General features: G+C 37.3%; 5 protein-coding genes and 1 long non-coding RNA gene across 42 annotated transcripts; 3 read left to right on the top strand and 3 right to left on the bottom strand.

Annotated features, from left to right (window-relative positions):
• Positions 1-35215: 35215 nt before the first annotated feature.
• Positions 35216-49781, top strand: LOC114319642 (uncharacterized). Of its 18 annotated transcripts, none has more exons than XM_082909061.1 (9): positions 35240-35554; positions 35694-35811; positions 35957-36027; positions 40661-40775; positions 40857-40985; positions 41070-41167; positions 41270-41393; positions 43111-44394; positions 49504-49781. In XM_082909061.1, the coding sequence occupies exons 5-8, from the start codon at positions 40878-40880 to the stop codon at positions 43222-43224; spliced, it is 444 nt and encodes a 147-aa protein (XP_082765187.1). In that variant the 5' UTR covers positions 35240-35554; positions 35694-35811; positions 35957-36027; positions 40661-40775; positions 40857-40877; the 3' UTR covers positions 43225-44394; positions 49504-49781. The 18 variants fall into 18 exon arrangements, with proteins under 18 accessions (XP_082765178.1, XP_082765177.1, XP_082765172.1 ...); XM_082909053.1 differs by having other exon boundaries at positions 40661-40780; XM_082909052.1 differs by lacking the exon at positions 35957-36027 and having other exon boundaries at positions 35216-35554; positions 40661-40780; positions 43111-44044.
• Positions 49782-52670: 2889 nt separating this feature from the next.
• LOC114300148 (synaptonemal complex protein 1) lies at positions 52671-60371 on the top strand. 17 transcript variants are annotated; one of them, XM_082909038.1, is made up of 11 exons: positions 52874-53386; positions 55744-55924; positions 56062-56125; positions 56247-56265; positions 56392-56456; positions 56541-56556; positions 56668-56758; positions 58602-58646; positions 59106-59188; positions 59363-59461; positions 60109-60371. In XM_082909038.1, exons 8-11 carry the CDS (start codon positions 58624-58626, stop codon positions 60270-60272), a joined length of 369 nt encoding a protein of 122 aa, XP_082765164.1. In that variant the 5' UTR covers positions 52874-53386; positions 55744-55924; positions 56062-56125; positions 56247-56265; positions 56392-56456; positions 56541-56556; positions 56668-56758; positions 58602-58623; the 3' UTR covers positions 60273-60371. The 17 variants fall into 17 exon arrangements, 15 of the variants coding, with proteins under 15 accessions (XP_082765166.1, XP_082765167.1, XP_082765165.1 ...); XM_082909035.1 differs by having other exon boundaries at positions 56247-56291; XM_082909041.1 differs by having other exon boundaries at positions 52872-53386; positions 56062-56265; positions 56688-56758.
• Positions 60372-71547: 11176 nt separating this feature from the next.
• Positions 71548-78208, bottom strand: LOC114296103 (uncharacterized). 4 transcript variants are annotated; one of them, XM_082909030.1, is made up of 6 exons: positions 75643-75714; positions 74468-74606; positions 73083-73246; positions 72451-72603; positions 72196-72261; positions 71548-72093 (listed from the first exon to the last, which is right to left on the bottom strand). In XM_082909030.1, exons 1-4 carry the CDS (start codon positions 75705-75707, stop codon positions 72579-72581), a joined length of 393 nt encoding a protein of 130 aa, XP_082765156.1. In that variant the 5' UTR covers positions 75708-75714; the 3' UTR covers positions 71548-72093; positions 72196-72261; positions 72451-72578. The 4 variants fall into 4 exon arrangements, 1 of the variants encoding a protein (XP_082765156.1); XR_014356677.1 differs by lacking the exon at positions 75643-75714 and adding an exon at positions 76323-78208 and having other exon boundaries at positions 72451-73246; XR_014356676.1 differs by having other exon boundaries at positions 72451-73246; positions 74468-74642; positions 75643-75717.
• Positions 78209-84528: 6320 nt separating this feature from the next.
• LOC114296096 (uncharacterized) lies at positions 84529-93245 on the top strand. Its single transcript, XR_014356675.1, has 3 exons — positions 84529-84928; positions 91144-91352; positions 92136-93245. It is a non-coding gene; the product is annotated as an uncharacterized LOC114296096 (long non-coding RNA).
• A 386-nt stretch (positions 93246-93631) lies between these two features.
• LOC114270783 (cytochrome P450 CYP736A12-like) lies at positions 93632-98729 on the bottom strand. The gene is made up of 2 exons (XM_082909029.1): positions 97873-98729; positions 93632-94674 (listed from the first exon to the last, which is right to left on the bottom strand). Exons 1-2 carry the CDS (start codon positions 98572-98574, stop codon positions 93841-93843), a joined length of 1536 nt encoding a protein of 511 aa, XP_082765155.1. The 5' UTR covers positions 98575-98729; the 3' UTR covers positions 93632-93840.
• Positions 98730-105664: 6935 nt separating this feature from the next.
• Positions 105665-143613, bottom strand: LOC145813536 (uncharacterized). Its single transcript, XM_082909028.1, has 2 exons — positions 142374-143613; positions 105665-106371 (listed from the first exon to the last, which is right to left on the bottom strand). Exons 1-2 carry the CDS (start codon positions 143227-143229, stop codon positions 106151-106153), a joined length of 1077 nt encoding a protein of 358 aa, XP_082765154.1. The 5' UTR covers positions 143230-143613; the 3' UTR covers positions 105665-106150.
• Between the last annotated feature and the right edge of the window lie 566 nt (positions 143614-144179).

Genomic DNA, 144179 nt, shown 5'->3' with positions numbered 1-144179 from the left:
AAACCACTTCGAGGAGCTCAAACAAGACCCCCAAGATCCTCAATTCTAAGGTGGAGGTGTGTGGCTAAGGGTGCTAGTGCAAATATAGAGAGAAAGCTCACTTTCAAGCACAAAATATAGAGAGAGAGGATTCTAGAGAGAAAGAGAGAGAGAGATATAGCTCAACTCAAACTTTGTAACCCTTTGCATGCATATAGATGATCTCTATATATAGAAATACAAAGACTTCTTGAAGAGATCCAGCCATCCATGTGGGTGTAGATAAGCTCATCTGTGCAAACAGCTGTCAAAATATCTGCAAAAATATCTGCTAAAGCATTGATGGCCAGCCAGCCATCTGTGGTGGCTGGCAGTGCCTCATTGATGGCCGACAGGCCTCATCAATAGCCGGCAGGCCAAGATGCACGGCCGGCAGAGCCTAATCATGGCTGGCAGTGCACCACAAACAACAATATAGAATGACCAAGTCATGGTCCAAAAATGAGAAAGAATGGAAGCAGGGTTTAGAAAGATCAAACTTGTGGCGTTCTACCGCGAATTTTGAGTGCTCAACGAGCAATTACACTTGTCACTGGATGTACTTGCAGGGACACCCAAGTCTTGAGGACGGTCAAAAATTGGGTGTCTACACCTACATTCACAAACTAAAAGTTAAAACCAAAGAGAGCATAAAAACAATATCGTCAAGATGTTGATTTTCCAGTCCAAGTTTTTAATAACTATATTTAACAACAAACAATAAAATAAAATAAAAAACCATCAGTTATCTATTAGATACAACGTGAAATATTTGAAGCATAACCATCTGGGACTTTTACCCTTTTCAAAACTTTCAAGAAGTCATCTTTCTCTTTTAAAATCATTGAGAGGCAAGCTGGAGACAAATATGTCTTATTGAAACTGATCTTTTGTGGGTGAAGTTCACGTCTTATACCCATCTCTTGTAAGTCAATAGGTGCCTTCAAGTTATCCTTTGTCTTCCCATCTAAATTTCAACAATGTTCCATATACATTATCAATCACATTTTTCTCTAATATGCATCACATCAAGATTGTGACGCAATTTTTGATTTGCTCAATATGGCAATGTAAAAAATATACTTCTTTTCTTCCATGGTTGTATCTCATCACCATTTGCTTGTTTCTTTCTTTTTTTGTTTTTTTCATTTGCCTTTGTCTTCCCAAATTTGTAATCAAGGTCTTCTGTTTGCATATCTCAAAGCCAGATAGCATATTAGGAGCTGGTTCTATTTCTTGTTTGCCATCAAATGACGCTCTATCTTTACAAAATCTATGATCTTTATCCAAGAAATGCCTATGGCCCATAAAACAATATTTTCCTCCATGTTTTAACCATCGAGAATGAGTCTCATAATTACAAGAAGGACATGCAACAGCACCCTTAGTATTCCAACCAGGAAAATCACCATATGCGGGAAAGTCATTTATAGTCCACATTAGAGTTAAACGCATTTGAAAGTTCTCTTTGGAAGAAATATAATAAGTTTGTACTCCAACATCCCATAATCCCTTCAATTCTTCACCTAAAGGCTACATATGCACATCTATGTCATTTGAAGGGGAGCTCGGACCAAGAATAAGCAATGATAGGATGAAAGAATATCTTTTCATGCACATCCATGGAGGCAAATTATATGGGACCAATATGACCGGCCATATACTGTAACTAGTACTCATATTCCTATAAGGGTTGAATCCATCTGATGCCAACCCCAACCTGACATTACAGGAGTGAAAGGAAAAATCTACATATCGAAAGTCGAATGTTTTCCACGTCATAGAATTGGTAGGGTGCCTCATTATGCCATCATTTGTACGACCTTCAGCATGCCATTTCATAAAAGCAGCTGCTTTTTAAGACATGAACAACCTCTGTAATCTAGGCTTCGAGGGAAACCACCGTAAAACTTTTGCAACCTTTTTCTTTCTCCTTTTAGATGAACTACTCATATTATGCTCCAAATCATTCTCATTTTTTGCCCACCTTGAAGCACAACAATGACACACTTCATCATTTGCATGTTCCTTCCAAAATAACATAGAATCATTAGGACAAGCATGAATCTTTTCATAACCAAGACCCAAATCTTTAATAATCTTCTTGGCATGATAAGAGTCTTTCGGCAAATTTGTATCTAAAGAAAGCATATCTTTCAAAATTTGAAGCAACTTGTAAATGAGTGGTTGCTCCATCCATTAAGACATTTCAAGTGATACAGATGCACAATCGTTAACAACTTGCTAAAATTCTTGCACCCTTCATACAAAGGCTTCTCAGCATATTTGAGTAAGTCATAAAATTTTGTGCATCTTCATTAGGATTTTCTTGAGCTTGTTGCACGCTTGGACCTTGATCAGATGATTCTGGTAAATTACTTTCTTTTGCATATTCATCCATATTTTGGGTGTGCACGGGAAACACGTCCCACAACATGTCACGTATATCACCATACTCAGGTCATATTTCTTCAACATGGCTTTGACTAGTTCTACTAGAAGTCGTTGTAGACATAATTTCCCCGTGATGATACCAACAATTATAACCCGAACTAATTCCATAGGATTCCAAGTGATCATGTACAACTTCCAGGGTCAACATGTATGAATTCACACATTTCATACATGGACATGGAATTGTTCCATCATTAGGTAAATTACGAGAAGCATGCTCCAAAAATTCTTTAATCCCTTTCACATAATCTCTTGACAATCTACTCTTCTTCATCCAACTATTTTCCATTGATTGATAATTAACTAAATTGAAGTACCATGAAACAAAATAAAAAGTTAAATATATAATATAAAGAGTTATCTATACTAACATAAAAAAGTACTACACAATTTAGTGTAGGTACACATAATAAATTATTTTATATGACTTTCCTTAAATATATTTTCCTAAAATTGAACCATTTTATATTTATACATTTCATTTTATTTTTTATTGTTTTCTTGGATTTCATTTTCACAATTTATGTAACATTTTAATTTTTATGAGTTATGATTTTTAACTCTGCCGACCCCATTTGATAGGTCTTAAGACTTAGTTTGGATATTTGATTTATGGTTGCTAATCTAATTAAAAAGGTGGAATATTTCGAAGTTTTTATGTTGATGATAAATCTTCTTTAATTGTCTTTGGATTCAACAAACAAAATGGCATGCATGAATGTTGAATTTCCTTTAATCACATTATTAGGCCAACAAAACATTACAAGTGTACTATCCATTAAATTCATGGACAACAATTTTCAAGGAATGCATTAGTCAGAGATGGAGGAGGTTCAGAACTGAACCTAAAGACGATGCTATGATTGGCTGATTCAGAACCATTGAAACAAGCTAATTAGATAAGGAAAAAAGTTATATGCTCAAACAGGACAACTAATGTTAATGTAGAAAACACAAAATGGCAATATACAACATATAAAAAGGTAGGCACCATTTTTGTTTGACTTCCCTATATTTTTTTCCCAAAAAATTGAACTATTTTATAAGAGGGTTATGTTTAATGTAACACCTTTTTTTGAGGAGCAACACCTAAGTTACAAAACAGTCCAAGTGTCACCTTTGAAAATAAAGAACAGAACACACTGTGGTGATTTGTTGATCATTTATGCATGCCAATACATCAAACTTGCAAGTAAACCAAGTTTTAGTTGCATGACTGATATTTATGTTTAAAATGTTTGAAAATTTATTTTCTAAAAACAAAAAATAAAACCTTCATTGCTAGCACTGCAACACATTCACATTAATATCATATATAAAGTTTGAAGGTCACATACCTATCCATTAAAATACATAATGGATATATATATATATATACACTTCATGACTTGGCAAGATGGCAAGTGCTCATCTGCCTCATCACTATATGGTATAGGTTCGAGTCATAAAAATTAATTTCTCAACTCAAAAAAAAAAATTCTACGGATTTGTGCTCAAGACGTCATCAATGATCAATCTCAAAGGAAGGGAGAGTTCAAGTTAATTATTAGTTAAAAAGTATAATGATGTGTTGCTAACATGTGTTGCTATAATAAAAAGTATAATGATAAATCACAGTAAAAGATCCTCATCCCTTATATAAACCCCCAAAACTACTTGAAGCATATGTGGTTTCATTTAAAAGGTGCTCTCTCTAAAAAAAACAAAACAAAACATAACAAAAATTCAAGAAGACAATGTGCAATGTAATTAACCTTAGATCCCATATTTGAATGCCCTCAAGTCATGGGTCCAATATTTAATATAACAGCTAGTGATAGTAATCCTCCTACAATATTAGGCCTACCTTGAGCATCCTTGTCATCCAATTCAATAGTCTAAATGACCATCCAAATGTTTTCTTTGTTTTTTTAAGTCTTTAGTCAAGTTGTACACGCACATCACATACATGAAAAGTTGTGGCCATTTTGATTTCACATAAAGAGAAAGATCCATATGGTTAGATGGGAGGAATTGTGTAAAAGATCTATATGGTCGAGTGCTGTGAGCATTATAGTGAGGTCTACTACTTTGTTTCTCAATGACATTGCCCAACAATTTGTTCTGCAGGTTGTCATGCTAGCCCTTTATTAGGAATGGTGGGCTAAGTATTGGTGAGCATATACATATTTAGTGGAGTGGTGTTAGGTGCAGATTGAGTGAACTAGGCCCCAGAATACTCACTTATCTGTTGCAGGTACTCATGACTGGTACAAACAATAGGGAATTCTTTGAGTGTGGATTGAGTGATGGAGCCTCTAAATTATTTGCTATTTTAGGTTGCTTTAATCTCATTATCCTGCTATCATTTCAGAGAGTTATATCCTGCTATGGGTTGAGGGATCAAGTTACCAAAATGAGTGAGGTTTGCTGCAAGTCTTATTATACCAGAGCTCTACCTCAGGCCTCTACACTGTTTTCTTTGTTGAGTGGTGCATATATTGTGGGTCGAGTGATGCAACCCCTATATTGTGAGACTTGTTTGAAATAGTGTTCTATATATTATTTATTTATATACTTCACATCTATGTTCTTGGTGTTTCCAAGCTGCATTAATCAAAGCGGAGACCAGCTATGTGCTACCCAGATTGCTATTTTACTATCTAAAGGAACTAGGAGGACCAGGCAGCCATTGTGCGCCAGTCCAAGTGGAGATCTTCACAATGGAAAATCCTATGTCTTTACTTTTACTTTTGTTCTACACTCCTATCTATTTGGGCTATGTACAAATTATATATGGGTGCTATTAGTTGTTTCCATGCCTATCCCTACGGGCTGTGTAAGGGATCATTACCTTTTTTAGTGGTATCGCATATGCCATGATGCCAATTACCTGTTACTGTTACCCATCTTGGTTTGCTGCTTGGCTGTCTTCTTCTATCTACCAAAGGCAATGCTCCAAGCATGATGAGCATGAGGTTTAGCCATCTAGTGGAGTGCTGGAAAATCTTCAGTGTTCCTCTTGAAGTGGTGACTATATTATCTTTTTAGGAGAATTGCTGAATAAGGGGGATGAAAAACAGGGTTCTTTAGAGGTCACACAATACTTTCAAAAACCAAATTGTTTCTGGAATTGTGATTTGACATACATTATCTAGGGAATATAGTGATAGTAAGCACCAAAGTTTATAGACTAAGTTATGCAATTAAAATAGAAGACCAAAATGTGTTCTCAATTTCTTAAAAAAAAAAAGGTTATAAGGGGCTTATTTGATTAGATTCTGATTTTATATTATTGTAGAACCGGTTGAGTTTCTGAATTTTTTTAATGAGTTTGTTTTAGCAAGTATGGATTTTTTTAACAAAGTAGTTTCATCCTGGTGTTAATTGGGGACCAAGTATGTTGAAATCTAAATTTGCTGCAAATAATATATATGGGAAAAAATTTAGCTGTAAATTTGCGCTCCTGGTGCCATTTGTTAATAAAATTTTATGAGAATATTAGTTATTGGGAGGCTAGTCACAGTGCTTTGGCTGGTGCTATTTGGGCTGACCCCATGTCTATATACTTTTTGTTTTGTGCAAACAAGTGGGGAAGCCTTAGGATTATTATTATTTTGTGTAAGATTCTAAAGGTATGGGCTTTGAACTTGTTCATTACCTATATTTTAGTTCAAATGTGGACTCTAAACAGGTGTATGGTTCCATTATCCTTTTCTTCTTATTTTACTTTGTTTTATTTTACTTTCATAAAAAGCAATGACAATAAAAAGAGGCAACAATTTTCTCTAATCACATTATTAAGCCAACAAAACATTACAAACTGTGCATTAAATTCAATGACAACAATTTTCTCAAAAAAAAAAAAGAACAAATAGAGCAAAAATAAACAAAAAGGTAGGCCCTATTACTCCATTGTGGTATTTTATCAAATATCTAGCATACATAATGATTCCTCAAGCATGAGATTTTACTGTGTAGTATCAATAACAATCCATTCACTTCACTAATTACATTGGTTAAAATAGGAATATCATAGATGATCAAATATGTGTGTTTGTGTTTGTGTTTGTGTGTGTGTGTGTGTGTGTGTGTGTGTTTGTGCGTGTGTGAATATCATAATTAGAATGCAAAACATCTTAATCAATCTATTTTCTAAATTATTTTCCCAAATCAAAATCATTCAAGGTGTTCATGAAATCCTTCAAAGTACAGAAGTTTTGGAGATCTTCACAATGAATTCCATGGACCTAAACTTGTCCAAAGACAGTGAGGGAGAAAGAAAATTTGAGACAGTAGAAGAAAGAGAGAGGGGTAGAGAGAAATTGAGAGACAAAAAAAAAAGAGGGGAATAGAGAAAGAGAAATAGAGAGAGTAGACTAACCTTGAAATCACAGTGGTGTTGTAGCTTGACGTTGTCAACACGCCGCGGTGGAGGATGAACGAAGGCTCTGATACTTAGCAAAAGAAGTGTTGATAGACTAGGGCACAAATTGTAATCAAGGAGAAAGAGTTGAACAGTTTTTCGTTTTTTTTTTTTTTTTGGACTGAAATTCTGATATGTTTAAAATAAAATAAAAAATTTGATTTCACGCGAAATCATAATTTTATTTGGCAGGCCTTTATTTTGCTTGGCTTTTTGTAACGTTTGAGGTCAAACCGTCACTATAAAAAAAATTATGGCAGCGCTTTAGGAAAAAAAATGCTACTAAAAATTTTATTTTTAGTTGCTGTCAATAACCACTATAATATCCCATCTATAGTAGCATTTTTTAGGCCGATACAATAAAAAACACTGCTAAAACTTGATTTTCTTGTAGTGTATGCTTTTTGAAACTATCAAATGTTTTATGGTACATGGACTATGTGGTGCTCGAAATCCGCAAGCACCATGTATGGAAAATGGTAAATACACTAAGAGATACCCTCAAGCTTTCACAAAAATAACAACTATGGATCAAAATGGATACCCTATCTATCGTCGTCGTAATAATGGTCAAGTACATACTGTGAGGAGGCAAGAAGTTGATAACAGGGATGTCATACCATATAATACATATCTTTCTAAACTTTTCAATTATCATATAAATGTGGAAGTCTGTACCGAAATGAGATGTGTCAAGTATATACATAAGTACATTTTTAAGGTTTATGATCATACAATTATGGTGTTAGGAATGATAACTGAGACTCAACAATATCTCGATGCAAGGTATATTGGACCTCTAGAAGCTGCTTGGCGAATATTTGGTCATCCTTTGCATGCAAAGATGCCAACAGTTGTACGATTGGCACTTCATTTACCTGGAATGCATCACGTTGTTTTTAACCCAGAAGAGTCATTAGAAACGATTTAATCTAGAGCTGGCCAATAAATGTCAACTCTTACTGGCTTTTTTGTATATTGTGCTGCCAATGAAGATAAATGTTCATTCACTTATCCAGAATTTTCATAGCATTTTGTTTGGCTCAAGTCAGAAAAGATATGAAAATCAAGAGAAATGGGATATGCAATTGGTAAAATGTACTTTTCTAGCCCCAATTGTGGTGAAAGATTTTATTTTCATTTGTTACTAACCATTGTCAAAGGACCAAAGTCATTTCAGTCTTTACGCACGATAGATAATGTTGTGCATGATACATTTAAATTAGCATGTGTTGCATGGAGGCTTTTAGAAGATGATGAAAAATGAATACAATGCTTGAAAGAGGCTGCAGTTATGAAAAGTGGATATCAATTGAGGAGATTATTAGTATTATTCTCACCTAGTGCTCTCCACTAAATCCATGTGCATTATGGAATCAATTCTCAATGCATATATGTGATGATCTTGCACATAAGATTCGTACATTGTTTGCCATTTCTAACCCAGCTGAGGCTCAAATTGAAGATTATGGTTTCCATCTTTTGAATCAAATGCTTCATGAATCAGGCAAAAGTTTAATTGACTTCCCACCCATGCCATCACCTACTGCAAATTGGAGTGCAATAGTTGGTAATCGATTGATATTCGAACATCAACAACTGTAGAGTGAGGCACAACATGCAGATCCACAAATTACTATTGATTGTTTCAACAATGGACAGTGGAATGCTTATAACACAATCACTTCTTCAGTTTTTCAAAATAAAATAACTATTTTCTTTTTGAATGGGGGTGCTGGAATAGGGAAAACATTTCTATACAATACGATTGCATTAAAATGTCGCAGCCTTGGGCATATCGTTGTCATTGTGGCTTCATCTAGAATTGCATCGTTGTTACTGGTAAGAGGTCGCACTGCACATTCAACATTTTCGATTACGTTAGATGTTTTGGAAAATTCACTTTGTGGGTTTAGCAAACAATCATTATAAGCTGAGTTATTTAGAGAAACAAAGCTCATAATTTGGGATGTAGTTCCTATGCAACATAGACATTGTGTTGAGGCGGTTGATCGTACATTGAGAGATGTTTGTGATAGTGAAAAGCCATTTGGCGGTATTACTGTTGTTTTTGGTAGAGACTTTCGACAAATCTTACTAGTTATACCCCAAGGAGTTTGTGAGCAAATTGTGAATGCATTATTAAGACACTTTGTTCTATGGAAGCATATGCATATCTTAACTTTGAATTTGAATATGCGCTTAAATCATGAAGGCCATGAAAATGCTAATTTTGCAAATTTCTTGATGAAGGTAACACTACTTTAACCTTTTTCCTTATTATATAAATTATTTTAAATTAATTAATTGTTTTTACACTTTTACTTTTTTATTGATTTCATTTTTTTTAGATTGGAACCAATCCTCAAGAAATCGTTAACTTCCATCAATAATACACAAATTTCAAGATTTGAATAAATTACTCTCTACGGTTTACCCACAGTTGAATATGATAGAGACGTTAACCCCAACATTTTTAACTGAACGCACAATTCTGTCTACGTGTAACGATGTTAGTAACATTAATACTACTGCGTTGAATATCTTTCAAGGGAGATTATATACTCATCTTGCAACAGATAAAATGTCTGAAGATAATGAAATTGATCCTACCATTACAAATATATATCCTAATGAATATTTAAATTCATTAGATCCCCTTAGGCTGCCAACTTTTAAGTTAGAGTTGAAAGTGGGTCATCCTATAATATTGTTGAGAAACATTGCACTGAAAGATGGATTGTGTAATGGTACAAGATTGATTAAAGCTCAAATTTTAACTAGAGAAAAGTTTGACAATTTGGCATTCATACCAAGGATATCTTTGACACCATCTTCTTCAGAAATGCCTTTTCAAATTACAAGACATCAGTTGTCAGTCTGATTGGCATATGCATTGACCATTACTAAATCTTAAGGACAATCTGTGAAATTTGTTGGGGTTGACTTGCGCATACCAGTGTTTAGCCATGGGCAATTATATGTGGCATTATCCAGATGTACATCCTTTGATCATATAAGTATTCTCCTCCCTAAAGATAGTTTGGATTCTACTACAAATATGGTTTATCTTGAAGTGTTGTTGTAGTGTTCTATGTAGATTAAATCACATTTTATCAGAAGGTAACCATGTAGATTTACTTATATTGATTATATAACTTTTTATAAAATTTTAATTTAATAATAATTTGAAATATGGACTTTTATAGAATTGGATCAAAAAATCTATGAAGCTTAAAAGGAGAAATACGACTAGATTGCTTCGATGGAGATGTAATAAGGTAATTTCAATCTCAAAGTGTTTTGATATGTATATTTCCAACAAATATACTAATCTTCTTTTTTTTTTTTTGGTTTCCACAAATTACTAGATTGTTGTACATGTTCCTCATTGGGGATACATACAAGTTGATACAAAGACTTTTTGGAAAGCAATGAGGAGGAAGTTTGGGCAAACACATGTTTGAAGAGATGTTATTGACACATCTTTTGTAAAGCATACATTTTTTGGAAAGCTTTAACCCACATTTTGTAAAATTTTAACCCACTGTTTTGGTGTATGACAATATAATGTTTATTTTTCTTATGTAGTTGTAATTTGATTGGCAACAGTAGCACTAACTAGTGTGTATTTTAATTTTAATTTCTTTTAGATTGCAGAGCATTGGCTGGCACTATAAGAATTCGCACTTTTGCCAACTAAAAATTTAGTCGGCGAAAGTCCATTTTTAGTCTGCAAAAGTTATCCGCAACTAACTTTTTTGGTCGCCACTTTGGTCGCCAATTGAGGTCATGAAAAGTAATTAGCGACTGAAAAGTTTTTTAGCCAGGAAAAAGTTCTATTTGCCAACAAAGTTTTTGGTCGCTAAAGATATAATTACTGCGACTAATTCATTTAGTAGCTAAAACACTTTGGTCGCGAAAAGTCATATTTTCCTAACCAAACATGTTAGTCGCCAATTATCACATTCCACGACCAAACATGTTAGTTGCCAGTTGTCACATTTAATGACCAAAATGTTTGGTTGGCAATTGTCACATTCCATGACCAAAAAGTTTGGTCGCCAATTGTCACATTCCACGACCAAATATGTTAGTCACCAGAAGGAATGTTTGCGCAACTAAAACTTTAGTCAGTAATAGACCTATTAGCAACCAAATCATTTGGTTACCAAAATTAATAATTTTAAAGACCAAATATTTAGTCACCAAATGTACCCTCTCATCTACCTTATTTAGTCGGCAAAAGTATTATTTATTTTTCCCAACTAATCACTTGGTTGCCAAAACAGGAAAAACAAAACCAAAATTTGGTCGCCAACATCCAACAAAATAAACTTGTAATTCATAGTAATCCATCCAATCCATCCAATATAATTTGTAATTTGCAAGAATCATTAAAATCAACTGAATATTTGACAAAATACATAAATCATCTAATCCTGAACATGTTTAATGAAAGTTAGCAACTATTATAAGTTTTCATTCACAAGTAATTCCAAACTACATATTCCTCCAATTAAAAATCCACTTGTAATCTATATAATCATACAAGTCACATCCATCTAGCATAAAAATTTAAAACATAACAAGTACTTGTTATTATGTTTTACATTTTTATCCATGTGTATCTATCAAAAAATATAACTAGTAGTCTACCCAAATATTTTCCATACACATCCATCCAAAAATATAACTACTATTCTACCCAAATATGTTCCACTAAAACATTTATCCAAAAATATATAATTCTTCAAAAAATGTAACAAGTGCCAACTAGTCCTATACAATTCGGCTTCATGCACGAGTTCATCCATCTATACCAAAGAAAAAGAGAAATAATGTCAGGTAATTTTTTTATGAAAAATTTGCTCATCAAATGATTGTAAAATTGGACAAAAATGAAAAATGTCCAATTTCAGTAAAGGTAACAAAAACAAATTAAATGACTATCAATACCATTTTGTAAATAAAACAACAGCATTCATATGTATATATCCAACCAATATTACAATTCTATCAATATGATCATTTCTAATGTTGTTTGTCGTCTACTTTTAATACCAACCGCATTGGCCTTATCTCCGGAGTTTTTCATCTGTGGTCCCCCAAATAGCCCTTTTTTGCATTTTTTCCTCACAATTTTTTGTCTAAATCTCTAACTGTGCATCCTATTGATGCACCGCTTGCTCTCATAATGTCTTTAATCTAGGCAGAGATGACCATTATGATCTTCGGGGTGTTTTGATGCTATTTCCAATTTTTGCACCCAAACGGCTCGTTTTCGCCTTTTTCCATAACATTTTGTTGTCTGCATATCTAATTGTGCGCCCTATCAACACAACCTTCATATTATAGAGAAGGAAATACATTAAAAATTAAACAAGCTAACATCATTTAAGAATAAATAAATAATTCAATTTTCAAGCCAATAACTTTAATTTGATTTACCTTAACACAAGAGTATTAAACTAAGATAATTTTCAAGTGTAAACTATCAAGAGACAAATTGGAGAAAAAATGACTACATACTTCCAAGAACTTGTAGACATCTTTCACAAGTGAGGATGCCATATCAAGGAGGTTTAGTCACCACAAAGAATGTCCTTACTAAGGATCAAAGATGGAAAACCCGAATAGTTTATAACTGTCTAGGACAATTGTTAACAGAATAATGTTATAGGTCACATTTCTAAAGAAAAGTGCATATCAAATCAACTTTTACAATCACACCATAATGGTTCATAATTAACATTATTAAGATAGTAGAGAACTCCTTTTGTATATATATGTTAAATAATTTTTTAGAAAAGTTACGATAAATTGTGATATAAAAATAAAGTTATATATTTTTATTTCTAGCTGTTAAAACTCTTGAACGATTTTAACAAAAAATGATTTTTACACAAAACAAAACCTCTTGGATTGTTCTATATATACAGAGTTATCTCTTTCAAGATAAGAACTACATCCTTATAATGGATAAACATTAAACAATAATAGGATACAAATACAACAATATAATTATGTTCAAGATACTGCAAACATAACACTACCTATTTTACAAATCTCATAGATGCTGGAAACAGATATATATATATATATATATATATACACACATAGAAAGTTATTCTGATTTCTACCAAAGAATCGAAAATTGAATTTATTTAATTTCTCAAATCTGTTTAATAGATAAGTACACATGGAACAACTCTTTCTTTTTTTTTCTTTCCCTTCTAGATACATAAATATATATACACTAGAGCTAGAGGGCAATGGGGAAACAGAGAAACATAGAGAGAGGGGACAAAGATAAAGAGATAAAGAGAAATAGAGAGATGAAGAGAAAAACCTCAATGTTGAAGCGATGCAAGCAGCGGTGGCAATGTAATGATGTTCGACGGTGGAAGATTGACGGTAGAAGATCGACGGTGAGCGACGGTAGAAAACTGACAGTGGAAGACCGACGGTGACTACGAACGGGGAATCAGCAATGGTGAGTCCGTGAGAGAGAGACAGAGATAGAGAGCAAGAGACTTAACTTGTTTGGGTGTACGTAAAGACAGAGAAAAATATAGGGAAAAAATGATAATTAATAAAGTGGGCGGTAATGTGAAAGTATTCCCACCAAAGAATAAATCTGTGTGTTTTATGAATTTTTTTAGTTTAATTGCTGACTAACTGTTTTTGGTCACTGAAAATAACTATTTGCTGACCACATTTTTGGTTGACAAAGATTAAAAGTAAAAAAAATTCATTAATATTTGGCGACTAAATTTTTTAGTTGGCAAAAATTGGTATACGACAACTAGATTTTTTTGTCACAAAATATAAATATATGCCAACCAAAAGTTTGGTTGCCAAAAATTAATAACAATAATTATTCTAGTTATTTGGCGACTAAACATTTTGGTCGCCAATTAATTTTATAAATCCCTCTAAAATTTGAAATGTCTCCGTCCAAATAGTTTAGTTTTTTGGCGACTAAAAATTTTTTTAGTCGCTGAAAATAAATTTTTTGCGACCAAACTTTTAGTCGTCAAAGATAAAAATTTTTGTTTTTTATTTGGTGACTAAATAATTTAGTAGCCAAAACTAACTATACAGCGATTAAAATATTTTTTAGTCGCTGAAAATAAATTTTTAGCTACCAAACTTTTGATCGCCAAAGATAAAAAGTAAATTTTTGTTTTGATTCAGCGATTAAATAATTTTAGTAGCCAAAACTAATAAATTTTTGCCCACCAAACTTTTGGTCGCCAAAGATAAAAAGTTTTTCATTTGGCGACTAAATAATTTTAGTAGCCAAAACTAACTATACTGCCACTAAAATATTTTTTAGTCGCTGAAAATAACTTTTTGCCGACCAAACTTTTGGTCGCCAAAGATAAAAAGTAAATTTTTAATTTTCATTCGGTGACCAATTTTAGTAGCCAAAACTAACTATACAATGATTAAAATAATTTTCAGTCGCCAGTTGTGACATTTTTAGCGACTAAATTTTTTTTAATTGCCAATAATCAATATAGCCCTACTAAAAAAAATTAGTCACTAAATATTGTACTTTTGCCAACTAATATCATTTTTTGTCGCCAATTCCATAACTTTTGGCAACTAAATTTTTTTTAGTCGCCAAATTTGGTCGCCCAAAGTGCAATTTGTTGTAGTGTGGTGCGCATTATTTGATATTTAATTTTATATATATATATATATATATATATATTTGATTTGTTTGGAATTGTAGAGTACAGGAAGTTGTTGTGGACACCCCATTTTTGACCGCCCTTAAGACTCGGGTGCTTAATTCCAAACACCCGATGATGAAAGTTACACTATGCAATCTTTTGAATTCTCAATGAAGAAATTTGGATTCAAGCTCTAATCCCAAACCTTGCACCCCATTTGGCCAAATTATTTTAGACCTTAAAACCCTCCTTTCAAAATATTTTTCCAAATGCTTCTACGATGTTCCGAGGCTCGCATTTCGTGTAAAACATTGCATTTTCAATAAACCGAGTAAGGACAAAGTGGAGATACATGGAAAGGAGGTGAACTCTCTGGAAAATATTTAAACCATATTATTTATTGGTTTGGAGTTGAAGAAAATAGGAGGGGAGGAAAGAAAACTAGTTGGGGAAGAAGTTGGGCATTAATCCGTTAGGATAGAAATGAGTAGCCTTCACTAAAATAGGAATATGTCTTTGCACACTTATAATTTAGATATGAGGCCACAACCATTGGAAAGTAGACTTCTAGGGCTTTAATTTAGACTCAAGAATCACCTAAAGCCGGGTTTGGATGAGGGAGATATGCCTATTTGAAGTCAGGTCTGAAATGCAGATTTTTAGACCCGGCCTGGTCCATTTAGAACCGACCTGACCTCAATGAAAATTTTTCCAAACTTGCTTTTTAGGCCCGGCCGTGCATTTTTTGGCCCGGCCGAGTCTCGATGGTGCTAGACAGACAGCTGGCGGGAATTGAACAAATATCTTTGTTTGAAGATATTTTTGACCATTTTGGCTCAAATTCTACAAATAGGACCTCTTCCTTAAGAATTCAAGGTTGGCAAATTTTCCAAAAGCTTTGAAGAACAAAAAAGACCTCATTCAATCTTCCTTCCTCCTTTGATCTTCAAACCTTCTTTAGCTATAAATACACCATTAAAGCTTGTTCTTGACGCAATTTCCTAGAGTTTCAAACCATATTTCATAAACTTGAGGGTGTTTGGAATCAAGTTTGATCAACAACCAAACCTTGCTCTCTTCAAGAGGTATAACCTAGTCACCTTTTTCCTTGCTTTCATTTCAATTTTTTTTTATCTTTTTCTTGTGTTTTCCCACTATTTTGGATCCATTCCAAGTGTTGGAACTTGGGGTTGAAGAGCTACCAGAGGAAGAGAGGCTTAACACCCTTTCTTGCACCTTCTCCCATAGCTCATACCCTTTGTTTTTGCACTCTTTTCTTTGGTTTTTTACACTGATTTTCAGAATTTAAAAAGGCTGAAAAACATGATTTAAAAATCTCAAAAGTGGAGGAATCACCTCTTCTTAATTTTGCTTACTAACTTTGCATCTCTTGCTTTTGTCTATCTTTTTGTGGTCTTTAAACACACTTTTAGCCACTGTTTTGGGATTGTTCTTGAATTGTTTTGAGGCTGAAACATGTGATTTAAAAATGCAAAAACTGGAGGGGTTAGGCTTTGTTCCATAGTTTTTTCTCTACTCTTTTTACTTACTTTCTCTTGCTTTTAGCTACTTTTTTTTTTAACACTTTAGGGGCTGTTTTAAGGCTGTTTTAATTTATTTAAATAGTTTATTCTTTGAATATTATGATTGTTGTGTTGTAAGTCCTCATGGCTTTGGTCGTTTAAGCCTTAAACATTGAGTCATTTAAGTTGATAGCTCTTTCTTACTTAATTCTATGTAAAGAGTCTCACTTGTGTAGTAAATCAACCTTGCATAATCATTTCTGCAACCTCCTTCTTTCTTGGTTTTTCTTTTCTTTTTGAGAGTTGTTTCAATTGAATATTATTTAAACATGAGAAAGACACATACAATGCTAAATGGTTTAATCTCTTCAGAGTTCATTATCAGGGCATTACGTCTCTCTAATGTTGAAAACAACTCCTCGTTTGACGTTTCTCTTCTTTTAGTGGATGTAACTCTAATTATTGGAAAATTGATTAAGTAATGGAAAGGTAATCAAAAAAGATTAATAAAATTAGCTTAAAAGCAAGTCAACCGACATAAGGAAGAAGAATAAAATTGGTTAGATTCGACCAGACGTTATGTTGAGTCCATCGTGTCAAGAGTCGTCACATGTCAATCATGATGTTTTGACAGATCTTGGAGCGTGTCTACTTCCCTCTTTGAGCTTACTCCATGATAGGAGGGACGGGTGGTTATTGATTCATTATATTCATTAATTTTTGTCCAAAATCGTGCCCTAACTCATCAAGCAATCAATTTACTCATTGATGGTTTTGGAAATGACTTCATTCTTCTCTTGAGGCTTACCATGAGAAAGAAGAGTAAAAGGGACAAACAGAGTTCAAAATAACTCTGTCTGCACTGTTTTTACTTCAGAGCACAAAATAGGATTTTGCACAAAATTAAGGCATGGCTGGCCTTATTGAGGGCTGATTGGCCATCAATGTTTGGTCAGTAGTATGTTTTGCAGAAAACAGAGGGCAGTGGCTGAAAGTGAAACGGAGCAGCTAGGCAGACAAAGCAGTTCTTGGACACTGTGCATGCAACCCTTGTGCATCCTTGCTTACATCAATGTTATAGATTAACACTCCGAGTATTGTTGTAATTATTATAATTATTATTGTTATAATTAGTCTTGTTAATTATTAGTGTTGTAACTATTATTATTGTTTATTTGTAATTGTTATAGCTAGTCAGCTTAAATAGGTAGTTTATTTCTCATTATTATCCTTGTTGTAATAGAGTAGTTAGCTAGTTAATTCTTTACTTATTTATTCATTCGATTTTGTAATAATTAGTTTAATTCAGACTTTCGGACACTCATTCGGACCCTCTTGCACGAGGGCCAATATGTAATAATGTGTATGTCTTCCAACCCCACGTCTTTCTCCTTTTTACTTATTTGATTACGATGGTTAGTTTAGAATATCATGTTTCTCTTAGCATTTTCCATGTTTGTATACACTTGTCTTGCATGCATCGAGACTCGGTTCATCATTCTAACAAGCATTGTCGTTTAGTACTTCGTTGAATATGTGTGTTACTGCATCCTATCAAATTGATTCACATGCCATGTAAATAGCCGAACCTATTTAAAATGGCATATTGCATGTGTTGCATTAGTCATTTTGCATCCGTAGAATGATGCATTTTTTCTAACTCTTTTATTTCTTTTGGCTTGCCTTGGAGTACTAGGTGAGCACTTATTGCTTTAGCATAACCGCATGCGTGTGATTGTTGCCATGATAAGCATGAATACCATGAGGCTAAGTGCTTAAATAATATATCTGCTTGAATGCTTGTGGATGAAGGCTAATTGTTTGAATTGGGATGATTTGAGTAAATGTGCATATGAGATCACTTTTTAAAGTGATATATATTCGAAACAATTTTCAAAAATAAAACATGAAATCAAATTATTCCAATTTTTACAAATTAGTCTATACTTGTGTGCAACACATAGTAAAAAATAGCTAACAATCGGAACAAGAGCATATAATGTAAATAAGAATCACATCACAATTAGTAGAGACCGATCTTTAATCGGGCAACTAGGGTGCTCAATTCATGGCCTTCCCCTCTTGTACCTAAGTTCCCGAGCCGAGACACTTTGGTGATGATGAATAAGTGGCCTTTGGCACGAGTCTTGGGTTTCCTAAATTTCCCAACAATATTTAGGTGGCAACTCTGTAATCTGGCAATGCAATCCATTTTTTGCATTTGATTCAAACATCGATTTTCCAAAAAGAACTGTCAGATTTGGACTCTTTTGAGTTTTCACTGTTTCATATTGTACTTATGAAATCAGATTCAGAACCACGAGAGTCCAAACTATAGGGCTGGTCGTATCCGAAAGGAGCACGAAAAGTCAAGCTATAGTTTCTGGCGACTCTACTGAGGAATTTAGAGAACTTGACTTGAAATTCATGATGTGAAATTTTATCTACCTATATATGTTCTTTGCATTTCATTTGCATTGTTACTTTAAGTCATTGTGTTTTCCATCTGTTGTTCCTGGATGGTTTGCTGGAGGCTTTCCCAAAAGCTTGCCAAAAGGCTGACTAATCATGGGCTCTGCTATGTTGGAAACACAACCCTTGGATTTGGATTACCGCTATACCGTTTGATCCACCTTTCACTTCTCGGTGTTAGTTGTGAGAAGTATATTAGATGATCTTGCTGAGGTACCCTTTTGACCATTCAACCTAGTGCATATAGTCAACCTTAGTGGCTTTTCAAACATAAGACAGGATGCCCTCCTATTTACTAGGTTGTTGTCATACCGTTTGTTTGAATAGTAAAGTTGTAGATCACTCCAAAGCTAGGACAAGGAAACCCTAACCTCTCATAGGGGTTTTTGAATACTTTTGTGCAAAATGTGAAAATCTTTAGAAGTGTGTGATGCAATCCTTGGAGTGTCTTAATATTGAGGTGATTTCTTTCAAACTTGAGGTCATATCAAAATCAGAATTTGCCAAGGGTTTGTGTTTGATATAGGTGAATTTTCAACAGAACTAGAACCAGGGCCAAAAATTGTATCTTGCTTTGTTTTGGCAAACATACCGGATTCCCTGATCTGATGGGGCATTTGTTTTTAATACTAGGTTTGTCTAAGCCAAAGAAGGAGCAGTACCCAACTCGGCAAAGGCCAAGGCCAATCCGACCTAGAAAGCCATAACCCATCACATTCCATCCAATCCCAGAAAGAACCCACTCAGCAAAGGTCCAGTCCATTTGATCCCCAAGGGCTAACTCAGAAAAGATCCATTTAATGCCAAAAGACCCATTCTAAAAAAGCCCAATCTAGTCAAACTCGTCTAGACTAATCCAGTTTAGATACATCAAGTATAACCGGGTCAAAATCAGTTAGCTCTCAGCTTACACCCATCCATTTCCCCAATCGCCAACTTAGCAGACCCATGATGGCATAGAGTCCAAAAGAAGTTATGGCCATGATAACGGGCCTAAACTAGGGAAGTGCCATGCAGGATGAGACCATTGCTGAAATGTAACACCTATCTGGGGCATCTACCACACATCCAGTCCCGGGCCCCCAGTCGAACTTTGACCCACCTCCACCAGCTGAAGATTTGCAAGGTCCAGATCCTCGAGAAGTGTTGGCTTAAGCTCGAGTTTTCAAACCCCTGGTGTAGCCTAATGAAAGGGCTTTTTTCCCTTGATATTAATGATCTCAACCCGACCTTATTAAAAATTACTAATATTGAGAAGCAATTCAAAAAGGCACAAGGAATTAGCTTCATACCTTACATTGAGGATGGGTACACCGAGCCTGTTGTATGGCTCCCAGACAGAGTCAAAATGCCATATGTTGACCGTTTCAACGGGTCTGGAGATCCTATGGTACATATCTGGATTTTCTTAGATGTCCTGAAACCGACGGGTCTGACTAAGCCTCAGAAACTCTCTCTGTATAGAAGAACCCTATCGGGTATAGTGGCCACTTGGTACACTAAGTTGGAGGATAAAGTGAAGCAGAACTGGGAAGATTTGGCTGAGACATTTGTCAATCAGTATTCTTACAATACCCAAATTGAAATAATCACCCAAGAGCTTGAAGCAACCTACCAGAATCCTGAAGAACCTTTTATGGAATTTGTTACAAGGTGGAGAGCAAAGGTAGCACAAATGACGGATCGACCTTCTGAGAGGGACCAAGGGCAGATAGTGGTGCAGAACCTTGAGCCTGATATGTTACAAAAGCTAATAGTCGCTCCACTGTTCACTTTCAAAAATTTGCATGAATTAGGGATTCAGATTGAGAGCGCATTTAACAGAGGAATTATTCCCAGAGCAAGTGAGCCAACAAGGAAGGTGTTTTCCGAGAGTACCAATGCTAGCAGTAGCACTATTCCCAAACCCACTGAAATCAATACCGTCGCCACTCTCAAAACTGCCGACCCTTTTGCCAATACCAACCCACAAACAGCCAGCCAAACCCGAGCTCCAAACAGAACTTTCACCCTCTCCATATGAGTTTAACCAATGCACTAAAAGTCTTGATGAAAAAAAAGTATCTCAAACCCCTTTATCCCCAACCTCTTCCTAACCCACTACCTACTAGATATAACCCCACTAAATACTATACGTACCATTAGTAGCACGGTTATGGTACCGATCGTTGCTACCGCCTTCGCCATGAGGTTCAGAATCTCATTAACAACCAGACGATAACTCCACCTCAAGACCCCAATGTCACCATCAACTCACTTCCCATCCATGACCAAGTATCTCATGCCCACCTTAACCTCATCCATACACTGCCACTTACCTTCAACCCCAGCATATACATCACCCCGGACCATTTACCCAAGTCTGAGGTTTTCATTCCAGAAAGTAATGATTTGTGCATGATGGATACACCCACTCCGATTCGAACACATCAAGAGCGCCAAATGGTCGAACCCACTACTACTGAGATGTTGAGAATGATTGAAGACCTTCAAGGAACGGTGGAAGATTTGATCTCTGGGGTTTTAACCCCATCAAAGGATTCTCCAATCTTGGGACAAGCTAAAGAAGGAATGGGCCAATCAAAAGCAAACAAGCCTTGCCCCGATATAGCCGTCTAACTCTTTGATAGGGCTGATACGAGTGGCAAGAACAAGGCCAGAGCAAGTATTGATCCCTATGCACATCTTCGGTGGGCTATTGAGACTCTAAAGGTCAGACGATTAAACAAGTAGCAAGTGCTTGCAGTTGTTGCAAAGACTGTGGATGATACTTTTATCACTCAGGTTTGGAGCATTTTGAATCAGGGGATAAGCCATGAAAAGGGACGCTTTACCAAAAACACTTATCCTGATTCCAATCCCAAGCTCATAAATACCCAGCCAACACATGCCGACCCATTTGCCAATATTTCTAAACCTAATGCTTCCTCCTCCCAAAAAAAAGCCTTCGCCTATCTCTATATGAGCCCAACCCTCGCCTTGAAGGTACTGATGGAGAAAGGGCATCTCAAACCCCTCAATCCTCTACCTCTCCCTAACCCTCTCCCATCTAAACACGACCCTACCCAATATTGCACATTCCATCATCAATATGGTTACCATACTGACCGTTGCTTTCATCTTTGCCACGAAATTCAAGACCTGATTGACAATAAGGTCATCACCCTACCTGAAAATCCCATAGCTATCAATAAACCTCTCTCTGACTGCAATAGATTGCTATCACATAACATAAATCCTATCCATGGTTTGCCAACAACCAATCTTTGACCCTTGCCAGCACGGTCAATGAGATGTGTGGGGACAACCGGGGTAATTGTGAGGCTTAATCTGTGAGAAATCAGTCCTACTGGGTGTGGATGTTAGTATTGTTGAATTGAAGGCAGGTTTGAACCCTCCCGTGGGCTACTTGAAGTTGTTTTTGAATTATGTAGATGGATTTGGAGAAAACCCTTTCTGTCTCCAAAATACTGATTTTGTTTTAAGTTGTGTCTTGTATGTAGTTGAGTTGTATATGGAGTTATGAGTTTTATTTTCTTTGTCTTTTCTTGCGTTGTCGCATCAATTGAGTCTTCTTCTTTGAGTCGCTCTCATGTACTCTCGGGTCTTTGTTTTGTTGTTTTAATAATACAAAAGCGGGAGTCAAGTTTTTGATCATTTTGTCGTGCCTACAGTAATGCATGTGTGACCTTTTTAAAAAATAAAAATAAAAGAAGCTTTGAATTTGTTTTTTGAATGAGATTCTGTTAATAAGCTCGAGTGTTGAGAAGAATCCCCCGAATGGTTTGAGTGGGTTTTGACTTGTCAGTGCAAAATCCTTCATGATTTCAAGAATTTTTAGTTGTTTCTTTTGCAAATTTGCAAAGATAGGCTTAGAATTGTGCGCAGTATTCTACATTGTCTCGGGGATCCTCTTCGCAATTAGGCGAGCATTTTGGCAAGTACAAGACGGCTTTCAAACCTCACAATCGTAGAATTTCTCCCCTTGGTGTTTTCATTATTTCAGAAAGAAATGGATAAGCGAAGCCAAAAAAAGAAGGAAAAAAAAGGAAAGAAAAGGAAAGAAAAAGAAAAGAAAAGAAAGAAAAAAAAAATAAGAAAAAAAAAAGGAAAAAGGAAAAAGAAATAAGGAAAAAAAGAAAAGGAAAGAAGTCAACCATCAAGCCAGGGGTATTCATCGGAATGAAATCCAATCAACTGTGAGGAATGGAACTTTTGTCTGAATTTAGGGAAGCCAATGTGAGGAAGTACCACATTGCAAGAAGAACCAACTTTCAAAATGGAGCGAAAGAAAGGAAGAAGGCATGCATAAGAAAATAGAGAACCAAGCTCAAATCAAGGCCAAGCTAGTTCTAGTGTTAGGGCGAGAATGACTGTTGATCAAATTCACCACATATGTTGTAACGCTATCCTTGAGAAGCTCGCTAGGCCGAAAACTTGAAAGGGCGACCTAGGCAAAATTTAGAGCATGAAAAATGATAAATCAAACAAATAAAACTCGCAAGGTTGAAAACCCCTAAGAGGTGACTTTGGAAAAAGTTAGAGCGTAAAAGGAGAGTGTCAAAACCCGAGTGAACCTTAACCATGAACTACGTTGACCTGATTCCCATTCTTAGGATACGTAGGCAACTTCATCCTGAAGTTCAATTTCAATCATATCCATCTTATTCATCTCGACCCAATCATCTTGCCCGATTCACGTCGTCAACTTCACATCAATCCATGAGCTACACCGACTGCTGCACATATCATGCTTGCGTTGGGTAAAAAAGAACTAGCTTGAATCAAAAAGTGAAGTAATTTTCAATACTTGAACTTATCAGTAGAATCTCTAACTTAAGCAAAAAAGGAAATCAAAATTGATTTCTAAAGAGAGCATAAGTAATACTAGAGGCACTATGAATGATCAGTTACCTTAAGTCTTCTTCTGCTTTTGGATCAGTTGTAAGTTCTGTTGTGTCGTGCCTGGTGTTTGTCTCAGTCTATGCTCTATATTGAATCACCATAGCATGTCGCTATTCATCGAGTCAACATAACATGTATGTCGCTCAAAAGTGCTCTTCATCAAGTCACCATAGCATGTCTGTCGCTTAAAATTCAACAGAGTGGCATGATCAAAATTCTATACACGAATGTTCGCTTCAAACTCGAAAACAAGTCCATTTATGGAATTCATAAACAAGCTAAGAGTGCCCATACAAAGGGCATCACGTTCATGATCATTGCAAAGTGTATATGAGGAATCTGTCACTACTTCAGAGGGGACTGGAGTAAGTTCTCAACATGCTGGAACAGAAGAGAAGCATGAGTCAGATTGGTTGGCAACTGTTCCAGGATCTGATGATCCCCATTACATGTGCTTGCATAATGTTGAAAACAGTGGCCAGTGGGCAATTTTCAGTGCATCTGATTAGGCCATCAATCGAACAAGGGGCATGAACCGAACCGATGGCCAATGACTAGACACTAAGGGCAATTTTCAGTGCATCTGATCCGGTCATCATCTGAACAAGGAGCATGAACCTAACCTTTCCCTCAGTTTGCTCAAAGCCAATCGTTGGACGTTATCCCCTGGATTAGGGTGAGCTCACCCCCATGATGACTCTGATATGATTCAGCTTTCGAAAGTTGTCTCTAACCTTTTCAAAACTCTCTTGGGATTGCTATCTTCCCTCTGATTAATACGTGTGTTTTGTGTTATACCTGAGTGTTCATACACCCTGGTTGATTTGAATTGTGTGATCAGTTGCTCTTGCTCTTGCTCTTGACTTTTGTTCTGTACTTAACAAAGTTTCATCGAGTTGCCTTCCTTTGTGTTACATTTTTAATAAATTGTGGCAAGTTATCCTACATTTCATAATGTACGTGATGCGCTACTTTACGTACTACTCATTACCCTTGCATCGCATTGTCTTGTGCATTCACCACTCTTTATAGCACTGTCTTGTGCACCCACATAGCACTATTTTGTGTATTCATCTTGCATCGCACTGTCTTATACACCTACATAGCACTGTTTTGTGCATTCATCTTGCATTGGACTATCTTGTGCACTCACATAGCACTGTTTTGTGCATTCATCTTGCATCGCATTGTCTTGTGTACCCACACAACACTATTTTATGCATTCATCTTATATTGCATTGTTTTGTGCACCCTTATCGCACTGTCTTGTGCACCTTGAGTTAGCACTATCTTGTGCATTCATTCACCTCGCACTATTTTGTGCACCTTGCATCGCATTGTTTTGTGTATTCATACATCTTCACTTTAGATCGCACTATTTTGTACACCTTGTATTGCACTGTTTTGTGAGTTCGCACTATTTTGTGCACATTACATCGCACTATTTTGAGTTCGCACTGTTTTGTGCACTTTCATTCATGTTTTATTCACTTTGAGATCGCATTGTTTTGTGCACCCTATCTCGCACTATTTTGTGCATCTTGTATCGCACGATTTTGTGCATCTTGAATTCGCACTATTTTGTGCACCATGCATCACATTGTTTATGCATTCACCTTGCATCTCACTGTCTTGTGCAAACTTGCATCGCACTTTTTTGTGCATTTCCCTGCATCACACTGTCTTGTGCACCTCACCCATACTATCTTGTGCACTCACTGGATCTAGGAGACCTTAAATCCTCTGAATGTGCAATTCCTTTGGTGTTTGTCGTGCCCGAACAACTTTAGGCGATCTGATATAGCCACCTGATTGTGTTTGTAGTGAGTTCCTAGGAGATCAACTAAGACGGTGGAAACTAGAGTTCGAATGGTGACGCCTAGAACGCAAAGCTTTGGGATTTCCAAGACTAAAATCTAGTTTAAATACCCACGGGTGTATCCTTGGCTTGAAATCTGTATGGTAACCCCATAGGTTGAGCTAGCTCGTACGTGCCTCAATTCTTGATACTGAACTAACCTAGTCTGTCACCCTGTTGGAGAATAGAGAAAGTTACAAACATAGCCAGGAAGAAAAGTAGAAGAAGAAGAAGATCCCCAACAACATGAGGTAAGTCATCACCAATTGCCCCTGTAAGGTACTTTCACTTCCCAATTGCTACATCATATCCATTTTATTATCTATTACCTCTATCGCATTATATATAACATCTATCGCATGCATCTACTACACTATCCATTTCATCCATTACATCGCCTGCATCCTTTCCATGTTAAGCTTAGTTTGGCATATGCTCATACATTTTCCTCGTTGAAACATGGTTCTATCATGTGTAAGTACCCATGATGTGCTGAGGCCAGTATTGAGGGTATCAGCACCTTTTCTGTGTTAGACGTGGTTTGTTTTGTGTCCATACCTTTTCTAGGTAAAATGTGGTTCGGCCTGTGCCCCCTATCCATTTTATTCACTGCATCCATTACATTGTACTTTGTCTTGTTGCATTCAGTATTTAGGATCATTATCTTTCCCTAGCAGATCGTTCCTCACTTATATCGTACCACCCAATTACTTGTATTCTTTCTTTTTCTACAAAAACCATAGTTTTGCAGGTGTTCGCACCCCTTTCACGTTGAAACATGGTTCTGTTATGTGTAATCATCTATGTTGCGCTGAGGCCAGTATTGAGAATGTAGGCACTTAGCCTGTGTTAGACGTCGTTTGGCTCGTGCCCACACTTCTTTTCTATATTAAACGTAGTTTGATTTGCATCCACATTCCTTTATGATATTTGTGTGGTAAGCACTGCTCGAGGCTTAGATTGCTTACATTGTATATCATTTGCATTATTTCATTGCATTGCATATCATTTGCATCTTGTCCCTAAACTACGCTGGTTTGATTCCTTGCAAAAGGATATGTAGGCAACCCCTAGGTTCAATCAACTGCATATGCATTTAGTTTGTTTACCCAAGTCTTACGGCCTAGTCAAAATGGTCATCTCTGGGCTTTGACATTCACTCATGTCATTTCATGACTATTCGAGCTCTGTCAAAGAGGGACAACTGTAGACACCCCATTTTTTACCGCCCTTAAGACTTGGGCGCTTTATTCCAAACACCGAATGATGAAAGTTACACTATGCAATCTTTTGAATTCTCAGTGAAGAAATATGGATTCAAGCTCTAATCCCAAACCTTACACCCCATTTTGGCCAAATTACTTTAGACCTTAAAACCCTCCTTTCAAAATATTTTTCCAAATGCTTCTACGATGTTCTGAGGCTCGCATTTCGTGTAAAACATTACACTTTCGGTAAACCGAGTAAGGACAAAGTGGAGATACATGGAAAGGAGGTGAACTCTTTGGAAAATATTTAAACCATCTTATTTATAGGTTTGGAGTTGAAGAAAATAAGAAGGGAGGGAAGAAAACTAATTGGGGAAGAAAACTAATTGGAGAAGAAGTTAGGCATCAATCCATTAGGATAGAAATGAGAAGCCTTCACTAAAATAGGCATATCTCTTTGCACACTTAGAATTTAGATGTGAGGCCACCATCATTGGAAAGTAGACTTCTGGGGCTTCAATTTAGAGTCAAAAATACCTGAAACCGAGTCTAGATAAGGGAGATATGCCGGTTTGAAATCGGGTTTGAAATGTAGATTTTTAGACCCGGCCGGGTCCATTTAAAACCGATCGTGCCTCATTGAGGCCCAGTCGAGCCTCAATGAAAACTTTTCCAGACTTGCTTTTTAGGCCGGCCATGCATTTTTGGGCCCGACCATGGATTTTGGGGCCCGGCCGTGCATTTTTGGGCCCGACCGTGGGTTTTGGGGCCCGGCCGAGTCTCAATGGCGCCAGACAGACAACTGACGGGAATTGAACAAATATCTTTGTTTGAAGATATTTTTGACCATTTTGGCTCAAATTCTATAAATAGAACCTCTTCCTTTAGAATTCAAGGTTAGCAAATTTTCCAAAAGCTTTGAAGAGCTAAAAGGACCTCATTCCATCTTCCTTCCTCCTTTGATCTTCAAACCTTCTTTAGCTATACATACACTATACATACACCATTAAAGCTTGTTCTTGAAGCTTTTTTCTAGAGTTTTAAACCATATTTCATAAACTTGAGGGTGTTTGGAATCAAATTTGATCAACAACTAAAGCTTGCTCTCTTCAAGAGGTATAAGCTCGTCACATTTTTCCTTGCTTTCATTTCAATCTTTTTTTATCTTTTTCTTGTGTTTTCCTACTGTTTTGAATCCATTCCAAGTGTTGGAACTTGAGGTTAAAGAGCTACCAAAGGAAGAGAGGCTTAACACCCTTTCTTGCACCTTATCCCATAGTTCATACCCTTTGTTTTTGCACTTTTTTCTTTGGTTTTTACACTGATTTTCAAAATTTAAAAAGGATGGAAAACGTGGTTTAAAAGTCTCAAAAGTGGAGGGATTAGCCACCTCTCTTTGATTTTGCTTACTAGCTTTATATCTCTTGCTTTTGTGTATCTTTTTATGCTCTTTAAACACACTTTTAGCCACTATTTTGGGACTGTTCTTGGACTATTTTAGGGATGAAACATGTGATTTAAAATTGCAAAAAGTGGAGGGGTTAGCCACTCCTCCTTAGGCTTTGTTCCATAGCTTTTTCTCTACTCTTTTTACTTACTTTCTCTTGCTTTTAGCTACTTTTTTTTTTTACACTTTAGGGGTTGTTTTAAGGCTGTTTTAATTTATTAAAATAGTTTATGCTTTGAATATTATGATTGTTGTGTTGTAAGTCCTCATGGTTTTGGTCGTTTAGGCCTTAGACACCGAGTCATTTGAGTTGATAGCTCTTTCTTACTTAATTCAATGTAAAGAGTCTCACTTGTGTAGTAAATCAACCTTGCATAATCATTTATGCAACATTCCTTCTTTCGTGGTTTTTCTTTTCTTTTTAAAAGTTGTTTCAACTGAATGTTGTTTAAACATAAGAAAGATACATACAATGCTAAATGGTTTAACCGCTTCGGAGGTTCATTATCAGGGCATTACGTCTCTCTAATGTCGAAAACAACTTCTCATTGGACGCTTCTCTCCTTTTAGTGGACGTAACTCTCATTATTGGATAAATTGATTAAGTAATGGAAAGGTAATAAAAAAAGATTAATAAAATTAGCTTAAAAGCAAGTCAACCGACATAAGGAAGAAGAATAAAATTGGTTGGATTCAACCAGACGTTATGTTAAGTCCATCGTGTTAAGAGTCGTCACATGTCAATCATGATGTTTTGACAGATCTTGGAGCGTGTCTACTTCCCTCTTTGAGCTTACTCCATGATAGGAGGGACGGGTGGTTATTGATTCATTACATTCATTAATTTTTGTCCAAAATCGTGCCCTAACTCATCAAGCAATCAATTTACTCATTGATGGTTTTAGAAATGACTTCATCCTTCTCTTGAGGCTTACCATGAGAGAGAAGAGTAGAAGGAACAAACTGAGTTCAGAATAGCTATGTCTGCACTGTTTTCACTTCAGAGCACAAAACAAGATTTTGCATAAAATAAAGGCACGACCAGCCTTATTGAGGGCCAACCAGCCATTAATGTTTGGTCAGCAGTATGTTTTGTAGAAAACAAAGGGCAGTGGCTGAAGGTGAAACAGAGCAACAAGGTAGACAAAGCAGTTCTTGGACACTGTGCATACAATCCTTGTGCATCCTTGTTTACATCAATGTTATAGTTTAACACTCTGAGTATTGTTGTAATTATTATAATTATTATTATTATAATTAGTCTTTTTAATTATTAGTGTTGTAACTATTATTATTGTTTATTTGTAATTGTTATAGCTAGTTAGCTTAAAATAGCTGGTTATTTCTCATTATTATCCTTGTTGTAATATAGTAGTTAGTTGGTTAATTCTTTGCTTATTTATTCATTCGGTTCTGTAATAATTAGTTTAATTCAAACTTTCAGACACTTATTCGGAGCCTCTTGCACGAGGGCCAATATGTAATAACGTGTATGTCTTCCAACCCCATGTGTTTCTCCCTTTTACTTATTTGATTACGATGGTTAGTTTAGAACATCATGTTTCTCTTAGCATTTTCCATGTTTGTATACACTTGTGTTGCATGTATCGAGGCTCAGTTCATCATTCTAACAAGTATTGTCATTTAGTACTTCGTTGAATACGTGCATTACTGCATGCTATCAATTTGATTCACATGCCATGTTAATAGCCGAACCTATTTAAAATGGCATATTGCATGTGTTGCATTAGTCATTTTGCATCTGTAGGATCATGCATTTTTTCTAACTATTTTATTTCTTTTGGCTTGGCTTGGAGTACTAGGTGAGCACTTATTACTTTAACATAACCACATACGTGTGATTGTTGCCATGATAAGCATAAATACCATGAGATTAAGTACTTAAATGATATATCTGCTTGAATGCCTATGGACGAAGGCTAATTGTTCGAATTGGGATGATTTGAGTAAATGTGTATATGAGATCACTTTTTCAAGTGATACATATTCGAAACAATTTTCAAAAATAAAACATGAAATCAAATTGTTTCAATTTTTGCAAATTAGTCTATACTTATACGCAACACATAGTAAAAAATAGCTAATAATCGGAATAAAAGCATTAATGTAAATAAGAATCACATCACGATTAGTAAAGACTGATCTTTGATCGAGCTAGTGGGGTGTTCAATTCATGACCTTCGCTTCTCATACCTAAGTTCCCGAGCCAAGACACTTTGGTGATAACGAATAAGTGGCCTTTGGCACGAGTCTCGGGTTTCCTAAATTTCCCAACAATATTTAGGTGACAACTCTATAATCTGGCAAAATAGTTCATTTTTGGCATTTGATTCAAATATCGATTTTCCAAAAAGAATTGCCGGATTTGGACTCTTTTGAGTTTTCACTATTTCACATTGCACTTGTGAAATCAGATTCAGAACTACGGAAGTCCGAACTGTAGGGCTAGTCGTATCCGAAAGGAGCACGAAAAGTCAAGTTACAATTATATATTGTTTGATATTTAATTTTCAATTTAATTTGTCGAGATTAGGAATGGCAACGGGACGGGTCGGGGCCGGAGACTATACTCCCCGTCCCCGATCCCCGACAGTGAGAAATGCCCCGTCCCCGCCCCCGATCCCCGACGGGGAGCCCATCGTCCCCCCTCCCCCGGCCCCGATCGGGGATCAGGTATCCCCGACCCCGTAAATTCCCCGACTTACAGTAGCTGGTCAGATTTGTGTTTTTTTTTTATCTGTCAACATATTTTCAAATTAAAAAATCTGTAAACAAAAAAATAACAATCAGTCCATCTTAACAGATAGAGGCTCACAGATCACAGATAGATGTTCACAGATCACAGATCAATAGTAAACAGATCAATAATAAACAGATCACAGATCTTAACAGATATATGTTCATCCCACTGTTTTGTAAACATATCAATAATCCCACTAATTTGACATATATATATATATATATAAGTGGAAAAAAAAATAGAGGTCGAATCGAAACAGTGAATATATGTATACACTCAGATATATATATATATATATATACATATATATATATGTATGTAAAACCCTAGATCGAAATCCCTAGAGAGAGAGAGAGAAAGAGAGAGCCTTTCAAAATCGGCGGTGAGGTGAGGGAGGATCGGCGGTGAGGGAAGATCATCGGTGAGGGAATAGAGAGAGCAGCAGCCCCGTCGGCGGTGAGGTGAGGTGAGAGACGATCGGCGGTGAGAGAAAGAGAGTGGGGGAGACCAAACCCTAAAGGGAGCAGCAGCGACGAGCGAGAGCGAGGAAGAAGAGGAGTAGAGGCGAGCGAGCAGCCGGCGAGCGAGAGAGAAGAGGAGAGCGAAGGAGAAGAGGAGCAACGGCGAGCGAGAGCACAGAGGAGCAGCGCCGTTGTGTGAGTGAGTGAGAGACTGATGAGAGTGTGTAAATTTGTCAAACCCTAAACAGACACACACATATATATAGCCAAGAACAAAACGGTAATTTCACCTCGGGGATTAAGCGGGGCGGGGCGGGGCCGGGGCCGGGGTCGGGCCGGGTCCGGGTCTGAAATACCTATCCCCGTCCCCGGCCCCGGCCCGGATAACATCGGGGATGGATTTTGAATACCATCCCCGGTCCGTAGGGGATATTTTTCGGTGAATAACCACTGAATTCGAGATCGGGTCACCGTCGGACTAGTTTCAAATTGCCATCCCTAGTCGAGATTGTAAAGCACTTACTGATGTGTTTTATTATACAGATTTACTTTTTTTTTCTTTTTTTTTTATTATAAAACGTTAACAAGTATACAATAACTTTAATTTCTGTTTTTTGTTCAGTGTATACAATTTTTTTTTACTGGCTCTTATATTTTGATTTGCAATATTGGTGAATATTATAAATCTTATATGCTTGTTTCTTAATTTGCATTAAGATTAGAGGGAGTTAATATTTTATTTGAGTTTTGTAGAGCGTGTAATACAAGCAAAATTGTTACAAGTTCTTTAAGAAGAAAAATATTTCAATATATTTTTTTAGTATCTTTATTAAAAAAAACTTCACAAATTTTAACATAATACGTATAAATTATAACTGTATTTTAATCTTAATATTATTTATATCGTGCCTTTCGACACGGGCATACACTAGTAATTTCATATGTCACAACTGCATTGATTTAATAAGTTTCAAAATTTGTATATATTTTCAATACAATTGTGACACATAAAATAATGAATAAGATATAATAGAAAATATAGTCAATTGCAATTACTAATCATATATTGTTTTTATTTATTTAAAAAAAAAATACATTATACTACCAGAAAATTCATGGTGCCAACAAAGAGGGGACACAAAAAAAAATATTTGCAAAGTCAAAAATGTCACAAATATTGCAGTAGCAAAAATGAATTACACTTTAGGGATAGCATGGAGCCAATATAAGCAACTTTAGTGCAAAGCCATCAAAGTTATGATTTTAAGACTCATTTTAGAAAATGCCCCAAACTTTTTAAACATAATAAAAATTCATAATACAATTTTTTTTTATTCTTCTTCAGAAGGTCCACTTTATAAAATTATTCAACACGTGCAAAACAAAACAAAACAAAATAAACACACAATAAACACACACACACACACACACACACAAAAAAAAAAAAAAACCAATGTAGAGCTAATACATGTTCTACAAATTTGGGGGGGAAAAAAAAACATCTATCAGTGATTCGGTATATATTTCTCAAAAGCACTCACTTTTTTTTTTAATTTTATTATTTAAAATGCCCGTATTTAAAATATTTAAAAAAAAAAAAAAAAACTCTACATATTTTGAAACACATCCAATCTATTATTTTAAGAAGGCCCATTTTCAAAAATGTCTCCATTAATTTAGAATAAACTTAGCAAGTTTAGGTTTCATCTTCTTGTTTTTCATTATTATTATTATTATTATTATTATTATTATTATTATTATTATTATTATTATTATTATTATTATTATTATTATTTTAATTTTTCATACAGTATAGTCATGATTTTGAATCTATACTAAAATATATTTACACATCATTGGGGTCATAAAAAATATTTATAAAAGAGTGATAAACAATATAAATATTAATAATTAAAATCATAATTTTTTTAATTAATGTGTAATAAATTTTAAAAACTTCTCTTCAATGGTAATTTTTCCTTTATTAAATAACTTGTTATTTTTTGTTTTCATTTCATAACAAGACTTTAAATAACTCTCAAATTTTAGTCATAAGAAATAGAAAACTGAAATTAACAAAATGAATTATAGGAAAAATTAATCTAAGATCCCTCTCCCATTTTTAGTAACGGAAGAGATCCACTATATTATTTTATGATGTCTAAGGTCCCTCAACCCTACATCCATATATCACAGAGAAATTTGACTATCTTAAATCAATTAACTTCCATGTCTCTCCGCCTACCACAAACTAACACCACACCAAACTTCGGATACACCTCCTGATTCGCTGAACTAGACGACAGTAACAAACTCGGACTCGACAAATTCTAAGGGCGATCTGAAATTGAGCTCTCTTTCGTCTTCGATCTCTCGTTTCTCGACTCTAAAAACTGTTCTCATCCATCCGACGAACTGTTGTTGACGGCGTTATCGTGCTCTAGTTTTTTACGCTTCCGTCCGTTTGAAGTCTCGGGCGAGGCCACACCAGCGACGTACTTGAACCGTCAGATCTCCATTCTCCGACGCCTCGCCACTCGTGAACTCGGTTTGCATGTCGTTGATGCTTCACTATCACTCACTACTCCGCAACAAATCTTTGCCATTACAAAATCTCCACCACATAATAATGATGACTGGTTCAATAGTCGGCTTTCAAACAATTTTTCTTCTCCCTTTGGAAGGTTGTTCAGTGCTTGCTTAATTTGGTCTAATGGGCTGCAAAAGACAAATCACTAAAAGCTTTCAAAATTGATGCTTAGTATTTGCATTTAAATGTAAAAGATTAATAGAAAAAAAAATGAATTTTTTCGTTCCAGTGAATGTGTCTGCAATGTGTTTGTTAGTGTAAGAATTTAGAAATCAAAAATCCAATGATGAGAGAAAGATTAGTGGCTTCCCATGAGGACACAGCTTTGTAGATACCCAGAGAAGTTCTTTATCATTTTCTCTGCTTTCAACAACAATAACCATCTAATTTTGAATTTCTCTAGTCCAAACCAGAGAAATTCTAAACTAAAAAAATTCTCTCTGGTTTACTTATAATTTTTTCTAATTTGTTTACCATTTTCTCTGCCTTCAACAACAATAATCATTTGAATAAATCAACCTCAACTGTTGATTAAACAACAGATTTTAGAACATACACCTTGCAATGGTTTGGATTAAAGAATTTCTCTGGATTGAATTTTCTCTAGTTTGATTTGAGGGATCTGAGACATTATAAAAATATTAGATGTCCTTTATGCCATAAAATCTTAATACCAAGAACCTTAAAAAAAATCCTCCAAAATTATAATATAAAATAATAACATTATTTATATTTATTTTAAATAAATAAATAAAAACTTTCCACCAAAATTTTGCCCTAATCCTCATCGAGGCATATGCCAACCTTGGCAGGCCAGAAGCCAGGCAGACCCAATTTTGGGGCAAAGTCCACAAAATGACCGCTTTGGACTTAAAAAAAATTATTTTTAAAAAGGGCCTAAAAATTTTGTTACCTCTGTATTATTGTATAAAAAAATATATTTGAGAAGTTTAAAAAGTTTCTTATAAAATGACCCAATCTCAATTTAAAAAGCCCACCAAATAAAAATGAAAAAATTAAAAGGCCCAAACTTTGGAGCCCATATCCATATTTTAAAAACAAACCAAACATTTGCCTGTTGTTGGGGTTTTCAGTGTTTTTATTTTATTTTTATTTTTTTGTTTTGTATTATATACTAAACTACGATGGAAAGTCTCATATTTGTAATATAAACTTGAGTTTCAAGATACTTTATTAATGAATACGAGTTCATTCTGCGTTTTTATTTATATTTATAAAAATTTTATAAATTGATTTTTGTTTATTTTTAGAAAAACATAAATTACAAACGTGTATGATTTGAACAAAATATTTAAAAAAATTTAAAAACATAAACTAAAAAATATGTTTGTTAAGGTTTAAAATATTTATATTTATTAATTAACTAATAAAAGAATATATATATATATATATATATATAAAAGAGTCAATCTACAATCACATGGATTAGTTGATGGAAACAAATTCTCAAAATAATAATAAGAAGGGGATCGATGAAGTCAAAAAGGAGAAGTTGCTAGAACAATTGAGAAAGAAAGAAAGAAAATCGTGAGAGAGAGAGAGAGCAGAAGGGGACGAAGAAAATAGGAAGAGCAAGAGAACACCAAGAGAATGAGGGTTCAATTTCCTTGATGAAGAAGGTCCTCTTTGCTTGAAGTTGTAAGAAGATTCAAGAGTTGTTACATTCTGACCATTGAATTCTTTAATTTTGAAAAATTGGACCACCGGAGAGCAACCGGTTGACCATCTCTCTTCTTCTTCCACAGGGTATTCTCTCTCTCTCTACTTTCACTCTTTTGTTTCTCTCCCTCCCTCTCCCTCTACTACTCCCTCCTTCGAGTGATCTCTTCCCCTGCTCCTCTCTCTCTTCTCTGTCTACTACGCTCATTCGTCTGTCTTCCTCTAGTTCGACTGACTGCAGATTCCAAGTGGCTGTTCGGTTTAAAACTCTAATCTAACCCAGTGAGCCTCTGTTTGGCTTGTAAGAAAACGAATGAGTTTTTTTTTGAAGAGCAATCAACAAGGTATGCCTCCCTCTGATTATTTCTGAAACCCTAAACCCTCTTTTAAAACTCTCTTCTTCCCTATTTTTTACTCTGTGTATATTTCTGAAATCCTCCCTCTTCTAAAACTATACTCTCTGATTTTTACCCTATTTTCTGTCTCTAGTGCTATCTGAATTTCTATTCTAGTCTCTCTTGGCTCACACTGATTCGAAATTTGTAGTGAAGCAAGGTTTGGTAATGATTTTGTTCTATTTTGCTGTTTATATATCTCGGTTGACATTCTTAATGAAATAATCCATTTTTACATTAATTAATATAGTATTTTGTAACCATATTGTTGCTTCCATGACTTGTTCTTGAGTTGTTGCGAAATATTTCATAAGAAATTTTGGTATTAAAATTATAGGTCTAATTTTGTTATTTGAATTTTGATTGCATTTAAGATGTTTGTAAAAATGCCTAGTTTGTTAGCAATTTAAACAAATGTATTTTGGAACTATATTTTCATTGCATTTAGATGTTGAAAACTTGTGATTGACTTTAACATGTTCTCGAAGATTTATTCCAAAATATATTTAGTGATATTCACATGAAGCAACTATAACTTGTGGTTGGGACCTCCCAATTTGTAAGTGTTTTTGGTAATGTTTAATGCTTGTTATTCTAGTTGAATTAAATAGCCATCTCAAGTAAAGCATTTGTTTAATTGGTTTGTTAAAAACATACATATGTATATATATATATAAGCGAACGTAGTTCACATAGAATAGAAATACTTCTAAAAATGCTAATCAAATAGTGCTTGAACTTCGCTTGTATCCTTGTTTAAGCATGAGCAGTTGACAAGATAATGGGGAAAAGACTCCAACTAACAAAAAAGTGTGAAAAGCTAGAAAGAATTGAAGTATATGATTTTAATCTTAGCTAAAATGCAGTCAACATGCTTATGTTTAATAAAATGAATTTCCTTTGTTATACGATTTTAATTTTAATTTTTAATTCACATGAAGCTTATGTTTAAAAAAATCAATTTCCTCCGCATACTTTTTTCAAAGTGTGTTGATGCTAAGATAATCCATGAATTACTGTCTTCCCTCTAAGGGTGGAGGCTTTCCTAGCAACCATGAAAGATTAGTGTCGAACCTTAGGTTTGAAGTAGTGGAAGAATATTTGGGTGATGGGATCTCCATCCAAGGTGGCTTTCTTCATTTGGACGGTAGCTTTGGGGTCGTATCCTTACTATTGACAATTTGATTCGGCGGCGCCATGTGTTAGTAAATTGGTGTTGTACGTGTTGTAGAGATGTAGAGATGCAGAAATGGTGGATCATTTGTTGGTTCATTGCCCTATTGTGTCCCGGCTTTGGTGTTTGATTGTTACTTACTCTTTTTGGTGTGATTTGGGTGTAGCTGGGGTCTATGCAGGGTGTGTTGTTTAGTTGGGGCGAGTTGAGGGTGTGTAAGAGGAGTCAGAAGTCTTGGTTACATGCTTCCCTTTGTTTGTTATGGTTGGTTTGGTTGGAGCGTAACTGATGCATTTTTCAGAATATGTGTTAGGCTTCTTTATGGTGTTGCATAGTTGGGTTACGGGTTCGATAGATCTTGATGTCTTGACTTTTGTACATTTTGTGAAGGGTTTGATTAGTTAGCTTTTGCGGGTCGGTGTGGGTTGCTGTTTTCCTTGTATTTTTTACATCGTCTTGATACCTTTTAAATAAAGTTGGCTTATTTATCAAAAAAAGAAAAAAAAAGAAAAAGAAAAATAAGGCTAAAAATTTCCAGTTTCTATAATATATAGATTTCGACCTCTATTGAAATTTGATCAACATTGATATTGCGAACTTCTAGTGCTGTCACTACTTTGCCAACCTTTGAAGGTAAACCAATTGCCTTGTTTTCAACCCCCACGCTCTTTGTACTTTTCATTGGATGACATTTGATCTGCAGATCATTACTATTGTGAAAATAAACATTGTTTCCAACCGAAATATTCTGAAAATTGACATATTTTTATCAAAACACTTTTCACTTATATAATCTACCAAAATAGTTATAATTACAATAGTTTACCCTATCCAGTTATAGTAGTAGCATCTTTTTCTAATTCTGAAACAAGCATAGCCATAAATTCAATTTGGCAGCCTAGAACCATGGCCAGGGAATCCTTGCATTGAAGAAACATTGCAATAATAAAAGAGTTTACAATACCAAATTGTGCTCTATCACTCTTTTTGAATAAGTAGGGTGTCGGGAAAGGGAAGGGGGAATTGGGGGTGGCAGTTGGCAGGAAATAGAAGGGGTTGGTTGGTGGTAATGGGTGCATTGCAGTGGGGGTGGCAATTAGTGGTGGTTATTTTTGTTGGTTTATATGTATACATGTACGTATATGTGGGTGAATACGAGTTTAGTTCAGAGGAGAGGAAGAAGATGAGGGTATTTAGGTGATTTCAAGAACCGTTAACAAAAGTTACCTGTGTGTTTTAGTCCACAAACCACAAGTAGTGATGTGCTTATTTCTTAATATTAGGAGGTAGGCTACACATTCTACGTCACATGGGGTGAAGTGAATTTTGCCAACAAATGTCACCAACTTTAAAGAAGAGGTTGTGACTCAATGCAATGGCAAGTGCTACCTGCCTTGAGCCTTGTGGAGAGGGTTTGAGTCACGAAGTCAGCTTCCCAACAAAAAAGTGGGGGAAGACTGCGTACCTATTACTTCTTCCATTCCCTGCTTAAAGCGGGAGCCTTGCGTAATGGGTAAGACCTATTTAGGTCATATTTCTTAGGGTTTATTACACTTTCTACTCCTAAACTATTGTCAAATTATCTATTTAGTCCTTGAACTATCGATTGTCTACTAGGTACCTAAAGTATATAAGTCAAAGTCTATTTAGTCTCTAAACTATCGATTGAATCGATTAAATCCCTAAAGTATTTAATTCAAATCTATTTAGTCCTTAAAAGGATTAGAAGAATAAAATATAAACCAATAAGTATTATAAATTAGTAAAATACCGAATCTAGTTAAAATTTGATTTCAAAAAAACTTTAAAATTTTAATGTCTTTGAAAAGTGGCGTCAGTCCTTATGGTGAATTTCCTTTATAACGGTAAGTGTAATTATCTATAGTATTTTCTTAATTATCTTTTACAATGGCTACATGCTCGCCTTTATCTAGTATTATATGCTAGATTTCGTTTATAATTTCTAATTGATTGTTTTTAAATTTGTCGTAAGTTTTTTTTATTACTTAATTTATGTATTAGTTTGTTATACTATTATTTGTAATGAAGTGTTATTATTTAAATTATTTAATTATACTTGTTTAGTATATCTAATATTCATATAATTTATTGACAAGAATGGGAAACGGGACTTTAATATTAATTTAAACACAGAACGAAATGAAACACCTGTTACAGACAAAATAAAAATTTAAGATGTTTCCTTAATAAAATCTTAATTGGGCAGGTGTTTTACTAATTTATAATACTTATGGCACTATATTTTATTCTTGTAATCTTTTTAGGGATTGAATAGGTTTGAATTAAATATTTTAGGACTTAATAGATTCACTTAATAGTTTAGGGACTAAATAGACTTTGATTTATATAGTTTAGAGACTTAATAGATTCAATCGATAGTTTAGGGATTAAGTAGACAATTTGGCAATAGTTTAGGGGTAGAAAATGTAATCAACCCTATTTCTTAATGATGTTAAAATATTACAGAGTTGTGTTTTCTTTAGACATTTTACAGCAAAGATTAATTCCCAGTTTAATGCTGTTATGTTTTTAGGGCTATTTTTTTAAGATCAATGTTTCTTGGAAAATGTAGCCACTAAGTGTTCCCATATGAATGCTTGTTTTTGGCTTTATGATAATTATTGATGCCTCATGACTTTTTTTATTTTAAATTTCATTAGCAATAAATCTTTCATGATGTTCTCAACTTCCTACCCCCTTAAATCCCTAGAATAAAATGGTTGTCTTATGCCAATTTCAAGAATTTTCATGAATTTTTTTGACATATTATTCAAACTTGATGATGGAAACAGAACAGTCTTGCTCATCACGTATTCAAAACCATCAAAAAGCAATATTAGACATTCAATTAGTACACTGGCTCCACCTTTTGTTCTTAGTTTTTCTAGATGATGCTCTCATCTATTGTCCACTACCTCTATATTTTGGTTCTTCGTTTTTATGTTTAAAGATCTAGCTTTATAATTTATGAATGATTTACTTAGATGCTCTAAACTTGTAATGAATAATATTTGAAAATAGACCCTTGCTAGAGAAATGTTTCTTCATCTGTGTGAATTTTTTTTGCTACATCTAATTCTTATTAAACTAAATGATGAAGTACACAAAATTTTGATCTTGTTACAGCGTAGAGTCCTCAATTACAATTAATTGAGGCATCCTCAGGACTGCAATAGTCCTTGAAAAGTGCTCCTTTCTCAAGCTTCCACCTTTTCTTTTGATTAATTCTTGGGCCTTGCCTTCCTAACAACTCCAAATTACATCTTCCAGTGAATTTTAATTGTCTTGTTGGCAGTATTAAAGCACAGGCTTTTGAAAGAGCATAATGGCATGTTGTATATACTCATTGAAAAAGGAAACTGGCAACTAATTAGCTGTTACTGATCTGGTTTTACATTAGGAGGCGATTTCTTGTGTCCATAAGTGATTTTAGTTCGCCAGATTTATGACCTTGTGAGGGGCTGCATTACTTTTAACTAACCTTTTCTAGAGCTGCAATTCTATCATTTTGGTTAATACCTACGGTTGGAATGAACTCTTGCCTTTTCGTTGGACTTTATGCATTCACATTTTTACTGAATTACGTAATTTATTATTATTCAGAAACTTGGGTCATCTGGTCAGCGAAATGCTACAAGGTGTGGTCTTTCGTGGGTAGAAATGTTGAAGACAAGGGATCAGTTTAAAGAGGCTACTACTGTTTACTTTCGTATTTCTGGTGAGGTAATACCCACGTTTTTTTATAACAACACTGAATAATAATATCTATGCTCTGCTCCTGAAATGCAACTTCTTTTAGGAACCCCTACATTTGGCTGTCATGCTGGAGCAAGCATCTTGTTGCTACTTGTTTGCGAAACCACCAATGTTACGCAAATATGGATTCCATCTTGTTCTTTCAGGTGATCTATATAAGAAATGTGATCAGGTAACTATATCACAAATCATGCAAAAGTTTCTTTGTGCGTAAATGCTGTAATTTTCTGAAAATATCTCTCTTGTTTGTCATCAGATGAAGCATGCAATTCGCACGTACAGAGGTGCTTTAACTGTTTTTAAAGGAACTAAATGGAACCATATCAGGGATCATGTTCATTTCCATATTGGAAAGTAAGTTCTAAAGCATTTGCTAGTAGTTTGCATAATAAACACATTAGCAATTGTGGTATTAGTAATGTGCAAAGATATTTAACATACTTGACATGTAAACAGATGGTATGCATTTCTTGGGATGTTTGATGTGGCAATTAATCATCTATTGGAAGTCCTGGCCTGTGGCCATCAATCGAAGACAACACAAGAGTTATTCCTGAGGGACTTTTTTCAAATTGTTCAGGTAATCTGCAACTGTCTAATAGCATTATCAGAGAAAGAAAATGCAAGATTTTGTGTAGAGCCTAAACGGCCTAGTTTAACCTGTTAATCTGATTTGTTTAACTGAGACCTGGCATGGCTACTGCATCCCATTGACTTGAACCAAAATAAATTGTTCTCTATAGAAAAATACCTAACATTTTTGTCACTAATTTATGGTTGATCTTTTTAACGGTCTGGGGGCAATTGGTTTATGTTGATAGACTTTTTGGACTTTAACGGAATCCATCGCCAACTCCAACTTAAATTTTTTTTGAAGGAGAGACAGGAATGTGTAATGAGGAAGGTTTTGTTTTAAGTTTTAATTTTTTTTTTTTTTTTTTTTTATCATTTTGAATTTCTTTTGACTTAGAAGCTGATGGCTCTTTTGTTTTAAAGAAAATGGACAAGAATACTGGTTTTTTTGAGAAGTTTGTACTCACTAATGATAAGGGTGGAAGTTTGAGTTGAGCAGATTGAAGAAGTGGTTAGGAAGGTGAATGAAATGGCTGGAAAGGACAAAATGGTTCAACATTCCACTACACTCTGCCTTCGTAGATCCTTAGAAGAAGAGGGAGGAAATGGAGGATATTCTCTTGAATAATAATTTCATTTTGTCATACAACTTTTCCCACTTTGATCTTCTTTATACTCTCCTTTACCTTTGATACTCTTAAAATGCGAAAGAACCTATGATTAGTATTACTGCTAGAGTTATCAAGTTCTTCTAAACTCAAGTTTCTTGAATGATTTCTTAAATACATTCAAAGTAATTCCTTATTTATTTATCAAAAAAAAAAAAAAATTCAAAGTAATTCCTTCACTGTTCCTTGTTCTCATCTTACTTAACTACTGCTATCTTATACACTTAATGTAGTTTAGGACTCTTCCTTTTCTTCTTCTTAACTTGGCAAGTTTATATATATATATATATATATATATCCATTTCTCCATCCTTCTAATTTGACTTATGATAAAAGATCATTAGAAGACTTCAACTTAGCCTTACTAACTCCTTCCTTAACTTTGTCTTTTGCTAATTTATCTTTTAATTTTTTTGTTATTCCTATATATATATAGAAAGTTCTGTGACACTCTCCTTTTGTTTTGATCGCTTTTTGAACCTCTTCATTCCACCAAGAAGTTTCTTTGGATTGTGTCTCACACTGCACAGAATTTGTTTTCTCATTGGAAGTCCATTTTAGACAACCCAAATCCCGGTCTCGGAAGATCGGTTGTATCTTGCTCCCCTGATCTTTCTTCCCTCGTTTTCATTATTGATTATTTTCTTAAAATGGCCTAAACTTTCACCTTTTAAATCCCACCATCTATGATCAGATACGCTGGCAGTTTATGAGAGGCTCTGCATTAACATCCTAACATGAAGCATCACACACATCGAATAACATGAAGCTGATAGAATAGTCTGGTTTGGATATGAAATTAACTGAAGAGTACCGTAGCATGCACAATGTATACCAAACTTGAGCGACTGTTTTGATTGAAAAGAAAAATGTTTTGCTATGTTCTGTATAAAAATTCTAGTTTAAATTGAATATAAATGCTAGGTTTTGTTTGTGGTTACAAATTGATTGGTTAAAGAACTTTATTTCCTGTTAGATAGAGCATCTCCAATCCTAATGCATGATTTAAAATGTTGACAATATGAGAACTCTAATATTTTGTCACTTTTTTTTTAGATGGAAAACCAAACAGAAACAAAAGACACTTACAAACAGCATCAGCAGCAACAACTTCAATCAAGGCCTGCGGGACCTCCTCCATCCACACAAGCTGGTGGTCCAAATCTCTAGCCATCCAAGCTAGGCCATGCGCCAACATATTGCCCATTCTCCCCACATGGCAAACTTGAAAGCTCCGAAACAGTCGACTAGCACCCACCACTTGTGACACAAGATGACCATCTATGATGCACGGACACGGACACGCGACACGACACGGACACGACACGGACACGCGAAAACGCAAATTTTCAAAAAATAGGGGACACGACACGCTGGGACACGTTCAATATATATAATTTTATTTATTTATTATATGTAAAATTAAAAAATATAAATATTATTTATTTATTTTAATATCAAATATTATTCACAAATTAAAATTTTCTTATAAATAAAAATAATTTATTTAAACAAATAATAATATCTAAAAAATAGAAAAAAGGAAAAGAAAAAAAAAAGATTTTTGTTCAAATATATATCTAATATATAATATATATACTATTATTATTAGAATATAAATATATATATGTATATATATTATTAGTATATCAACGAAGAGACCAGCGTATAAAATATAATAGTATATATATATATATATATATATTATTAGTACATCAACCGTATAAAATAAAAAAACAAAACAAGAGACCAGCGACTGAGAGAGACGAAGAGAGAGAGAGAGAGAGAGAGAGCGAGTGACTGAGAGAGACGAAGAGAAGATCGGAGAAGAAGAAGAAGATCGAAGAAGAATAAGAAGATCGAAGAAGAAGATTGCAGAAGAAGAAGATCGCAGAAGAAGATGGAAGTCGTACCTTGGATAACTGCAAGAACAGCGACGACAGACCACCGACGACAGACCAGCGACCACCGACAAGCGAAGAGCTACCAGGTGTGCCGGCGACCCTCTCTCTCTCTCTCTCTCTCTCTCTTTCTATCTTCTGTTCTCTCTGTTCTTTCGAATCTAGGGTTCAACAATTTGTTCTGGTTTTGTTATTTACAAATTGACCCCACAGAAGTTTCATAAATTATGAATTTTACTCTGCCGTGTCCCAAAGGTGTCCCAAGCGTGTCCAGAACGTGTCCGGTGACAAAAAATTCAAAAAAAAAGGGGGACACCTTTCACTACGTGTCGGACACGTGTCTACCGCGTGTCCGACGCGTGTCCGTGTCCGACACGTGTCCGACACTGATACGTAGCCTTCTCCAAGGTGTCCGTGCTTCATAGATGACCATATTCTGGTAAGAGCTCGACATCCTCCCACAAAGCTTTGACAATATTTAAAGAATCCCCCTCTAGAATAATATCAGAAAAGCCCAAATATTTTGCTAGCTCTATTGCCTTGGCTGCAGCAAATGCTTCAGCACAGTCGGCATCTACCCAGAATGGTAATTGCTCTGACATTGCACCCATAACTTCACCCATCGAATTTCGAATAACGACACCAACCCCAACCGTTTGCAATTCTTTGAACCATGCCCCATCAAAATTAATCTTGAACCAACCTTCCGCCGGAGCGCACCAACGAACCACTCTATCCCGCAGCATTGGCCCTTGAATTCTTTGTTGCACTTGACCAAAATCACTTACCAAATTGCAAAACATAGCCACCGTTGCCTCAACCGAAACATGGGTTTCACAGAAGATTACTTGGTTGCGCCGCTGCCAAATACCCCAACATAGAGCAACAAACAAACCGAGATTAGACTCATCCCCATGGAACATTACCTGCCAAAACCACTATTTAAAGTCCTGATTATGGGCCCATTGTACTAGATTCCTCAATGTACTTAAATTCCACACCTGCACCGCAACATCACAATAACAAAGACAATGCATCAATGATTCCCGATCAATCCCACAACTTGAACACATGTCATCAATAGGAATTTGATGCCTTCACAACAATGTCTTTACCGGGAGAATATCATTGCACGCCTTCCATGCAAACACCTTAATTTTGTTTGGTAGTTTAAGCTGCCAAACTTTCTGCCATAGCTTGTCCCAACATGATCGACCCACATAAGACTCCATTGATTGGGCTGCATTAACAATATCTCGGCGTAAGTAATTGGCCGAACGAACAGAAAAGCCCCATGCTTCGTATAGTGCCAGACCATCATAGTGTTCATTAAAGAACATAAAACAGGGGGAGAAAATGAATTGGGCTCAATTGTTTGAATGGGATTCTATTTCTAAACTTTGCACATTCTATTAAAATATTCATTGAATGCTTTAAAGGACTGTCGTGAACTGCATGATTTTTATTTTTTATTTTTTATCTTGATTTTGAAGTCCTACTTTAGGATAATTGTTTTGTACCTGATATGAATATGGAGGAAGTACTTGAATTTGAAATATTTGTTTAGAATAACGTTCTAGTGTTTAAATCAATCGTGAGGTGTGTCAACAAAACAATTTTCAGTTTTTCTATAGGCAATTCAAGGCAAAGTGTTGCCTTACTTTATTGAGAATTTCAAATTAGTTAGCAATTAGCTAATTAGTAAACAATGTAATGTAGAACAAAATTTCTTAATATTTTTACTTCATTAAGGTTGGCTTATACAATAAAACACGCCTATAGAGACAGATGGCATGTAATTAGGACTTGTAGGTTGAAAGTTAGAGTAAAATACACCTTAAATTTTGTCAAAAATGGACGTACGGGGGTGAAAATGTGAAACAGCCCGTAAACCACTTTTGGGGATGTCGCGAGAAGATTGCTCGGTGACAAATACAACATGTGGGGACAAAAGACATGTAATTAGGTGTTAAAATCCACCTACTCTCCACCTACGTCACCCACTTAAACCTACTCCACTAAACCTAACCCACTACACCACTACCACCTCACCTACTCCACTAAACCTTCACCCACTTAAACCTACTCCACTAAACCTAACCCACTACACCACTACCACCTCACCTACTCCACTAAACCTAACCCACTACACCACTACCACCTCCACTTCACCTACTCCTTACCTACTACACACTCACCCTCTTCTATATATAGGAATCATGAATCATTGTAATATAAATCAATATACATTAATCAATAATACATAAATTCTTACATGGTATCAGAGCAAGGTTAAGACCTTAGTATTTCTCGCTTCACCGGCGGGCGGCAACCTCGCCTTGGCCGCCCGCCGGACCTCAACCTATTCTGCTTATTTTCTACACATACCTTGACTTCTTCAACATTTTCTTACACCCCTCCTCCGCTATGTCGGCAGCGGCACCCGCAGCATCGTCTAGCCTCTATCGCCGTTCACCTCGCCTCTCACATATCCGTGGTTGTACTCTTACTCGTCGTCGTCGTTGGCGTTTCTGGCGCTGTTTTTCTGCTCGTCACTGCTGTTTTTTTCCCGATTTGCTCTCTCTCTCTTAGCCATGGATTTGGGTGTGGGGTGTAGAGCTGTGGCTCTGTTGTTGGTAGCCATGTTTGCTGGCTTGAAGGTTTCAATGGCAGCAGTGTACAAGGTTGGGGACTCCGCTGGTTGAACTATCATTGGGAATATTGATTACAAGGCCTGGGCTGCTTCCAAGACGTTTCATGTTGGAGATGTCATCATTTTCGAATACAATTTTCAATGTCACGTGTTGCAAGTGCCCCACAAAGAATACCAAGCCTGCAGAAGTGTAAGACAGTAACATGCATCTTCACATACAGCTTGGGTAATGTGTAACTGTCAAAAGCACAAGCTTCTTGGACATCCCTCTCTCTCTCTCTCCATGGACCCAACACCAACAACATTCCACAACCTTGTCATTTTATTCATATCAGGGGATCAACCCCGATCACACTTTTACATCAAAAAAAAAAAAAAAAACCCACACAAACAAAAACAAAACTACCACACCCACAGTGGGATTTTTCTTCTCTACTCAGCCGCCGGTCTTTTCTTCTTGCCTCCGTCCTGGGTGGTCCTTGCCGGTGTTGCCTCCGTGCTTCCTAGACCACCAAGCAAGTTGCCTCCTCCCTGCTCCTCCACTACAGCATATGGTGGACCTCCAAATCGGAACATCACGGTGGCCTTCCGCTTCAGCTCCTTGTTTTCTGTCTTTAGCACACTTATCTCTGCTCGCGCATCCTTATACATGCGTTGGAGCAGAGCCAGTTGGGAGTTTAACTGTTGCACCTCATTTGTCCTGCTCTGCAGCCGGTGCGACAAGTTTGTAACCGCAGTCATGGTTTCCACACATGACTTCAGAGTATACTGATTGGCCTCAATATCAGTTTGCACCGCCATTTTTTGCTCCACCGACCGCATCGGAAAGTTCAACGGAGCAAAACCAGAGGTGTTTGGTTGAGGTTCACTGGCCACCGCACCAGTTATTTCTCTTGTGGGCTCGTTCAGTTCTGGAAAGAGCGTGAGCAGACCACGGGAAGAGGAGGCCATGTTTTGGGTAGCTGGACGGGAAGAAGAGGCCATGTTGCTGAGTGTTTCAGAGACGGGTTGGTTACAGCGTATTACAGAGTTTCTCTCTCAGGCAAGGAAGAGTTTTTCAGAAGATTTTAGCAGGTTTTCTGCCTCAGCCTCCGCATTGATTTATATAGAACATGACGAAGCGGCAGACATGCGCATCATGCGCCGCTCGACGCTCGCCGACAATATGGGCGCGCCTTTTGATGGCACGTCTTTTGATGGCACGCCTTTTGATGGCACGCCTTTTGATGAATTGGGCACGCCTTTTGATGGCACGCCTTTTGAAAGATTGGGCACACCTTTTGAGGGTGCAACTTTTACAACGGTCCGACATGACCCTATAAACTGTCCCGACATTGATTCCGATTAGCTCCTTCATGGGTCCGATAAGACTCTGTAAACTGTCTCGACATTGATTCCGGTTAGCTCCTTTATGGGTCCGACAAGACTCTGTAAACTGTCCCGACATTGATTCCGGTTAGCTCCTTTATGGGTCCGACAAGACTCTGTAAACTGTCCCGACATTGATTCCGGTTAGTTTCTACAAAGGTCCAGCAAGACTCCGTAAACTGTCACCACAACTGTCACAACCTTGTCTGCTACAACGGTCCGACATGACCCCATAAACTGTCTTCTACATCGGTCTGACACCGCCATCCAGTGTCCTCTACACCGTTATGACACCACCATACAGTGTCCTCTACATGGTTATGACACCCCCATACAGTGTCCTCTACAACGTTATGACACCACCATCCAGTGTCTTCACCAATGGTCTGACACGACCATACAGTGTCTCTTATCCTCTTTTATTTTTATGTATTTTCTTGTTTTGTTACTCTCTCCAAACTCAAGTTGGTTAGTTCCTATCCCCCTTGAGTTTGCGGGGGGCTGTTAAAATCCACCTACTCTCCACCTACTTTACCCACTTAAACCTACTCCACTAAACCTAACCCACTACACCACTACCACCTCACCTACTCCACTAAACCTTCACCCACTTAAACCTACTCCACTAAACCTAACCCACTACACCACTACCACCTCACCTACTCCACTAAACCTAACCCACTACACCACTACCACCTCCACTTCACCTACTCCTTACCTACTACACACTCACCCTCTTCTATATATAGGAATCATGAATCATTGTAATATAAATCAATATACATTAATCAATAATACATAAATTCTTACATTAGGACACGTAGGTTGGAAGTTAGAGTAAAAAACACCTAAAACTTTGTTTAAAATGGCGTCTGGTGGGTAAAAAAGTGAAACAGCCTGCGAACCATTCTGGGGATGTCATAGGAAGCTTGCTTGTGATAAATACGACCTGTGGGATAGACGACATGTAATTAGGACACGTAGGTTGGGAGTTAGAGTTGAAAACGCTTTAAACTTAGTTGAAAAATGTGCGTTGAGGGGGCAAAAATACGAAACAGTGCCTAAACCACTCTGGGGATGTCACCGGCAACTTGCTCGTGACAAATACGACCTATTGGGACATATGAGATGTAATTAGGACACGTATGTTGAGAGTTAGAGTAAAAAACGCCTTCAATTTAGTCAAAAAAGTGCATTGGGGGGCTGAAAATGCAAGACAATCTCAAACCACTCTGGGGATTGCGCGGGTAGCTTCCTCATGCCTAATAGAACATATGGGGACATATGGATTGTGAGTGAGACACATAGGTTGGGAATTAGAGCTGAAAATGCCTTCAACTTAATTGAAAAATCGCAGTTCGAGAGAGGGAAACTTAGGAGAAACTTGTTCGGATATGCAACATGATTACGACTATAATTATACAATTTTGAAAAGATTATATACATTTGAGTTTTATGTAATTTTCTTTTATAATTTGAAATGATAATGTTATTCAATCAATACTAATGGTTAATTTATTTTTACAGATGGCTTTTGGCGTGGAAATGTGGATATTCCTTATTTGTGTGCGGAGGACGTTGTTTTTTTATAATCCATTATTATGTTGTCTTTTGTTTTTTGTGGATTACTATTGTTTGTATAGATAACTATTGGCGTGGTACAAATTACTTTTGGCATATTACTTTTGGCGTCGTATAGATTACCATTTGACATGGTATTGTGGATATTTCTTTCTTGTGTACGGAAGACATGGTTTTTGTATAATCCTCGGTTTTGTATAGAATTATTATTTTAAGTTGGATTATGCTTGGTTTGTATGAAATTTCTATTATTTTTCAAATTTGACGTTAAAAGTTGATTTTTCTTGGATTGTTATTATTTTGTTTATATACAAGGTACAGGTTGCTTAGAATAAATACAGGTTGTGGCGAAATTAATAAAAAAAAAAATACTAAATAAAGTTTTTGGCGACTAAATGTGTAGTAGCCAAAAAGAAGTGAAGTTGTTGGCAACTAATCAATTGATAGCCAAAAGGAAATCAAGGTTTTTCACGACTAAATATTTGGTAGCCAAAAGAAATAAAAGATTTTTGGTGACTAAATAGTTAGTAGCCCAAAAAAAACAAATGAAAAATAAATTTTATTTGGTGATTAAATATTTAGTAGTCCGAAATATTTGAAGTTTTTATCTACAAAAAATTTAGTTGTCAAAAAAATCGTTTATGATTATTTGGTGACTAAACATGGTTTTTATGGTTTTTATATTTTTTTGCAATGTATACGTCATTTAAAAGTCATTTTCATAATTTGGTGGTGTTCGTATAAGAGGCGGTATCTTTTTTCCAATCCATTTGAAGTTAATTATAATTGAGTTTGTACGATAAAAGTCATTTAAATTATAATTAATTTCTCACATAAAATTACATAATTATTTAATACTAATTGAATTTATAAATTTTTATACACAAATATCAACATACACAATTATAACCTTATAATCGCTACAATCATCACTGACATTGTTGCAACCGTCATCATTGTCACTGTCATCACCACCACCATGATAGCTTTAGGAAGGTCAAATAATACTAGGGCTGAGGTAAGAAATGCGTAAAATCTATAATCCGATCCGATCCAGCTTAATCTGGTAGGTTTGGATTGGTTTTTTGAACCAGTGGTTCGCTTCCGGATTGAAAAATTTAAAAGTCGTATTCCACGGATCAATTTCATTCGAAACCGATTCGGACCGTATACAAATAACCTACATCTATATTATACACTCTCCCACATAAAATATCTTCTCTTATTCCATATAAAACCTAAACCCGCATAGTATCTTCTTTTGTTGCTTTTGTTTGTTGGTTTTTAGTTTTAATTTGTAATGGTCTAAATACTTATGGTAGAACCAATTTTCCTATGATTGTTTAAATTCTAAAACTATACGTCGCAATTATGAAAAGACATGTTATTATAGAACTTATATGATGTTACGTTCATATTTTAATGAAATTAAAATGTTCTATATATTTTTTTTATTATTTAATTATGTGAATCAGTGGTCCTAAATCGATCCAATCCGTGTTTAAATTGATTGGTTCGGATTGGTTACACGGTTTAAATGGATTAGATTGGTTCCAATTTTTCAAAAAATCGTAGAAAATAGATTAGTTCTAATGTTACCCCAATCCGAACCATGCTCACCCTTAAATAATACAAGGGGTGTGGGACATTTTTGTATAGCAGAAGAGAGACATATAATGACGTAGAATTGTAAAAGAATCACAAGTTCAATGAGAGAAAAGTATGTTTTGAACCCTTTGACAATAGCCTCTACAAATTTTAATTTTTCTATCGACAAAATAGAGACAAAGAGACATCACCAATGCCGAATTTCTCTGGACACATCACAGAAAAAATTTTACATATCACCCACACCAAATTTCTCTGGGCACATCACAGAGAAATTTTACACATCTCCAACACCAAATTTCTCTAGACACATCACAGAGAAAATTTTAACACATCACCAACACCAAATTTCGTTGGGTTCAAACTAGAGAAAATTGAAATTTCTCTGAGTTCAAATTAGAGAAATTTTTTTCCCTTTTCTTTTTCTTATTTCAACTTCTGTTTATTAACAAATACTGTTGTTGTTGACCATTACTCCATATCCAGTTTATGCAACCATTTATGTGTAAACTAATATTTTTACAAAACCTTTTACAATGACATTAGAATTAAACATTCAAAAAATACAAGGACCAACCAACATTTCAATCCTTAGTGAGCATTTTGTATTGTATGATTTTCCTACCTAGTTAGATTTGGATAAACTTGGCCACCTTGATCTCGCACGTCTCTAAACATCGAAAGAAATGAGTTGAACCCTTCAGATGAAGCCTCGCCGAAGATCCACAGTAGCAAGTTACTAAACGAATTCATGATCCCAACTTTGTTCACATTTTTTTTCTGACTTTGTTCACATAGAATTGAAATTTCTCTAGCTCTATTCATAGAGAATTCCTCTGACTTTGTTCACAAATTTCTCTGTGTTTGTTCACATAAATCAATTATAGCAGATATGAAAGAAAATTGTTTTAAATCAATTTTAAACCAAATTTCTCTGTTGATGCATTTTGTTTTTGCTTTCATATCTGCTATAATGCTTTATAAATCTTACTAGTGCTCTGCTTCTAGATATTTGTCCTCCGAGAGTAGTGATATTTGTCGACGGAGGAGTCTTGATCGGAGGACTAGTGATCGGAGGAACAACAATGAGGACTAGTGCTTTGCTTCATATAAATCTTGCTGTATAAAGCACTATCAGGAATCTTCATGTAAATCGATGATCTTCATCAGCAAAGCTTTATAAATGTTGCTTATGCGAATTCCTTCGTCGTAGTCAATGCTAATGAAGCTCTGAACAATGTTGCGAATGAAGAGTAAAGAGAGAGGAGTTGTTTGGTGCAAGAAAAGATAGGAGAGAGAATGAGAGAGTGTGTTATATATATGAGTGTGAATGAGGGACCTTAGATTACAAAAAAAAAAAATTATTGCGGACCTCTCCCATTACTAAAAGTTAGAGAGGGATGTTAGATCAAATTTTCCTATAAAAAAATCTATGAATACAAAAAATAAAAAAATAAATGTTTTTTTTTATATATTATTATATTTGGTGTAATTTTATTTTTTTTAATGAGATTTATACTTCTAAATGTATCTAGATTTATACTTTTACCCCTACTTCTACCAAATAAAAAAAATAATAATTTTTTTCAGTAAAATAAAAATGAAACAAATAAATTTTCAACCTTAGTAACCTAAACATAAAATAAAATAAAATAAAAATCGTTAACTACAAAAAAAAAAAAATAAAATACAAAAAAAAATTCTTTTTGTTTTCCTGCGCACGAATTCCCCCCCCCCCCTCTTGTTTGTCACCATCTCAAATCCCCAATCCCTAACCTAACACTTCCTCTCACTCTCCTCTCTCTTTTATCTCTTCCGCCTCCTACGTCGTCGCCTCTGGTATCGCCACCGGCAACCACCGCTGCCGCCGCCGCCACACCTCCTCCCTCACCGCCCTCTCTCTCTTCTCCTATTCTCTTCACCAGTCATCTACTTCGTCTTCTCCACTCTCGTCGTCGGATCCAAAACCCTGACCTTACCTTCGATCTTCTCCAATCCCTCCACAAGCCATATGTTCAAATCCAGACCCTACACTCCCTTCAACTATTTCAGAACCTTTGTCTACAAAGGACTATCTTCGGACTCGTCAGAACGACGATCTCAAACGGGATGATTGTGATGAGAAAGACCAGGTGGCGAGGCACATTAACGCATCAGAAACGAAATCAGAAGATGGACAGTTCATCTTTGCCCTAAATTTTCTCTCCATTTTTGCTCAAATGTAAGTATGATATAGTCGTCCTCAATGTGAGTTTCTTGGGTTACTGGTTCTAGTCTTAACTGTGCACTTTATGTGTTTGTTTAATTGACTGAATAGTGTGTTTGTTGGAATTACAAAATAAATTTGTCATGTAGTGGTTTAAATGCATTATAATATATATTTAGCAAGAAATGCCTACTTAAAATTAATTATCCAATGCATTGCATGAGTCCAACACTAGTTTTTAAGAGACTGCAAATTGTTTTGTTGATAAAATCTTTTGGCGTGTTCCATAGATTTGTGATCAAATTAGGAGAAAAAGAACATCTTTACACGTTTGTTTTGCATTTCTTAGTTGACCACCATGTGCAGCAGCACAATAATATTTGAGCATAGTCGAAGATACTAGAACCTCTCCATATGCAGCAGCATAATAATTTTGAGCATAGTACAATGAATTTGAGAAGCATATACTACAAGCCACATTATCTACCGACCTACCTTCCTAAAAAAAACATTGTTTATTTTAATTGTTGTTAAAATTATTATAATTTTATTTGGTATGGTGATTGTTTTGTTGGAAAGAACATGCCTATGAGTTCTGCTCACATGGAACCCAACTTGCCTTTTTCTCCAGTTTTTGAGGCCTACGGGATTTCATACTAATTATGTGATACAAAGAATACTCCAAGCTTTGAAAATATGAATACGAAAAGGAAAAAAAAAAAAGTCATTTGCATGGAACTTAAAAACTATAGAAAAGTAATAAATAATAATAATCATAGAAAACACAAACAAAGAAAAAAAAAAAAACTTGGGTTTTGGTTAAAGGCAAGAGAGGCTTTTGGAACATATTATCGAATTTAACTTGAATTGAATTGGATGCACATGGCTGATATTAGATAATGATATCCCTAACATTTCCACCCCAGTAATTACAAGGCCCCCTTTTCGCTCCTCCTCTCTATTCCTTTTGTAATTTTCATTATCTATATAATTTTGAGTTCAAAATGGAACAGTTTGTTAACATCATTTGGTCATAATCGTTCCCATCTGCTAGCCATTCAGATTTTAATTTCAATTTCTTCAAATTGTTTTGTTGATAAAATCTTTTGGTGTGTTCCACAGATTTGTGATCAAATTAGGGGAAAAAGAACATCTTTACAAGTTTGTTTTGCATTTCTTAGTTGACCACCATGTGCAGCAGCACAATAATATTTGAGCATAGTCGAAGATACTATAACCTCTCCATATGCAGCAACATAACAATTTTTAGCATAGTACAATGAATTTGAGAAGCACATACTGCAGGCCACATTATCTGCGGACCTACCTTCATAAAAAAAACATTGTTTATTTTAATTGTTGTTAAAATTATTATAATTTTATTTAGTAAGGTGATTGTCTTGTTGGAAAGAACATGCCTATGAGTTCTGCTCACATGGAACCCAACTTGCCTTTTCAAAAAAAACTTGGGTTTTGGTTAAAGTCAAGAGAGGCTTTTGGAACATATTATTGAATTTAACGTGAATTGAATTGGATGCACATGGCTGATATTAGATAATGATATCCCTAACATTTCCACCCCAGTAATTACAAGGCTCCCTTTTCGCTCCTCCTCTCTATTTCTTTTGTAATTTTAATTATCTATATAATTTTGAGTTCAAAATGGAACAGTTTTTTAACATCATTTGGTGATAATCGTTCCCATCTGCTAGCCATTCAGATATTAATTTCAATTTCTTCCTTCGTGTATGAACAATTTATTCAAGTACTTGTAGTTGTGAATATGCATGACACATAAACCTCCAACAATTTAAAGTTATATGATTTACATTCACCCACAAATTCATAGTTTTCTGACTACCATTACTTTTAATGAAATTCCTTACAATTACTTTTGCATCTTTGGACCATTAGTAACAACTTTTCCCTATGGATCGTTTAATGCTACCATCTTATCTATATCCATAGAACTAAATCATCTTAGTTACCCTGGTGTCCTTTGATTTAAGTTTTTTTCCCATCTAATTTAACTTGCAAAATTTTTGGGAAGATTGCAAATAAGGAGTATTGACATTTTTGCTAGTTTATATTATACAAAAGTGAGGTTTTAACAATAAAGGTTGAGCTCTAAAGCGTTAACTAAATTTCTTAATAAAGGTTGAGCAACTAAATCATTTTTTCTTAATTCTTAACTAAAAAATTTATCTTATCCCTTTGTGTCCATGGTCATGTGGGAGCTTCTTGGAATTAATTCGTTCTATTGTTAGACAAGTGTTTGGCTTGGAGAATTGAAGTAGGTTAGGATTGGCCAAACATAGATGCATCAGTTGCATTGGTGTTTTATGGGTCTTTCTCATTTGTTTAAAATATAGGGAGGGTTAAGTTAAAGACAAAGAGATTAGAGAGCACTAGCAATCAACAAGTGACCTATTTGAGAAGAAGGAATGGAATCTTGAAGAAAGCTAAAGAATTATTCATATTATGTGACATTGACATTGCCCTTCTCATGTTTTCTCCAATTGGAAAGCCAACATTATTCCGTAGAGAGCGCAGGTATTTTGAAGTCTCCAATTGTGCCTATATAAAATTGTTTGTGAAATTTGATGTATGGCATGAAAAATTAAACAAAATTCACTTGGATTTATGTGCATCATTTATCATTTCTTGAAGTCATGTGTTTTTTTGTTCAGCAACATTGAAGAGGTTATTACAAAATCCGCTCAACTGACACCACAAGAAAGGACAAAAAGCTCAGTACAGATATGCTTTAAATCTATGAGGATGAAGAGTTGTTTTTCTTTTCTTTTTTTTTTTGGGTTAAATTTGAACTGCATTTGTCACAATGTCACTAAATTATTTTTATTTGAATGACCAGGAAGTTGGAGAGCCTTGAAGTAAGATTAATACTGCCCGTTCTCTAGTAAACCAATTCATTCTTTCTTTCTCTGTTTTCATTAAATATGAAATGATAAACGTATCATATTCATTCAAGCCTTTTGGTGTTCTATTTGAGAATATAGGCACCGAAGAAAACCTTTAAGAAGTTAGACCATGATGTAAATATACAAGACTTTTTGGGTTCAAGGTTTGTGTTTATTTTGATAAATCTTTTAAATCTTAAGGGATTAACCCTCATGAAAGAACTAATGTTTTTTTTTTCCTCTCACAGCACTCAATGAATTGAGGTTAGCCCTTTGTCACTGTTGTCACCGTAATGTTTTGAATTTGAGTTCTTATTCATTGCTAGAATCCCAATGAACTTTTTTGACATCTCTTATTTAAATTGTTATGGACAGGAATTATCCAACCAATTGAGGATGATGCGAGCTCAACTTACAGAAGCACACAAGAGGCTGAGGTGCAACTTTGAAGCTCATATTTGTTAAAGTATTACCTTCCCTCCCCCTCCCCCTTTTTCTTTTTGGTCTTGTGAATCATAAAATTTGCATGATATAGTTATGCCCCGAAAAGCCCAATCAATTAAATTTTGCAGTATAATTTTGTCTACATTGTTTTGTTCAAGGTTAAGATAAACTTAATACAATGTTTATAGATGTGGAGGCTTTGAACAATTGTCATTCTGTCTTTTACTTTTTGTAGCCGGTAAATTAGTTCAAGTCAGTCATTTCCCCATTGTGGTATAACAGTTGCAGCTTTGTTTTGTTTTATTTTAGTCACATTTCATATAGTCTGTTTCACGGTTTGTACATGTGCATAACTGTTTCTCACATTTTGTATCTGTGTGCCTTTACACTCTTACCAAAAAATTTATATAAATTGATTTATGTGTGTGACGTTTGCGTTTATATTTTTTGTAATCGCCGGATATTTCATGGATTGCTTACTGCTCCAAATTATTTCATGGATTGCATTTATATTTCTTAATATATATGATTTGGCAGAAGTTTAAAGATTGACTAAGAAAGAATAAACAACTTTAGAGTTGTTCATAATTGCTTTATGTTTTGTCTACAAAATCTGCTTAAATTTAATGTTTAGTGGTGTTTTTTGTTTACATGTATTTCTTTAGTGTTCAAAAACTTGAAAACAAGTCATGATTCTATGGTGGTTCTATCTTATTCATAGAATGCCAGTTGCATAAAATGATTTCTGGTTCATTATTAAAGGGGTAAGAAGTTTGAAGATATAAGAGTGGGGTTTCTATTTGATTACTTCTTGTGCAAAATAGATCACTTCTTATTTTTAATCTCTATAGCAAAGGTTAGCAGCCAAGTGTGAAATCTAACTTGTTTTATACGACTTTTATAAGGTCTGTTATAATTTATGGTACATAGTGTTGCGTGGTTAACATAGTCAAAAAATGCACATGCATCTAAATGCATCAAGTCGGTAACAGTAAATGCTGCAATTGATTGCTCATTGACTCAAGTCATGGAAAAAGTGTTACTTTTTCTTTTTGCAAATCCACATCATTCTATAGATCCAATTGGCACATGATGATGAGTGTGTTTGAACTCAACTCCCAGGCACATACATTTCTTTACTTTTCTCAAAGATCTAGAACCCTTTATTTGTGATCTAAGATATTGGTTTCCGATTCAAGTCACAAATTTTTTTTTTTTTTTTCATTTTATCTCCTTTTCATATCTTTTCCATTGATTTGTTGCAATTTCATCAAAATTTCATTGGAGACCTTTTTCGAAAGCTATAAATAAATTATCTTGCATGATATAGCTTCACTAATTGGTAGAGCTGGGAATTGTACCCCCAACTCCGGTGAGCTGGGCATAAGGGCCTAACACTGGGCCACCCTAGAGGCTTATTAATGATTTGTTTTGTCTATACAGTTGGTGTGAACAGCCTTTTTAAATTATTTGGTGTGAACACCCTTCTGTTTTAAATTATTCTTTTGCATTTTTTTGCATTTTTTTTGTATAGATAACGTCATTTCAATCTTCCTATTCTCCTTGTATGAGTTTCCCATTTTTTGCTGCTTCAATGCTTTCTCCTACTCCCTCATAATCTCTCCTCTTGTGTCTAGAATGAATACATAGGAATTTTTTTGCATCAATTTAGCTAACTATCCAAAGCTTCATGAAGTTTGTAACAGTACCATGTGTTGAAAACTCAGATAGAGACTTACAGGAAGTAGATTAGTGCATCATCTAATAGTAATTTTAGAACATGCAATTGTTTCTAGCACTTTTTTGTTGTTCCCATTTTGAAATTGTTTTTGGATTTGGATCATTGCTCTTATCTGTCGTTGCAGGTAAGGAAGATGGAAGAAAGGCATGGAAATCTCATACTGGACCATGTAAGTATCTTGGACCTAAAAGTTGTTAATTTGTTTTCCAGATAAAATACATTTATGCTTCCTAAAATAAGTTCATGCCACTTTCAACCTCTAATTTTAATTTTGCCCTTTAAATATTCAATTTGATTCAAATTAGTTTAATTTCAATTGGACATTTCAGCCTCTCGTATATATTTAATTCTCATCAATATATACATGCTATGTATATCTATATATATGTAATAGATGGTAGTCTGTAAATGTTATCTGATATTAAGGGTCCTCTTAACTGTTTGAAAAAAATGGCTAACTAAAAAAAAACTGTGTTGGCACAAAGAGGTTCATGATGGTAGGTATTCTTTAGTTTATTCAACTTTCCGACAACTGGCTTTATGATATTTTTCAAAGTTGTAAGTATTCTACATTTGCTTTACCAGCTGAGAAAGACAAGGAATTTTTTTAAGATAAGCTATCTTCCAGTGTAGCAGCTCTTGATAATTTGCACAACCAAATGAAGACGTTGTCTTTGAGATTTGAGTGTTCAGAGGAAGTTGTTGGAAATTGTAAGTTATCCTTATTTCATATATCATAAAAGGTTTTCAGATAATTTCCAACAATAAGAACTGTTGATGCTGCCAAACAGAAGCTTATCATAAATTTGTAAGCAAAGAACTAGGTATTTCCATTTGCTTCACTTCTTTTTAGAGTTATGAAATGTGTTTGAATTCTAAATGTAGGCAAAAGAGAGTTGAAAGAACTCAGCATTAAAAAAGAGGAGAGCGTGAAATATTTTAGAGATGAACAGTGCAACACTACCAATGTCATTGAGGAAAAAGGTAGCGGCTTCATTGACTGCTTCTGCTTATGGTTTGTTTCTGGACTGCCTACCCCATCAGGACTCAAATTACTTTGGTTCAAGACCAATTCATTGAAATAATGTATTAATGAGTAGCAAATTAAAGCTTGTATCCTAAAAAAGCTTCATGAAAACACTTTGAGGTTAACGTACCTAATGGTTCACATCTTGCCTAGAGTAAGGTGCAGCCGAGGTCCATGCCTCACGTGACCACCTTTCCTTATTTGAGAAATTAATAGATATGACCAAAATATGGGTTGTCATAATATCATTAACATTTGAAGACAATCTGAACAATTGTTGTAACAATAAGGAGTGTTGAGTGAGTTGAATCAAGCTCAGTTTCTGTTACCAGTTTGCTGTTGCTGCCACCACGCTCTTCCTATATTAGTGATAGTAGTAATATCACACATTTAACTTAATGATTTATTTAATGAATTTTAATGCATTTGGAGTTTTACATAGGCTATTCCAATTGGAAACAGAGGCATACTTCTATACTCATGTGCTTGAAGTGTTTTTTTAGTGGATTAGTGTCTAGGAGTTGTAAGTCTTATCATATGATAACAACAATTGGCTTATGATCTGAATTTTTATTAATAGACTTGCTTCTTGTTTTTCACACAGATGCTATGATCAAGCATTTGGAAGCAACTGTATCTGCTACCAGATTGGATATGGAGAGCTTAAACTCAAAGATGGAAGAGTTGCATGTTGGTTTGAAATTTAAGGAGGGGATGACATTCAAGTTGGAGAATTTCAGAAGAGATGTAGGAGACAGAAAAGAATGATCTAAAATCTGTGTAAGTGACAGTGAATGAATTGACAAAAAAAATGTAAATACCCCTCACGAAGATGGAGGACAAGGTGAGGATGAGTGTCACGACCCAAACCCGGCCCTATGGGTTTAGCACCGTAACCGGCCAGTAATCTGAGATTACCGAAGGCCTGCAGAACAGTAATACAGTAAAACAGAGTACAGGGCCTGGCGGAAGCCAATACAGTAATTAAACAATGTCCAATGAGCTGTGACAGTCTGTATGCCAAAAAGATTTTTCATGCATTCATACATAAACAGTACAGAACAGTATGCACAATATTTACATTCATTCAAACTAGGGACTCAACCCTAGATAGCGGTACAGTGAACAGTCAGTCTATACAAAACAGTGAAACAGTACGGAAGGGGGAATTCTTAAAACGCCCCTAAGCCTTAGCAGATAGGCTCGGAACCTCGCAGTGAGGCACGAAGGCTGGCTTGACAAAACTGGAGTTACCCTGACGCTCCTAGCTCCGATCTGGTGCCTGTACACCTACATATATATATGAGCAGTGAGCTAAAGCCCAGTGAATAACATAATGCGTAAAGGGGTTTAGAATGAATGTCCTTACAGTAATGAAAACAGTTCAATTCAATCAGTATTCCAGTTGTTCAGTACAGTAAACAGTCATATGTGGTACATCCATTAGCATAACAGTAACAGTAGGTCTTAAAAGACCAAACAGTAATGATGGTCATCAGTCAGTAAACAGTAGTGGCTCCACGAGGGAACCGACAGAGATCTCTGTAACAGTAACAGTACAGTAAACCGTAGGTACTAAGGATGCCACAGTATAGTTCAGAAATAAAGGACATACATTCATTCAGTAATACCAGTTCAGTAAACAGTTCAGTTCAGTATTCAAAAGATAATCAGTTGAACCTATCTTTACACAATTGTTACTCACAGAGTTCAGGCTACAGTATGCTAGAGCGTGTCTCCCCAGTCGCCAACCCTACACAGTTCACAGGTTGAACACACTAAGCTACACAGTTGGGAAATATAATAACTTAATCCCTAATGCCTCGGTGTGTTCTACGTCTATATCCTCAACAAGATGTCTTAAACTAGGCCTAAGAATGCCTAGAATGGGATGAGGATGCAAAGATGTACACTTAAAAGCATTTTCAGAAAAACAGAGTCCCGCTCGAGCTCAGGTTTACTCGCTCGAGCGGACATGCAACAAAGGTACACGCTCGAGCGTAAACTTTCCCGCTCGAGCGTACTGTGAAAGTACTGGACGGGTGAAATCACCGCTCGACGCCCGCTCGAGCTTGAGACAAGACTTCGCTCAAGCACCCAATCCTCCGCTCGAGCGGACTGTAAAACAGTGCAAGATGCTGGAAGCTCGATTTTCCCGCTCGAGCGGCACTACCCCCGCTCGAGCGGACAACTGAAATCTGGAAATCCCAGATTCGATCTCCAGGTCTAAAACCAAGCTCAAAAGCATCAAAACCAATCCTCTTGGGCCCATTTTCTGGAAAACACTTAAAAACACTATAGGATATCATGTTTCAAAGCTCAATTTTTAAGAAATCAAAGCCCAAGGGTGTTTAATTCAAACCCAATTTCAAATCATTTTCAAGAACAATCTTCAAACATGACATGCATGATCTTAAGTCGTTTTCAAAGCTTTAATGCTGTTTCAAAAGAGCTCAAACCTTCAAAGATAAGATGAACTCATGGAGTATGACCAAAAGATGGACATGCATGTGAGGTATGGTGAACTACCACCTCAAAACTTCAATATATGTACATGCATGCAACACTTAAGTTTCAATTGATGCTCTTAGGAGCCAATTCTTTTTCAAAACATGGTGAAATCATGGACTTAAACATGATTATGAACATGCATGTAACCTTTTGCCATGAAAACAACTCAAACATCTACAATACAAACATGCATGCAAAGATTGAGCTTCAATTCACCATTAATGGACCAATTCATGACTTAGCTCTACAACTAGACATGAACCATACAAGAACCAGTTCAAACACAAGAATGAGAAGATAAAATCCTTACCTAGAGCTTGTATTCAAGGTTTAGGAGTCCAATTAGGCAAATCTCCTATGATCTCTTCAAGTCTTTCAAGCCAATTCTCTAGAACAATTCTCTCTCTCTCTCTAACTCTCCTCTTGGGTCGGTTGAGTGCAAGAATGGGAGAAGAAAAGTTTGTTTTGATCAAGCACGTGGGGTGTAATAAGGCTCAAGAGGTGTGAAGTGGTGGCCACTAAGTGGCGAAACGGTAAATAAGTCAACTCTGCAATTAACTCATTATTTAATCTAATTTAATCATACCTAATCAAATTTCAGATAATTATACCATAAAATTACATTAATTATGTGGATCATAAAACATCAATCAATTCCTAATTCGGCCGCCGATATGGCCTTCAATTAGCAGTTTAAACATATAAGCATGAACAGATAATCATACGGTCAAACAGATAAAATGCAATTTAACTAACATATACTCAATCAATTCGGTTTCCAATTTCAATCAGTCAGTTCAGTACTTTAATCAGTCCAATTATCAGTCATAATCAATTCAGTTTAACGGTAATCGGTAATCAATCAGTCAGTAATCGGTAAACAGTATGAGGGTTGTTACAGTCTCCCCTCCTTAAAAAGAGTTTAGTCCTCTAAACTCGAGTTACCTTCATTCTGGAAGAAAACAGGATTCAGTGGAAACAGTTCAGGATATCTTTTGGCCATGTCATCTTCCCTTTCCCAAGTGGCATACATGCCACCATGGTTTTGCCAGTCAACTTTTACCAGCGAGATCTCTTTGTTCCTCAGTTTCTTGATTCGTCTGTTTACAATCTGTATAGGCCGTTCCTCGTAAGTGTAGTCATCACTCAACACTACGTGGGTAGGCTCTATTACATGGAAGGGATCCCGGAGATAATCTCTTAACATAGAAATGTGGAAAACATTATGCATGTGTTCCATTTCAGGAGGAAGCGCAACTTGATACGCCACCGGATTGATTTTCTCAATAATCTCATACGGTCCGACATATCTCGGCGCTAACTTGCCTTTGACTCCAAAACGAGTCTGGCCTTTCATCGGTGTCACTTTCACAAAAACGTGATCACCCACTTCATATTCTCTGTCCCGTCTTCTGACGTCTGCATAACTTTTCTGTCTACTCTGTGCAGTTTTCAGTCTTTGCTGTATCAGTTTCACTTTCTCAGTTGTTTCATAAATAATCTCGGGCCCAAGCAAAGGCCCATCTCCAACTTCTGCCCAGCAGATTGGAGATCTACATTTCCTGCCATACAATGCCTCGAAAGGCGCCATACCAACACTCGAATGGTAACTGTTGTTGTAGGCGAATTCAACTAATGGCAGATGACTTTCCCAATCTCCCTGAAAATCAAGGACACACATTCTCAGTAAATCCTCCAGAGTTTGGATAGTCCTTTCTGATTGTCCATCTGTCTGAGGATGATAGGCACTACTCAGCCTCAGTTCGGTACCCAGTGCAGTCTGTAGGCTTTGCCAAAACCTCGATGTAAACTTCGAATCCCTGTCAGAAACAATAGACACAGGCACTCCATGCAGTCTTACAATCTCATCAATATAGATAACAGCCAATTTGTCCGCATTATAAATCGTCTTGACAGGTAAGAAGTGAGCAGATTTGGTTAGTCTATCAACAATAACCCAAATTGAATCCATACCTTTTCTGGAGCGAGGCAATCCGACGATAAAATCCATCGTGATATGCTCCCATTTCCACTCTGGTATGGGTAGGGGTTGCAATAGTCCGGCAGGTCGTTGGTGTTCAGCTTTGACCTGTTGGCAATGAAGACATTTGGACACAAAGTCGGCAATTTCTTTCTTCATTCCCGGCCACCAGAAATTCTGTTTCAGATCTTGGTACATTTTCGTGTTCCCCGGATGGATAGACAATTTCGAATTGTGGCCTTCTTGCAGAACTCTTCTTTTCAGTTCAGTATCATTTGGTACACACAGTCTTTCTTGAAATTTCAGTACATTATTCTCAAATTTGAATCCCGGTCTCGGTTTAGATTCTCTTTCTTCGATGATCTTCTTCAAGAAGTCATCCAGTTGCTGTTTTTCTTTAATCTCTTCAATCAGTGCCGGTTGAGCAGAAATAGCAGCTAAGGTTCCACCTTGTTCTCTCAAAACAATTTCAATTTCAGATTTTTCAAGATCACAAAGCAACTCTTTCTGTCCTGTGAGCAAACATGCTAAGTTCCCAATCGATTTCCGGCTCAATGCATCGGCAACGGTATTGGCCTTTCCCGGATGGTACAATATCTGTAGGTCATAATCCTTGATCAGTTCTAGCCATCTCCGCTGTCTCATGTTCAGTTCTTTCTGTGTGAAGAAATATTTCAAACTCTTGTGGTCGGTGTATACTTCACATGTCACCCCGTACAGGTAGTGACGCCAGATTTTCAGTGCAAACACCACTGCAGCAAGTTCCAGGTCATGGGTCGGGTAGTTCTTTTCATGTGGTCTCAACTGTCGGGAAGCATAAGCAATAACTTTCCCATTCTGCATTAAAACACATCCCAAACCCTTATGAGAAGCATCACTAAATACAGTATAACCATCCGTACCTGAAGGTAAGGTCAAAACTGGTGCAGTCACAAGTCGAGTTTTCAACTCTTGGAATGCTGATTCCCTTTGGTCAGTCCAGTCAAATGATGTCCCCTTCTGAGTTAACTGAGTCAATGGTAGGGCAATCTTGGAGAAATCTTTGACAAATCTTCTGTAATATCCAGCCAATCCCAAAAAGCTTCGAACTTCAGTCACATTTGTTGGTCTAGGCCAGTTCACTACAGCTTCAATTTTCTGCGGATCAACAGAAATTCCATCTTTGCTAACAACATGCCCCAAAAACATAACATGATCAAGCCAAAATTCACATTTAGACAGTTTAGCATATAGTTTCTGTTCTCTTAAGGTTTGTAGGGAAAGTCTCAGATGTTGTTCGTGTTCTTCTATACTTTTGGAGTAAATCAATATGTCATCAATAAATACAACAATAAAGTCATCAAGGTATGGTTTGAAAATTCTGTTCATGAGGTCCATAAATGCAGCTGGTGCATTCGTGACTCCGAATGGCATAACTAAAAATTTGTAATGTCCATACCTCGTTCTAAAAGCAGTTTTATCAATGTCTTCCGGTTTAACCTTCAGTTGATGATATCCCGATCTAAGATCAATCTTAGAAAACACTTGTGCACCCTGTAACTGGTCAAAAAGGTCATCAATGCGCGGTAATGGGTATTTATTCTTTACAGTTACCTTATTCAGTTCACGGTAGTCAATGCACAGTCTCAGTGAGCCATCTTTCTTCTTTACAAACAAAACCGGTGCACCCCAGGGTGAAGTACTGGGCCTGATAAACTTCTTATCCAGCAGTTCCTGCAGTTGCACTTTCAATTCTTTCAGTTCAGTTGGGGCCATTCTGTAAGGAGCTTTAGAAACCGGCTGTGTTCCGGGAATCACATCAACAGTAAATTCAATCTCCCTGTCGGTCAAATCCCCTGGAAGATTATCTGGAAAAACATCTGGGAATTCTCTAACTATAGGAATATAGTTCACATCAGTCTTAACACTATCATCAGTAGACACAGTCAATACAGAACACAGATACCCTTTACACCCCTTTCTAATCAGTTTAACAGCTTTCACAGATGAAATCAGATACGGGGGAGGTACTACTCCAACCCCATTAAACACAAATTCAGGTAGACCAGGTGGACGGAAAACTACTTGTTTCGTTACACAGTCTATAGTGGCATGATATTTTTGTAACCAATCCATCCCCAATATTACATCAAAATGATCAATGTTCAATGGCAGTAAATCAATAAACAGATGCACATCCCCAACAATAATTTCACATGCGGGGTACATATAAGCACATGTCATGGATCCCCCTACGGGTGATGATACGGCTAGCAGATAGTTCATAGGTTCTAAGGGTCTATTCAATTTCCGTGAGAAAGCATGCGATACATAAGAATGTGTAGACCCCGAATCAATCAATACATATGCATTTTGTGTACAAATAGAGAGAATACCTGACACAACGGTCTCGGTATTCTGCACATCTCCCGGTACTAGTGCGAACACTCGGCCTTGCCTCACAGGCTCTTTCCCGGTAGCTCTGGGGTTAGGCTTTGGTGCTACAGTTGATGCTGCTGCGCTTGGTGCAGCTTTACTACTGGCTTGTGGAGCAGAGGGGCAGTCTTTAACCATGTGGCCCACCTTGCCACACCTGTAGCAGGCTCCAGATATTCTGTAGCAAACCCCTTTGTGCTTCTTGCCACACTCAGAACAGGGTGGTATGAAACCACTCCCTTGGCTGGGGCTAGTTGTCGACCCCGTATTCTGTTTCTTGTTGGCTGGGTTGTGCTTGCCTTTCTTGAATTTGAAACCCTGCCTTTTACCATGCCATTCAGTTGTTGGCGTTTCAGATTGTTTCACTGCTGCAATGTTCGACTCGGCCATCAATGCCCGGTCGAGAACACCCACAAAAGTCGGTAGTTTCAAAACATTTATTCGATCCAGAATTGCAACATTAAGGCCACCTTCAAATTTCCTGGCCTTCTTATACTCAGTATCCACCATATGCGGTGCATAACGGGCAAGTTCAGTAAATTTTGTTTCATATTCGGCAACCGACGTGGTGCCCTGTTTCAGTTGCTCAAATTCAGTCACTTTCCTATCCCTGACACACTGTGGGAAGTACTTTTCAAAAAAGGACTCCTTGAACTGAGCCCAAGTCATAACAGCATTTGTATCACGAATCAACATCCACCACCTTCTAGCTTCTTCTTGAAGGGTGAAGGTAGCTAACAATACCTTGTTCGCTTCCGAGCACGGAAACACTTCAAATAATTTCTCTGTTTCCAGAACCCAAGCTTCAGCTTTTAACGGTTCAAGGCCTCCCTGAAAGGATGGCGGTTTCATTTTGCTGAACTTCTGGGTCAAAGCAATTATGTCCCCATCATTCACATTCGCATTAAGTTCCGGCTGTACCGGAGGAGGAGGAGGAGGCTGTTGGTTCTGTTGTTCAAGTCTAGCAGTTATCAGTTCTATCATTCTTTCCATTCTTGCCTCAGTAGATGAGGACTCAGGTTCATTTGCATTATCCATTTCACTATAAGCAGTTATAACAGTTTTAAACATAAGCGGTCATTTGTTTACCAGTTTAACACATTAGCAGATATTCAGTCATAACATAACCACACACTTTTCAAGTTCATGAAATGCCCTAATCACTTTTCTAGGACACCCTATAGCTCATTGGGACACGTGTGTGCGGTATAACTCGTGGTTAAGTATCGCTCTGATACCACTCTGTCACGACCCAAACCCGGCCCTATGGGTTTAGCATCGTAACCGGCCAGTAATCTGAGATTACCGAAGGCCTGCAGAACAGTAATACAGTAAAACAGAGTACAGGGCCTGGCGGAAGCCAATACAGTAATTAAACAATGTCCAATGAGCTGTGACAGTCTGTATGCCAAAAAGATTTTTCATGCATTCATACATAAACAGTACAGAACAGTATGCACAATATTTACATTCATTCAAACTAGGGACTCAACCCTAGATAGCGGTACAGTGAACAGTCAGTCTATACAAAACAGTGAAACAGTACGGAAGGGGGAATTCTTAAAACGCCCCTAAGCCTTAGCAGATAGGCTCGGAACCTCGCAGTGAGGCACGAAGGCTGGCTTGACAAAACTGGAGTTACCCTGACGCTCCTAGCTCCGATCTGGTGCCTGTACACCTACATATATATATGAGCAGTGAGCTAAAGCCCAGTGAATAACATAATGCGTAAAGGGGTTTAGAATGAATGTCCTTACAGTAATGAAAACAGTTCAATTCAATCAGTATTCCAGTTGTTCAGTACAGTAAACAGTCATATGTGGTACATCCATTAGCATAACAGTAACAGTAGGTCTTAAAAGACCGAACAGTAATGATGGCCATCAGTCAGTAAACAGTAGTGGCTCCACGAGGGAACCGACAGAGATCTCTGTAACAGTAACAGTAACAGTACAGTAAACCGTAGGTACTAAGGATGCCACAGTATAGTTCAGAAATAAAGGACATACATTCATTCAGTAATACCAGTTCAGTAAACAGTTCAGTTCAGTATTCAAAAGATAATCAGTTGAACCTATCTTTACACAATTGTTACTCACAGAGTTCGGGCTACAGTATGCTAGAGCGTGTCTCCCCAGTCGCCAACCCTACACAGTTCACAGGTTGAACACACTAAGCTACACAGTTGGGAAATATAATAACTTAATCCCTAATGCCTCGGTGTGTTCTACGTCTATATCCTCAACAAGATGTCTTAAACTAGGCCTAAGAATGCCTAGAATGGGATGAGGATGCAAAGATGTACACTTAAAAGCATTTTCAGAAAAACAGAGTCCCGCTCGAGCTCAGGTTTACTCGCTCGAGCGGACATGCAACAAAGGTACACGCTCGAGCGTAAACTTTCCCGCTCGAGCGTACTGTGAAAGTACTGGACAGGTGAAATCACCGCTCGACGCCCGCTCGAGCTTGAGACAAGACTTCGCTCGAGCGCCCAATCCTCCGCTCGAGCGGACTGTAAAACAGTGCAAGATGCTGGAAGCTCGATTTTCCCGCTCGAGCGGCACTACCCCCGCTCGAGCGGACAACTGAAATCTGGAAATCCCAGATTCGATCTCCAGGTCTAAAACCAAGCTCAAAAGCATCAAAACCAATCCTCTTGGGCCCATTTTCTGGAAAACACTTAAAAACACATAGGATATCATGTTTCAAAGCTCAATTTTTAAGAAATCAAAGCCCAAGGGTGTTTAATTCAAACCCAATTTCAAATCATTTTCAAGAACAATCTTCAAACATGACATGCATGATCTTAAGTCGTTTTCAAAGCTTTAATGCTGTTTCAAAAGAGCTCAAACCTTCAAAGATAAGATGAACTCATGGAGTATGACCAAAAGATGGACATGCATGTGAGGTATGGTGAACTACCACCTCAAAACTTCAATATATGTACATGCATGCAACACTTAAGTTTCAATTGATGCTCTCAGGAGCCAATTCTTTTTCAAAACATGGTGAAATCATGGACTTAAACATGATTATGAACATGCATGTAACCTTTTGCCATGAAAACAACTCAAACATCTACAATACAAACATGCATGCAAAGATTGAGCTTCAATTCACCATTAATGGACCAATTCATGACTTAGCTCTACAACTAGACATGAACCATACAAGAACCAGTTCAAACACAAGAATGAGAAGATAAAATCCTTACCTAGAGCTTGTATTCAAGGTTTAGGAGTCCAATTAGGCAAATCTCCTATGATCTCTTCAAGTCTTTCAAGCCAATTCTCTAAAACAATTCTCTCTCTCTCTCTAACTCTCCTCTTGGGTCGGTTGAGTGCAAGAATGGGAGAAGAAAAGTTTGTTTTGATCAAGCACGTGGGGTGTAATAAGGCTCAAGAGGTGTGAAGTGGTGGCCACTAAGTGGCGAAACGGTAAATAAGTCAACTCTGCAATTAACTCATTATTTAATCTAATTTAATCATACCTAATCAAATTTCAGATAATTATACCATAAAATTACATTAATTATGTGGATCATAAAACATCAATCAATTCCTAATTCGGCCGCCGATATGGCCTTCAATTAGCAGTTTAAACATATAAGCATGAACAGATAATCATACGGTCAAACAGATAAAATGCAATTTAACTAACATATACTCAATCAATTCGGTTTCCAATTTCAATCAGTCAGTTCAGTACTTTAATCAGTCCAATTATCAGTCATAATCAATTCAGTTTAACGGTAATCGGTAATCAATCAGTCAGTAATCGGTAAACAGTATGAGGGTTGTTACAATGAGGGACACGAAGAAGAGTTGGGAAGAGATGAAGATGATGACAATGAGGGAGACGAAGAAGAGTCGGGAACAGAAGATGTTGAAGACGGAGATGAATTTTCTAAGGAGCCTTGACCTTGGCCTTTTCATTGTTTTACTATGCTTAAGACTAAATTGATAGTTGAATAGGTTATGGTATGGGTTTTATGGTTGTCCCAATTTGTTTATGAACACTTTTTGCTTACTTTTAGGAGTTTAGTATGATATGTTTTGTGTATAAAAAAAATTCTTATGGTTGGTGTTTTGGTGAATATGATCTCACCAGGTTGTTTATTGTTTAAAATATGGTAGTATATTGCCTTTTTTTTTTTTCTTCTTCTTCTAAATTTTTGAAAATTGTCAATGAGGATAAGTTGCTTGATGTTTGAAATATGATGTACTTTGCTTGATGTTTTAATGTATTGAATAGTAATTTATGAGGAGATTGTGAAAATCTAATTTAACTTCAAACCTTGTCATTATAAAAAATCTAATTTGGAAGTCCATAGCCTGACTAAACACTCAAGATTTTGGGTTTTAGTTTTTATTTGGATTATGGCCAATGGATTGGCCAATTGATTTCTATCAAGGCAGTGCATTTTCCAATAGATTTGAAAATTGATTGGGGACCCATTAGTCAATCAATTTTTGCAAAAAAAGTGATAACACCAATCAATTAGCCAATCATTTTGGAGGCCATGGCCATGACAAACAAAAAAAAAAAAAACATGCCAAAGTTTGGCATCCTTGTATAATTTGCTTCAATATTGTGTACAATCAAATCATAGTGAATCTATTAGGCACTAGGCAATGTTCCAATCTCACAATCATTTGTGCAATCAATTGTTCTATACTCTTGCAATATGGATGCATTTTATGCCGAATAGATCGGCATCCAAAATCAAATTCATAACCTTACACATCAATAATCTACACATACATTGATTACCAAAATCAAATTTACATCCACATTAGTTCTACCTGTCACACATTTTGGCAGATTTTACACATTTTTCAGACTTTACACATTTTGTTCTACCTGTCACACAGATCATCCTGAAGGAAGTCTCCAACCTGAAGGAAGCCTCCAATAGTAAGCAACCACAGCAATCAGTCCATGACCAGAAAGACGAAAGCAGCACATTAGACTACATGTTGCTCTAAATTTAAAATACAGAATACACAAATTCAGAACATATAAAATATTAAGGCCTTTTGTTTTTCTTCACCATTCAGCATCTGTTCCAGTTACAGATTCAGAACACACAGATTTAGCATCTGTTCCAGTTACAGCATCTAAATTTAAAATACAGATTCAGAACACACAGATTCAGTATCTAAATTTAAAACAGATTCAGTATCTAATACAGATTTAGAACAGATTCAGAACACACAGATTCACCAGTTACACACAGATTCACCATTGCATCTAAATTTAAAAACAAATTCGCCAGTTACAACATCTAAATTTAAAATACAAATTCACAACAGATTCAGAACACACAGATTCAGCATTTGTTCCAGTTACAGTTGAACCTCCCCGACTAACAGCTTGCTTTTTCTTCACCATTGCATTTGATATTGGAGCCTTCGAGCAGTGCGAACATAGCTAAAACCTAGACCCCTTCCAGATGGATCACCAACACCAATAATTTCCAAATGCTCTCCCACCTCAATTCTTCATGGCTTTTGTCTTTGTTAATGGTCATGGCAGAAATGGACTCCAGTTTAGCAGCACTACTTCCGTCATCTACTTCAGCAGTAGCAGTGTAAGCTGCTATACTTCGTCCATGTTGACTGCAAAAAACTGACTGTCCAAAGCCTGTAGTTCCAAATGTTGGTGTTGTGGACTGGGATCCTGCAAAATAGATTGAGAAAATAATAATGATTCATATTAGTAGCAAAAGAAATATGTAACCATATTATAGAGTAACCAGCAATAACTTATTTAAATACCCACCTAAGAAGGAATTCTGATCCCCAAAAGAAGACAAAGCAGTTCCAAAAAAGCTGCTGCTAGCAGAAGCTGAAGTTGATTGCCCAAATGTTGGAGTGGTACCAACACAAACAAAATTGCATGTCAGGAGAAGCAGAAGTTCAATTTCACAGATAGTAGAATTTCAGAGACATGCCAACACAACAAAACTGATAGATTTTGCAAGCACAATAAACCCATGTATATCAGGTTGCTCTATCAAACTCAACAAGAATATACCTTCAGTTCATGCAGATTCCAACGGTTTAGACCAGTGGATCTTGAAATAGATACAAATGGAAGGTCACTCGCTTGTACAATCATTATACAACCATTATTGGAGCTTTCAGAACTGGTAGTTGATTCGTTTAATAATAGTACGATTTGACTTTCCTGTTTTCGACAAGAAAAGGTCATATAGACAACCAGTTATGAAAATTAACGGCATAAACATGGAAACTCTTAAGATCATTACTTTATATAGACAAAGATCCACGCAGTGGTAGCCATCAGGAACAGATAACAAGAAAGCTTCCAGTGAGGCATTTCCCTTCTTTACACTGCTCAAATCATGGAAGTTTTGTTTGTTTGTTTGTTTTTTCTGTTACCATATTACTAAATGCAGTGATATTCAAAAGGCAAGATTTTGAGTAACAAATAATAGAATTACAGAGAAATCAATAATTCCTAACAAGAATGTAAACAAACCGTATCACAGCAGGAAAATTATTGCTTTAGTGAGCAAAAATACTCATTTGTTGGATATATTTCTATGTGGATCATTCTATCAAAATACACCCATAAGCATGCATACATAGTACATAAAAAATATTCAATCAAAGATATCATCCAAACTTTTCAAAAAAAATTACCCAAAAGCATCTTGAGCAAGAAGAAGCCCATTAGCAACAATTTCTGCAACCAACTTTTCCTGATATTTCCCAACTGACTTATCAATGCATTGATTCATAACACAACATCCATGCTGATGAGTTGCAATATCAACACAGAACTTTGCAGCAGCATCAAATATAAACTGCCAAAGATTAAAAAACAGAGAAGACAAAGTAGGTAATGAGAATCAAATTAAAATAATAATTATGTAATTACAGTACAGACTAAAATTAAACCATTTAGGAATGAAGCCATATCTGGTCGAAGGCTTTCCACAGGCTCACGCAAATTACAGTTTAAAGGTTAGAGCATGTGAAAGAAACCATGTTGTTAACACACATTACCTAGAATGAAATATTCTGTTTTGTTGGATTACTATCAAACTTATATGTTCTCAATTAATATTCCAACTTAGGCATAGTAATCCAGTTTATACCGCACAACTTTGGCACTGGGGGGGGCAATTCAATAAAAAAAATTAAAAAAGACAGCAGTCCTTACCTGAGAAATCTTGAGAGTAACAAAAAAAATGGTTGTATGAGTAGAGGTGGCAACAGAATGAGTCAATTGTGTCATGCTCCAGCCCTTGGGATATGTTTGAGCCTTACATAACCAGGTGCAAGTTTATTTTATCCTTATTTATTTGCTTGATATTAACTATATATGTTTGTATCCATATTAGGTACAGAACAATACTTATTTCATTATCTCATCCAGTTATGAGATTCTCTTGTATTAAGTGGTGGTCAACTAAAATGTGCTTGAAGTTGCTACAATTGGGATAATAAAGAAGCCGTATCATCACGCTCTATATTAATGGTTTAAATTTACAAATCATCATGCCAATCAACATCTCATAAACATAAATGGCAAAATGGGTGGATTGGGGCCCACACCAATTGAAGATGTGAGCCCTACTCCCATTGTGAGTAAACGGTAGAAAATAGAGCGTCTGTAATCTTATTCAAAATTTGATTGATAGCCACCTCTTCTAGCACAAAAGGTGATAGAGATCTAGTTCTTTGGACCATCCACTTACGATGATATCAACGCAACTAAGATGATTTGATTGGTCAACTAAGAAGGCTTTTATTTTTTTATTTTTTTTAAAATTTTTTTTTAACTATGCACCAACTCATAGTCATAGCTATTATTTAATTTTTTTATTTTTTATCAGCAACTCATGGCTAATAAATTCCACGATGACAAGAAAAAGAGAACTATTTCAAACATACAAAAGAGGAATTACAAAGAAAACTTGTATTAAGTTCCACGAATTTCGAAGAAAAACAGATATCCAATTTATCATGCAACCTAGCATTTATCAAATTTGAAAGACAACCTTATGTGCTGAAGGACATACCTGGTAGTATGATACTGAAGTAGGAAAACTTAAGGACGCAGATTTTGGTGAAGATGCAACTGGAAACAGTCGCAACAAATCCTTAAAAAGTTTCTTCTTGGAAATTGTAGTAAAGGGCACTTCGAAGGCCTGCTTGAAACTGCCAATGTGGAGTGATGATATAAGGCATTAATAACTAGAAACAACCACATGACTATTCAATTAAGTTTTCTCAGAGTACAAGAAAGAAAGAAAAAAATAAACAAGGGAGAACACGACAAGGGAGAATTTAGATTTTGTTGAATTAGAAATATGCCAATTAATGGGTTAGCACCCAACTCAACTGCTAAAACAATCTATTTTTAAACTAAACAAGGGAGAACACGACAATCTTGAGTAATCAAACAAAATAAATTGGCCTTTAGATTGTAATTTTGCAAACTTCTCTTATTATGGTTTTCTACGAATAGGTCACACATGTTGAACATACAAGTCAATCAAAATAAAAACTTGTAGTGCTTCTATTTCTCAACTGCAGAGAGTTATTCCTGGTGCAACTTGATCAAAAAAAATCAAACAATTTGAGCATGCATCACATGTGACATATAAATGCAAGTCTGTAATAGAGATTGAACTACAAATTACACATACCATATCCATTATAGTTATGGACAGAATTATTACAGCCAGTATGCAGCATATTCAAGATACTCAACAAGTAATTTAGGCAAGAATCCGAGTGGCCTGGGTGTCTACTATGTCCATATACACTTGAATTGGAGCAGACTAGCACTAGTAAGACTGTTGAAAGCCGCAACACATCTGTAGCCACACAGGCTCAGCTGAAACAAACTTTTAGAATGTCACTAGCATTAGGCTTTCAACCAAATATGGAACTTCAATAAAGACTATTGTCCATGCGACTCGCCCTATTTTTCTATATTAAATTCTTATATGAATTGTAATAAAGCATTCTCAGTTAACCTCATATAGTAAAAAATGATAACACAGACCAATTGAATTCACTTCCACAGCAACTTTCAGTGGTATTATATGTCCAACTGAAATAATTTCATTCCAAATCAACATAGTTGACAAGTAGTAAATACCCCAGAACTCAAGACTTCCTTGAAGAGCATAACCGAAACATGGTCCACACATACGATCATTATGCAAAACTAAATGTCATGATTTACCTGTCAGTGTTTAATGTTCTAAAAAGCACACGACGTACTCCCATGGGAATATGTAAGGATTTCATAACTTTAGCTGTGTGAGAGAGAGAGAGAGAGAGAGAGAGAGAGAGAGAGAGAGAGTCATAATTTAATCACCCAATTTTAGAAAAACATGGAGAACATTAAATACATAATAGATACTCTATAAAGTAAACCTGGATAAGCACTTATCAGAATGCCCCTTATTGTTAAGTGAGTATTTATATGAGATGGTGAGTAAATTTACAATTATATATATAGGCATTATATCATTCAGCAAGCATTTGTTTAAATGAGGGACCTTCTATGTGAAACTTTTTGACTGTTAACTTTCACAATAAATTTCTATCAGTAAAGGGCTATGGCCAAAATCCCCTTTGTATTATTGTTGTCCAACATTATTGCTTTCAATCTCTTTGCTAAGAACCCCAAAATCTTACCAATTAATGTGTATTATTCAACTAATAGAGCAAACAACAACAAGGTGGAAAAAAGGCATGTTTCCAATCATATGCAAAGAAAAATACTGCAAATGGCTACCAGTTATGCTCTTGTCTCTTAGAAACATCAACAAATTATAGAGAAGGAAACAAGGAAAGTAAAAAAGAAAAAAGAAAAATTGTTTTCTATCAAATGTAAAGCAATGTACTGTAAATGGATACCAGTTATATTCTCATCCCTTGGAACATCAACTAACAAAGCTAGACCTGTTAAAGCAAACAAATTTAAACATCAAATAACAAATAAATAAGCATACATGTAAGTACTATACTGCAAGAAGAGGAAGAAATATTAGAATAAAAAGTTTGTAAGAACAATTATCTTTTCATGATATTCTTTAACTTCAATTAAAGACCTCCAGAGCTTTCAAAGGATTGCCAATTATTTACTCTTCCCAGTGGACCTCATAACATAATGTCAAGTGTTGTTACTTGTTAACTGAGTGCAACATAAAGTCACCAACCACAAAGAGATCAAAAATAGGAAAGTTGAGGAAAAGGTAGGACTCAAAATAAAGCTTTAAGTTTTCCCCATAAAAAAAGAAATACATAAGACACTACTTAACAATTCCTCTGAAAGATTAAAAAGCACCTCTCTGGAAACAACCAACCCTAAGACTCAGTTGTCAGGATCTTATTTAAACACTGCACCCAAAATAGTAAAATCATCCAAAGTATAAAATAATAGGAATGGATTAATTAAAAAATAGTAATTTTCTTCACTTTCCTTACCAAACCAAAGCACAATCCTATGCGCATTAATGGATTTCAACCTAACCGGAAAAAAAAAAAAAAAAAAAAAAAAATTATATCAATCTTTACCTCCCAATGGCACAATTTTCTCAATAAGAAAAGTAATTCCAAAAAATCTCCAACCCATCCTAGTGACTATAATTTACAAGAAAAGCATTCAAAATTTTAGTTCCTCTAGTGCTTTTTCCCATGTAATTGCACCTCCAAGGGTCATTCCCATACCCTTAAGGTGAGCATAAAAACTTCCATTGCCACCCCTCCACTAGCATTTTCCATGAAATCTTACACATTTTTCATACTTTAGTTTCTAGACCCACCTCTCAAATTTCAAGATTTGTTGAGAAAATCAAGTGTTCCAGAAAATGATGAACTTTAGTAAGAGCATATTTAGTAGACTCGTATTAGTTGCGGAATTACTAAAAAACAGGCCAAGTTGATTTGATGTTCAAAATATACAATGGCCATCTAAGAGTAGTTACTTACTAACATATCCACAGGACCCTGACCATCAAAGTCATAAGACTTCTTAAAAACATAAATTCAAAAAACAAATTGCTTTACAAAATTTACATAATAAATTAATCAAGCTAATAAAATAATTGGTCAAACAATGACAAAAGAGCACTGTTGACCAATTTAATACCATTGAGTACTTCACTGTCAAGAATATCCGATCAAACAAATGTCCCAGTGCATCAACACGAATACCATACAAACAGGTCATTTCATGATAGATAAGTTACTATATGAACCATTCTTCATGCTCATAGAAAGTGAGAGAAACTGTCCAAACCCCTCAAAGCCCCCAAAAAATGTTTTAGGACTGAACCTATGCGTAATCTAAAAAATTCTTCAATTGCCATAAACTCCCCTTCTCAAAGGAACCAATTTCCCACCCATTACACTCCAACACCATACCCAGATGGATAAGCATCATTAGTTGATCTCACAGTGCCAAAGAGAACATGACAATTGTCATACTCAAGAATGCATGTATAGATGTATGTACAAATTGCTCAAATTAAAGACCAAAATTTAACAATCATGATACACAAACAATTTTCATGTTCCACTCAAAAGTAGACCTTTAAATTCAAACTCAAGCTCAAGAATTTCATCAACAACTTCAAAATTAGGTGAAGCTTAATGATTCAACAAAATTATAGAAACCTAACTTAAGGTCAAGCAAGATCAAATAGATGAGCTCTAATTTCTTCAAAATTTGGAGACTTCTTCTTGTTAGGGTTTTTAATTTAATTAACTACCCTAGCTTTCAAGCTTCGCATTTGACAGAGACGGAGAGACGGAGATAGACGGATCGACAGAGAGAGAGACCAAGATCGGCGGAGATCGACAGAGAGAGACCAAGATCGACAGAGATCGACAGAGAAGAGACAGATCGACAGAGAGAAACCAAGATCGACAGAGAGAGAAAAAAAAAAACCTACAACAGCGGCGGTGGCGATTTGAGGCGGTGGCGTGCGACGGTGGCCAGCGATGGTTGGGTGGTAAGCGGGGATAAGGTTTGGTGGTAACTGTTCTGTGTGGTGTGGGGGGGGGTGAGAGACAGAACAAAGAAACCGTTGGTGGTAACTGTTCAGTGGTTCTCCCAATTTGTTAATGAACATTTCGAAAGGTTACTCCTTTTGTGTTATGAACACTTTGAAATGAACATTTTGAAATGTTACTCTTTTTGTGTTTATGAACGTTTTGAAATGTTATTCCACCCTTATACTTTTTCTTCGAACTTACACCTTTTGTAAAAGTCCAATTTAAACCTTTTTTGGAAGTCACTTATACTTTTTGTGAAAAAATAAATTCATCAAATTTACACATTTTGCTTACGCTCACACCTTTTCGTGAAAATACTTACACCATTTTTGAAAAGTTACTCCTTTTGTGTAAGAATTTTTGGCATAACATTTATACTTTTTCTTCGAACTTACACCTTTTGTGGAAGCCCAACTTAAAGCTTTTTTGGAAGTCACTTATACCTTTTGTGAAAAAATAAATTCATCAAATTTACACCTTTTGCTTAAGCTTATACCTTTTCGTGGAAGTGCTTATATTTTTTTTGAAAAGTTACTCCTTTTGTATAAGAATTTTTGGCATAAGATTTATACTTTTTTTTCGAACTTACACCTTTTGTGGAAGTCCAACTTAAAGCTTTTTCGAAAGTCACTTATACCTTTTGTGAAAAAATAAATTCATCAAATTTACACCTTTTGCATAAGCTTATACCTTTTCGTGGAAGTGCTTATATTTTTTTTTAAAAGTTACTCCTTTTGTGTAAGAATTTTTGACATAACATTGATACTTTTTCTTCGAACTTACACCTTTTGTGGAAGCCCAACTTAAAGCTTTTTCGGAAGTCACTTATACCTTTTGTGAAAAAAAAATTCATCAAATTTACACCTTTTGCTTAAGCTTACACATTTTCGTGGGAGTGCTTATATTTTTTCTGAAAAGTTACTCCTTTTGTGTAAGAATTTTTGGCGTAACATTTATACTCAATGAGACTTTACTTACTACTTTATTACTTGACTTATCAATCATTTAAACTAAACTTAAGACTACATTTATTATTTCATCAAACTTGATTTCTTTCTTGCCACTAAATTTTGTTTATGGAATCCTCAAATGAATTTGAAATTTTCCTATATTTTGTTAATCATATTTCTCATTAATTGCATTTATTGTGGTAGATGAAAAAGATATTAGGTTTCATTTATTGCCTTCATTGCCATTAAGTAGATAAATAAAAAATTCATATTCCATAAAATGTAAAAAATTATAATAGAATTTATAAATTTCATATTTATTTTGTATATTTTTTTGTTGTTTACATTCTATTTTATATTTATTTTAGAGGTTAGGTGAATTTTATTAATGTTTGAATAGTAAGTGTAGTTATGTGGAATAGTAAGTACAATCATATCAAGTAGTAAGCGCGTTTAGTTATTGTTGTAAGTTGGAAACCACTTATTTAAACCATACTTACTTGTGAAACCCCGTATTTTTATATAATAAAAATAATATATATATTTTTAATTTTCTTAAATAATTATTCACAATATTTTGAATTTAATATTCTGTATATTTTTATATTGAAAATTTATTCAAAACAAAATAAAATAAAATATTTTTGACTTTATATTATTACTCAATATTAATTTCTGAGCCGTATGATATTTTTATTATATTTTTCTCTATATTTTTTTTTGTAATTAAATTACACTGAAACCTAATATTTTCTGCACTAAAATCCAATAAAAAACCATGGGCTTGCTCCCCATGTTTTCTCACATCCCACCTTCCACGTGCAATCATTTCCTATAACAAAATAAACGTGATGAACATGCTGTGTTCAATTTCTTTTTTTTTTTATTTCTTTTCATTTTCTTTGATCATCTTTTACTCTTCCTCATTTTGCTGCTCTTCCAATTTCATAGATTTCTCTCTATCCGTTTCATCTCTCTTTCTCTACACCTCTCATTCTCAAAACTATTTCTTCTTCTTTATCTCTATTCTTACCCCTCCTCCCGACCTCCATAGTCACGGCTTTAACCCACACTATCGCCAACCCGCGAACTTCACCACCATTGGCGCACCGTCAGACCGCCACCACCACCATCACCTATTTCTATTATCATCTAGAACCACCATTCACAAAGTGTTATAGGTGAAGAAAGAGAAGAAGAAGGAAGATGGAGGAGAAAGAAGCAAAGTTAGAGAAGTTTATTTTGAAGTTCAAAAGTTGGTTTTCGGCTTACTTTCGGCATGCCAAAACCATCCATTCCAGGAAGAAGTGAGACAAATAGGCCATGTAAGATGAAGTACGAAGTAAGTTGAAGAGATTGGAGAAAGAATGAAGTAAAACCGTTAAGAATTAAGAAAGTTATGGGGTCAGAAAGATGGTTCGAAAAAAATGTCCGAGACGGTAGGAAAATAATCTTATTTTTTCGTCAAATTTTGGAAATCCGACAGCATGAAAAAATAGACGGAACGAGGCGTGTGAGTAGTGAACCAAAAACTAGGCCGTGAGATGAATCCAATGACAGAAAAATAAGATAAAACGGAGTTACGATGAAGAAGATACAAGCATTTGAACTAGTGGCATTGAAACTAAAATCCTGGGTCTTCTGTTCGTGCATGCTACGGTTGTTGGAGAAGATGAATTGAATTTTATCCAGCGTTTCTCGGCCCTTGGTGCTGCGGTGCATCCTAGTACCTTTAGGTTAATCGAGTGGTCCTATGACTTTGGGGATGACCACCCTTAGGTTTTTCGACGTGTAGAATCCATTTTTGGGGTTAGATCTTTCAAATTATAAGTCTAAGATGATGACCAACAACTAAAGGTTCTAAGAGAATTCAATGAAAGATCAACGATGAGATCGTGTCCGATTAATGTGAAATTTCAGCAAGACGATCATGGAGCCAAGACGGTCATATCTTACGATAAGGATCATAAATCAAATTCGGACGATAAATCGTTAGCAACCTAACATAGTAAGAAAACCCTCTCAGCCCTCTCATTTTTTATATATTTGAAATTTTCAAATTATATATATATGATAAAATGTCTAAACTTGTAGATAAAATTTTATTTATAATTGTATGAAAATTTATGATGGTACATCAAATTTGGACTTGCATGTGTAGTTTATGCCATTAAAAAGATTATTGAAGATGTTATTTGGCACTTTAAATCTGCCAAAAAGTTGTACTAATTTTTAGACAATTTTATACTCAAACTTTGAAGATGATTTCTTCTACAAAGTTGTTGATAATGATGTCTAGTTCATCCACAAAATTTTTCAACAATTATTGAGTTTTTTATGAATTTATACATATTTTTAACCAAATCTGGAGCTATAGACAAATTTTGTTATGTGTTTGAAAAATCATTAAAAATTTTATATTAAACCAAATCTGATAATTTCTAAGCAAAAAATGAAATTTGAGAAGTCTAGTTTCATAATAAATTTTTAGATCATGGAATTTATTTATAAAATTTAAGTATGGAATTAATTTAAGGAAATGTGATAAATCTGTGTCATAAAATTTCTGGGAATTTTACAGAATTATTTATAACTTATTTTTGGGAATTTATTTCTGAAAAATGACCCAAACATATTTATTGAATATTCTGTACATTTTCACGAATTTTAGAACTGTATAAATAATTTATTTATAATTTTTATTACTTAAGGTATAACCTGAAATTTCTAGGCAGGTTTAAGATCATGACTTCAATTATTTATTCGGATAAAAATCAGTTATTGTGTTGGTTCAATTCATCAAATATAGTAAATTAGTAATCCATGTATGGGTGTATTGTGGTTTATTTAATATTGTGGCAGTCTAATCTTGTAAATTAAAAATACATGCACGTGTGCTACTTTGGTTTATTTTCTCTATATCTAAATTATTATTTCATACCATGGTTTAAATAAATTGTTTATTTAAATGTTGTACATTTATTTATTATTGTGTGACATGTGTAATATTTTATGTTGGGAATTTTAATGAGTTGGTGTAACATCAATTATGATTAAAAATTGGAATTATTTGTGAGTAATATCAAAATTAACTGAAATGATTAACGGCATATACGAAGTTAACAATTGACGGTCAATACCAGTTGCTCAGAGTGAGTCTTGGTTTTAAAGAGTGTACGAAATTAAGGGTTGACGGTTAATACCGGTTGTTCAGGGTGAGCCCTGGTTTTGAGAATTCTCACGTAAATTGTGTTGCAAAACTCTAAGATGGCACGGGACTTATTTGAACAATTTTCGGTATTTGGTTTTGGAATAAGGGTAGATGTGCCGGTGGCACACAGGGAGGTTACGTACCCCTAGCAGACCGTTTCCTTGGGGCAGACCACGGATGCTACTACTTGGGTATATAACTCCGGACGTGGGCATCCCTGGTAGTTACGGTTGGTAACACTAAAATATTTGACCAAGGAAGGGTTTCAAATTAACCGTTGCCATACTTAGTGGTTGGTAAGTTCAATCTCTTTGGTGAGATTTCGAGTGTCACCTAATTTATTAAAATTATTGAAATTATTTTAATGGTTGTAATTCATGTTTACAATTATATTGTTATCTCGTGTTTATAATTTCATTACTTTTCTCTTAAAAAGAATAGTAGGTTGGTTATGTTTTCTTACTGTGTTGCAAAACTCATGGCATATATTTTTGTTGCCCTGGCGTTTTATGTCAGGTTTTGGCGAGGAAATAATTGAAGCTGAAATGGAGTTGACGTTAACGTAGAGCCTTGGCTGACTTGAAATCATGACTAAAGTCGAATAACTTTATTATCTTATAAATTAGCTATTAAGGACCTTATAATTTCATTTGATGTTGTATTTGGATAATCTTAAGTTTTTATTTAATATTATTTGAATCTTTGGTTATGTACGAGAGTTGGAATGTCCTATTAAGATGTCAACTTTTTAGTTTATTAAGTCATTTTGTTTATTTAATTTCCCTTGATATTTCAAAAAAAAAAAAAAAATTGGACGTCACATTACTATTTTATCAGACTTACTTACCACTAATTTAAACCACACTTACTACTCAATGAGACTCTACTTTATTACTTTATCACACTTGACTTACCACTCATTTAAATAACGCTTACTACTCAATGAGCCTCTACTTACTATTTTATCGAACTTGACTCATCACTTACACAACACTTACTACTCAGTTAGACTCTACTTATTATTTTATCGAACTTGGCTCATCACTTAAACAACACTTACTACTCAATTAGACTCTACTTACTATTTTAGTAGACTTGATTAATCAATCATTTAAATTAAACTTCAGACTGCACTTACGATTTCATCAAACTTGATTTATTTTTTCTTACCACTTAAATCTCATAATTTTTCTTTTAACTAGGTGAAATGTTGTTTCAACAAAACATTAAAATTTATAAATTCAAAATATCATAGAAAGTTAAAGTAAAAAAAGAGATAGAGACTATAGAGACATAGATTCTTACTTTTAAGGAGTTCTAAATCAATAACAATCTTATCTTCAAATCTTCAAATATTTAAAATTTTAAAAAATAAACGTAAAATTTTGTTCATGGAATTCTCAAATAAATTTTAAATTTTTCTATATTTTATTAATTATATTTCTTCATTAATTACATTTATTATTTTCAAGTGTGGTAAATGAAAAGGAAACTAAGTTTCATTTATTGCCATTAAGTAGATAAATAAATAAATAACTCATATTTCATAAAATGTAATAAATTATAATAAAATGTATAAAATTCATATTTATTTTGTATATTTTTTTTCTTAAATTCTATTTTATAAATTTTATGTTTATTTTAGAGGTTTTGAAAATTTATTATAACTTAATTTTTTAACTTTACCTGTTACCTGAATAACAGGTTAAGTGTATTTTATTAATAATTGATGATAAGTATAGTTATTAAAAATAGTAAGTTTTTGATTTCAAAATCATTAAAAACTACCTTATTTTTTATAAAACTACTTAGATTTTTTAACCTAATTTTAATTATTACTAATCAATAGTTAGATTTACTTTACTTTTAAAACTAATTGTCTAAATTTATTTATATATGATACATGAAAACCACTTTCATGTATCATAGAAAAATCCCAATCAGAAATGTTGATCTATTCACAAGCATTTTGATCAGAGAGTCACAGGTAGAGATCAAAACCCATAAAACTCAGCTCTGAAGCAAATCCTTATTATACATCAATACACCCAATTCCTCTCTCTCTCTCTCTCTCTCTCTCTCTCTCTATCTAACTGTTGCAAAGTTGTGAGAGAGGGAGAGGATCGAGAATGGCTCGGATCTTCGAGTACTTCGTTGTGTGCGGACTGGGTCCGGAGATTCGAACGTTAGATGGGAACAGAGGGTTTCATGGAACACTGGTTATGTACTTGCCTTCTCTCCTTGATCAGTACCCTCCTTCTAATCATACTCTCTACCCTCCTCCACCTCCCCAGCTTCCCACTGTAAGCAATTCAATTCAATAGCCTTTTATTTTATTATTATTTGATTTTATGATGGTTGAATAATGGGTTATTGGAACTCTGATTGTACTGGGATTTTCTGCTTTTGTTTGGGATTTCTTAAAGAAATATATGTGATTTTATATGCGTGTCTGAATGGTAGTTGCAAAATGCTGAAAGAAGGAGCCCCACTCCCACAAAAATCAGCACAAAATTATTGAATTGTTATGCAATCGCATGTATTCTCGGCTGCTCTCGAAACTAATTCCATTGAACCCCCAGAAGCGGCTTTGTTTATGAACGCATTGAGAAGGGGTAGGGAGGTAGTCCATTTGGCTTTCACAAGAATTATGATGATTAGGAATATCCCCTCCCCTTTGTGACCATAATAATTGTCAACATTTAGGATGGGGTGTATTTAAAAGTCGTAGAAAAATTGGTGATAAACACATGTACACAAGATATAGAAGAGTCAGCTAACATGCTCAAGAAGGAGAATAACCATAGTGCACCCCACAACCCAATTATACATATCAAAGGTCTACATAAGGCACAAGGGAGCAGCTGCAGCACCCTCTCAAAGTGCCTGCTAATAAAACTTAGTCCCTATATGAGGAAAGACAACTCACACAATTCCGGACAATGAGAGTGCTCTACACGTCTCCCAAGTACTATCCGAACATTTATACATATCAACGGTCTAAGGGTGCCGGCACCCTCTCAAAGGGCCTGCTAATAAAACTTAGTCCCTATTGGAGGAAGGACAATTCACTGAATTCCGAACAATAAGAATGCTCCACATCCCCCAAGAAACTACACAATGCAATGACAAGTGATTAACACTTTCTACGCCCTTCGCATGTATAACATAGAGTGATAAATGTGCCTTTTTTCTTCAAATTTATCAAATGGTTAAATGGGCTTCCAAAATTGTTTCATAGAGAAAAAAAGAGGGAATCATGGCCCTTGTGGTGCCAACCACCTTCTCGTATACAAGCCAATGTGTGCAAGCCGCTTAGCACTCTAGAATGTTTTGAGACTATAACCCCTCATTTACCCATTTACCCGTTTGAACGTGACACTTCCTCCATGTCTCCTTTGATGGAAAGGAAACAAAGGAAGACGGTTCTTTGTTCCTTGATATCAAAATGTCCAACTATATCACTACAGGACCACATGAAAGGGCCACCCTAAAGAGAGTTGGCAATGTTGACAATCCAGCAGGAAAAGACCCATCCTTCTGATGCATTTAAATGATATAAAATAAGACAAAAGAAAACAACCTTGAAGTTTGAGGATTTATATCCTTTTTATCTCTTCAATAATTTGTTCTTTTAAGCATGGGAAATGATGAAAATGGAGCTTGAAGATCCTCTTTGTAGTAGAAAAATGAAGCATATTAGAAAGAGGAAGTATAGAGGAAGAATAAGGCATATTTCCTTTAGATGGCACACCCATATAAGATTGCAAGGAGATAGAAAAGGGAAAGAAAGAAGAGAAAAACCAGCTAAAATGCTCATGCAGCCCAAGTCAAGGTGATAGAAATGCCATCTGGTCGCATTAGGGTTGCACATGTCTTTCATTCAACCTTGAAGTCACTTTAAATGTTCAATTGAATTTTCACATTTTGACATTTAGCTTGGCTTGTTATCCCATTGTTATGGTGATTGTATCTCTAAATCCCTCATCGCTCTTCCTTTAACCAAACCTAAAGAATTAGGTAGTATCTGTTGAGTTTGACACACTGGTGAACCCAGAAATACTACCTTTATTGATTGTACACAAAAAACTTGTACATAATCACACACTAATACATTTCACTTATTTACTCACACATATATTCAAGCACTTCACACTTGTGTCTTCCTTACACAAGACTTTGAGACACCTCACACTAGATAGTGCTTAACCACTCACTTTGGACTCACTCTGTTTCACTCAATTGTCTAATTGCTTAATACATGCACTCATCTCATATTTATGCTACTTGAAGAACTTTCTAGAATACACTCATACTTACCCTACAGCCTAGAACAATCTAGATTACTTTAGTACATATTAGAGCTTTTCTATTCTTCTCTAAAATATTCTAGAACCTTCCGGAACTTTCTAGTTTTCTCCAGTTTTCTCCTAACTTCTTAATGTTTTGGAACTTTCTAGGATATTTTAGAATCTAGATCTTTCCAGAATCTTCTAGATCTTTCCGGAATATTCTAGATTCATGTGGAAACTTCTAGAATATTCTAGAGAGAAGATTCTAGAGAGTGAGGAGAGTTAGTGGTGACTCTCAACAGTATCATGTTACCATCAATGTATATATACTCCATGATTCTTGCTTGGCAAATACTCTGATGCAACTCTAGTTTTTTTCTTTGATGTCAATAGCTATATTGACAGGTCTGGAGAATCCATGTTCTTTAGATATTTGTTTTAAGAATTCTAGTGTTCTTTCCTTTGCAATAGCCTACAAAATAGACATTATAGTCTAAGAACCACGAACACTTCTAAGAAGGTGTTTCTTATAGATGTTGAAACTAACATTTCCCAAAACGTGTTAGATGCTTGTTCAAATGTGTCTAATTACTTTTTTTTTTTTAATTTTATTTTATATATATATATATATATATTATAGAAATGGTGACCCTTTAGACACTTATGGGATACATGCTTATTGGTTTGACATGTATTAAAACATCACAATTTTGAATAAAATAATTTGACAACCAATGATTAAAATAAAAATAATCCATAAAATAAACCCTATTGGTTATATCTATTAATCGCTCCTTTCCTTCTTTAGACTTTTAAATTTACGAACCTAAAAGCCTAAAATTTATAGTTTGATTGGGATTAGAGCTTCTTACAATAGTTATATGATCTTTTGTTCATATTTCCTTTTCAACTTATAGAGTTTGAAAAATGATTTCTTTCTATTTTCATGTATAAAATATAAATGTATTTTTAACAAAGAATTTGTTATTAAATTCATGTATATAATTTGTTATTATATTCATGTATATGTAACCATGTCAGAGTGTCTGTATCATATCATATATGTCCTTTGTCTGTTATGTATCCTTGCTTTTTAGATTATAGTTGTCAACTATGGGCTGCCAAGTATGCAATGGCTTTGAAATTTTGGTGTGGGGTACCCTTTTCTTTCAAATCCTTTTCATTAGGAGGATGGGAACCATCTTAGATGAGGGTATTTTCTATTAAAGTTACTTTTATTTATCAAAAAAAAAAAAAAAAAATCTTAAATGAGGGCTTGAATTTGGGAAGTTAGTGGTTCAAAAAGCTGAAGTGTTGGAGGAGATTCGTTGAATTGATGAGTTTGAAGTTAAAACAGACGAGACTGATTTCAGATGCAGAGGATGAGGATAGAGAGAAGGATGAGGAGTGTTTGGTTGGATAGCTAAGATCGAAGAAATTATTTGGAGGCAGAAGTTGAAATCTCTCTGCCTGAAGAATGGTGACTGAAAATACCCATTGTTTTTAACATGACGACTAATACTTACCGATGCCATAATATCACTGTTAGTATTAATGTTAGGGATAAAAGTTTTGACAAGGTGAGAGGAGATCCAGTAGGGTGTGGTAGATTTTTTCAAAACTCTATGTTTAGAGACCAGTGAGGCGTCCAAGACTAGATGAGATAGAGTTTTGTTCTATCTCATTTGCGGATGAGGCTTGGTTGGAAAGGGCCTGACTGAGGAGGATGTGGGAGCAACTTTAAAAACATTTAATGGGGTTAAGGCTGTTGGCCCAGACGGGATGATGTTAGCCTTTTACACTGGTGTTGGGGGGTGGTTTGGGGGAAATGATGGGTTGATGCGATCCCTTTTTGAGCATGATTTTGTTGAGAAGAGTTTGAATGTCTCTTTGTTGTTTTCATTCCAAAGAGAAGAGGAGTAGAAGAAATAAGAGATTTTAGTCCTATCAGTTTGTTAGGTGGATATATAAGCTGCTTATAAAAGTGTTCGCTATGATGCTGAAGAGAGTTTTGGGGGGATTGTATCAGAGTCGCAAAATACTTTTGTGGTGAGAAGGCAAATTTTGGATGTAGTTTTGGCAGCAAATGGGTGTATTGATTTCAGTTGAGAAGTGGGACCGTGGGTGTGGTATGCAAATTAGTTAAAATATGTCCCAACCGAGGACCCCTTTATTCTTTGGGAGAGGGAACATATTAGATTCCTTAGAAATATTGCATTCTAGCTCACTTGTATATCTCCTTGAGATGAGATTGGCTAGAAATAATGGAGGAATCATTTAACTTATTTTTTCAATATTCCTTACAGATTATTATTCTTTACTATTTGTATTCATCTCTGAGGAACGGAACATCACTCATGTTGGTCTCACCTATGTGGAGTGTTGGGAGCAGTGTACATTATACTGAACTAACCTCTAGTATTGTTTTTGCGAAGTTGTCCTTTAGTCTCAAATCCAAATTGTCATTTTTGACAGCCCAAGCTTTTTATCAGCGGGCTATCTTGAACTAGGCTTGAGAACATGTTCTTTGGCCAAATAACTTTCTCCATTCATTGACAAATGGGGTTGTCTTTCTATTTTATGCATTACTAGATTATGAAAATCCTCTATGTGAGTTTCATCATTTCTTAGTCTAGTGGATTGTTCCATTTTAGCCATTAATGACTTAAGAAAATCCTCCATATAAGTTTCATCATTTTTTGGCTTGGCTTGGCTTGGCTGTTCTATTTTAGCCATTAATGGCTTATGAAAATCTTTCATAAACATCTTATGTCCATGATTTGACTCTCTAAGAATGGGTTTTTAAACCCCCGAGTCTTATATGGAACATTATTTTTAACCATACTTGGCTCAATAACATGCTTTTTGGCCATGTTATTTTCATAAATTGGCTCTTTAAAAATGAGTTTTGACCCCCCGAGCCATTGATGAAATCAACTATATGCTTTTGTTATTTTCAACCATGGAAAAAATTTGAAAAAATTCACCAATTCTGGCTATTAAAGCTTAAGTTAAAGACTTGGTAGTAAGAATTAACAACTCATCATTCCATTAGCAAATTTTCATATCAAGTTGATGAATTTCTCTAATTAAATGGTATCTTTTTTCTTTCACCAAATAATATTGTAAGGGATGAAAGTTTATTTCATCAAGAAAATGGATCTCTTCTTGAAAATTCCAAATTTTATGTTTACACCAAAAGATTTCATCTAAGCTATTTGAAATAAATGAATTTAATTCATTTTTCATTTCTTACACTTAACGTCCCACCGTGCATGCCAAAAATTGTTGGCTTATTTTTTCTATGAAGGAAAATATCATAAATGCGAGCGTGCCAGCAAAGATTGAAAAATCCTTACAGATTAAATTCAAGTTAATTATCAAGCGACTGTGTTAACTGTTCTTTTGCCTCAATAAAGAGAACTTCAAAATTGTTAAATGTAAAGAAAAAAAAATTAAAAAAACGAGGGAGACGGAGAAAGATGATTGAGTGAATAATCGGGGTGATTGAGTAAACAATCAAACTAACCATGAATTTACCTCTATTCCTATACTTCAAAAAGGAAGTGCAAAAAATTAAGTGCAGGAAATATAAATGACAAGAAAAGTAGAAATCAATTGTCTTTGATTTGAGTTCTGAATCTTTTTACAATATAGCCATGAATGACTATTTATAAGCAAACATATTTGTAGACAAACATTTGTAAGAAAAAAACTACCTAATAACTACCTTATTCTTCCATCTCTTCCATTTCATACTTCCATAACTTTCTTCAATCTCTATTTCATGCTCCATATTCTCCTCTTTGTTCTCTATCATCTTTCCACATTTCATAACTTCCTATAACTTCCAAATGAGTAGAAGGGTGTCACATGTCCTGCAATTATATAAATAATAAATAATAATAATATTGCAAATTTATGACGCCAACAAAATACAATAAACTTTTTAAAATCAGTCTAAAACATTTATTTTGATTCAAAAATTAATTGAGATATACGGAAATTAACTTCAACAGTTGATTATAAAAATAAAAGAAAAAAAAATTAAAATGAATACATAAAAGTGAAGAGTGTGAATTGGTTGCTGTTGGATCATAAGAGTCGTCAAACTTGAGAGAGAGAGATGGGGTCAGTTTAACCCCAAATGATCATAGCATCCATACACAGGGAAGAGCACTTTGGCAAAGTTACTAACACAAGACTTGGGTTGTGTTGTTCTCAAGCTAGATGATGTTCGTAGCTGCATCGCCACGCTTCAGCAGCTGCTACCAACCGTCATGAGCCAATCCGCATAACACCTCAACACATTATCGTTTGAAGTCGTCTGCCAAACCGCTTTGTTCCAGCTTTTTTTGTGTCTCTCAGTCGTCCTCGACTCCCCCGTCTCGTCCTTCCCATCGAGATCGTTTGCTTCAGCTTTCAACTTCTACAGGCAAGAATGGATATTAATAATTATCTCTAAATTATAAAAGTTTGCTCTCTTTTTTATTTTTTTTAAAAGATTTATATGGCTCCAAGTTTAAGTGATCATCTCTATATATTTATGAAATGTATAAAAATATGAAACCATTTTGGTTAAAATAAAAAAAAAAGAAATTAATTTATTAAAACTATGATCGATGGCAAATCCTAAAGCCCAATTCTTTGTTGTCAGTCAATAGTGGTTGGAGTGTAGTTCTAGTTGTTTGTTGTCAATCAGTTGTTTTGAATATTGTTAAGCTCCTTTGTTTTTTGGTTGTTCTTATTTGTTGATTTTTCACCAACTTATGATGTGCTAGCAAATGATTGGGTGAGCTCTTTGGTGCCAACTTAATTAGGATCGTTTAGTTGTGTTGTGATGCTCCTTGCACTCATCTCTTTATTGATGTTTTTCTGTTGTATTGTACTTTGACTACATCAATAAAGATTACTTTTTTACCGATCAAAAGATAAGAAGTTGTCTAGTTGATTAAATTTATTAAGAAACATTGAAATTTTAATGTCAATTCTATCACACATGTTTTTGATGATATGAAAGAGTGTTAAACACAATTCAAAATATATTACTTTAATAAATAAACTATTTTACAGTCGCTAAAGAAAACAAAATCATTATTATCTTTTATATATGTAAAAATTGATATTGTAGCTCATATATATATATATATATTTTAAATATATTAGTAATTATGTTCGTCCCTTCTATGTTGAATTCTGCATGCATCCCTATTTACAGGAGCCCATCTTATTATCGTTGAGTGCATATAAAGTGATAAAGTAGAATGGAGGAAACGTCTACAGAGACAACAAGGGGTTGTTGATGGTGCCACCAGTTGGTACATGCCTTCAACATGGGATGATCTTAAGCTGTTTTTGGAAAAGTTCAATGAGTCCTCAGATTATGACATTGGCGACATCCGCAAGCTCACGGTAGAAACCACTGCCCACGTTAATAAGTGTGTCAGTCATGCTGTGTCTCGTCTTTCAATCTGCCAAAAAAGCCACCGCGTCGACTTCAATCAGCGGATAAATAGTGGTTTTAGAACCGTTGAGGGAGAGGAAGAATCTAAATTTCCAGTCATGAATAAAAAATGCGCGCAGCAGAAAGACAAGCAATCTATACACTTGCATAGTTTTAAGTGAAGAGATCAAGGATGAGGATGACAATGACAACAATGTTACTTGTAGAAAGTGTCAGAAACTCATCTCGGGTCATTCATGTCGACCTTACTACAAATGTACCCAATGTGATCTAATCCTCCACAAATCTTGTGCCGAGAAACCCCACAAGGAGGAACTTGAAACCTTTTGATTGTCTACCTTTCCTGGACTCATCCTCACTCGAATATTCTTTTCCAAAGACGTATAGTTGCCATTTCCACTCAAACATTGACAGTGGATGTTAATTATGCATGTTAATTATGCAAAGGTGCCTTCTATAGTTGTTAATGTGCTTCGCTACATCTTAGCCTAAAATACCGACCTCATAGACACGCTCTCACCCTTACTCGTCCTCTTTAAGCCCAAGATGGCTCAAAAGAGGTCATATGCGATGCCTGTGAGAAAGGAAAAGACCCGAACCACTGGGTTGACAATTGTATGCGATGCCTGTGAGAAAGGAAAAGACCCGAACCACTGGGTTGAACTGCGTGGTTTCTATGAAGTTGAACTTGCCTTGGCAGAGTGAGGACAAAATACATTTTTTAGCCTATGTAATTTGCCCTTGAGGCAAATTTTAAATATAATGTTAATTTATATTTATTTAGTTTTGATTCTAGTCTGCAAATAGTGATCCTCTTTAAATTTATTTATTTTAAAAGAAAACATTTATACCTCTCGACTAAAATCATCCTTCACCCCTTTAATTTAGATTTGTTTGAGAATGGATTTGTAGTCAATAGATTTCAAATATCTAAGCAATAGAAATCTATGGATTTTATCTCTGTAGTTTGGATACTGAAATAATGGGAAAGATTTAAAATCTACAACTTTGCATTTTTTTTGTTATGATAAAATTTATATGATAGATTTATTTGTTTGTTTTTTTAATCTAATTTAATTAGTGTTAATCTATATTATTTAGATTAGTGGTGTAATTAGTACTGCCAAATATGCACACATCTCACTTAAGGAGGTGCCACCTCCTACTTAAGAAAATGTGAATATAAGTAGAGACAAGTATCTAATTATAGAAAAAATCAAGAGAAAAAAAGAATAAATGAACAATTTGAATTATCGAAATAATATACGTTATAAATTTTATAAAGTAAATTCAACCGTATAGTTGCTTCTCTCTAAAATAAAGAGAGTGTAGCCCTTACATATAATCTAAACAAATATAAAAGAAATAAAACGCAACAACTAATAAAATTGTATATCAAAGCAATAAATAAATAAATAATACTTGCACACATATTTAAAGTTCACATAAGAGCACATTTCTACAAGCGATAAGTTGGAATTGCAAGCAAGTGTTTGGCTCTTGGCAATGACAAGCCAAATTTTTCACTCATATCCAATTCATTTGGTTTCATCCCATTAGGCAATTCCCAATCAAAGCAATGCATCAACTGAGCCACCACCAACCGAATGTTAGTTAGCCCCAAATGCATCCCGGGGCACCCCCTCCGACCTGACCCAAATGGTATAAGTTGAAAATCCCTTCCCCGGATGTCGACGTGCCCATCCATAAACCTCTCGGGTAAAAACTCCCCAACATTGTCTGACCAGATACTTGGGTCACGGCCCATAGCCCAAGAATTCACCAAAATTCGTGAATTTTTAGGTATGAAATAGCCATCGATGACAATATCCTCCATCGATTCACGTGGGACTAATAATGGAGCGACTGGGTGAATTCTCAAAGTCTCTTTAATAACCATTTCTAAGTACTCCAACTTTACCAAATCCATTTCTGCCACAATTCTCTCTCCTCCAACGACACTCATGAGTTCTTGTTGGAGCTTTTGGGCCACCCTCGGGTGGGTCAAGATCTCTGACATGACCCACTCGATTGCAGTGGTCGAGGTGTCGATTGCTCCGACAATCATGTCGACTGCGATCGCTTTGATGTTGTTGCGATCGATGGAATAGGAGAGCTCGTCGTGGGTTGTTGTTGAGGATTTGTTGTTCATTAATAACAACATTACATCAATGAAGTCTTTTTTGTCATGGGTTTGGTGAATCCTAGAAGGGTCTTGTTCGTGCTCGGTGATGATGATCTCCAAGATTGTGTCAATGGCCTTGTTGGTTTCCTTGAAGCTTCGAGTCAAACCCTGAATTCAAATGCAATATTTAGAAGCCATATGGTTGACATATTATTCAATGTTAACATTTTTTGTGTGTGTTTTTTTATAGCTTACTTTTGTTTATTTATTTATGGGTTAATTAGAATTTAGACAGGCGTCTCTTAATGTTTGGAAAATACATACAATAAATCTCACAATTTTAGTATAATTAATTACATTGAGTCTCTTGTAATTTTAATTTATATAATACTTAATCTTATTTTCAACATAATTTGTTAGGTATATTGATAAAAAAAAAAATGTTGTCGTCAATTTTTTTCTTGAAAATGTTTACTTTACATTGTTTATTTTTGTTTTTTTTGCAATATCTGCATTAAGTTTGGTCCATTTAAATTTACTAAAATAGAGGTCAGTAAGTAATTATATCAAAATTGTAGAATTTATTATATTTTTTTTTCAAATTTCAATAGTAGTCAATGTACTTTACCTTTTATTTATTCATTTATTTTGGGTCAAGAGAAAAAAAAAATGGAAATAAAAGAAGGGAAGATTCATTATACATCACATCTGATTAAGAAGTTTATTAAAATTATTCATCATGTTTGTTTCTACTTTTTTGAAAATATTTTTCAGAAAATTTTACTTTTTTTATTTTTTGTATTATTTTTTACTGAATTTTTTTAATATTTTAAACAATTTTTTTAATTTTTAAACACACTTAACATAAATAGGCTTAAAAAGTATAATTTTCGTGAAAAAAATCTTTAAAAAATTCATAAATTTCAAAAACATAAAAAAAAATATAAAAATTCAATATATTTTTGTGTATTTATTAATTTTTTAAAATATTTTTTCACAAATATTTTACTTTTTAGATGCATCTAAGTAAGGTTTATCTAAACAAGTAAAAAAAAATGTTTAAAATTTTAAAAATATTTACTAAAAATAAAAAATACAAAAATACAAAAAACAAAAAATTCAATTTTTAAAAAATTAAATTTAAAAAATTAAAATCAAACACACAGATTATTTTTTTTGTTACCCGTACTGATTATATGATAAAATTAAAAAATTTAAAAACACTTTAAAAAAAAAATTATGACATTATGACATTTGGAAAGATTGCATAAGAGGCGAGAAGAAGTATTTCCGTGATATATGACATTCACCTTTTTAAAAGTGGAGTTGGAATTTAGGGAGCCTTTGTTTATCATACAAATAAAAAAAGTCATATTTTTCTTTAAATAAAATGTGTCTTTAAAAATCTTTTTTTTAAAATTATATCAAAACATTTTACTTTTTTGATATATCTTGTTTAAACAAATCTAAAATGTAAAAAAAAAAAAAAAAAAAAAAAAAAAATTCCTCAATCCGGCTGGGCAAATGGAACCCAAAAAAGTTTTTTTTTTAAAAAATTCATTAAAAAAAATCTAACAAATGTATGTATATTTCAATTTTTTTTATATTTTACTTGTGCTGCAGGACACTTGTGGGTACTATTGGAATATGGTCACGTAGTGTTTCATGATATCATGATTGATGAAAAATATGAGATATTATAATTTTATGTTAAGTGATTATGAAATATGAAAGAACATGTTAAATAATAATTGATAAAGAAGTATGAATACTCTAGAAGTAACTAAGCACACGTTTGGCATGTGGGTTAAGCATGAGTTGGGAATGTTTTAGTCACAAAAAGATAAAATAGACTTTTTAGTTCTATACTAAAAATTGCCACATCTAAACTATCATCATTACATTTTTTTTTATAAAAATTAAAAAAATATATCTTAAATGAAACTATTTTAATCCAAACTAAAATAATTAAAAAAACAAAAAAATCAATCCACATGCAAGAATTTTTCCTTTTAGAAAAGTAAGGCTCCATATACGTCCAAAGTTACAACTTGAATAGTGGGTCTAGTAGGCCATACGTTTATGACGTCTTTTCCTTGTTTACACAAAAATAGAGTTCACATGTGTGGCATGTTCGCTTTGTATTCACATTACTCTCCTTATTTTTGTTTATATATTTTTATATAAAAAATTAATTAAAAGAATTAATTTCTCAATTCGCAAACAAGGTCTTAGTATTGTTGTCAATTATTTTTTTATAAATGTAATAAATGAATTATTAAACCAATTTATTATTATTTTTAATGATATATATTACCAAAAAAACAATTTAAATTATCAAAATGAATCCTATAATGGGTACGAACAAAATCCTTCAATCCAAATATAGAGAACGAGATGGACTTAACAAAATCCTTCAATCCAAATCTAAAGAAATCCAAATCTAAAGAAAGGGATGGGCTCAGAGCCCACTATAGGTCTGATTCGAAACCCTCCGTATTTATCATTCACAAAAAAAAAAAAAAAAAATTAGATTAATCTAATATTATAATTATTTAATTTTATCATGCCTGTTTCTAAAATAATGAAGTTTATTTTAAAAAACATATTTACTGTATATTTGGTTAGAGATAAACGAGACTTATGATTATTAGTTAAATTTAATTTTTTCAATTGATAATAAAAATAATAATTTCGCATTTTATGTAAAGCGAGTTTAGTTAATTTCATAAAATTATGGCTAGGTTGATTTGTAGGTTTTTTGGCTGAAAAAAAAAATGAAAATAAAAGTTACAAGAAAAAAAAATGATATCATATCGTTATGTATTAATCAATGACTTTTTTCCTCACAATTTTCTATTCAATTAAAAAAATTATTTCAAACGCACTAATTTTTTTTATTTTTGTCACTTCATAAAAGAAAAATTCAAAATTTAAAAAATCACTAAAAAGATAAAGCTGCCAAACGGGCACTTAAGCTGCCAAAAACTCAAAAAATTTCTTTTTTTACCTTTTATACATTTTTCATAAAAAATTATTCAAAATATATTAATTTTTTTCACCTCATATTTTAACAAAAAAAATTAAACTTATTCATGTTAATACACAAATAAATATAATTTGTTTTAAATTTTCAACCTAATACCACAATAATTTTCGTTCTTATAATCTTAGGCCTCGTTTGAGAAGTAACCATTTTAGTCAAAAAGTTAAAAAGTCATATCATACCACCCTCTCTATTTTTCTATACATCTTTTCATTAAAAAAATAAAAAAATTACTAAAATAACCACATTCCACCTTAATCCTAACTTTTGACAAACCAACATCATCTTAGACTTATCATAGTATAGAAAAGTGAACATACCTGAAGGTCAAATGGAGCCAAGATAGGGACAAAGTCTGCAATATTGAAAGCTCCCACTAATTGCAGAGACTTCTGAATAACAGCCTTCAAATCAAACCTCTCATCACTACTCCTCCCAAACACCATCTTACAAGTCATGTCTTCCATCACCCCTTCCACCTTCTCACTCAAATCCACCACCTCACGCACTGCTGCCGCCACCTTCAACCGCTGCACTAATGCCTCCATCTCCTCCCTCCTCATCGCTCTATACCCATCAATTTTCCCAACACTCAATAATTCTAAAGTACACAATTTCCTAACATTACGCCAATACGACCCGTACGCTGCGAAAGCCATGCCTTTATTCCCATAGGACATGTACTTGGCGGCTTGGATATTCGGGCGGCTAGCGAAGACGGTGTCATGGGTCTTTAGGAAGAGCTCGGCGGCGCGTGGGGACGAGACTACGATGGTTGGGATGTTGCCGAGCTGAACTAACATGATTGGGCCATATTTTTTGGATAGGACTTGGAAGGTGTGGTGGGGGAGTGTGCCTATCATGTGGAGGTTTCCGATAATTGGTAGAGCCCACGGACCGGGTGGTAAAAATTTTCGACGGCGGAGGTGGCAGAGGAATGACCACCAGATGGCTCCAAAGAGGAGGGAGAGAATGGCAAGTGTGTAAGGGCTCATGTTGGGTAGGTAGTTTGAGGTTGGCATGCGATAAGTATGATAAATGCATAATGCCTAGCCAACCTCACAAATTTATAATAAAACTAGTGCTGGTTGTGAACACTTTGTGATCTCAAAGTTATCTCTTTGAATGTTCTTAAAAAAAACAATAAAAGTCATGCTATGAATAGTTTGGGAAGAAAAAAAAACAGATCTTTTTTTGACAATTTGACCGTAACAGTAGTCTTTGAGGGTAGCATTTGACAATTTGACGGTAACAATAGTTATTGATGGTAAGTTCCGCAATGAGTTATTTTAGTTAAAAAGTTTTAAAAAATTATCAAAAGGTCAATTTTTGTAATATATTTTTCTATATATTTTTTTTTATATAAGAAATCAAAATATCAACTAAAATAACTAATTTTCAAAACAAGTCAGAATTTGATAGTTATTGATAAGGGGCATTATTGGAAAGGAAAATGTTATGATATACACACTAAAAAAGCATGTACCATATTCAAGTAATAAAAAAATAAAAATAAAAATTTGTTTGTTTTTTATTCTTCAAAAACAATTTTTGAATTTTCAATCCATATTTTTGACCTTTTTAATGAATTTTTTAAATATTTTCAATCCCAAACAAGGCCATGATACACCAACTTTTGTTTAGAAATTTAAAAATGGAAATTCTAATATGCATCCACTGAAAAGGAGTCTACCATATACACTCTTAGTTATATTATTTTTTTGTTTAGTTATGATCAATTTTCTTCTCTAGTTGTGATATTATTTTAGTTATGACTTATAAGATCTTTAATTATATCTCATGTTGTGTTTAATTATGACATTTTTACTAATTATAACTCAAAAAATAAAAAATTATGTTATTATTTTATTTAATTATAGAGTACATATGGTACACACCTTTTGAGGACCGTGTACCGTAATTTTTCCTATTAAAAAATCAACAATGATAGAGAGCTCTAAAAAGAGCTCTATACATGTGACAAGGGAAAAACAAAACAAACAAACAAACACACTGGCACACACATCACATTGCAAGTGAATCCCACTTATTTAAAACTCTCTTTATAAAACTCTCAATCATTTTTCTTAAAAAATTCTTCACAACTCATCAACAAATCCCCTTTAGCAGAGATTTTTTGTTTTTTAAATTTTCTAGTCCTTGCATTCTAATATATGTCTAATCATGAATCATATTTTAAGATTTTTATATAATCTTATATTTAAAAATACATAATAGGAGCACATAGTTGAAGCACGTTGTGAATGTTGATAATATGAATATCAAAATTATTCATCCTTATAATAATTTAATGTTATGTTTATTAGTGTGATTAATAGTTAGTAAATTAATAATTTATGGGATAGTATGAGATAAGTTATCCGGTTAAATTAGTGAAATAAATAATTCTATTTTATCTACGTTTATTTTGTAATGAATATGAAAATATATAATCTTAATTATATGTTTCTTTTGTATTATTATTAATTGTAGGCTTAAAAAAATCGTCAATTTTGTTGAGTAAGTATCTATCGAAATCTAATTTAGATAACAAACCAAATAATAAAATGTGAGTTACACAGATTAATTAATCACAATCATATCCACAAGGTCAGCCATTGATCTCTATTTGAAATAAGGTTTAACTTTACGTAAATTTTGGCAAATTTTGTTCTCTATATTCATTTATATTATTTTGTGAGAAAAATTCCCATTCGTTACTTTTCTTTTCTTTTTTGATTCATAATAAAAAGTCACCATAAAAAAGTCAACTATTTTGCTACGTTTTTACATGTATTTTTGTAAAAAAAAAAAAACTAAAATAGCAACTTCATTAAGTGGATAAAAAAGTAAAAAAAATATTGATTAAAATATTTTAAAAATTTACTAAAAACACAAAAATACGGATTGAAAATTTAAAAATTGGTTTTGGAAATTTGAAAACCAAAAAGAGCTATTGGTATAGTTTATATGGTTGTTTATAGTTTTTATTTTTTATTATAGATACTTGTGTCATTTATTTGGTACAATTTTTACTTATAATTGATGAAGTAAAAATAATTTAAATTAATTAATTTTTTAAAAGCCGATAGATGCTTCTAATTTTTTATCTTCTCAATTTAAAAAAAAAAAACATGTCTACTGTTTTACAATTTTCTTATACTGTCTAATAATCTTTTTCAAAAAAATTCACAAAGGCCTGTTTTGGAAACTTAGCTAAAAATCAACTTTTTAATTTTTTTGAATCACAGTGTGTTTGGTTTGAATTTTCTCGATTAAGTTTTTTGAAAATTGAGTTTTTTAATTTTCGTATTGTTTTGTTTTTAGTGAATATTTTTTAAATTTTTAAATTCTTTTATTTTTTTAAATGCACCTAAGTTAGATGTATCTAAAAAGTAAAAAATTTGTGAAAAAATATTTTAAAAAATTAATAAATACATAGAAATACAAAAAATGTACTGAATTGTTGTATTTTTTTTTTATATTTTTGGTATTCAGTGAATTTTTAAAAGATTTTTTTTACTTTTTAGGTGTATTTATGTTAGGTGTGTCTAAAAAGTAAAAAAAATCAGTAAAAATAAAAAAATACAGAAAATAAGAAAGTAGAATTTTCTGAAAAATATTTTTTAAAAAATAAAAACAAGCAAGCTTACTTTTTTATTTTTTTACATATTTTTTTAAAAAAACAAAAAAAAAATTAAAAAATTAACTTCGAACTTACTTTTCAATCTAACGTAAATAGGGGCACATATCAAGTCCCAAGATAGAAATAATTTTAAAAGTTTTAAAAACAGATGAAAATACGTTTTTATTTTTTATTTTTTAAATTTAAAAAATATATATATACCAAACATGTCTATTGTTTCACAATTTTTCTTAAGAATTATCTAGCAAAATTCACAAAATGTGAATGGCGCACATATCAAGTCCCATCGAGCCTACTTTTTTTTTAGGGGGAAAAGATCATGTACACATTTTAGACGTGTACGTATGTACATTATAATTAAAAAAATAATAATATAATGATATATATTTTAAGTTATAATTTAATTAAAAAAAAGTTATAATATAATCAAATATCACATAAAATATAACTAAAAAATTTATAAATTATAATTAAAATATTATCATAGTTAAAAAAATAACATAACTAAGATACATGTAAGTTTCGTTTGGTTTTTAATTTTTGACTAAAAAAATATAAAAAAACAAAATTAACTGCATAAGCTAATAAAATAAAATATTAAATCCAAACCATAATTATTACATTTTTTTCTCAAAAAAATTAAAAAAATCAAACCAAACAAAACTAAAAAAACCAAATTAAAAAAGTTCTAACAAAAAAATAGTACCATACGAAGACGTAATATGTTTTTTTCAAAAGAGGTTTGTAATAGAATTTCTCAAGAAAAATCAAGCCTACTTTTTGCACTCATCATAATCAAATGTTTAACCAACCACCCCCATTGAAAAAATGTGTACGATTCTCCCCTTTGACTGTAGTCTATAGAGATGGTACGCAATCAATGACCCATCATTTCTACCCAAAAAAAAAACAAAAAAGTGCCCATAAAGATAGGTCAGGTCGGCAATGACCAATCAGGATATTATTGAAAACTGACATTTTATTCAGAATAATAATGCCCCTATAAATTTATCAAATTATCTCATATTAATATTTTGATAAATTATAAATATATCTCTTTAAAATACAAACCACTTTATTTGGTTAGAATTTTTTAAAAACTTCTACTTTTTTATTTTTCATATTTTTTATTTTTACTAAATTTTTTTAACATTTTAAGCAATTTTTTTAATTTTTAGACATATCTAACATAAATATACCTAAAAAATAAAAAATTTGTAAAAAACCTTTTGAAAATTCACTAAATACCAAAAATATATAAAAAAAAACGAGAATTCAGTAGATTTTTATGTATTTATTAATTTTTAAAATATTTTTTTCAAATTTTTTACTTTTTAAATACATCTAAGTAAGGTGCATCTAAAAAAAATGTTTAAAATTTTAAAAATATTCACTAAAAATAAAAAAAACACGAAAATAAAAAAAATTAATTTTCAAAAACCTTAATCTAAAAAACTCAAACCAAATACACTGAATGATTTTCTGTAGTTTAAAAAATTATAAATAGCTTATTGTTAGAATTTTTTATTTAACAGTATTAACTAAAAAAATAAAATTTATAATTACTCTCCTATGTAATAATAAAATTACTTAAATTATTAATTGAAACGTATTTCTAACATCATTAAAAACTGTTAATTAACTTAATAATTTATTAATAAAATAGGTGATCTGTTATGAATTATAAATCTCAAAGAGTAAAATGTAATTTTTAAAATCACATAAGGCGATTCATATTTTTTTCTTAATATTTTAATACGAGAGAAGTTTTAATTAAACATCCTGCTTAGCGATTCTATTTTGACATTGGTAGTAGGGTGGTGGTGGTTGTGGTGGCGATCGAGATGGTGGTGACAGTGATCATGATGTAATAGGATGGTGGTAATGGTGATGGTGACAGTGGCAACAAGGTGATAGGAGAACTGAACAGAAGTAGCAATTAAATAATAGTCATATATTTGTTAAGTGTCAATAAAAAAAATAATACATTTTTTTAATGGTAATTTCTTGGCTATTCTTCATGATGAAGGAAGGAATAGATATTCTCATATTTTGTTGAAATAACTATTTTAATGGAATAATTATTTTCATTTAAATAAAATCTATATATTATATAAGGAAAATTAGATTTTTAGTGAGAAGCCTTGTGAAAACTTTAATATCTCGTACTAATTTTCTTGATTTTCTTAATTTTAAACAATTAAGAAAATCTTCATTGGTTAGCTATTATTTGATAATTCCACATCGGGAGAAGAATGAAAAAAATGAGTTGTTTTACTCATATAAAGTAAATTTTATACTCCCACCCTATTTAATATTGTAGTGTTTTGTATGTTTTAATTCAATATATATTGTACTGTTGTACATGTTTCAATTTAATATAGTTTAAATTTTAAAAGTTTTAATTAATTAATTTTGACCTAATCGATTAGGCTAAATCATTTTTGATTTGATTAATTCGTTGTTTTAACTGCGATCTTAATGGTTTTATCAAAATATATTGATTAAATTTGTTTGATTCGTAATAAATTAAATATTGATCTAATTAAATATTGAAAGACTGAGATTGTTTGATTAGAAATAAATTTTTCGTCCAAATAATTGTTAACTTTTATTTTATAATCTCACATCAAAAAAATAAGAAAAAAGTGAGTTATTTCACTTATATAAAGTAAATCTTAATAGTATAGTATTGTATATATTTCAATTCATGACAATTTAAATTTTAAAACTGAAATAATATTTAAAAGTTTTAATTAATTAATTTTTGTATAAGTTGGTTAGTCATTTGACCTAACCAATTAGGCTGAACCATTTTAGATTTGACTGATTCGCCTGTTTAATTGTAATTTCTCATACTGATTTTATTAATTTTAAACAATTAAAAAAATTTCATTGACTAACTTTCATTTAACCATATAAAAATAAAACTCCAATTAGTTTATGATTTATTTTATAATCCCACATCAGGACAAGAAAAAAAAACAAAGTTTGTTTCACTATCTATCTATATATTATATAAAGAAAAAAGAATTTTTAAGAAAAAGCCTTCTAGGAGATCTAAACCCTTATTCTCAAATTATTAAATTTTCTTAATTTTAAATAATTAAAATTCTCATTGGCTAGCTTTCATTTAACTTTTATTTTACAATCCTACACCAGAAAAAAATATAAAAATTGAATCGTTTCACTTACATAAAGTGAATCTTATACATCAATTTATATAAGCAAACGGAGATTTTTAGTGAGAAACCTTATAATCAATATCTCATACTAATTTTTTTGATTTTTTTAATTTTAAACAATTAAAAAAATCTCCATTTTTTAGCTTCCATTTAACTTTTATTTTACAATTTCACATAGAGGTTTTAATTTAAAAAAATAATTTTGTATGAGGTTTTTGAAACTCTCATAATATATCTCCTTAAAATATTCTTATGTAAAATATATAGATATATTAATAATCTCAACGTCACTCTTACTACTCCTTAATACAAAAATTACAAGATAATTATGATAATTTTAAATTTGTATTTAAAACTTACAAATTATGGGATAGATTATTATAATTTTAAATTTATATTGTGTCAATTTTAAATTTAAATTAATATATTGATTTTCATATTTAGTGACAATTGAAATTTTAATAAAATAAAATTTAAAAATTTTAATTAATTAATTTTTGTGTAAGCTGGTTGGTCTTTTGACCTAATTGATTAAGCTAAATTATTTTTTGTTTGAATGATTTGCTGGTTTAACTGCGATTTTAGCGATTTTACCAAAATATATTTGTTAGATTTATTTGATTCGGAATAAACAAAAGAACTGAGATTGCTTAATTAAAAATAAACTTCTCACCCAAATAATTGTTAATTTTTATTTTACAATCACACATCAGGAAAATAAAGAAAAAGCAAGTTGTTTTACTTATATAAAGTGAATCTTATAAATAGGTTTTGAGGGAAAAACCCTCTAGAAGTTTCAAACTCCCATCCTAAAATTATTGAATTTTCTTAATTTTAAACAATTAAGAAAATTCTCATTACGTAACTTCCATTTACCTTTTATTTTACAATCTTACATCGGGAAAAAAAGAAAGAAAAGTGAATTGTTTCACTTACATAAAAGTGAATCTTATGCTGCTCCAATTTATATAAATTATTCAATTTTCTTAATTTTAAAAAATCTCCATTGGCTATATTTCATTTAACTTTTATTTTACAATCCCACATAGGGAAAAAAAAGGAAAAAGTGAATTATTTCACTTACATAAAGTGAATCTTATGCTCTAATTTATATAAACAAAATGAGATTTTTAGTGAAAAACTTTATAATCAATATCTCATACCAAGTTTTTTTTTTTTTTGATTTTCTTAATTTTAAACAATTAAGAAAATCCCTATTGACTAGTTTCTATTTAACTTTTATTTTACAATCTCACATAGAGGTTTTGATTTTAAAAATAATTTCGTATGAGATTTTGAAATTCTTATAATATTTAACTTTAAAATAATTACAATCTTACATCGAAAAAAGAATGAAAAAGTGAGTTGTTTCACTTATATAAAATAAACCTTATACTCCCATTTAATATTGTAATATTGTACATGTTTTTATTTATTTATTGGTACAACGGAAAAGGAAAAACAACAACAAAACAGAAAAAAGAAAAAGAAAAGCTAAGAACCCCCAGAACAAGTTCTGAGATAACTCTGACCAACCATATCCGCCACTAGTTGACCTCGAATTTCTTCCGGAGAGTCATCTATAACAACCAACATCTCATTTTGATTTGCTCCCATTTTTGCAAGACCATCAGCACTCTTGTTGCCCTCCCTTTTGACATGTTGAATCGAAAACCCACATCGATGGATGAGAAACTTGGAATCCTCCACTAGACTTCTCAATGGGGAAGTAACCTCAATGTTCCCCTTTAGCATATCAATAGCATATTAGGAGTCTGTTTCGATGCTAAGAGCCTTATAGCCTTTCTCGAAAGCTATCGTCAAACACCAGTATAGTGCCCAGATCTCCGCCTCAATGCAGGTGCAATTTGTAAGCTTCCCGAAATATCCACAAAGCCAAATGCCTTTCTCATCTCGGATTAGTCCCCCAAAGCCACCATCACCTGGATCTCCCTTTGAGCTTCCATCCGTGTTCATCTTCAATTTACCTGGAAGAGGAAGAGACCAGCTAATTAGCTCATCATCCAAACTGTTCACAATAGATATATTAAAAGCATCTTTAATATCAGTTGCATATCTATGTATAATGTGGATACTATGCTGCCAAGGCAATTCAACATTCTCAAAAATCTTAAGGTTCCTATTTTTCCAAATTTGCCACAATGAAGTAACAAAAAAAAGTGGGCTCAATAAAAGGATGAGATTTAGACTTTAAAGTGGACTCCACCCAAATTTTAAAAGACAAATTCTTGCAATTAAACAAACAAGTACTACAATTCAAACCAATCCAAATAGATCTTGCTTTGGGACAATTTCTGAAGATATGATTCAAGTTTTCAACCTGATCACCATAATTATTACATAAAGCCGAGTTTGACATTCCTCTAGTAACTCTTAGGCTGTTGGTTAGCAACTTCTGATGCAGAGCCAGCCAAACAAAGCCTTTGAGTTTTTGAGGGATTTTCAATTTCCATAACCAGAGCCAATTCCTAGAATTAGCTCCCTGATCGTCACCAACTCAAAAGCCGAAGCAGTAGTGAAAGCATCACATCTCGAGTCCTTCCAATGAGGCATATTTGGATAAGTTACAAACCTAGGAAGCTGAACCTTCAAAACAAGATCCCAAGCTTCCCTAGGAAACTTAACAGATATAGCACCCACATCCTATCTATACTCTTAATCCAAGAGAGTATCCACTTTATCTGAGCTAATGAGGTGAGAATTAGGAAATAAGGAGGCCAAACTGCACTCCCCACACCACCAATCATGCCATAAGGATACATTAGAACCATTGCCAATACACCATTTGCTACCCTTGACGAGAATGTCATGGATTTTAAGAATGCCCCTCCAAGTGAGAGAAGCTTTTCTCTTACTAGAATAGTTGAGCAGGGAGTCCCTGTAAAGGTATTTATTTTGGAGAACTTTAGCCCATAAACAGGACTCCCCACTTAGGAGTTTCCAACCCAATTTAGAGAGTAAAGCAATGTTACTATCCTTGGCCTTCTGAATGCCAAGCCCACCAGATTTCTTACTGTTGCACACCATATCCCAATTCTCTAAATGAATCTTTTTGGAGGTGCCCACATCACTCCATAAAAAATTCCGGTTCAATTTATCTATGTCCTAACACACTCTCACAGGTAAGTCCATAGATTGCATCATATACGCCGGGAGGGCAGAGGTAACCGAATTAATGAGGGTGGCCCTCCCTGCGATAGATAACATATTCGCTTTCCAACCAGTCAACTTGTTCTGGAGTTTTTCAAAAATGGAAGCAAAGTGTGCTCTGCTTACTCTGTTATGAAGCAGTGGTATACCAAGGTATTTACCCAAATCATGGGTGAGGGGAACACCACAATTGCTACTCAAACTCTTAGCCTTAGAGGTAGGCACATTTGGAGAAATGAACAACTTAGATTTAGCGATGTTAATTTTCAAACCCGAGCAGTTGCTAAATTGATTTAAAACAACCATGATGGTATCACAATTCCTAGAGTCAGCCTTGGCAAAGAGGAGAAGATCATCAGCAAAAAATAAATGTGAAATAGCAGGTCCCCTAGCAGAAGCCTTAGTACCCTTCCAATCCCCACTACTAACTTTCAAAGTGATCAAATTAGACAACATTTCCATACAAAGAACAAAAAGATAAGGGGATAAAGGATCTCCTTGACGGAGTCCCTTCTTGAGATTAAACTCCCGAACTGTTTCCCCGTTCCATAACACAGAGGAATTGACCTTAGTAACACAATTCATGATAAGCTCAATCCAATGAGGATTCAGATTAAAGTCAACCAAGGTATCATGAAGAAAGGACCAAGAGACATTATCGTAAGCTTTTTCAAGATCAATTTTGAAAATCATATCTCGTTGTTTACCTTTTTTGAATCTGAGAGTGTGGATGATCTCTTGGGCAATAATGATATTATCATTGGTAGTCCTACCCGGGATAAAGCTGCTTTGGTTTGGGCTAATCACATTTTCAAGGAAGTGTCTAAAGTCTACTCACCAAGGTTTTAGTAAGGGTTTTATTGTAGACGTCCCCGAACGCACCAGGAGGGATGAGTCCCGTTCTGTTCATTTGGGGTTCACTACAGTTCGGACTCTCAAATCGTCACGGTTCTAAATCTGAACCAAAGAGTCCAAATCCGGCAAATCGTTTCGAGAAAACAGATTTTGAAAGAAGTGCCAAACATGGACTGCTTTGCCAGATACAGAGTAGCCACCTAAATATTTTATTTTGGGAGAAATTTAGGAAACCCTAACTCGTTGCCTAAGGCCACGTGTCCGTCATCACCAAAGTTGCATCGGCTCGGGAACTTGGGTACGATTGGGGAAGGTCACTTCTTGAGCACCCCCGCTCGCCCGATCAAAGATCGGCCTCTACTAACCATGATATCTATTTTTGAAAACATTATGTGTTCTTATTCCGGTTATTAGCCTAGATTTACTATGTGATGCGCACAGCATACAAGTATAGACTGGATCGCCTGAATTGGAACAAAATATTTCATGTTTGTTTGTTTGAAAATGGTTTGATGGTGCTACTCGCAAGTAGGCTAAGATGTGGATTTGCCACCCTCGGGTGGGCTTAGAAAAACATGATTTTGCCACTATCTAGTGGGCTTAAAACACATTTGATGAATTGTTCAAATTCAAATAACCCAACCTTCACCCATAGGTATTCAGGCAGTTATATCACAAAAGCATATAGCCTCATGGTAAGCATGCTATTCATGGCAGTCACTCACACGCATGCAAGGATGCTAAAGCATAAAACTTACCGGGTACTCCAAGCCAAAACAGAAGCTAATTAGAAATCCATGCATGATCCTAATTATACGGAAATGCCTAATGCAACACATGCAAAAATGCAACTATAGCAGGCTCGGCTATTCTAAACATGGCATATGAAATGCTACAGCTAACATGTATTCAACTTGGAATTGAAAATACAATGCAGTTAGTATGATGCGCCGAGCCCGGTGCATGCAAAACAGATGAATGAATGCAAACATGCTATCATACTGTATGCTAATTGAAACATGCCCTAATCTAACCATCATAAGCGGGTAAATAAAAGGGAGAAAGACGTGGGGTTGGAAGACATACATCACACACACGGACACTTATTACAGTTGTGCCCTCACTCGGAGGGTCCGAATAAATAATATACAGTCCCAAATAATTACAGTCCAAATATGTACAAAACCCTAATTAATTGAAAAATTAAATTAGGAAAGCAATAAATTGGCATGCAAGCCAGGGATTGCCTCAAATCTGCTCCGGATGATGGATGATGCATGCTCGGGTTGCCTTGTGCGGAGAATCCCTCGCGATGCCCCGATTTGCCTATGTTTGCAATTGTTCTTGGAATGTGTGCCAAGCTCCGAAAGACTGCTGATTTCTGATTTGCTGCAACAGAGAGCAACGAAGGGGCATGGCAAAGTATTTTCACATATGTATGCTTGACTACTCTTCAGGGAGTGTAGTCCTCGGTCCTCGTGCCACCAATCACGCATATCGATGCATGATGGCCGAGGAGTCGAATTGCACGACTCAATATGAAATGAATGCACATATAAACACAACAAAACCTAAACTCCATCATGGATAATCCGGAGTGTCGGTGACTGGGAATTGAGACACGTTCCGTCACTCAAAGTATGAAACGTCTCTCGTTTCCCGTGCTCGGGCTAACTCCTATCCCAAGCACAATGTAATATGCATGACATGCATGAATGCAACTAATATACAACCTAGCATGCATAATGCTATGAGATGGCATACACAATGCACGATGTAACAAGGCATACGTAATGCTCTAACATACAACCTAGCATACGCAATGCTATAAAATGAAATGGCATACTCAATGCACAATGGACTTACACCAACATGAGTGGACCTCAGCCACACTCACATTAGTAGCCATACGATGAAAATGAGACAACTCGAAATGCGTGCCCACGTGCACGCGAACCGAGGATCGACCCTAAGGCACCAAATGCCACTCTAACAAAACATGGCAAGGCATGGAATATGCCATACTAGCATGCAAATTTCAGTAGCAAAATATGATGCAAAACGGCCCCAGAACATGGAAACATGGCACCCGATACATGGAATGAGACCCGAAACATGAAATTAGGTACATGGAATGACCTATGGCTATGCAAAGCATGCATTATTCGAACATGAAGTGTGAAGACATAATCAAGACAGTCCCAAAATAAGAATATTTACAGTTTTAAGCAAGGCCAAAAAGTGAACACAAATAGGGCTAAGTTAACATGCAAAAATGGCCCCAAAAGAGAGATAATGAAGCAAGTAGCAGTTGCTGGCCCTAAATGGCCAAGAGCCCTTCAACAAAGTTGAAGAGGGGCTCAAAACATGGTATTTTACAATTAGTGACCAAACCCAAAACAGTGCACATCCAAGCTTAAAATACTATGCAAAATAAGGCCTAAAGAGAGGTTTAAACACAAAGAGTAAAAAGGGAGCTTCAAAAAGCAAAAGTCCCTTGATCAAACATGAAGAGGGGGTCAAAATAAGGCTATTTACAGTTCGGACCAGAGCCCAAAAACACAAGCACAAGGGGCTAACAAAACATGCAAAAGTAAGGCCAAAAGGAAGCCTCAAACAGTGAAGAGCCCTTCAACAATGTTGAAGAAGGGCTCAAAATAAGCAACTTTTCAGTTTATGAACAAGCTCAAAACAGTTTACAAATGAGCCTAAAATACTATACAAGAAAGAGGCATACAAGAGAGGTAAAGAAGCAAGTGGTAGCTAGAGACCTTAAACATGGAAGGACCCTTAATCAATCATGAAAAAGACATCAAAACATGACTATTTTCAGTTAGGGTCAGAGCCCAAAAATGTAAGCAAGTATGGCTTAGATATAGAACAAAATAAAGCACAAAAGAGGAAGAATGAAGACTCACCCTTGTAGACCAAGTTTCAGCAGCTCTTGGCTTGAGAAAAGGTGCTCCTAAGCTCTGGAAAATCAGCTCTAAGTGTTGGAAAGGATGGTGGTGGTGTGGTGCTATGTGGTGGTGTAGAAAGGGGTGTGGGATTTGAGGGGTTTTGAGGGTTGGAGTGTAGAGAGAGAGAGATACAATGTAGGAGGCTTAGATAAGATTTTCTAACCCCTCTAATGGGAGCTGGAGGGCCTGGATATATAGGCAAAAGAGGGGGGAAAAAGGGGGGGGAATGGAATTCAAATTTCCTCCCAAAAGTTGGCCCCCCTGGATACAAAATCTGGGGGGAAACAGAGGGCATTTTTGTAAAGTACCTGAAGAGAGGATCATGGCCGGCCGGTTTCCTAGGGTTTAGGTGGCCGGTCGGCCTTCCCCATGGCCGGTCGGCCAAGGGTCAAAAGGGTCAATGAAGGTTAATGGCTGGCCATGCCAAAAAGAGGGCCTCTCATGTGTGCACAACACGTCAAAAACTAGAGAGAATGAACCAGGAGAGAGAAAAGGCCACTTTTAGGAGGGGTTCAAAAGGGTCACACACAATTACTGGCCGGCCATATGATATTGGTGGCCTCCCAGGTGTGTACAACACAAATATGTGGTTTGGGGCAAGAAAAAGTGGCCTTAAGGTGGTCAACATTGGCTTTCAAGTGGGAAAAACGGGCGATGGAGGAATAAAACATGGTCGTCAGAACAATTGCTGGCCTCCCACCCTTCTACGACCTTCCTAACAATGAAATAGAGGTCCCTGCCAAAAATGAACTCAAACCGAAGCAAAATGGAGGTTCGGGGGCCGAAACGCGCAGCCCGAGGCCCCGAAAACTGACTGTTAGGCACCGGAAGTGGTGTTCGTCCACGAAGTTGGTTTTTCGGACCGCAGTGTCCTTCAAAAGGGAGTAAATAAGATGCATGCCAAAAATCAGAGCAAACGGAGGTGGTTAAGCGGTTCCGAACCGAAAACATAGCCAACGGCTCCGAAAAACCGGAAACCGGACTCCAAACGGGCAAAATGGCCTACGACCACGAAACGTAGCCTACGGCCACTGAGAGATGATCTATGAGACATCTCTCTCCCTTCTGGAAGAGAAACAGAGAAAACCGAGCCTGGTTCGCGAACCGAGGCAAAACACGCAAGAGCCCCAAGTCCGGAGGTAAGGCTCGCAGCCGAAACTTTGAAACCTCAGAACGAGCACAATATGCAACATCACCAAGCGCTCAATCGGTGACGTCTGAGTCTTAAGGTCAGTCAAAAATGGGGTGTCTACAGTTGCCCCTCTTTGACAGAACTCGGAAGTCATAAGTGACGGGAGTGAATGTCAAAGCCTAGAGACGACCCATTTTTGACAAGGCCGAAGACTTAGACAAACATACAAAATAACAAAGATGTGCCCACAGGCATGCCCGCAGGCAGGGGCAAAGTGCAAAATGATATGCACAAAGCCGAATGTAGCTCATGATCATGCAAATGCAGCAAGCTGTAATGAGGCAAGTATTCGCAAATAGATGCAACAGTTTTAAGCAAGAATGCAAAGCAACAACTACATTTCATGCAGTTAGGAATGCAGAGAATTTATTTAATTCTCGTCGCGTCTCACACGGAGAAGATACGATACCTGCGCGATTCGTCTGGTCGCACCAGCCTCAAATGAACCGTACATACAATATCATGCCTGCAAAAGAAAGAAGCTCAACAAGCACAACAGATCTAACAACATAAGTTTAATGTGATATCGAATGCAGACAATCGCGGTGCCGATAGAAAAGTACATCGCAATGCGGGAAGGAACGCGCGTGACGACGCGAGTTTAAGCACGGAGGCTCAGTGATATCAAAGAGACGTCCATAACAATGCAAGTATGTGCATGAGAATGCAAGTCACATGCATGATAACGCAGAACAAGCGTAAACCAGGATGTATGTTTGTCCCAAAACAATGAGCAAGGAAATGCGCGTTTCAGCGAGGATGACTTGATCGCGGCCTCCGATTCACCTCCCGAAGAGGTTACAACATGTTCAAAAGGATATATCTCACTTTCGATGAGTAATGATGAGACACGCATCGGGAGTTGAAGCAAAGGTTCCGGCGGAGCGATTTCACAACAGAAAGTGCACTTCTCTTGTACTTTTTCAGGTCCCGGGGACTCCAATCCTCCCCAACATTTGTAGAGAGTTTGGTGGGCATCTTGGGAACACCACCGGCCAGTTTTACGGCAAGGGGGAGGCCAGTGGCCAGCTTTGGGGGAGAGGGGTGGCCGGCCTGCCAGAAAAGGTGGCCGGTCGGCCACCTAGCCCAGATTCGGGGCAATTTTGTCTTTTCAGCCTCTTTTCTTTAAATACACTCATCCAAACACTTTGTGCTCACAAGTGCAGCTCCGAAAACATCTCCTCTACCTTCCCAAACCATCTTCTCTCTCAGATCTGTGCTTTACACGCGTTTTCCAACGCCCCACGCAAGTTGTTTTCGCGAAATCTTTTAGTTTTAAGCACTTTGAACCGATTAAATTTTGATTTCGAGGCTTATTTTCTCATTTTTGTCACTTGAGGTGAGTTTGTCTCAATATTTTGAAGATTTTCTCGGGAGTTGACTTTTGTTGACTTTTCATTTTCCGAGAGTTGACTTTTGTTGACTTTTTCCAATTTTGGCTTATTTTTGCTCATTTTCGCCCCTTTTTGCAGATTTTCTGAAATGGCTGGTCATTTCCCCCACGGTAGAGGTCCTCCGGAAGCCGGAGGTGATCCCAATATCATGGCTCTGCCTCCGAGGGTTCGACCTTTCATACCCGAGAGGTACGACCCACCGGCACATATTCTTCCGCGAGCTATTTTCTATCACTTCACCGATTTCGACGAGCGAGCACCCGGGGATCTCCTTCTGCGGGAGCTAGAGTATCACCTCTCCCATGAGGCACGAGAGGTATTTACTTCGTTCTTACCTTTTCTGTAACATATTATGAATTTTTCATGCATTCTGTTTGCACTCTGAACACACGGTTCAATCACTTGAAGTCCTGAACACTCAGCCCATAAATTGATTGTGAACACACGGCACACATCGGTTGAGCGTTGAACACGCAGCCCCACACACTGATTTTCTGAATACATAGTCCGAATTGAAGGTGAACACGCAGCACACACTGATTGAGAGTTGAACACGCAGCCCAAAACACTGATTTTCTGAACACACAGCCCAAATTGAAGGTAAACGCGCAGCACACATTGATTGAGAGTTGAACACGCAGCCAAAATACTGATTGTGAGTTGAACACGCAGCCCAAACACTGATTTTCTGAACACACAGTTCAAATTGAAGGTGAACACGCAGCACACACTGATTGAGAGTTGAACACGCAGCCCAAAACACTGATTTTCTGAACACACAGCCCAAATTGAAGGTGAACACGCAGCACACACTGATTGAGAGTTGAACACGCAGCCCAAAACACTGATTTTCTGAACACACAGCCCAAATTGAAGGTGAACACGCAGCACACACCGATTCTGAACACGCGGCTCACTTACTTTACTTTGCACGCAGCCTATTCATTTTATTTGCACGCAGCTTATTCATTTGATGCTGAAACATGTATTCATTCTGAATACAGGTGACTTCTCGCACTGTGCGGGGATATTGCTCTACCGCGGTGAGAGATTGGTACGCCAAGCTCCCGGAGGCTGTTCGGGATTTGGTTGGCTTGGCGGGGTTTGGGCCCTTCTGTACTGGGCTATCTCGTTGTCCTGCCAGGAGGACGTTGATGGCCGCCTTGGTGGAGAGATGGTGGGACACCACCAACTCCTTCCATTTTTCTGCCACGGGGGACTTGACTATGACCCCGTTTGACTTTGCCGTACTGACTGGCCTTGACGTGGGAGGTTGGCCCATCCCTTACGACGAGGACATGGGCCAGTGGGAGGCTGCTTGGATATATTTGCTGGGGGTTCGCCTGCCTGTTGATAGACCTTCGGGGAGAGTCTGATACACCTGGTTCTCTTCCCATTTCCGGCGGGTGGAGATGGAGCCCGGGACTCCTGAGGAGGTAGCACAGTATGCCCGCGGCTTTCTGATGTTCCTCTTCGGGACCACTTTGTTTGCCGACAGGGGGAACACTGTTGGGCTTTATCTGTTGAGTGCTTTGGTGGACCTGTCACAGGTTAGATGGTATGACTGGGGTGGCGCCGGCTTGGCTACCCTTTATTGCTACATGAGTGCGACCTCCCGCGGACGGGGGGACTTACTTGGCGGCTATTGGAGAGCCTGGGAGGTACTTTCTGCCCTCTTGATTTACATTTTTGCTCCTCATTACCTGCACATTGCACACACGGCGCACTTTATACTCTGTATCGTGCACTTTGCCCTCAGCACTTCGTATTTTGCTTTGTTTTCCACAGTTGTGGGTCTATGTGTATTTCCCGACATGAGCCCCGGAGTTGGTGGTAGAGGGACCTCTCGTGACCCCGTACTCACCTGTATTTGAAGGCCAGCACCGGCCAAGACCTCGGGAGTCTCTCCTTTATCTGCGGCAGTACTTCGACACGGTGCGGTCGACGGAGGTATTTCAGAACTCTCAGTTCTTTCTGTTTTCATCTTTGATTTGTCCTGTACATTTTCGATTTCTGCTTGGTTTATGCGTCTGTTATCCGTAGATTACATGGCAGCCCTGGGCGCCTTTAGGTGAAGGTCTCCGATTCCAGTTTGCCGGAGGGTGGGATGTCTCCCGGTACAGGATCCTGTTCGAAGGGCCAGTTGGTAGGGCCTGGTTTTTGGGGGACCCCTTCTTGCGTCAGGTCTGGGGATACACTTCTCAGGACCCTCCCTCAGCACCCCCAGTCGATATGCGGATTGCTGATAGGCTCTCTTCCCGGGATGTTGTTAGTGCTATGCTAGGTACTGATGCTTTGCTACATCTTGAGGAGGGGGATTACGCTACTTACCGTCACATATACCTGATGCCTCCATTGACGGGAGTTCGTACTCCGACGATGAGGCCTGCTGGCATGCCATCTTCGAGCCAGGCCCGGGCTCGGGCTGCAGACGCCCCTTCCACCAGCAGGGCTGGTACATCTAGAGGTGGGGGTGGATTGGTTCCCCCGATTCCTCCGACTTATCCTCATCCTGGATGGCCGGACATGCCGACCGAGTTGATGGGGTGGCAATATGGGACTACCTCTCCGATTCCGATCCCGATAGAGCCTCCGATGCCCGGCCATCGATATGTCAGAGACCCCGACTCACCACCGGTATGTTTTATGACTTTGATTCATTACTCAGATACTTGGACGTTCATTCCTTTACTGATACCCTTGCCTTTGCATCTACATCCCCCTGTTGAGTACATGGATCAGGTGCTCGAGATGGTAGCCTCACTTGAGGGGATGGTTCTGCGGAGGGAGGCGCAGTTGTCCATCATGGGCTTCCAGGTACCCTTTAGTTTTCTGGCATTTATCATACTTCTGATGATATGCTGATTTCTACTGCATTGATAGGCTACTTGTGTAGAGCACATCTGACACACACCTCACTTATACACTGTGTTTACATGTGCCCACTTCATGTAGTTTTCTTGTATCTACATCTGACGTACATATTTGGACTGGTGTATTTAAATTGAACTCTTTATTCTCAGATGCCCCGGGTATATGCTCAGCCGCAGGCCGGGCCACCTGGGCCTTCTCGGGGAGGTGGACCATCCGGGCCTTTTCGAGGAACTGGGCCATCTGGGCCTTTTCAAGGAGCTGGAGGGGGGGTCATCTTGTAGACGCAGAGCACACATTGTAGAGGAGGAGCCCGGTGAGGATGAGGAGGAGGAGGCTGCATATCGTCAGTCGGAGACATCTGCTGACAGAGATGACGGCTCCGGTCTTGGTTCCGGGAGTGGAGGCGAGGCTGAGGGGGATCCCGAGGATGACGACTCCGATTCAGATGATGATGATGGCAATGGTGGCGAGGAGAGTCTATTCCACAGAAGAGGGCGAAGAGGGCCTCTTATTCCTGCTCTTGAGAGCACAGATGCGGCTGTTTCCTATTTTATTTATCTTTTTGCTAGTAGTTGTAGCATATTGTACATTATTGGGCAGTTTTATTCTTTGTAAAACTTGTGCCTTAGTCTGTAAAATGTTGTAACAAGCGAGGCATGATGGAATGAAACAGCCTTTGAAAAAAGTGTTGTATTTTAAACTCTTAGCATCATATCGCATCATTTTGCACCATAATGAGATTGAATGGAAATGTGCATCGTGCATTTTGCCCAGTCAGGTAGTGAATCAACGCAACAACTTAACTTTCTAAGATATAACAAAACCTTAGCAAGTTTACAACTCGATAAGCAAAACACAATAGTGTTGACAACTCAATAAACAAGACTCAAACAAAAATTGCTTAAACAAAGAGTAACAACTCAAAAACACGAAACACGACAGCTCGACAAACAACTCGATAAGCAAAACGACAACTCGATAAACAAAACAACAACTCGATAAACAAAACTTAACAAAACAAAGTGTACTTCGGACGATCTGGGCAACGGAACGCATCCGAAACAGAGGGAAATAGAGGCCTTCGACACACCCGTTGCATGAAAATGCTTGAAACTTTCTCTTGGAGGGTAAAACAAGGCTAAAGACACACATTGGAGCATGGCCGGCTACTTTTGGGAGTCGGCTGGCCAGATTTATTGCAAAGGGGAGGCCACCGGCCAGGTTTTTTTTAAAAAAAAAAAGAAATGGCCGGCCTGCCAGAAAAGGTGGCTGACCAGCCACTCAGCTCAGCAACCGTCAAATTTTTGACACTTGTCCCCCGAATAGTGTCTCTTCTTCTTTAAAAGCCTTAGCTTCGTGGTTCATTCAATTCATCTTAGTTTTGCACAAAAATGGAGGCATTTCTCGTTGAAAATCTCACAGCTTGGATCGCTTCTCTAGATGGTTCGGAAAAGTTGAACTTCCAGGGTTTCGGCTTGAATGCACTGTTCGCACTGAGTCGCACTCCGCTGCACCTTCCTTTCCTCCATGCCGCGGCGAGGTTTTGGAACCCGGTGACGTATGTCTTTAGCTTTGGCGGGCAAGAAGTATGTCCAACTTTTGAAGATTTTCAAGTTTTGATGGAATCTGAATGTCATGAAGAGATCTTGCCCCAGTTCCGCTTTGGCCACGCCCAAGCTTTAGGGTGGATGTGTGGACTCACCGCGCATGACGCTCGGTCTCTGATCTGTAATGGGGAACTGGATATCCTCGGTTTGATTCATCGCTTTTCTGACGCTGGTGACCACAGCAATCATTATTGGCAAGGTTTCCGGTAACACGCCCTTTGCTTGTGCCTGCTGTCTCACTTTCTACTTTCCCCGGGCTTTGGCGGATTTAGCATTCGTCTGATTGAAATTGCTCAAGGCTTGAAAGAAGGAAAGAGCTGCATCGCCATGACCTTGGCCGAGACACTGATGGGCTTGGATGCTATCTATTGCCGGGAGACGACTAGATTTGCTGGGAGTCCACTGCTGCTGCAGGTAATGTTTCCCACCCAATCTTATATATGTATTTGCTCACATCACTCGACCCTCAGGCTTGATTTTTCTCACAAAAACCCTTTTCTCACTTTTCTCTCACCATATATCTCTCTATTCTTTATTCTCTCATTTTTCATCCCTCCCCAGGTATGGTTGATGGACAAATTGCAGGTTGTGGACTCTTGCCCAGCCTACTCAGCTCGAGGCTATTTCTTTCGACAGCGCCTAGTCGATGCCCCTGATGAAAGGTGGTGGTTTGATTGGATGTGCAATTTGTCTGCAGGTCACATTGCTTGGCATTGTCCTTGGCTCAATCTCCCGGCAATGAGCTATAGCATGTCCCGACTGATCGGGATCCAATTGATTGGTCTGACCCACTATGTGTTCTACTTTCCGTTTCGGTTCCTACGCCAGTTCGGTCATGATCAGATTTGCCTGCCAGAGGGGATTGAGTACCCGGCTGCTTTCCCGGTCCGAGGTGCACAGCTTGCCTGATATGCCACAGCATGGAGGACTAGAGAGCTCCTGGCCCCTGCTCCCACTTTCAGTTGCACTTTGTCTGACGAGTGTTGGGACTGGCTTAATGAGGAGGCACAGGTCGGGCCCAGCTTGGCATCAGAGGCTTCGACCAACTCTGGGAGGGGGCGCAGGGATACTTGACTTGACTATACCCCAGATTTATTGCTTTATTAGTACTTTCAAGTTTTCTTTATGAATGCAATAAAAAGAAACTTCGACTGTATGCAAGAGTAGGAGAACTCTGTTTTGAAATCAATGAAATTAAAGGTTGTGGTACAGAAAATTTTTCGCTTTGGTCCAAAAATGGTCTTAGTTGTAAAGAGATTAATTTGAACAAAGTCAACTTTTATTAAAACTTTTCAAAGCCGTTTTCGATATGGATCAGAATTGGACACGCCTGAGATCTGTCACTGAGATGCACAAACCCGGATCCCTGCAACTGGAAAGTTGCCCCTAGTCTGAAGAGTACTGCGGCACTGCATGGCAACGGAAAGTTGCCCCTAGTATGAATAGCACTGCACCGGAGATTCCAATGGAAGCCCTCAAATGCTGATAGACAAAGATGACTGAGATGATCAAATGGATAGGGTTGATCGGGGAAAAGTTTATGGCTGAACTTCAGGATGAAGTTGCCTACGTATCCCAAAGATGAGAATCAAGCCTTACGTAGTTCAGGCTTAGGTTCACTCGAGTATTTTCACTCTCCTTTTACGCTCTAACTTTTGCCGAGGTCGCCCTTTGCGGGTTTTCAACCTTGCGAGCTCAGTTTTTATATTTTTCAATTTTTTTGTGCTCTAACTTTTGCCTAGGTCGCCCTTTCGGGTTTTCGGCCTAGCGAGCCTCTCAGGGGTAATATTTCTTCAACTTGTCCATGTTGATCGGTTGGGAAAATTCCAGGCCATCTAGGTCCATCAGAACCACAGCTCCACCTGACCAGGTAGCTTTGATGATATAGGGACTAGTCCAATTAGGTCTGAACTTGCCCCTTGGGTCGTAGATGGGAGCTCGGTTGTCCTTGAGCACCAAATCTCCTTCGTTTAGATTCCTGGACTTAACTTTCTTGTTAAAAGCCCGGGCAATTCTGCGCTGATAACCTTGAACATGGTATAGTGCTTTCAGTCTCCTCTCATCAAAAAGCATGAGTTCCTCAAACCTGCTCTGCTGCCAATCTGCTTCGGCTATTTGACACTCAGCCAATACTTGCAATGACGGAACCTCAATCTCGATAGGTAGAACGGCCTCCATCCCATAAACCAATGAATACGGAGTCGCTCCGGTAGAAGTTCTGATTGACGTCCGGTAGCCCCACAGAGCAAAGGGCAGCTTATCTGGCCAATCCCGGTAGGTTTCCACCATCTTCTGCAGTATGTGTTTGATATTCTTGTTGGCAGCCTCGACCGCTCCGTTGGTTTGCGGCCGGTATGTGGATGACTTATGAAAAGCCACGTTGTATTTTTTCCACAAGCTAATCACTTCCTTCTTGAAGTGGGAACCATTATCTGAAATGACCTCGTTCGGGACCCCATAGCGACAGATGATGTTATTTCTGATAAACTTCGCAACGTGCGACGCCTTCAACACCGCATAAGACTGGGCCTTAACCCACTTTGTGAAATAATCTATCGCGACCAGGATGAACTCATGCCCATTCGACCCCTTCGGAGTGATAGCCCCGATCACGTCAATTCCCCAAACTGAAAACGGCCATGGCGAAGTCATGTTGTACAATTTCGACAGCGGGATATTCATGCGATTTGCATGGATCTGACATTTGTGGCATTGCCGAACAAAACTAACACAATCCTCCTCCATGGTGGACCAATAGTAACCCTGTATGAGGATTTTCCGTGCTAACATTACTCCGTTCATGTGTGCACCGTATTCCCCTCCATGGATGGCTTCCATTAGATGTTTCGACTCTTCGGCATCAACATACAGCTTATGCATTCCCAGATGACCTCTCTTATACAGCTTGCCCCCACAGATGATGAACTGAACGACCATTCTTCTGATTGCCCTTTTGTCTTTGGCGTTCACCCCTGGCGGGTATGTTTCCTTCTCCAAGAAATTCCAAATGTCGTAATACCAGGGGTTTTCGTCCTGAACCTCATCTATAGCAGCAATCGACTCGTATGCAGGTGCAAATTTCTGGTCAATGATGACTGGACGCATCCGGATTCCAAACGGGATGTCTATCATGGAAGATAGAGTTGCTAAAGAATCTGCGAACCTGTTGTTCTCTCTTGGAAGATGAGCAAAGTTTAGCTTCTCGAACCTAGGAATTAACAAGTCCAAGGTCTGGTGATACATCATCATATTTTCTTTTTTGACTTTCCAGTCTCCTTTTGCTTGAGACACAACAAGGTTCGAGTCACCGATGATGTCCAACCGTCTTGCCCCTAATTCCAGGGCTGCTTCTAGACTGGCAATGCATGCCTCATATTCTGCTTCGTTGTTCGAGACTTTGAACCGGAGTTTGAAGGCTAGAGGGATACGAGAATTATCAGGTGCTATCAGTAACACTCCTATCCCATTCTCGTATTGATTTGACGCTCCGTCAAAGTACATCGTCCAATATTCGTCGTCAATGTGCAAAATGGCTTCATCTGGGAATAAGTACTCAACTGCTTCACCTCCTTCGACTGGATGATCGGCTAAGAACTCTGCCACTGCTCTTCCCTTGACTGACTTGCGTGTTACATATTTCAGATCGAATTCGGAGAGCAACAGCAGCCAACGAGCTAGCCTGCCCGTAAGTACCGGTTTCTCGAAAAGGTATTTGATGGGATCCAGTCGTGAAACCAACATTACGGAGTGAGCTAACAAGTAGTGCCGCAAGCCTTCTCCAGCGGAGTGTAGCGGGTCTCGTAATCCAACATCTTCTTGCTCAGATAGTAGATGGCCCTCTCCACCTTATCCTTTGATTCTTGTGCGAGCATGCAGCCCATTGTAGTCTCAGTCACTGAAAGGTACAATATCAACGGTTTCCCCGGCTCTGGTGGCGACAACACGGGTGGGTTCTGTAAATATTTCTTGATCTGTTCAAAAGCAGCTTGGCATCGGCCGTCCCATTGGAATTTCTTTCCTTTCTTCAGGAGGCCAAAAAGTGGTTCACAGGTCAAGGTTAATTTCGAGATAAACCGTCTTATGAATTGCACTTTACCCAGAAAGCCTCGCACATCCTTTTCAGTCCTTGGTGGTGGCATTTCTAAGATGGCCTTGATTTTTGAAGGGTCGACCTCGATGCCCCTTTGTGTAATCAGAAATCCCAGCATTTTTCCCGCTGTAACACCGAACGTACACTTCTGAGGATTTAGCCACAACCGAAATTCTCTGATCCTTTGAAAGAACTTTTGCAAGGCGGTGTAGTGGCCCTCTCTTTCTTTCGACTTGACAATCATGTCGTCCACGTACACCTCAACCTCTTTATGGATCATGTCGTGCAATATTGTGGTCGCGGCCCGTTGATAAGTAGCTCCGACATTCTTCAACCCAAACGGCATTACTCTGTAGCAGTATGTCCCCCACGGAGTGGTGAATGCAGTCTTTTCCCGATCTTCAGGTGCCATTACTATCTGATTGTACCCTGAGAAGCCATCCATGAATGAGAGCAAAGCATGCCCTACTGTGAAATCCACCAACTCATCAATATGCGGCAAAGGAAAGTCGTCCTTCGGACTAGCTCTGTTTAAATCCCTGAAATCCACGCACACCCGGATCCTGCCATCCTTCTTCGGCACTGGAACGATGTTGGCCAACCAAGTCGGGTATTTGGACACCAGCAGGAAGCCTGCATCGATTTGCTTGGTGACCTCTTCTTTAATCTTGAGAGCCCAGTCCAGGCGGATCCTTCTGAGTTTCTATTTGATAGGTCAGGCCTCGGGGTCAAGGGGGATCCAGTGCTGTACAATCTCAGGATCGATCCCAAGCATGTCTTCGTAGGACCACGCGAAAACATCTTTGAAATCTTTTATTAAGGCGACTAAGCGCTCGCGTTCCTCCGAAGACAACGTGGACCCGATCTGGACCAGCCGCGGGTCCTCCTCAGTACCAATATTCACGGTAACGATTTCATCCGTTAAGGGTTTGACAAATGTCTCCTGCTCCTGCTCAATTAAACGTTGCAAAACCAGAGGAATTTCTTCCTCGTCGTTTTCATCAAAATTTTGAAAGTCTGAGTTTATGCAATAAATTAAGGGCACAGAAAAGTACTCAGAAACCACAGTTATTTGATTCTTATTAAGCACATCCAAATCGTCCGAATTCTCGGTTACAACAGACTCAAACGAGAAAGAAAAAGACGACCTGGACATAACTGTGGCATCCGGGTTATCATCCCCAGGATTACCGGACTCAGACTCAGTCGAGCTGGAACCTGATTCCGACTCACAAGATTCGGTGGAATCAGATTCCGGCTCACTACCTGACCCGGTGTTGCTGGACAAAAACCCCTCCTCGTACTGCCAACTGAGAGAGGGTGCGATAGATGCATCCAAAATAGTTACTGGTAGGCCCGCAGCTGTTTCATCCCCAATCACGGAAACCGAGAAGTTATCCCCCAAGCACTTATGGTCGATCGGAGGATCTGAGAGTAGACTTGCCAACGCTACCCCCATTTCAATTTCAGCGCCTTCGGAATCCACTGCCTTACACTACCCAATCTTAGCTGATGGGTCTGTCTGCTCTTCGGTAATATCATCCCCGGGTAGTTGCAGGTCGAAGAAGATCTTGAAACCTGGCACGCGCTTCTTCTCCGCGTTTAGCTACGGCTCTGGGAAGCCGCAAAATGGAAAGTCCTCCCCCTCCCTGACGAAGCGTCCGTTCAGGGTACCCCGAATGGGCCTATGCATTAATTCGAAAGGCTTCCCAGCCTGTTTTGCTCTGGCTCTTCCGGCCATTTCCTTACCCTTCCTTACCCAGTCCTCTTTGGTGGGCATATAACCCAAGCCAAAGGTATGAGGGTTATGTGGCACTTCGGCCAATGCTGCGACGCCCTTCCGGCCGCTCCTTCCTAATCCCATCCCGGGGATGTGTTGTAACTTGTTCATGAGGTAGACGGATTGAGCACTGACGTACACCCCCTCATTCACAGCCATAATATTCTGCACCACTCGAGCCTCAGCCAAAGTGAACCCTGATAAGAACACATCCTCAGTGCCATGCTCGATTTCCAAGACTGGTGTGGACACTTCCGGTGGCGGATGGATTGATGAATTCCCGAAGACAATAGCCACCCCCTTCCCGTGAGGGTACTTTAACATCTGATGTAAAGTGGAAGAGACTGCCTTTACTTGGTGTAACCACGGCCGCCCCAAGAGTAGATTGAAGGTTGCGGGAATGTCCAAGACATGGAATTCAATGTTATGCTGTCCGGGACCAACCTGGGTCTGAATTTTGACAATCCCCATCACTTCTCTGCTAGTATTATCATATGCTCTAATCACCTGAGCAGTCGGCACGAAGTCTGCGGGCTTCAACCCGATTGCATACGCTGTTCTAGTTGGGCAGACATTAATGGTGGACCCGGTATCAACAAGTACCACTGGTATCCACTTGTCTCTACATTCCACGGAAACGTAGAGGGGTTTGTTGTGATTTGTGCCCTCAGGTGGTAGTTCTTTGTCTGAAAAGGTTAATGCCGGGGAACCTCCTCCTGGAAAAACCAGCCCAACCAGCTGTTCTGGTGTAGTATCTATAGAGAGTTTGGCCTTGTCCATGGCAGATAAGACAGCCTGTCTGTGTACTCGCGACGCCATAAGCAGTCCCCAGATGGAGATATCTGCTTGTATCTTCTTCAGCTGTTTCAGTACAGCTTCCTCTTCGATCTGCTTCTCTTTCTGTCTCTCGGCTTCTTTGTCCTTCCCAGATGCCTCGGGTTGGTCTAGGTGTGGGGGCTTGAAGTACCGCCCGCTTCTTGTCATGTGATCAACCTTATCGAGGTACTAGGTGTTGTCTGGTTGATTGCTTCCCCAGTCTTCATCTGTGTGGGCAAGACATAAGTCATCGTCTTCCCACTACATTCCGTTGGCATTCAAAAGGCACCTGTCTGGCTCGGGCATGTTTGTACTCACAGCACTTTCAGCCTGCATGCTCACAACATCCTCTATTCTTGTGCCCACAGCACTTCCGATCCCCTCATGGATTTTGGCTTTCCCGGTTCTCTCAGAACCCTGTTGTTCTACCTGCGTCAGTGCAGTTTGTTGTTCAACTTTCCCTACATTCACAATGCTTTTGTCTTGAGCGAAATTCTTTGTAACGGCGCTCTCCGGCAATGCACTCTGACTTTCGGCCCTTCCGGCCATCACTGGTACTCTCGCCCCTGCTTGGCCTTGTTCTGGTTGAAATTCTACAATGTCTAGTTGATCATCTAACCATCCGGTAACTTCTGCAGACTCCTCATATTCAAACCAGTTGACTGTCGCATCCCCTGATTCTTGGTCACTGAAGAACTGGAGGTTGGCAAGGCCCTCTTCTACAACCGTCAGATTGTCCGTTCCTTGTTCAAATTTGTCCCCCTGAATCACACATAGTTCTACTTTTTCTGGCAACCCTACACTTAGCTCAGATTGGCCTACTGACAGGATGTACTCACTTGGGTCGTAGGTTTCCCCAGCAAAGTTTCCAGACTGCTCAAACCCTGTCTCAACCATTCCATCCTCCTCTGCAACCTCTGTTGCGCTGTCTTCCACAGTCGCCACCACTGGCTCAGGTTGGGTTGTAGAGATGTCTAATATGCACAAGAAGTCAGTGTAGTCGAGAAGGAGCACCTCCGTCTTAGGTAGATGGGTAGGAGTAATATAGATGCTAGGATCGTAAGACACGACCCCAGTCTGGATAAGATTGACTCTTTTGGGAGGTGGAGCTTGGTTGTGTGTAGGGAGTGGATTGGTTGTGACGTTAGGTTTCTCTAGATGTAGAATCACATTTTTGTCAATGAGGTCTTGAATCTCGTGACGCAGCCTGAAACATTGGTCAGTATCATGACCGTGCTGCTGGTGATATGCACAGTACTTGGCTGGGTTGTGAGAGGGTGGAAGTGGATTTGGTAAAGGCCTCGACTCCAGGGGTTTTAGATGCCCCTTTCTGATTAAGACCCCCAGAGCCTTAGACAAAGGCATGTACAGTAGGGTGAAGGTTCTTTGGCCTCTGGGCTGGTATTTAGTGGTTTGGGTATTACTTCCGGATGCACCGGAGAAGGGTGTGGCTGCTGTGGGCCTTGGAAGGAGAGGGGGAACGGTGGCGACCATGCTGACCTCCGAAGCTCTTGCGGTTGCAACGCCACTCAGGCCTGCGTTATTGTTGCGGTTAAATGTTCTCCGGGGTTGCTCCCTGTCTTGGTCAATCAGACCTTGCTTCATCGCATCCTCGATTTGTACCCCCATCTCATGTAGATCCAAAAAGGTGGGGAATGGGAGTACAATCATCTTCTGCATCAATTTTGGTTGGAGGTTGCGCACAATCATCCTGATTTGGTCCTTATCAGTGGGCCTCAAAGTCATCATCGATGCCTTCGCCCTCCACCGAGTTACGAAATCTGAGAAAGTCTCTTTGGGCTCCTGCCTCGTTGTTTCGAGATCACGAGTTGTAATCTCGATTTGGGTATTGTACGAGTACTGTGCGACAAAGGCCTCAACCATTTCATCCCAACTTCTTTTTACCTCATCTTCCAACTTCGCGTACCAGATAGCGGCCACACCTGACAGGGTTCGGCCGAACAGCGAAAGCTTTTGTGGTCGGGTTAGGCCCATTGGCCGCAGTATATCTGAGAATAACCAGAGGTGGACCATAGGATCCCCAGATCCGTCGAAACGATCAATCTGCGGCATCTTGAATCTATCTGGCAACGTTACGGCCACATCGGTATATCCGTCCTCGATATCCGGAATAGCCTTTACTCCTTGTGATTTCTTGAAAAGCTTCTCGAGCTTGCTCAGTTTCAGAGCTGTATGGTCTATTTCGAACTCGAAGGGAGAGTCCGGGTGGTTGGGTGTATGGGTCTTGGACAGTTGAGGCGGAAGCGGGGGCAGAGCTGGCCCCGTTGGAAGGTCTGTGTCCTCTTGGATGTTCTGGACATTGGGTAAGGTGTTCTGGGTGTTTGGCAGGGCATTCTGGACAGTAGGTGCCTGCTCGGGTAACGGGACCCCTGGTGGAGGAGGAACTTGATGTGAGGCAGATGTTGCATTTTGCTGTTGCAGTCTAGTGATTAGCTCGGCCTGCTGAGCCATGACTGTGGCCTGCTATTTAGAGAACTCTGCTTGGCAAGCAGCGTCCTCCTGCATTTGTTTCATGTTCTCTTGGAGCTGGCGCATCATTTCTTCCATCCTGGCAGTATTCTGCTGATCTTGCTGACTAACTGGTATGTGTATCTCTATGGCAGAAACTGACACCTCAACCCGGCTATTCACTGCTAGGGTAGACCACTGCTCTGGTAGCCTTTGTTCAGACGCACTACGCTTTTTCGGCCTTCTCCTGACAACGGGGGGTAGAGAATGGAACACTGGTTGTCCGTCAATCACATCCTTAGATCGATTGAGCCGACGACCTCTTGTCCAAAGTGCTTGGGGAATATCTACTGGGTCGGAAGCAATTGTGCTAAAACCCCTATCCTAGCAGAAAGATAAGTAAAGCAATAAGGAAATAAACAATCAGATAAATGAACAGCATAACAGCTAAAAATAAATAAACAACACACGGCTGGGCATAACAACACACGGTCGATAAGCTGAATACACACTGTCCTCAAACACTGATCATTATCCCTGAATCGCTGTCCTCGAAAACTGAATCTCTGATACCCGCAGATAACTGATTCTCAAACACTGACTGATGCCCGCAGGCCTGGTGCCTAAACTCATAAACTGATACATGCATTTTCCCTGTAGAGACGCACTCTTACAGCACATAACAGATAAGTGAGAGCCAAAACACCCCTATGTTGGGGTAGGGTTTCCCTGTCCTATTTTGTCAGGAGCTAGGGTTTCACTACGCACGCAGCGGTTTCAAACAACCTAAATCGGGTAAGCAACCTGTCCTAGCTTGGAATTGTCACTATGGATTCCGAATATGCACTAGGTCGAATAGTCAAAAGGGTGCCCCGGTAAAACCGGGGTTTGTGTTCCCATACTGGCAGAGCCCACAACCGGTCAGCCTTATGGTCATGTCTTGACAAGACAAGCCTCCGGCAAACCGTTCAGGAATAGCAACACGGTGTCCTAGGCGCACCAATGCAAATGCAATGCAAAGAAACACATAAGTGTAGTCAAAACCAGATATCATGAGTTCGAGTCAAGTTCTCTAAATCCCCAGCAGAGTCGCCAGAAACTGTAGACGTCCCCGAACGCCCCGGGAGGGATGAGTCCCGTTCTATTCATTTGGGGTTCACTACAGTTCGGACTCTCAAATTGTCACGGTTCTAAATCTGAACCAAAGAGTCCAAATCCGACAAATCGTTTTGAGAAAACAGATTTTGAAAGAAGTGCCAAACATGGACTGCTTTGCCAGATACAGAGTCGCCACCTAAATATTTTATTTTGGGGGAAATTTAGGAAACCCTAAATTGTTGCCTAAGGCCACGTGTCCGTCATCACCAAAGTTGCCTCGGCTTGGGAACTTGGGTACGATTGGGGAAGGTCACTTCGTGAGCACCCCCGCTCGCCCGATCAAAGATCGGCCTCTACTAACCATGATATCTATTTTTGAAAACATTATGTGTTCTTATTCCGGTTATTAGCCTAGATTTACTATGTGATGCGCACAGTATACAAGTATAGACTGGATCGCCTGAATTGGAACAAAACATTTCATGTTTGTTTGTTTGAAAATAGTTTGATGGTGCTACTCGCAAGTAGGCTAAGACGTGGATTTGCCACCCTCGAGTGGGCTTAGAAAACATGATTTTGCCACTATCTAGTGGGCTTAAAACACACATTTGATGAATTATTCCAATTCAAATAACCCAACCTTCACCCACAGGCATTCAGGCAGTTATATCACATAAGCATATAGCCTCATGGTAAGCATGCTATTCATGGCAGTCACTCACACGCATGCAAGGATGCTAAAGCATAAAACTTACCGAGTACTCCAAGCCAAAACAGAAGCTAATTAGAAATCCATGCATGATCCTAATTATACGGAAATGCCTAATGCAACACATGCAAAAATGCACCTATAGCAGGTTCAGCTATTCTAAACATGGCATATGAAATGCTACAGCTAACATGTATTCAACTTGGAATTGAAAATACAATGCAGTTAGTATGATGCGCCGAGCTCGGTGCATGCAAAACAGATGAATGAATGCAAACATGCTATCATACTGTATGCTAATTGAAACATGCTGTAGACGTCCTCGAACGCCCCGGAGAGGAACGAGTCCCCCACGTTCCGTTCGATATTGGGCTCACTACAGTTCAGGACTCTAAAATTGTCACGGTTCTAAACCTGAACCAAAGAGTCCAAATCCGGCAAATCGTTTTGAGAAAACAGATTTTGAAAGAAGTGCCAAACATGGACTGCTTTGCCAGATGTAGAGTCGTCACCAAAATATTTTATTTCGGGGAAATTTAGGAAACCCTGACTCGTTTGCCTAATGCCACGTGTCCGTCATTACCAAAGTTGCCTCGGCTCGGGAACTTGGGTACGATTGGGGAAGGTCACTTCGTGAGCACCCCCGCTCGCCTGATCAAAGATCGGCCTCTACTAACCATGATATCTAGTTTTGAAAACTTTATGCGTTCTTATTCCGGTTATTAGCCTAGATTTACTATGTGATGCGCACAACATACAAGTATAGACTGGATCATCTGAATTGGAACAAAACATTTCATGTTTGTTTATTTTGAAAATGGTTTGATGGTGCTACCCGCAAGTAGGCTAAGACGTGGATTTGCCACCCTCGGGTGGGCTTAGAAAACATGATTTTGCCACTATCTAGTGGGCTTTAAAACACACATTTGATGAATTGTTCCAATTCAAATAACCCAACCTTCACCCACAAGCATTCAGGCAGTTATATCACATAAGCATATAGCCTCATGGTAAGAATGCTATTCATGGCAATCACTCACACGTATGCAAGGATGCTAAAGCATAAAAACTTATCGAGTACTCCAAGCCAAAACAGAAACTATGTTAGAAATCCATGCATAATCCTAACTATACAGAAATGCCTAATGCAACACATGCAAAAATGCAACTAATATGGGCTCGGCTATTCTAAACATGGCATATGAAATGCTACAGCTAACATGTATTCAACTTGGATTTGAAAATACAATGCAGTTAGTATGATGCGTCGAGCCCGGTGCATGCAAAACAGATGAATGAATGCAAACATGCTATCATACTGTATGCTAATTGAAACATGCCCTAATCTAACCATCATAAGCGGGTAAATAAAAGGGAGAAAGACTTGGGGTTGGAAGACATACATCACACACACGCACACTTATTACAGTTGTGCCCTCGCGCAGAGGGTCCGAATAAATAATATACAGTCCCGAATGAATAATTACAGTCCAAATAATTACAAAACCCTAATTAATTAACAAATTAAACTAGGACGCAATAAATTGGCATGCAAGCCAAGGACTGCCTCAAATCTGCTCCGGATGATGAATGATGCATGCTCGGGTTGCCTTGTGCAGAGAATCCCTCGCGATGCCCCGGTTTGCCTCTGTTTGCAATTGTTCTTGGAATGCGTGCCAGGCTCCAGAAGGTTGCTGATTTCTGATTTGCTGCGACAGAGAGCAACAAAGGGGCATGGCAAAGTATTTTCACATATGTATGCTTGACAACTCTTCAGGGAGTGTAGTCCTCGATCCTCGTGCCACCAATCACGCATATCGATGCATGATGGCCGAGGAGTCGAATTGCACGACTCAATATGAAATGAATGCACATATAAACACAACAAGACCTAAACTCCATCATGGATAATCCGGAGTGTCAGTGACTGGGAATTGAGACACGTTCCGTCACTCGAAGTACGAAACGTCCCTCGTTTCCCGTGCTCGGGCTAACTCCTATCCCAAACACAATACGATATGCATGACATGCATGAATGCAACTAATATACAACCTAGGATGCATAATGCTATGGAATGGCATACACGATGCACGAGGTAACATGGCATACACGATGCGCTAACATGCAACCTAGCATACACAATGCTATGAAATGGAATGGCATACACAATGCACGATGGACTTACACCAACATGAGTGGACCTCATCCACACTCACATTAGTAGCCATGAGATGAAAATGAGACACTCGAAATGCGTGCACACATGCACGCAAATCGAGGACCGAACCTAAAGCACAAATGCCACTCTAACAAGGCATGGCAAGGCATGGAACATGGTATGCAAACATGCAAATTTCAGTGCTGAAATATGACACAAAACAGCCCCGAATCATGGAAACATGGCACCCGATGCATAGAATGAACCCGAAATACAAAACTAGGCATATGCATTGGCCTATAGCTATACAAAGCATGAGCTATTTGAACATGAAGTGTGAAGACAGATTCAAGGTAGTCCCAAAAAAAGCATATTTACAGTTTTAAGCAAGGCCAAACAATGAACACAAATAGGACTAAGCTAGCATGCAAAAAAAGGCCCTGTAAGAGAGGTAATGAAGCAAGTAGCAGCTGCTGGCCCTAAATGGCCGAGAGCCCTTCAACAAAGTTGAAGAGGGGCTCAAAATGAAGTACTTTACAGTTTATAACAAGCTACGGATCTAAACACAAATAGGCCTAAAACAATGTGCAAGAAATGGGCCAAAAGGGAGACAAAGAAGCAAGTGATGGTTGCTGGCCTCAAAAAGAGGAGGGCCCTTCAACAAAGTTGAAGAGGGGCCAAAGACATGGTATTTTACAGTTAATGACCACACCCAAAACAGTGCACATGCAAGCCTAAAATATTATGCAAAATAAGGCCTAAAAAAAGGCTTAAACACAAAGTGTAAAAGGGGAGCCTCAAAAAGAAAAAGTCCCTTGATAAAACATGAAGAGGGGGTACAATAAGGCTATTTACAGTTTGAACCAGAGTCCAAAAACACAAGCACAAGGGGCTAACAAATCATGCAAAAATATGGCCAAAAGAGAGTTAAAGAGGCAAGTGACAGATGGAAGCCTCAAACAGTGGAGAGCCCTTCAACAATGTTAAATAAGGGCTCAAAATAAGCCACTTTACAGTTTACAATCAAGCTCAAAACAGTTTACAAATAGGCCAAAAAAACTATGCAAGAAAGAGGCATACAAGAGAGGTAAAGAAGAAAGTGGTAGCTAGAGACCTCAAACAGGGAGAGGCCCTCAAACAAACATGAAAAATACATCAAAAAATGACTATTTTCAGTTAGGGTCGGATCCCAAATATGCAAGCAAGTATGGCTAATATATTGAGCAAAATAGGGCAAGAAAGAGGGAGGAGAGGACTTACCCTTGAAGACCAAGTCTTTGACAACTCTTGGCTTGAGTTTGGTGGCTCCTTAGCTCTGGAAAACAGCTCCAAGTGGCTGGAATGGATGGTGGTGGTATGGTGCTAGGTGGTGGTGTGGAAATGGTGTAGGGTTTGGAGAGGTTTTGGTGCTTGGAAGAGAAGGAGAGGGAGAGACAATATAGGAGGCTTAGAGCAAAATTTTGTAACCCTCAGATAGGAGCTGGAGCTACTATTATATAGGCAAAAGAAGGGGAGAAAGGGGGGGAAAATGAGGGGGAAAGAATTCAAGTTTCCCCCCAAAAGTGCAGCCCCCCGGATGCAAAATCTGGGGGGAAACAGAATACACATTTGAAATGTACCAGTGGAGGGGATCATGGCCGGCCGGTTATTGAAGTTGCAGGTGGCCGGACGGCTCTCCCCATGGCCGACCGGCCAAGGGTCAAAAGGCTCAATGAGGATTAATGGCCGGCCATACCAAAAAAAGAGCCTCTCATGTGTACACAACACAACCATGTGGTCAAAAACTGGAGAGGATGAACCAAGAGAGAGAAAAGGCCACTTTTAGGAGGGGTTCAAAAGGGTCAACCAGAATTAGTGGCCGGCCATGTGATATTGGTGGCCTCCCAGGTGTGTACAACACAAATATGTGGTTTGGGGCAAGAAAAAGTGGCCTTAGGGTGGTCAACATTGGCTTTCGAGGGAGAAAAAACGGGCAACAGAGGGCGATGGTGGAATAAAACTGGTTGTCAGAACAATTGCTGGCCTCCTATCCTTCTACGACCTTCTTAACAATGAAACAGAGGTCCCTGCCAAAAATGAACCCAAACCGATGCAAAATGAAGGTTCGGGGGACGAAACACGCAGTCCGAGGCCCCGAAAACTGACTGTTAGGCACCGGAAGTGGTGTTCGACCACGAAGTTGGTTTTCGAGCCCCAGTGTCCCTCAAAAGGGAGCAAATAAGATGCATGCCAAAAACAGGAGCAAACAGAGGTGGTTAAGCGGTCCCGAACCGAGGCACACGGCCAACGACTCCGAAAAACCAGAAACCGAACTCCAAACGGGCAAAATGGCCTACGACCACGAAACGTAGCCTACGGCCACTGAGAGATGATCTACGAGACCTCTCCCTCCCTTCGGGAAGAGAAAACAGAGAAAACAGAGCCTGGTTCGCAAATCGAGGCAAAGCATAAAAGAGTCCGGAAGTCCGGAGGCAAGGCTCGCAGCCGAGACTCTGAAACCTCTGAACGAGCACAATATGCAACATCACCAAGCGCTCAATCGGTGACGTTTGAGTCTTAAGGTCGGTCAAAAATGGGGTGTCTACAGTTGCCCCTCTTTGACAGAACTCGAAAGTCATAAGTGACGGGAGTGAATGTCAAAGCCCGGAGACGACCCATTTTTGACAAGGCCGAAGACTTAGACAAACAGGTGAGATAAACAGAGATGCGCCCGCAGGCATGCCCGCAGGCAGGGGCAAAATGCAACCGACAATGCAAGAAGCCGAAGGTAGCTCATGATCATGCAAATGCAGCAAGCTGTAATGAGGCAAGTATTCGCAAATAGATGCAACAGTTTTAAGCAAGAATGCAAAGCAACAACTACATTTCATGCAGTTAGGAATGCAGAGAATTATTCAATTCTCGTCGCGTCTCACACGGAGAAGATACGATACCTGCGCGATTCGTCTGGTCGCACCAGCCTCAAATGAACCGTACATACAATATCGTGCCTGCAAAATGAAGAAACTCAACAAGCACAACATATCTAACAATATATATTCAGTGTGATATTGAATGCAGACAATCGCGGTGTTGATGGAAAAGTGCATCGCAATGCGGGAAGGAACACGCGTGACAACGCGAGTTTAAGCACGGAGGCTCGGTGATATCAAAGAGACGTGCATAACAATGCAAGTATGTGCATGAGAATGCAAGTTATGTGCATGATAATGCAGACAAACGTAAACCAGGATGTATGTTTGTCCCAAAACAATGAGCAAGGAAATGCGCGTTTCGGCGAGGGCGGCTCGATCGCGGCCTCCGGTTCACTTCTCGGAGGGGTTACAACATGTTCAAAAGGATATATCTCACTTTCGACGAGTAGTGATGAGACACGCATCGGAAGTTGAAGCTGAGGTTCCGGCGGAGCGATTTCACGACAGAAAGTGCACTTCTCTTGTACTTTTTCAGGTCCCGGAGACTCCAATCTTCCCCAAAATTTGCAGGGACCTTAGGGGGCATGTGGGGAACACCACTGGCCAGTTTTATTGGGAGAGGGAGGCCACCGGCCAGTTTTTGAAAAGAGAATGGCCGGCCTGCCAGAAAAAGTGGCCGGCCGGCCACTTAGCCCAGATTCGAGGCAGTTTTGTCTTTTCAGCCTCTTCTCTTTAAATACACTCATCCAAACACTTCGTGCTCACAAGTGCAGCTCCGAAAACATCTCCTCTTGCTTCCCAAACCATTTTCTCCCTCAGATCTGTGCTCCATATGCGTTTTCCAATGTCCCACGCAAGTTGTTTTCGTGAAATCTTTCAGTTTTAAGCACTTTGAACCGATTAAATTTTGATTTCGGGGCTTCTTTTCTCATTTTCGCCACTTGAGGTGAGTTTGTCTCAATATTTGGAAGATTTTCTCGAGAGTTGACTTTTGTTGACTTTTTCATTTCCCGAGAGTTGACTTTTGTTGACTTTTTCCGATTTTGGCTCATTTTTGCTCATTTTGCCCCTTTTTGCAGATTTCTTGAAATGGCGGGTCACTTTCCCCACGGCGAAGGTTCTCCAGGCGCCGGAGGCGAGCTTGAAATCATGTCTTTGCATCCGAGGGTTCGCCCCTTTATCCCCGAGAGGTACACCCCTCAGGCTCATATCCTCCCACGGGCTGTTTTCTATTACTTCACCGATTTCGACAAGCGAGCACCCGGGGATCTCCTTTTGCGGGAGCCAGAGTATCACCTCTCCCATGAGGCACGAGAGGTATTTACTTCGTTTCTACCTTTTCTGTAACATATTATGAATTTTTCATGCATTCTGTTTGCACTCTGAACACACGGTCCAATCACTCTAATTCCTGAACACTCAGCCCATAAATTGATTGTGAACACACGGCACACATCGGTTGAGGGTTGAACAGGCAGCCCACACACTGATTTTCTGAATACATAGTCCGAATTAAAGGTGAACACGTAGCACACACTGATTGAGAGTTAAACACGCAGCCCAAAATACTGATTTTCTGAACACACAACCCAAATTGTAGGTGAACACGCAGCACACACTGATTGAGAGTTGAACACGCAGCCCAAAACATTGATTTTCTGAACACACAGTCCAAATTGATGGTGAACACGCAGCACACACTGATTGAGAGTTGAACACGCAGCCCAAAACATTGATTTTCTGAACACACAGCCCAAATTGATGGTGAACACGCAGCACACACTGATTTTCTGAACACACAGCCCAAATTGATTATGAACACGCAGCCCACACTGATTGAGAGTTGAACACGCAGCCCAAAACACTGATTTTCTGAACACACAGCCCAAATTGAAGGTGAACACGCAGCACACACTGATTGGGAGTTGAACACGCGGCCCAAAACACTAATTTTCTGAACACACAGCCCAAATTGATTGTGAACACGCAGCACACACTGATTGAGAGTTGAACACGCGGCCCAAAACACTAATTTTTTGAACACATAGCCCAAATTGATGGTGAACACGCAGCACATACAGATTGAGAGTTGAATACGCAGCCCAAAACATTGATTTTCTGAACACACAGCCTAAATTGATTGTGAACACACAGCCCACACTGATTGAGAGTTGAACACGCAGCCCAAAACATTGATTTTCTGAACACACAACCCAAATTGATTGTGAACACGCAGCCTACACTGATTGAGAATTGAACACGCAGCCTAACTTATTTTACTTTGCACGCAGCCTATTCAATTTATTTGCACGCAGCTTATTCATTTCATGCTGAAACATGTATTCATTCTGAATGCAGGTGACTTCTCGCACAGTGCGGGGATATGGCTTTACCGCGGCGAGAGATTGGTATACCGAGCTCCCGGAGGCTGTTTGGGTTTTGGTTGACTTGGCGGGGTTTGGGCCCTTCTGTACTGGGTTATCTCGTTGTCCTGCCAGGAGGACGCTGATAGCCCCCTTTGTGGAGAGATGGTGGGACACCACCAACTCCTTCCATTTTTCTGCCACGGGGGACTTGACTATGACCCCGTTTGACTTTGCTGTGCTGACTGGCCTTGACATGGGAGGTTGGTCTATCCCTTACGACGAGGACATGGGCCAGTGGGAGGCCGCTTGGATATATCTGCTGGGGGTTAGAGAAGGAGAGGGAGAGACAATATAGGAGGCTTAGAGAAAAATTTTGTAACCCTCAGATAGGAGCTGGAGCTGCTGTTATATAGGCAAAAGTGCAACCCCCCGGATGCAAAATCTGGGGGGAAACAGAATACACATTTGAAATGTACCAGTGGAGGGGATCATGGCCGGCCGGTTATTGAAGTTGCAGGTGGCCGGCCGGCTCTCCCCATGGCCGGCCGGCCAAGGGTCAAAAGGCTCAATGAGGATTAATGGCCGGCCATACCAAAAAAAGAGCCTCTCATGTGTGCACAACACAACCATGTGGTCAAAAACTGGAGATGATGAACCATGAGAGAGAAAAGGCCACTTTTAGGAGGGGTTCAAAAGGGTCAACCAAAATTACTGGCCGGCCATGTGATATTGGTGGCCTCCCAGGTGTGTACAACACAAATATGTGGTTTGGGGCAAGAAAAAGTGGCCTTAGGGTGGTCAACATTGGCTTTCGAGGGAGAAAAAACGGGCAACAGAGGGCGATGGAGGAATAAAACTAGTTGTCAGAACAATTGCTAGCCTCCCATCCTTCTACGACCTTCTTAACAATGAAACAGAGGTCCCTGCCAAAAATGAACCCAAACTGATGCAAAATGAAGGTTCGGAGGCCGAAACACGCAGTCCGAGGCCCCGAAAACTGACTGTTAGGCACCGGAAGTGGTGTTCGACCACAAATTTGGTTTTCGAGCCCCAGTGTCCCTCAAAAGGGAGCAAATAAGATGCATGCCAAAAACCGGAGCAAACGGAGGTGGTTAAGCGGTCTCGAACCGAGGCACACGGCCAACGGCTCCGAAAAATCAGAAACCAGACTCTAAACGGGCAAAATGGCCTACGACCACGAAACGTAGCCTACGGCCAGTGAGAGATGATCTACGAGACCTCTCCCTCCCTTTGGGAAGAGAAAACAGAGAAAACAGAGCCTGGTTTGCAAACCGAGGCAAAGCATGAAAAAGTCCGGAAGTCCAGAGGCAAGGCTCGCAGCCGAGACTCTGAAACCTCTGAACGAGCACAATATGCAACATCACCAAGCGCTCAATCGGTGACGTCTGAGTCTTAAGGTCGGTCAAAAATGGGGTGTCTACACATGCCCTAATCTAACCATCATAAGTAGGTAAATAAAAGGGAGAAAGACGTGGGGTTGGAAGACATACATCACACACACGCACACTTATTACAGTTGTGCCCTCACTCGGAGGGTCCAAATAAATAATATACAGTCCCAAATAATTACAGTCCAAATATGTACAAAACCCTAATTAATTGACAAATTAAATTAGGAAAGCAATAAATTGGCATGCAAGCCAGGGACTGCCTCAAATCTGCTCCGGATGATGGATGATGCATGCTTGGGTTGCCTTATGCGGAGAATCCCTCGCGATGCCCCGATTTGCCTCTGTTTGCAATTGTTCTTGGAACGTGTGCCAAGCTCCGGAAGACTGCTGATTTCTGATTTGCTGCAACAGAGAGCAACAAAGGGGCATGGCAAAGTATTTTCACATATGTATGCTTGACTACTCTTCAGGGAGTGTAGTCCTCGGTCCTTGTGCCACCAATCACGCATATCGATGCATGATGGCTGAGGAGTCGAATTGCACGACTCAATATGAAATGAATGCACATATAAACACAACAAAACCTAAACTCCATCATGGATAATCCAGAGTGTCGGTGATTGGGAATTGAGACACGTTCCGTCACTCGAAGTACGAAACGTCCCTCGTTTCCCGTGCTCGGGCTAACTCCTATCCCAAGCACAATGCAATATGCATGACATGCATGAATGCAACTAATATACAACCTAGCATGCACAATGCTATGAGATGGCATACACAATGCACGATGTAACAAGGCATACGCAATGCTCTAACATACAACCTAGCATACGCAATGCTATAAAATGAAATGGCATACTCAATGCACAATGGAATTACACCAACATGAGTGGACCTCAGCCACACTCACATTAGTAGCCATACGATGAAAATGAGACAACTTGAAATGCGTGCCCACGTGCACGCGAACCGAGGATCGACCCTAAGGCACCAAATGCCACTCTAACAAGACATGGCAAGGCATGGAATATGGCATACTAGCATGCAAATTTCAGTAGCAAAATATGATGCAAAACGGCCCCAGAACATGAAAACATGGCACCCGATACATGGAATGAGACCCGAAACATGAAATTAGGTACATGGAATGACCTATGGCTATGCAAAGCATGCATTATTCAAACATGAAGTGTGAAGAAAGAATCAAGACAGTCCCAAAACAAGAATATTTACAGCTTTAAGCAAGGTCAAAAAGTGAACACAAATAGGGCTAAGTTAACATGCAAAAATGGCCCCAAAAGAGAGATAATGAAGCAAGTAGCAGCTGCTGGCCCTAAATGGCCAAGAGCCCTTCAACAAAGTTGAAGAGGGGCTCAAAACATGGTATTTTACAATTAGTGACCAAACCCAAAACAGTGCACATGCAAGCTTAAAATACTATGCAAAATAAGGCCTAAAGAGAGGTTTAAACGCAAAGAGCAAAAAGGGAGCTTCAAAAAGCAAAATTCCCTTGATCAAACATAAATAGGGGGTCAAAATAAGGCTATTTACAGTTCAGACCAGAGCCCAAAAACACAAGCACAAGGGGCTAACAAAACATGCAAAAGTAAGGCCAAAAGAGGGATGAAGAGGCAAGTGACAAAAGGAAGCCTCAAACAGTGAAGAGCCCTTAAACAATGTTGAATAAGGGCTCAAAATAAGCCACTTTTCAGTTTATGACCAAGCTCAAAACAGTTTACAAATGAGCCTAAAATACTATGCAAGAAAGAGGCATACAAGAGAGGTAAAGAAGCAAGTGGTAGCTAAAGACCTTAAACATGGAAGGACCCTCAATCAATCATGAAAAAGACATCAAAACATGACTATTTTCAGTTAGGGTCGGAGCCCAAAAATGTAAGCAAGTATGTCTTAGATATAGAACAAAATAAAGCACAAAAGAGGGAGAATGAAGACTCACCCTTGTAGACCAAGCTTCAGCAGCTCTTGGCTTGAGAAAAGGTGCTCCTAAGCTCTGGAAAACCAGCTCCAAGTGTTGGAAAGGATGGTGGTGGTGTGGTGCTATGTGGTGGTGTAGAAAGGGGTGTGGGATTTGAGGGGTTTTGAGGGTTGGAGTGTAGAGAGAGAGAGATACAATGTAGGAGGCTTAGACAAGATTTTCTAACCCCTCTAATGGGAGCTGGAGGGCCTGGATCTATAGGCAAAAGGGGGGGAATGGAATTCAAATTTCCCCTCAAAAGTTGGCCCCCCCGGATACAAAATCTGGGGGGAAATAGAGGGCATTTTTGTAAAGTACCTGGAGAGAGAATCACGGCCGGCCAGTTTCCTAGGGTTTAGGTGGCCGGTCGGCCTTTCCCATGGCCGGTCGGCCAAGGGTCAAAAGGGTCAATGAAGGTTAATGGCCGGCCATGCCAAAAAGAAGGCCTCTCATGTGTGCACAACACAACCATGTAGTCAAAAACTGGAGAGAATGAACCAGGAGAGAGAAAAGGCCACTTTTAGGAGGGGTTCAAAAGGGTCACACACAATTACTGGCCGGCCATATGATATTGGTGGCCTCCCAGGTGTGTACAACACAAATATGTGGTTTGGGGTAAGAAAAAGTGGCCTTAGGGTGGTCAACATTGGCTTTCAAGTGGGAAAAACGGGCGACAGAGGGCGATGGAGGAATAAAACATGGTCGTCAGAACAATTGATGGCCTCCCACTCTTCTACGACCTTCTTAACAATGAAACAGAGGTCCCTGCCAAAAATGAACTCAAACCGATGCAAAATGGAGGTTCGGGGGCCGAAACATGCAGCCCGAGGCCCCAAAAATTGACTGTTAGGCACCGGAAGTGGTGTTCGACCGCGAAGTTGGTTTTTCGGACCGCAGTGCCCTTCAAAAGGGAGTAAATAAGATGCATGCCAAAAACCGGAGCAAACGGAGGTGGTTAAGCGGTCCCAAATCGAGGCACACGGCCAACGGCTCCGAAAAATCGAAAACCGGACTCCAAACGGGCAAAATGGCCTACGACCACGAAACATAACCTACGGCCACTGAGAGATGATCTACGAGACCTCTCTCTCCCTTCTGGAAGAGAAACAAAGAAAACCGAGCCTAGTTCGCGAACCGAGGCAAAGCACGCAAGAGTCCCGAAGTTCGGAGGCAAAGCTCGCAGCCGAAACTTTGAAACCTCAGAACGAGCACAATATGCAACATCACCAAGCGTTCAATCGGTGACGTCTGAGTCTTAAGGTCGGTCAAAAATGGGGTGTCTACATTTATAAAGAACATTGCACAAACTAATGGGCCTAAACTGTTTGATGGATTCCGGATTGTCAATTTTCGGGATAAGAGTGATTAGAGTTTTGTTAATATCTGAGGGGATATCTCTTGAGTTGAAACAAGATTTAACAAAATTGCAAACAGAAGATCCCACAATGTCCCGATACAAATGGTAGAAAAGAGATTGAATGCCATCCCAACCGGGGACCTTAAAAGCTTTGATAGACTTCATAGCTTTCCAGATTTCCAAGTTGCTTACAGGTCTACCCAACTCAACATTATCATCCATAGTAAATTTAGAAAGCATAACATGCTCCCAGCTAGCCCCAGTTACCTCAGGTAAGGCAGTGAACAAATCCTCAAAATAATTACCAACATGATTTTTCAAAGCAGTGGGTTCAGAAATCCAATTGCCACTAAGGTCTTTCAAAGTGATAACACGTGAATGTCTTCTCCTAGCCAAAGTAGAAATATGAAAAAATCAAGTATTTCTTTCGCCCAAAGAGATCCAGTTAGAACGTGATTTTTGAAACCAAAAAATTTCCTCTTGGTACAAAATATTATTGTAATATTTAATCAAATCTTTTTCTAAAACAAACAAGCTATGGGAAAAATTCTTTGATTGAGCCTTTTGAATGCCCTCAATTCTACCCAGAAGCCACCGTTTATTATGAAAAATATTCCCCAAAACATTTTTATTCCATAGAAAAGCCTTAGAAGTAACAGAGGTGATAGCTTCAAGGATTGAGTTGTTGGAATCATTCCGAGAATCTTTAACCAGATTTTTAAAATCAGGGTTTAAAAACCAAGCAGCTTCCATTCTGAAAGGACGCAGAGAAGGGTTAGAATGTTGCATACCTTCAGTGTAGATAAGCATAGGAGCATGATCAGAATAAGTTCTCAAAAGATTCGTCACTGACCCTTCTTGAAATTGCAACCTCCATTCCGTGGTACAGACAGCCCGGTCAAGTCTTTCAAGTGTATTTGCCATACCCTGCCTCCCATTGGACCAAGTCAGCCGGGGTCTTGAACACCCCAAGTCCATGAGCTTACATCTATTCAACCTAGCTTGGAATTTCTGGGTTCTTGCCTGATCTTGGTTTGTAGAAAAGCTGCGTTTTTCATTTTGGTTTGCAAAATCATTGAAGTCCCCTGCCACAAGCCAAGGCTCAGAAGTATTACCAGCCATGGACTCCAAATTATTCCAGAGAGCATCTCTCAATCTTGGGTTAGGGCTAGCATAAACTGTCGAAAGGATCCAATCTTGAAAATTATCACGTTTGATCTTAGCATGAATCACTTGGGTGTTTGCATCTAAGGCCATAACAATAGCTTTGAAGAGGTCCCACAACATCCAGATACCACCACACCTACCCACCGGGTCAACATGTGTAAAGGCTGTGAACCCCAGTTTGTTAAAGAAGAGCCCCATTGAACTAAGTTGAACTTTGGTTTCCATGAGAACCAATATTGTTGGTTTATGGGTTGAGATTAGCTCACGCAAGTTGCGTTTGAACACCTTGTTTCCAGCACCTCTGCAGTTCCATACAAGTAGCTTCATGGATGATGATTTTGGAAAATGAGGTAGGGGGCAAAAATCAGGAGTCCCCAAAATCTTTCTTACTCGAATGCGATCGTTCACCATGGCCCTTGTTGAGCCGATCCGGAGGCTGTGTGTTTTGGAGCCGTAGCTCTCCATGTTCAGCTCTATCATGACTCGGGCTTCCTCTATCCATCACTCTGATGTGATTAGGTGAATAGCTTTTATCTCGGGATTTATTGCAAGGTATTCCTGGTTACAGGTGATCTTGTGGTGATGCACTTCTGGGATCTCCATCTACTAAAGGTTGAATGGAAAGAGGAGGGGAAATGGGATGCTCCATAGAGTACGGATGGGTTGAAAAAGATGAAAGGGATGCAGTATTTGATATTATAGGGGGCATCACCTTCTGAATAACAGCTAAACTCTGATGGTTTGGATGCTCACATACCTTGCTTGCTTCCAAAATAGATTAGTCTATCTTCATCGCTTGGATACCACTATTTTCTTCCTGACAAGGAGTAGAGGTAGCTTCCTCAGGTTTCTTTACAGACGACTGTCAGCATTCAAAAGGGTTTGATGTGATTAGACGACATGGGGATTCAGTAGTTGAACAGGGAATATCACGTGAGCTCCCAGCAATAAAGTTGGTTTTATGGCCACTGGTTTTAAAAGTAGTTTTATGATTCTGGTAATGAGAAGTACTTGGGGGTTGGGCTGAGGTTGATGGATTTCTCCATTGGGCCTTACGGGAAGATGGGCTGGTAGTTCTAATTGAGCCCGTGGTAATGGCTTTATTAATGGGCCCATTCTTATTGTCATTGTAAATATTTCTCTTCCCCCTTCGATCAACAAGCATCCATGGCCCATAATTGCTAATGTTGGCATCAGCAAGTTCAAATGGTTCCGAATTTGTTTGAGATGTGCCATTATAGCCTTCAACCTGATCTCCAACAGTCGGATTCAGATTTGCAGCTGCTCCGGTGGAGACTGGATTTGCAACCGATGCCGGTTTCTCGCTACACCATTCCCTCCGATGGCCTACCCTGCCAGAATTGAAACAAAATGTATGTAAATGTTCGTATTCAATCGAGTAGTTATACTTACCAATAGCAAAACATGAA

The sequence above is a fragment of the Camellia sinensis genome, chromosome 15 (genome assembly GCF_055761805.1).
Source record: "Camellia sinensis isolate YWXY chromosome 15, ASM5576180v1, whole genome shotgun sequence".
Classification (NCBI taxonomy): domain Eukaryota; kingdom Viridiplantae; phylum Streptophyta; class Magnoliopsida; order Ericales; family Theaceae; genus Camellia; species Camellia sinensis.
Note: the sequence above shows the minus strand (reverse complement) of the source record. Positions and strands in the feature narration are given on the sequence as shown.

Bases quoted from the DNA above. Each gene is read 5' to 3' on its own strand.
- LOC114319642 (XM_082909046.1), top strand. From the start codon at position 40,718: ATGTTGAAGACAAGGGATCAGTTTAAAGAGGCTACTACTGTTTACTTT. The intron at 40,781-40,856 runs GTAATACCCACG...AACTTCTTTTAG, and splicing joins ACTTTCGTATTTCTGGTGAG to GAACCCCTACATTTGGCTGT. The intron at 41,168-41,269 runs GTAAGTTCTAAA...ACATGTAAACAG, and splicing joins GTTCATTTCCATATTGGAAA to ATGGTATGCATTTCTTGGGA.
- LOC114300148 (XM_082909040.1), top strand. From the start codon at position 58,624: ATGGAAATCTCATACTGGACCAT. The intron at 58,647-59,105 runs GTAAGTATCTTG...GCTATCTTCCAG, and splicing joins GAAATCTCATACTGGACCAT to TGTAGCAGCTCTTGATAATT. The intron at 59,189-59,362 runs GTAAGTTATCCT...TTCTAAATGTAG, and splicing joins AGAGGAAGTTGTTGGAAATT to GCAAAAGAGAGTTGAAAGAA.
- LOC114296103 (XM_082909030.1), bottom strand. From the start codon at position 75,707: ATGAAATCCTTACATATTCCCATGGGAGTACGTCGTGTGCTTTTTAGA. The intron at 74,607-75,642 runs GTAAATCATGAC...CCACATTGGCAG, and splicing joins AGAACATTAAACACTGACAG to TTTCAAGCAGGCCTTCGAAG. The intron at 72,604-73,082 runs GTAATTTTTTTT...TGTCGAAAACAG, and splicing joins CTTGCTCAAGATGCTTTTGG to GAAAGTCAAATCGTACTATT.
- LOC114270783 (XM_082909029.1), bottom strand. From the start codon at position 98,574: ATGCCAACCTCAAACTACCTACCCAACATGAGCCCTTACACACTTGCC. The intron at 94,675-97,872 runs GTATGTTCACTT...ATTTGAATTCAG, and splicing joins TGGCTCCATTTGACCTTCAG to GGTTTGACTCGAAGCTTCAA.
- LOC145813536 (XM_082909028.1), bottom strand. From the start codon at position 143,229: ATGATAGAGCTGAACATGGAGAGCTACGGCTCCAAAACACACAGCCTC. The intron at 106,372-142,373 runs GTATGCAACATT...TTCCTCTTCCAG, and splicing joins TATGCTTATCTACACTGAAG to GTAAATTGAAGATGAACACG.